This window comes from Paralichthys olivaceus, chromosome 1 (genome assembly GCF_024713975.1).
Source record: "Paralichthys olivaceus isolate ysfri-2021 chromosome 1, ASM2471397v2, whole genome shotgun sequence".
In the NCBI taxonomy this organism is placed as follows: Eukaryota; Metazoa; Chordata; class Actinopteri; order Pleuronectiformes; family Paralichthyidae; genus Paralichthys; species Paralichthys olivaceus.
The window spans coordinates 15,642,633-15,786,811 of NC_091093.1; the positions used below are offsets into that span (position 1 = coordinate 15,642,633).

At 39.5% G+C, this 144,179-nt stretch overlaps 3 protein-coding genes across 13 annotated transcripts; all 3 read left to right on the forward strand.

Moving 5' to 3' along the window:
- The first annotated feature begins 692 nt into the window (after positions 1-692).
- On the forward strand, positions 693-63,682 carry spon1a (spondin 1a). The gene is made up of 16 exons (XM_020098654.2): positions 693-1,310; positions 2,144-2,250; positions 6,584-6,717; positions 15,087-15,160; positions 15,639-15,761; positions 19,997-20,145; positions 45,697-45,761; positions 51,974-52,175; positions 55,038-55,178; positions 56,436-56,511; positions 56,748-56,930; positions 60,636-60,806; positions 60,901-61,068; positions 61,348-61,512; positions 62,401-62,667; positions 62,791-63,682. The coding sequence occupies exons 1-16, from the start codon at positions 1,079-1,081 to the stop codon at positions 62,952-62,954; spliced, it is 2,421 nt and encodes an 806-aa protein (XP_019954213.2). The 5' UTR covers positions 693-1,078; the 3' UTR covers positions 62,955-63,682.
- Positions 63,683-85,242: 21,560 nt separating this feature from the next.
- syt9a (synaptotagmin IXa) lies at positions 85,243-105,020 on the forward strand. Of its 2 annotated transcripts, none has more exons than XM_069522880.1 (7): positions 85,243-86,429; positions 93,002-93,497; positions 94,061-94,616; positions 100,538-100,658; positions 100,753-100,924; positions 101,145-101,274; positions 101,732-103,468. In XM_069522880.1, the coding sequence occupies exons 1-7, from the start codon at positions 86,282-86,284 to the stop codon at positions 101,846-101,848; spliced, it is 1,740 nt and encodes a 579-aa protein (XP_069378981.1). In that variant the 5' UTR covers positions 85,243-86,281; the 3' UTR covers positions 101,849-103,468. The 2 variants fall into 2 exon arrangements, with proteins under 2 accessions (XP_069378981.1, XP_019954266.1); XM_020098707.2 differs by lacking the exon at positions 101,732-103,468 and adding an exon at positions 103,483-105,020 and having other exon boundaries at positions 85,261-86,429.
- A 7,100-nt stretch (positions 105,021-112,120) lies between these two features.
- ppfibp2a (PPFIA binding protein 2a) lies at positions 112,121-129,794 on the forward strand. Of its 10 annotated transcripts, XM_020098659.2 has the most exons (24): positions 112,121-112,231; positions 113,236-113,483; positions 116,136-116,222; positions 117,227-117,340; positions 119,008-119,139; positions 120,882-121,178; positions 121,520-121,612; positions 122,815-122,926; positions 123,136-123,168; positions 123,734-123,795; positions 124,509-124,587; positions 124,749-124,867; positions 124,957-125,024; positions 125,108-125,168; positions 125,306-125,435; positions 126,242-126,383; positions 126,820-126,948; positions 127,222-127,372; positions 127,572-127,683; positions 127,826-127,914; positions 128,017-128,139; positions 128,472-128,597; positions 128,680-128,868; positions 128,962-129,794. In XM_020098659.2, the coding sequence occupies exons 1-24, from the start codon at positions 112,168-112,170 to the stop codon at positions 129,181-129,183; spliced, it is 2,982 nt and encodes a 993-aa protein (XP_019954218.1). In that variant the 5' UTR covers positions 112,121-112,167; the 3' UTR covers positions 129,184-129,794. The 10 variants fall into 10 exon arrangements, with proteins under 10 accessions (XP_019954218.1, XP_019954219.1, XP_069379028.1 ...); XM_020098660.2 differs by lacking the exon at positions 123,136-123,168 and having other exon boundaries at positions 112,123-112,231; XM_069522927.1 differs by lacking the exon at positions 120,882-121,178 and having other exon boundaries at positions 112,124-112,231.
- The last annotated feature ends 14,385 nt before the right edge of the window (positions 129,795-144,179 follow it).

The following is a 144,179-nucleotide window of genomic DNA, read 5'->3' on the forward strand; positions in this document are numbered from 1 at the left end:
CTAGTAGCCCTCCAGCTTCTCCATGTGCTCCTTGTACTCCTGCAGCGTCTGTTCAACTGTACTAAATGTATGAAATCTCATTGCATAGATAATGACAGTACAGCCTTTTATATTTATTTCCAACTATTATGTAAATGCAGCTATATTGCATATATCTTGTTATTTTGACAGATGCTACGTGATGTGTTAAATCACATCATGTCCCTGTGCATATGTTGACATTTCATCAGTTGACATTTGTGCACCAACATTGAGCAAAGCAGTCACCCGGCAGCAAATGGGTTCAACACTCTCATGTGACTAAGGCTTGTTTAATTAGTCACCAAGACAACCATTTAGCAAGCTGTGTGTGTGTGTGTGTGTGTGTGTGTGGGTGTGTGGGTGGGTACTTACTATATCTTTGCCATTTTGAGCATATGGACTTTAAAGAGTGAGGGCATTTTGGCAGGTCCTCACTTTTTCAAAGGGCTGTTAGTGTTATAATCAGGTTTAGGGTCAAGAAATTTGGTTGTGATAGTTAAAGTTAGGGTATGGGGCTTGGTACAAGAATGTGTGTGCGTGTGTGTTTGTCTTTCTTAGGGCACTAGAATGATGACACACACACTGATTTCAGTTCCATTATGTCACACAGGCCCCCCCCCCCCCCCCCCCCCGTCCTAGGAATGTTGGTGTGTGTGTCTGTGTGTGTTCTCAGTGTGTTGGTTCAGAGTCTCCTTCACTTTGTGGCTTTGTGAATAGCTGTGTCCCTGGAGACAGACACACACCGCTCAGTCCTCTCTGGCCATCTCCCCGGACCCCTGCTCCTCTGTTCAGTCTGACCAGCTGCGCGCACGGTGCAGTTGCCGGAGAGTGACTGCACAGCAGCACATCCCGGTCAGCCAGTCCTCTTCTTCCTCCTCTCTCTCTCTTTCATTCACACCGGGATGGATCTACCCTCATAGCACAAGTCTGCTTCAGCAGTTGGCAACTTGTTTCCTCGTTCAGGAGCAGGAGCTGAAACACGTTTCTCCTCCACCTCTGACAAGGATTTTCTTTTTTACCTCCGCGCAGCAGCCCCGGCTGTCGGAAACCTACAGCGATGACACCAACCGGGCTCCATCCACGCGTTCTGCTCCTGCTCTGCTTCGTCTCCGGCACAGGGTGCAATATGTTTGCGTTCACCGAGGAGCCATCTGACAGAGTCGGGAAGGCGGACGGCTACTGTAGTCGGATATTACGGGCTCAGGGCAATCGGAAAGAGGACAACAACGAGTTTCGCCTCCGCGTTGAAGGAGACCCCGAAAGCTATCAGCCGGGGAGCACATACGGAGGTTAGTCTGTCAGATTTACGCGCATTGCTTTGACTGGCACTCAGTGCGCATTGTCAAATAAACACTAGTCTGGAGACACCAGGCTGTGCAAACATCAAATAAGTTTCGACAGACTCTACTTTTGACCCATGCAAAATTAAACTTTAGTTGTGAGCAATTGCTTTTTAACAATTAAAAGTCAAATGTGACATTTTTTCATTTAGCTAAACCTTTATACTTGCACTTGTGCCAGTTGCTCAGTGAATGTCAAAGGCTTCTGGTTCCTACCTTGGTTTTTTCTTTCTGATTCTTTTTAATCAGATGTGCTGTATTTTATATTATCCAAATAGTACAACAGAGTTAACTCGAACTGGGGAGCAGGAAGTCGTGTCTTCCTTAATTAAAACCTACACCGGGAATTAGTTATTTTGTTAAAGTTGTATCTCAAGATGCTGAGAAGGTTGTCAAGTTCACCATATTAAATTTCCCCTAAAGTAGAATGAACTGTAATGTTGATGGTCTGCTGGATTGCAGAGTGAAAACACCACTATCTTAAGCATCTTGTAGGCAAGAAATAACTGCAAAGCTGAGAATGAGTCATTATAATTGCTGTAATCTAAGCTTCATCCTCAAGAACAGGTGAAATATTTGATGGTTAAAAAAGGGGGCTTTATCAGAACATTTTACACTTTATCCATCAGAGCTCCAAAACATGTAGAGTCATTTCTAAATGCAACACTTCTCAGGCAGGCGGGTAGGGAGGCCCATTTTTTGTCTCCTGTTTGAAATGGTAATTGCAGTTGAGGTTTTATCTGTGTTGATAGCGGCTGTCTCTTTTGTTTGCTTCCATCTAGTGACTGTGAGTGCATCCAGCCCCTCCTACTTCAGAGGGTTCATCCTTATAGCCCTGAAGGAGGGCACAGTAGGAGACAAAGACGAGGACTACGTTGGAAATTTCCAGGTGAGGCAGTGCTGAAGATATGAATACTGATAGATTCAGGAAGAAAACCCTCAATTAACACAGTTCCTGTAGATGTGAATGAATTATCTGCCCCTCATTACAGTTTGAGACACCTGTAGTTGGCCCCTTGTATTTAATGTCCACCCTTTATATTGGGCGGTATGATACATTTGAATTTATGATTTAGTACAGTTGGCTTAACTGCAATTTCAATACCATCCTTCCTCTAGGTTTCAGCATAAGCACTGTACAAGAAGAAGTGAGAGAAAACAGAAAATAGAGACAAATCTTTCAGAAGCTTGGAGGAGGGGGGTGGCCACTTTTTTTTTTTGCACAGTCTTCCTGTGTTCACATGTCAAGGTGTTACTTTTCTCACCTCACCTCCTCTAATCGACTTGATATAGCATATGAAAAGAGCATACTCTCAGCTCAGCTCCATGTAGTTGCGTGTGATCTGCCGGGCTGAGAATGTACTTGAGGTTCTCACAGGCAGACGTGCGGTTGATGGATGTAGGAAGTGTACAGTTGGTGGTAAGAGGCTAATTTGCATTGTATAGAGAGAGGTCCAACTGGAGTACTAAGGACGAGAGAGAGAGAGGGGAGCAAGGCTGAGAGTGCGAAAAAAAGAGAGAGAGAGAGAAGGCAAGGAAACTGGTGCTGTTACGCACATGTGATCACGGCCAAATATGTGAGGTCTTTTGTAATTGTAATGCAGTGTGAGGAGCTGACTGGTGGAGAGAAGGAGAAGCTTTGTCTATGTGATGTGTGTATGTGTGTGAGTGCAGAGCGAGGAGGGATAACAATCATATAAAACAAAGATAACACAATGACAGTAGAACTACAACATAATGTGAAAAAAATTCTATGAACCCTAAACTTTATTTTACATTCATAACCTTTAAATTCATTCCTCTCCACTGATTCTTGTTCTGCTCTCATGCCTTTTAGCTCACTGTGTCCTGCCAATGTTTATTCCATCCAAGTCAAAGCTGCAGTTTCCAGAAATTTATAGAGCTTACAGTGCACAAGATGACATCCTGTTTTCAAGGGATATTGAAAGAACTGAGAAACTGAGGAACATGTTTTAGCTTTGTCAAGTTCTCAAGTATTTGATATACTTGAATATAGTGAACAACAGTAAAGACAGTGTATACCCAATAGGAAAAAGAAAGGCACACATATAGGCAGCCGGTTTTAGCCCACGAGCCAAATGGCTGTACCTTCCCAGGACTTGAAATCATGTGTTTCCTAGAGTAGACCCCGGAAAGGAGCAGTTGTTAAATGGGTTAAATGTGTGTAGTTCTCTTTTTCAGAATCTTGTGGACCTGTGGGTTTCAGTTGCTTCCCACATAAACCCATTATTTTTTTACCTGTAGTGTACAGTACATGGGGAGTTTTGCCTAGCACCCCTCAGGCAACCCTGATCTCAGTTATTGCCATGCTGGCACTCTCTGTGAACCTGAGCCTTGAATATGGGAGGACATAAAAAACAGGAACACTTTATTTTGTCCTGCGTGCACCTCACATCTCATTACCCAGTGTTAGCACCGGCAAGGCTTTCTCTGTTTTATTTGTCCTTGCAATTGATTTCATGCTGTTGTTATTTAGTGCCAGCCTTGAGCGTGATCCCCAGCCATACGGCGGTTCTTGGTATGGTGTGACAGGGCGCTAAACGTCAGGAGGCGAGAGGGGAGACACTACATCATTTAGTCACGTTAAGTCACTTTGCTGCACACGTGTATGAGAAAGAGTGTGGAGTACACATAAAAAGTTGTGATGGATGGATGTGTGATCCTTTAGATTGTAGCATCATACGTAAAAAGAATGGATACAACATTACCGGGATCTGCCTCTGCCTGTCTCCTGCTTGGTTTTGAGAAGTTGAAGGTCTCTTTTGCTGCTGCAGATGGTCACCTGTCTAGTTATAAGCAGCATGTGACAGTGTAGTAAAAATAAAATGCTGTCCATGGAGATATCCCTCTATCATCACCTGTTTCATGTTTCTTTTAAGTCCAAACACACACAGACACATAGACACATCCACGCAAGCATGGGCACACACGCACGCACGCACGCACACACACACACACACACACACACCATTCCTCCATTCTGAAAGAGCCCTGGGTGGGCCGGCCTCCAGGCATTGAGAGAATAGAAAGAGAAAAGAAGCTGCAACAGAAGACGTCTGGCTTTATTTAACATACAGCTCATTTGAAATCTGCTGGTGTGCTACATCTCAGCCGTCTCAGGACAGCTCCCACTTGATGAAAAGCACTTTTATTGAGCTCTCTGGGGAGGTCAGCTGCCTCTGTGGTCGTGTGTGTGCGTTTGTTGGCAGGATTGTAAACCAGCAATGCCAATGATGTCTGATGAGACATTACCTCTCAGCAGGGACCGGCGGTGGAACCAGAAAAGGCAAATTGTTACGTGAGATGTGGGGGGGGGAATCCACTTGAGAGCAAAATACTCCATAACCGCAGACTCAGCAGACATCATGAGTATCATCCTCCCACAACGATGATCTGTACTCGGACAACAAAGAAATCTGACACAATTTATTGTCTGGTTCTCTGGTCAGAACTAGAAAAGTTATTGTTTAGTCACATTTTCTCTCTTTTTCTTACAGTTGGTCTGTCTCCTGGTAGATCAGAAAACTTAGAATTGGACACGTACTTGGGTCATTTAGAAGCAAATCGGTTGCTTCCTTTGCAGATGGACTTTAGTGCATTCCCACGAGACTTCACTGGTTTTAACATTTGTTGCAGTCCAGTCAGGCCAGGCTGTTAGAAACCATGGGAACATGGAAGAGGGGGTTGGTATAATCCGTCAAACAGAGATAGGTTAAATGCACACACACTAACACACACACACATCCGTCTTACTTTTCACTGACTAACACATGGACACACATACAGAGGCACGCACATCCACCCACAATCCACTTTCAGAAGGAACTCATTCATAACATGGCATGACAAAGGAAATTCTCTGCTGACAGCTTTATGGAGTGAGAAAGTTCCCCGTCTTTACTGTGTCACTTCCAATCAAACAGATCCTTGGTTTCTGGGCAGTGAATATTTTCTCCTTGGCAGCAACCTACTCAGCTAACTTTCTGTCCAGTTCGAATCAATGAGACGCTCAGTATCTCAGCTGTGCACCTGAGTGCCGAGGGCAGCATCTGGACGCTTCAGTTTGACCCAAAGAATCCAAAATCTTTTTGTATGTTGTTCACAGCACTAGATGTGATGTTTAAAAATGTGGGTGTTAACTTTCTTATTGATCTGAGTATTGATGATTTTATTTTTATTGAATTAATTATTTTACTGGTATTGATTTCCCCTGAGACAGGTTCATGTGACTTCCAGCTGCAGTTAGATGCCAAGTTGTGCTCACTAGGCTGACAATATGGAAAGTGGCCAAAGAGTGCCATGTGTCATCAATTCACTACACTGGGTTTATCACCTTGCTGTTTGCAGATAAATGTCTGAACCATCTTTTTTAGACTGTACTGGAAGGTCTAAAGAAGCTTGTGCCTGTGTTTCCAATACAATGACAGTAATTCACAAGGACTTTCAGCCACAACCATCCGACAACAGACTTTTTTCTATTTCTCTCACTGTGGTTCACAACCATTTCATCTCATGAACCCATTGTGACATCTTGTCAAAAGCTACATGAATCTGAGTGCTGTTCCCAGTCTACTCTATTCTGCTCCATTTGAATAAGACAAGACATTATAAAACTACAGCATTTTAATGTAATTTCATAAGAAGTCAAAAACAAAATGAGTCAATTAACTTTTATTCAGCTGAACAGTTTTTTCTTCTTTCCTATCCTGTTAATCATCTCACTACCCATCAGATTTATTTACTGACCAACTACACAGCTTCCAACACAGAGGATGGGAACTCCTACTTAAACATTCACACAAATACACTTATAATACAAAACATGTCTTGTCAAGACAATAGCTATTAGGGTTGTAACAGCGTTAAACAGATGATAGCCACACATGGTTTGAGACTATAATGTGATTTATATCTATCATAACTAATTTACAATAATTACCTCATTCTCAGCTTTTACATTTTTTTCTTTGTCCTTGATTTGTCCAGACAATGTGTAATTATTGTCAGTGTCAGCTGATTATGTTTAAAGGCACCGGAAATGATCACGTAACGAGAACAATCATTTGCAGATTTTTCAAGTGCTCTCTCTAATCTGTGTGTGTGTGTGTGTGTGTGTGTGTGTGTGTGTGTGTGTGTGTGTGTGTGTGTGTGTGTGTGTGTGTGTTCGTGTGTGTTCGTGTGTGTTCGTTCATGCTCTACAGATAATTGATGAGGAAGAAACACAATTTATGACCAACTGCCCCCCTGCAGTGACAGAGAGCACCCCTCGCAGACGCACCAGCATCCAGGTGTTTTGGACGGCTCCCTCGAGTGGCTCTGGCTGTGTCATCCTCAAGTATGTAACTGTAAACACAAATTGATTCTGAGCCTGTGCCAGCAGTGGCAATAAGATATCCTCTTGATGGAGGGTTAATTCATAAAATATAATTTTTATTTTGGATAAATGGGTCCTTGCACTTGGTGAACTGTAAGTCGTTATTTCACCTGAGGTCTGGTAATGTGTAGAGAAGGGCTGACTCTTTCTATCAAACTCTTGGATAAAATGTTTCCATCTTGCACCACTGCCTTCAGATCAATGGAGGATACAAGATACAAGCTTTATCTTAAAGTCCATTCTTACCATAAAGTGGAGCAGATTAGAGTCGTGATTGACTCCTTCCGAAGAATGAATGTACTTTTTTTTCTACCTTTCTCGTAGCCAAGAGCATGTCTTTCAGTAATTCAGTATTGCATATTCATATATTTCATAGGGGACTATTGTTTGAGTTAGGCTTTGATATAAGTTTCTTTTTCTGATGCAAATTAAAAACATTTCATTAACATAAAAATGTATAGTATTCTCCGGGAAACATCATGGCAGTTTTACAGTGTCGTGCTCCATCTGTGGTGAACTTAAGACCGACAATGAAGTTGATGTGACTTTGTTGAGCAATGAGGGGATGATTATAGTGTAATCCAAATAGAGGTAACTTGCTATACTTTTTCATGTAGTTCTTTTCAAGCAGAACAAAAATAATAGTTGCCAAGCAAATGAAGTCATAGTTGCAGTCATTTCAAGTCAAGTCTGAGAAATATCTGTAACTATGTACAGAGCAATGTACTAATATTCATTGTAGCGATGTGATAAGCTTAATAACTATGTTCTGATAATCTGTAATTTTCTGTTACAACTTGTCCTATCTAGATTTCAAGTCTTTTAGCCTCCACATAATTCAATTAACATGGAGGGAAACTCCGCCATTAGTCACTGGGTAGGAGTGTTGGTTGATGGACATTGAAAACATGGATTTTATACAATAAGTACATTTATGCTGAAGTTTTAGAACATTGTTGGCGCTATCAGTTAGTTTCAATATAAAAGGAGAGGTTGACATAATAGGATGTTTCTAAGCGTTTGGTTTTTTACTTTTTAATTAAATCTTTTTAATTAAACGTTTTCCAAGGACTCTGGCTTATCCTGAGTGTTAATCATTAAATGTATAGTGCTACATCGCTCCAGAGTTGTGAGCTATTCTACCATTATATATATCAAGTCCATGTGTCAAGAAGCTCTGTTTCATTACACCCCTTCCCTGAAGCTACGCACAGTTAAATTCAAAATGTATTATCAATTTTTCATTCCCACTTGGCTTCATAAACTATTCATTACCTTTATTAGTTATACAACTGACTGACACCAATCAATTCTTCTGGTGTGTGTCCTCTGGGCTTGCTCACATACAGAGGAGTATTCATGTTCAGTTGAACACAGATCATGGACCAAATCTGTTGATTTATCCTGCTCTGCTGGGAAATTATGAAAGTATAGCAGGTGGAGAGATACTGAGGAACTGTGACTTACAAGGCCTTCTGATCAATGCTCTATTTGACAGTTTGCATACCCAGTAGGTTTCTGTCTTGCATGGACTTCATCTCTGCAAAGAAAGGAGTAAGAAGGTTGCATTTATTTTAGAAATGCACGTTATTATGTGACTGTCTTAGAGTGATAAGTTTCCCTTTTCTAAATCCCTGCACTTTCCTTCTCCCTTGTCCTTATCTGTCTAGATCATCTTTGTGACCTGCCCTTTCAACAACCTCTGTGCTTCCATTCACTCCATCTGTCAATCTTTCTTTCTGCTTCTTCACTCTCTCCTCCCCTCTTTTTTATCCCCCTCTTTGTTTTCACTGTGGTGCTGCAGTTTTTTTCACAGCAGATCATGTCTTACTTCACATCTGCTCTCCTCCATAGAGACCAGTGGGATGGTGGCAGGATTGTATTCAGCTATAAACGCATGGATAAAGGAGAAAGTTGAAAGCACGACAGAGTGCACAGTCTAGAAAGAGATACTTGAAAGAGCAGAGATGTGGCTGTAATGCCAGCGCACAGACAATGGTGGAGGGAGAGAACAAGGAGCTTGAATTTCAAAAGCAAAACCTCTGAAAATCAGGATTACAGGCAGGGAGTGGGTACTGCTCTTCGCTGTACCTGGCAGTCATAAAGATGACAAGGTTTTTATATGCCTCAGAGCTGCGACACAACAGTTTTAATAAAGTCGTATTGATTTAAGTGGTGGAACTCTTGTAACTACTTGAAAGGTTCAGGGCTTTTTATCCCCTGGCATATAATGTGGGGATGCACTGATCAATATGTCTGTTCCTTTGTGTGTCCGTCCATCTTTAATTATTTAGTTTCCAAAGCAGAACTACTTTTTTTGTCGTTGATATTTTGGGTTTATTTTATCTTTCATTCCATGTCAAATAGTTTGACTTAGCCAAGCTGAGAAGGTTTTGTTTCTGGAGAAAAACTCAAAAACCATGTGATTTTCTTCTTTTTTTTCCCAAGAATCTTTACATTAATATTAATGATGTAGTGAAGCGCTGCCTTGATATTCACCAACAAGCAACAGAAAGATACCACACGGCTCAGTTGTGTTTACATGGATATGACGGGATTAACTTTTTATCTCTGGCACTGAATTACAGGATCAGTCAATACTTGACACCTGTGAAGTAACAATGTCAGAACTGTTGAACAGTCTGTTAAACTCTATCAACACTTCATATGCCCATGTTATATGTGATATTAACTCATAATTATCCTTAACAAGAAGAGTCCTTCATCTCTCCTGCCTGAGTACACCAGTTATAGATCATGTGTACAGCAATTTACCTCTTGACTAAATTCACTGTGGCAGCCGTGAAGTGTATTGGATTGACCATAAAATCTTGTGGGCGGCTCTCAGGTTTTTTTTTAGCCTCGTCTTCTTGTGTTTATTATTATTTTCATCTAAAATTATGTCAAAATGTTATGTGCCTTTGATGTGTACCTTTCTTGGTGTGTGGGTTTTTCTGTTCTTTATCACCAAGGGAAATATTACAACTTCAGGTAACTGCGATAGCACCGAATGATCTGCTCTTTCAAGTTTTGTTGGTGCCTTGGGGAATGTGACTCCTGTTTATATGAAAACTGTTCAGAGGCAGAAACAGACTTGTGCACTACGTCTCTGTTATCATATAGTCCATAGTGGCAGTGCACAAACAGACACACACACACCATACAGTCAAAGAATTTGCACAGAAAGAAACAGCATAAATACATAATTGCTGAAATGGTGTATTAGCAGAGAGGGAAGGTAAACGTCGTTTTTATATGATCATTTCATATTTCAAAATGGTCGACCGCTACCCTTCAGTCTGCCCCCATCTAAACAATCAAGGTAATTTTAAAAAGACACGTCATCTGTCCTTGAAATTAGACGTGTGTGTGGGACGTGTGTTCCTGTTAGAAAGTTCTTGTGACTCACATTTTGTCCCAGGAATCTTGCTTTTACCAAGTGGTTAGCTGCAGTATAATTGATGGGCAGTTGCTGTCTTTTCGATGGAAAGACTGAGCTTGGTGGTTTGGTTCCATCAAAGGTTGGTATGTGATGACAGGGTCAGGCAAGGATGCTTGTTCAAACTCCTGAACTCGGAGCACTGACTGTGAAAGTCCAATCCAGTTATTTTCAGCTTTCTCATATGCTACAATCAAATCATGCCAAGGTTTCCTCCAGCCTGTATCTCCAGCCGCTATCCCACTATTGTTCTGTGAAAATGTTTTCTATACCTTGGTGGGCGCTGTGAAACTTGCTCCAGTGCTGCCTAAATACTGACTCCATGTCAGCTGAAAATCTTGTTTTTACTGACTTTCACTGGATGAATTTCTCATGCTCCTACAGTAATGTTGGTAAAGTGGTAAGTGTATGTGTATGCTGATGTTCAGAGGTAATATCAATAGGTGATACAAATAAATGTAACCTAATGTTTAGTGAAGGTTACCTGGTTAAAGCTACCATTCTGGCTGTTCTGTCTTTTTCTCCTTCTCCCTCTCATCTTAAGACATGTGACCCAGACCACCTCTGAATGTGATGATCTGAGTGTGTTTACACCTGTACTTAGAGCCGTCCATTTCAGATTGGATCACAAAAACCATGTGTGTGTACAAGGCCTTATGTTCAGGCCAATACTTTTCTGATCAGTTTAGACACATGACATATAATACTTTGGCCTGAACTTAATTGCTCTGCAGTTTTACAATAATATGGGAACCCTGGTCAATACAGTCCCCAGTCCGCACAGAGCATGTCAAGCCTGCAATAGCCAAACTCTCCATTTGAATTGCAGTTCTGTTTTTACTTGTTACACGGCTTTTTGCTGTTATTAACTGTAGGGTTTTATTTTATTTGATTCAAAATAGTTAATTTTCTACCACGAAAAAAGTCAAAGCAGAACTTCCAAGGTTGCAGGTTTAACAGTGATGGACTTTTCTTTGATGATTTCACTGGCTTCTGTTCTAAATCAGATGTTTAGCTTTATTTGGAAATGAACTCAAATAATTGGCTTCCTTTCTGCTCACCAGGGGCCACTTAATGATAAAATCTTGCTCGATCTGCAGTTGTGCAATGACAAAAAGGGGAAAGTCAGGCGCTATTGTCACAGAATGAATCATTGTGGTCGGCCACATCCTGGTTGTTCCCCACAGAGTAAGTCATATCAGAATATAATCCATATATTGCGGTCACCATCGCTGCCTCTATCTTTTATCTTTCCATTTGTAGGTGGGAAGCAATTTATTTGTCATCTCCCCCTGGCTTGCGATATGGAGGGGTAGTGCAATATGTTTAGATTGGTCTGTCTGAGTGACACAGTGTATCAGTGATCAGATGAATGTCACAACCTCGCATTGCTATCAAAACCTGATTTTTCTGTCAGCATAATGATAGGACAGATCAAGGAGGACCTCAGGACACCATAGTCAAACCGGCCCATAGATATTAAATGTAAACACATTTGCTTTTGTGCAGGGATTTTTATGTGCTGCCTCTTTGTAAGTTCTGTCTGCAGTAGGAGCAGATGGAACAAAATGAATTAATTTAATCTCTGGTTGTCGCAGGAGCTGATAGAAGGAAATGAAAATTATTTAATCTTTGGTTGTAGTAGGAGCAGATAGAACCAAATTAGAATTAATTTTTTCATTTAACACATCTGTAACATAGCCACAGAAAGTGGCGGAGAAAATCTATCACACTCGTTTCTTTTTTCTTTTGTCTTTTTTGTATGCTTTCTCACACAGAGGTATAAATGCACACACACACACGCACACTCTCAAATCAGTGCACTCTTGGGCTGATTGGGATCGACGGTGGTGTGGATCCGGCGAAGTGAGATAGAATTTAAATTGGATGTTAAATAAGCATTACTCTACTTGATTGTCTGGCCAGCCCAGGAAAGTGGGCAAGCAGTGAGGCAGTGTGCTCCACTCTTGCAGAGAGATATGTGAAATTGGGGTGAGATTGAATTAAAGCGTGAACAATTAGAGATGTGCGGGTGGTGTCGCTTACCTTGAATTGTTTCATCCATGTTACAAGAGGCCCATTAGGACATAAATCATACTTGCTCCCACGCCACCATCATAATTTTCCATGTACAAATGTGACCCAATAGTGATATGCATGAGAAAAAGTCATTTGGGAGTGAAGTATAATGTGTTTTAGTGGAACTGAAATTATAGTGTCCAATTTAAAAAGATGATGTATGTGGGAGAGTATAGAGGCCTGTGCCATGTGTGTTTCACCGTCAGAAGGATTTTCATGTTCTGGAGAAGAGTGACGAGTGTTGAACTTTAAGTCGGAGTGTTCAACTTAAAATGAAGGCGGTTGTGGCCTCTTGAAATCAAAGCCCAGGTCTGCTCTATGGTAATGCTGATAATATGTTGAAAAGTTACATGGAGGAGCATTTATCTAAAGATGGTGCGTTGGAATTAAAATCATGTATTATTCTATAGTTTCATGTTTTCCTTCGCACATGTGGTATGTTGTATTGGGAGAATATATTTTGTGTATACTAAGTATCGTGATTTGTGTTTGGGTAGAGGGCTATGTAGAGATGTTGGTGGTGAGTATACAAGATTTCAAACAGTGAACATGATTTATGACCTAAATGGCCTCATTATTGAGAGAGACTTACCTCTGTGGACTGCTCATCATATAGGATATTACCTGCCCTGAGCAGCTCTGTGAGAAATAGAACTTTTGCAATGATGACCTCCAGTGTTTTTCTGTTTTGTAGAAGGCTGATCCGCTGATTATTTTCAGTCTGTCCATCTCTCTCACACACCTCTTTCATTTAAAGGCCAAATGAAGCTGAGAGGTACAAACAGAATGGTGTTGTGTTGTGTCATTCACTGTTACCATGGTGATTTGGACAAATACCTATAGCCAAACCAATTAATCATCATTCATAATTTGCCTTATGCGAGAACCACTCATACAAGCACATTCATTGTTTCTTTTTCTGAGTAGCCTCCGTCGTCTCACTCAGACTAGGGTCAGACTCCACAGCTGCCTGTACCGATGGACTTACTATAATGATTTTACCCCAGAGAGCAGTGTGACGGACCAAAGAAAAATGAATGCTCAACTTGAAAAATCTCTGTTGACTGCGGAGACTGGTGTTGTGAATCTTTGACTGTGGGTGGCAGAGCTCTCATGAACAGGTGGCTCTCATAGGCTGAAATGAACAGTATGACACTGAGTGAATCTGACTTGAATACTCGCCTGAGCAGCTTACAGAGAAAAAAAGTTTTACGAAAGTAAATGAAAATGTTCTTGTGTTAAAACTTGTAAATCTTTGTTATTCTCTGATACAGTTAAGATGCAGACTGTAAAGAGTTACCCCAAATAAAATAAACCATCATGTAGGTGTTCTAAAAGCAATTTAGGAGAAATCCATGGGGTCCACTGTCAAAACTGGCCTCTCTATATTTCCCAACACAATTGCAAATTGCAACGCATCTTATTTTAGTTTCATATTCCAGAATAAATGGTATCCAGATAGTACGATTGGATGGAGCCTGTTTGGATCAGACTTCCCAGCCTTCATCCAGCACCTCTTTATTGGTTTTATTCCCATGGAAACTGTCCTGCAATCATAGGTGGTGTAAAATAGCTGGTGTGTGGACTTGTTTTCTGTTGTTGTTTTCTTAGGTCTGCTGGCCTCTGAAAAGGTTTATGTGTGAATGATTTACATGTCAAAGCCCCTCTCAGGCCTGTGGTCCCACCACCATGAAGAAGGAGCCACTGTAGTTACATTCTCATCTAATGTTGTTGTGAAAGGAATTTGATTTCTGTTTACATTAACATTTCATCAGAAATAATCTCTATTCATACTATCACATCTGAAAATACACCACAACACCATTCACATACAGCGGCCGTGTGCAGAATTTAACTGCACAAGAGCTGCAAGAAGGGATAACATGGTCAGTAACACCTATAATTTGTTACATGCTTGTTGCATTCACCATTGGTAGCTGAAGAAAATGCCATTTGTTTTCTTCAGGCAATGGTTCATGTGACCAAATCAGGAACCAACGTGGGTATCTCATTTATTGTTTCCAGTAGTCTAAGCCGCTGCCTGTTCAGACTAAAAATCAACCCTGGAGGTTTCTAAAACGGAGTCAGCAGCTTCCCCAAAAGTCTCCTGTTTAGCGGCTAAAAAACTGTGGAGTAAAGTTGATGCTTGGTTAAAAAAAGTGTAAGTAAATGTGATTTGTCTTGGACAACTCAATCTAGAGAAGCATCCCCCTGCCTCACATTTTTTGGAAGGATGTCTGTTGGCCTTTGAATCAGTTGTTATCGATTCAGTACATATAACTTACTCTATGGTGTTTCTGTGCATTCCTGTGTACGCTTTCAGAGTGTTCAAGGGGATTTCTTCATGAAAATGTATCTTTTAGTTGCTCTCTTTGTTTCGTTCAGTATTCCCTCAACTTTTCAACCTCTTTAAGCATGTGTGAATCGTAATACTGATGTATACCTTTTGTGGTTTTTGTTTGAGACATTGAATGCCTCTGTCTGATTGAATGACACCCTGATTTAGCAATTTCCCTGCGGGCTCTGATACCTACTTTTAGGAGTCTTATGAGAAAAAAAGGAAGATGATTTTGAATACATCTGTACCTGTTCCATCTGCCACAAGGCTCTCCTCAGACGCCCATCAGATCTTAAAAGCAAAGATTGTCCCATTTCCTCCTGTCTGTTCTGTTGTTTTCTTTCTTTTTAAAACCAAATAGCTTCTCCAGATGCATATTTTCACGTGACATTAACTCTCACATTTTCTCCGCTATGCCTACATTAGAACCCCCACTTCTCACTGCCTCTGTCTCTTATTGTTCACTCTGTGCAGGGCCAGCATTGTGCAGAAGAGGATAATCAACTTCCAGGATGAAGGCCCACTTACCAAGCGGATGTGTGTGAAAGGTAGGTGTCCATAATTGACGTGGAATGAATAATTTACAATGAATTTCCTGATCCTTAAATCCCATTGCTGGTTCTCTTCTCCTCTCCCCACTGTCTCTTTTTGTTTGTCCACTTTTTCTCTATTTTGTCTCATTCTTGATTTTGATGCAGGGACATTCCCCTTTGCTATTTTACTCTGACATGTGAATGATTGTAAATGAGTGTGACCCCCTGGCTGTGCATGACATTGGATGCCACGCTGAGAAACAGATCAAAAGAACCGGGCTGCACATTCTCGCTTTTCCTTATGCCCTCCCTCTTTTCCTCCTTTTTGGCTCCCTACTTTCTTCAACCTCCCATCTCCTGTATAATGGGTACCACTTTCATCTTCTCCTTATACTAATGAGCAATCTCTCAAAGCCCATCTCATTGTGTTCTGTATTTCTCTCTCTGGCTTGTTATGTTTTTCACCCCTCTCCCCTCCCTCATTTGTGAACAGAATCCCTGTACGGAGATGCCACAGATAAACCTCTGCTCGACTGCTGTGCCTGTGGAACAGCAAAGTACAGAGTAACCTTCTTTGGGAACTGGTCGGAGAAGATTCATCCCAAAGACTATCCCCGTAAGCACAAACTCCTCTGCTGTCCTTCATGTAACCTTAGCTTTATCACACATTTTGGGATAAGTCTGGTAAATACTGTTTTCTTTTTTGTCATAAAATCCAATCCAAGCACCATCAGTGAATTGGTCTCACTAACAAGTCTAAGCTGTTGTAGTTAATTCCAAAAACAATCATGCCATTGTCCACCACTGTTTTCCACATACTATTAGAACACATGTGAGAATGACCTTTATACATGTTGACATTAAATGTTCATAATAATGAACATGAGCATTATTGATTTTCACTTAAATCTGCATACATGCACATTGCTGGTTTCAAAACTAACTGGCCACAACTGCAGTTGCGATTAATACTATTTTCTAGTTTGAGTAACTTTTGCTAGAAATTACAGGATCCATCGTCTTTAGAATTTACTTCTGCATTTAAGAAAATATAAAAACAAAATAAAATCAAAATCCAATAAAATCTAAAAAAAATAATTACGCTGTACTATTTAGTTGGGCCCATGTCCCAGCCACTAACAAGGCGAAGCCAGGGTTTATGATCTAAACTTCAGCCAGCTACCAGGGTGCAATTGAGATGCTTTGGCTTTATGTCATCCATCTATATATTCAGTCTATCGTTGCAAAGTGTGCAGAGATGGACTAATTAATTGTTGAGATATACACAGATCGGTGGACAGAAACCAACAGGATATTAACAGTCTTTTCCCTTAACTTTGACTGTAGCCACCAAAACCCCCTGGATATGTCCCCCACATGTGGGTGGGGTAGACCTGTTACGTGGCTCTTAGTGGTCATGTGGGTGGTGAGCTGCAGTACTACACTTGGGTGTGATGCGCATATAACCTTGAGATGCACGATCAAGATCTGAATAGACTCAAGGATTACACCAGCTCTCTTGTCTAAATCAGGCTCTCGCCGGTCAGATCAATATGCTGATTAGAGTGGAGTAAGATAAACCCTGAAATCGAACAGAGCCCTAAATTACTGTGTTATGGAGGGAGCAGTTGGTTATACACTAACACACATACACACACCTCGCAGGTGGATCAACTTAGAAGAGAACAGGGCAAGCCATGTGCTTTCTGTTTCATCTCGACTCTTAGGAGAATACAGTTGGATTTCTCCTTGCACAAAGTCATATCCTGGGTAGCTACTTATTATGACACTGCACATATTGAACTGTACAATATTATTTGTGTTCTTACCTTTGGCCTGACTTTGCTTTATTCGTTTTTAGGATTTTTAGTTCCTGATTTATGCCACTTTGTCATGTCATCTTTCTATTTTTAACATATGTCCTTCATGAGCAGGAGCCATAGACCAGTTAGGTGACACATATTCAGAGACCAAAAATTCACTGTGAAACAGGCCAACAGGAACTTTTTTTTTAAACTGCTGATATGATAACCTTGACAGTCTTTTTTCTTTCTCTCTTTTGTCCCTATTGTATGTCATGCAGTGCATGGCTATTCAACCTGAACTGCTATTTAATGAGATTAGCAAGAAAGAGAGAGAAAGACAGAGAGAGAGAGACGGAGAGAGAGAAAGAAAGAGAGACAGATCCAAATTACCACATAATTTCTAGCTAGGCACAGAAACTGTCAAGTTGTTTCCACATCAACCCTAGTTACTATAAATGCAGTTCACTATAGCACAGAATCATCATCAACCATTTACCATAGACAGCAATTAGAAAAGGTCATAGTTCATCATAAAAACACATTCAGATCAGGCCCTAAGAGACAAGTGGGGAATCCTTTTCCTTTCAAGGACAATTCCAATTTTTGTAAAATCCTCTGAGAGCCATACTATTCCACACTGTATATATATAGGATTTTTTTTAAGGTTTCAATGGTTCATCACAGAGGAATTAAGTAAATGTGCTAGCCGGAATCTGGGGTAATAACAGTCAGTGTGAATAGGTTGCAATATCCAAGAGCAAAATTGGATAATGAAAAAAGAAACATGAATGTTTTGGTTTTTTTGGGGGGGAAACAAAGGATATTCTGTGGAAACACAATACCAAACACACATCTATCCATTAAACTGGACCTTAGACTATGAAGCTTCTGTCATGGAGACAAAAAAAATAAGAATCAGAGACGACTATTAACAAAATAAGACATCCAAGAAGCAATTAAATGTGTCACAGATTATAAGAAATTCAGCGATCCTCCAGGCCGAAGATAACTGTAATGACCCAACCTGATAAAGCTGATATCTCAATAATTGATCAATTCTTGAAATCTCTGAATCTTCCCTCAGGAGTAGACCACTAGAATAGGGCTCTTACTGAAAGGGGTAACAATCAGAGAACCAGAATAACTATGCTATCTTCTGATTAAAAGCAAACAAAACACTTGGATCTGATAGTATCATCAGAGAATCACACAAAACCTTTAAGCCTGAGTTAATGCTTTAACTACACCCTGAAATGGGGACAGAAGCCTCAATCATGAAATAAAGCAGTAATATCAATGAACCCCAAAGAGGGCAAGAATAAGAGGGAAAGCCAATGTCTATTTTAAATACAAACTATCAATTATTGTTTTTCATTTTCACCAAACAATTTAACATATTGTCTCTGAATTAGTAGACACAGCACATGAAAAACAAGCACATAATAATAATAGGCAAATACTCCATGTAGTTGACTATGTGAGTGAGGAAAATACCAGTACAGTGGTGATGCATCTAGATGCAGAGAAGCCATTTGATTTAGTTGGAGTAGAGCAATTAGGTTTCAATGAGACATCAGTACAATTCATTAGATCAATATACACATCCCCCACAGCTAGAATAAGGATTAAGGGCCATCTATCCCAACCTATCAAGCTAGAGAAGGTGTTTCCAAGGGTCTCCTCTCAGCCCTGCCGTTATCACTTTCTTTAAAGATCATCTAAACATAATCTCTCAAAAAGTGAGGAAGATAATATGGTGTGGCAACAGAGTTTAGAAACCTAAACTTGGAAAAGATAACAGTGCCATGAACATGTGTTTGCATACCCGGCTACCGAATGAGCAGCAGCCTCTGTGGGGACTAGTTCAGATAATGTATGGGTTAATATGTAGCTGTTGAGCTACAGTTAGAAAAAGACTGATATTAGCTATTGAGTAGATATTAAATTTAAAACATTACTTAACCGGACATATTGGACAATATGGACAATGTGCCCAGTTAACGTATAGACATATGCACATACATCTCTTAATAAATAACAATCATCAAGTATTCAGGCAAGCAACAGTATAAATAGTATTTCATTAAATGGGCCTGATGCAGCTAATAATAAAAGGCTAATAATTATAGAATCATTATCCACAACAATCCACACTCAAGTATATACTTTAATGTTATGTCATATTTTGCCCTGTAAAGTTCTGCTTAGACAGATAGAGCAAATGATTTTAAAGGAGAGAGGACTGTAGTAGGAGCTCTGTGGTGTCAGGTAGGAGTGTGTGGCACTGGTAAATGGTTACATGGTTCGAGGGCCAGAATTCTGTCAAGGATGGCAGGACCGGCTCTGGGCATGCTGGGACGATCAAGATTTTATTAGCCCTGTATGTCTCTTTACTGGCCCTCTAATACGAGTTTACTATCAAGCCTAATGCAAAAGTAGCACACAGCAGCGAGTATAATTAATCAACCCCCACTGACCTCATCCATACCAACCCTATGGCCTATTTGATTGAGCCTCACTTTGACTAGATAGGTGGTGTAATAGTGTATAATGGAGAAGTTGTTTATGTAAAGGATTAATAATGTAGAACAACTATAATCTTTCCACTTGGTGAGTAAATTTGATGTCTTCAGAAACTATAGGCATGGTAGACTCGAAGGGCAACTATAAATGTTTTGTTGATTGTGGCTATAAAATCATCATGGTGCTTTTAAGGGGGTGAAGCTGGACGTCTTTCCAGCCCATGTACATGATAACACACTGGGCAGGGGGATAATATGAAAGTAAATCGGGGTAATAAAGGCATATGAGACTTTCACTCTCACCTGCAAACATCAACAGGGAGTCCATTAGTGCTAGATGAACAGCTGTACTCCATTATTTATTATGACTGATGGAACAGTCCACTGATATATAATCATTTCCATCTCTAGAGCTGCCAGAGGGAAACATATTTGAAAGTTGAATGATGTTAAGACCCTGTTACTTCAAGGTACAGGCTGAGAGTGTGGAAATAATTGATTGTTTTGTTGTCTGACTTCACCAGGTCGTGCCAATCACTGGTCAGCCATTATAGGCTCGTCCCACTCTAAGAACTATGTGCTTTGGGAATATGGTGGCCTTGCAAGTGATGGAGTTAAACAGGTAGCTGAGCTGGGCTCCCCCGTCAAAATGGAGGAGGAGATCAGACAGAAGGTAAGATTGTCCACCGCTGACTGACTCATGTTTTATATGAAGTTAAGTGCCACTGAGTCAGTGATGCACCTATTTTTGCATGAAATGTGGTCATGATACTTGCAAAATTCACAAATATTCCTCTTCCTTTATTGCCTTGAATAAAACTGGTAAAAAGTGGGTTGTATAACACCGCAGGGGCCTAGGAGGGTGTTCCAGGGTGTGCACACCTAAGTTCAGCAAGGGATGAATTGCTTTGACATTGTTGTCCAGCTTGATTAGTGCTTTAAAGCATCGATGCTATTCTTAGCCTTTTCTGTACTTGTGCTGTGTGCATTTCAGCAATACACAAGATCTGGGGGCACGTGCGTCTCTAGGACCTGGTTTAGATGTTAAAAGAAGTGGAAAGAAGGAGCTTTTGCTGCGCCTTGTATCACTAAAAAGCTCATCATTAAATTCTTACATATCAGTTCATCTTTGATCATCTTTGATTGTGTCTTGACATGACCCAGGGTTTTCTTCTAGATTTTTTATTTATTTTTCTAATTTTCTCATCTCTTGTTTGTGCTGTCTCTCATACGCTTCTATTCACGATTCGTTTTCTGTTACTTTGCATTATGTGGGGGAATGTCATGTTGTCATTGGTTTAGGGAGAAAGCCAAGATAATGCAGAATTATGGGACACAGTGGTTTCTTAGGGAGAAAGTAGGAGCACTGGTTTTGATACAGCTGATGTCCCTATTTAAATGCTGAAAATCATTGTCAGTTAGTCGCAGAATCATGCAGCCCTAGTTGCATACAGGAGGTAGCCATTATTTTCCTCGGTAACTTGGTTAAATTGTAATTGACGCCACCTTGGATGAGTTGTCCTACCTGTTGTGCCCTAGGGACAATTTCTGTTTCAAACTTTCTGTTACAAATTAAATTGTAATTTTTGTACAATTGTTGTACTCAATTTCTCCCTTCTATGCCTGTCTTCTCTTCATTTATTCCACTAGTAACTTGGTATATCTTTTGTCTTTGCTGTCTCTCTCAGCCTTAAAATAACCCATGCTGGCAGAGCAGATGTTCCTGCAGAGTGCTTATTGTTGGTTAATATAAGACCTGGAGTCACAGCAGATAATGAGAGCATAGCGTGAACAATGGGGTCTCTGTGTCATTGCTGCTTTCTTCACTGCTATTACAGCATACACTCTTTCTATTTCTTTTCATATATCTCTCGGCCTGTATCATTAGATGAGTTTCTATTAAGCTTTGAAGTGAGAGTGAAAGTGTAGGAGATTTGATTGACCACTGCAAAAAGTATGATGAAACACATCAATTTGCCAGTTAATGTTGTGTTTGCAGTTTGCTTGCACTAATTCCTGGAGCACATGATACAGTTACTGATCAGTGCAAGTGCCTTCCTAGAGATAGAGATAGCGGTTGAGAATTGTACATGATTATCAGGATAGAAAATAGTTGGATTGTACGATATAAGTCCTTCCTCATATCAGCAGAAACAGTGAAAACTCTGAGCAGGAATAAATGAGACATTTCCTCTGCACCCGCCACCAAGTATGGTGTGGCTCAAGCTGTGGGTGTCGAGAATAATTGCTCAATCGGGAGGTGAGATTGGCTGACTGAATAATACAGGTTGGTGATTACACAAGTGATCAATATAAACCTTGATTGGTCCGATACTGAGCTGCATGGAATTATTCACTGCCTGGAAAAAGCCAATGAATAATCAGCATTTTTCAATACTCGGTACATTGCCAAAGCAGTGCAGTTTATGTTTGTGGTAAGGCTGCTGCACATTGGAGGATTATCAGGCCAATTTTGGAACCGATTTGCCCCTTACGACAATTAAACAGGGCATTCCCGACTGGAGGTCACTCAGTGCAGATTATGTGCCCAAATAATCCTGAAGTGTGAGGGGTTTATAGAATAATCTTAATGCTTCGATTGTGTCAGAGCTGAAGAGTCACCATCCAGATGCAGAGTACTCGTATAGCTGCCACTAACAACAACAATATATCTACAACTCACCACCAGCTCGCAAAATGTGTATGTTCTCTCAGCCATGACTTTATCCATAGTTTTTTTTTTTCTCATTCGCTGCAAACAGAACACACAATGTCAGTCCTCCATGTTTGTTTTTCTTATGAAGTACATTCAATCAATTACGCGAGTGTTCCACACTCCAGTTCAGAAGGTGGCAGTAATGTACATGCAAGTTTCTGTGAGATTTCAATCCCCACTCTGACGTTCTGGGCAAATCGTCCAGTGTGAGCGTTCAGAAGATTATAAGATTAAAAATCAGTTAAATCTGTCATGTCTGTGGTCTCCCATGTTTTTAAAATCGGTCAAGAGTTGAAAATCCTCTAGTGTGCAGCAGACCTTAGTGTGTTTGTTGCTCATGTGTGTATTGGTGCTGTAAGTAGGTGATTGCACTGTGGTTTCGTAATGTTATCTCAAGACATGGGTTCTTTGTGCTTGACATTCACAGCTGCTTTGATATCTAGAAGCTAAAAATGTTTTATTGCCTCCGACAACTTTGGCACACTCTCATTGTATCCATTTTTCTACAAATGAGCAGCACCGACAGTCTGTTGGTGCCCTTGGGGTGAGGAGGCCGGGTGAAGGAGGCTCCCTCTTTTGAGCCATGCAGGGCTTCTTGGTAAATGCTGACACAAACAGAAAGCTGATTCGCTTTTATGTCAGGTGGGGCATCGGGGGGAGCAACTAGCGATGAATGCAAACATTGATATTCATAGCCAGGCTCCACTCCAGCCAAGAGGCTCGCCGATCAGAGTGTTCATACAAAGTTCAATTTGAAGAGCCAAGCAGGTATGCAGACCGCGCAGGCATGTGGGCACACACCGACACCCAGAGCCCCTCTTTATCTTGCTCATGTCAAGTCACAGTGTGATGGCTTTGTTTTATATCAGAGTTTGTCAACCTTTAAGAGTTGGGACATGGGTGTATTGTACCATTTGTCTTGCTGCTACTGCTCATCAGATGTGAAGGTTAAAAACTGCCTTTCGTCTGAGAATAAAGGCATTGTCATGAGTGAAACAGGATTTCTTCAATACTCAAAATTTAAAAAAACTCTTCAGTATGGTTTTAATTGTGTTGATAATCATGTAATGCTACTTCCGTCATGCTTTAAAATGTGTCGTTTTTTCTTCAGTTTTTTATCAGCATGTATAGTTTCAAAAGTCTCTGTGTGTTTTAGATTTTTCTCAACAATATAGATATAAGCACAGCACAAACACAGCATTTGAGGGGTACTAGGCTACTTCATCTTATCTTAATTAATGGCGAACTGTAAGTAGCCTAATTTTGGGACTGCGATATTCTTTCATAGTTGTCGTACTTGACATAGGTCTTATTTCATCATGGTCTTAAAAAATTCTTTAAAGTCTTTATCATGCAGAAACCCTGTATATGACACCGCAGAACTTAAAACAATGATAGTACTTACATATGTATGACCATGCACAAATTGCCTAATTCTATTTGCCCATCCCATGTAGGAAAGCTGCTATGCCTGCTCATGTGACGTGTAATAAAAAAATATGATTGCATGTCAGAGCCTCCTCCACAGCTTTCACCCACACAGAGTCAGGACCTCTGAACCGTACTCAAGCAATCATCACAGTGAAATGGCCTGAGTGTGACCATTACTACCCTTTTAAGAATTCATGTATGGAAATGAACAGCATAAAAATGCAATTCTCGCTCACAGGAGAGGGTGCTTTGATATGATTAATGATAGCTTGCCACCAAAGATGCAGATCAGATTTGTGTTTGTTTACCTCTTGGTTTGAAGTGTGAGTTTTAGTGCACACAGTGTGAGGAGGTAAGTGACAGAAAGTAATCAAGTAGCCTTTTTTTCTTTTTACAAATTATCATGGCAGCAAACAGATGTGCAATACTGTTTCATTTGCAGAGTACAAATGCTCTTATCAGAGGACTTGGCAGCACAGGGATACAGCCGTAGTCCGTTGTTGTCGTCCCTCTTTTCATGTCTGAGGTGATTTGTATATGCATTCAGTCATTACAGAAGCTCAGTGTGTCACTAATGAGAAGTTTAATGAGACTGTCTCTATGGACCAGCGACCGGGGCCAAGGCCTCAGACGGATTATGAAATCTCCCATTTCCTCTCGCAGCATGGGGCGTTTTTCATTATTGCACAGTACAGACGCTTACAGAGTCCTTTATTAAACTCAGCTCCGCAGCTGTGCCACTGAGCAGAGACAACGTTGCTCAGGATGGAGCCAAAGGAGACATCACAGATTAGTGACAGGAAATACAGACCTGTGTCACTTGATACAGCTGCCGTCCTTGTATCGTTTATACAAGGATACATGTGCAGGTGATACTTGGAATCTGAGTGCCTCTCGGGATGCCTCTAGATTCCTTTTTGATTGCTAGAAATCAATACAGGATATTCCTGTGCAGGAGTTATGTCACATTTTTTGAAACTGTGTGGCAGATATTTTGTCACAGTCAAACTACCAGGTTGATGTAAAGCCTTTTCTCAGCTTCAGGGCTGACTTGTACATTGAGTTTGCAAGATGAGCACAAGAACTACAGTTGTGATGGAATAAGGTTTCAGTTTGTCATTTATGTTCCTCCCGCTGCTCCTCTTTCTGTGCACTTTGCAGAAATTCAGACAGTAATTTAGTAGGTAGTTCAGTTGTCATGAGAACAGCAAAGTCTACCATCCATAAGTGGGAGGCCTGCAGTCGGGAGCATGGCTCAAGAATAATAGATATGCAGACTCTCTGAATGAGCTGGTGTGTATGTGTTTCTCTTTGAGAAAAAACTGCATATCTTCATTCACTTCACTGAAATCTGTATTATCTATTCAATTTCCTTCTGAGGCAACATTGACCTGTAAAAATCCTCACCAGAGTTTGTGGCATAAGGGACAAGAGTCTCTGTGTTGCATTGATCTAATGAGATTGAGAAGGCGGACGAGATTTCAAATAAAAGAATATTATTTAATCACACCAGTTGAGTTTTTTTGTGTTATTGCTGTCTGAGGAACACATCCTAGGGTCCTTTGCAACCATCTATTTGTCATATCTGAGTTTTAGCAAATCACAATGCCACACTTAACACAATGTCTCAGAGAGAAGTGGTTAGGTTATTTCTCAAAAGTGTGCTTGTGTGTGATACATGCACACATTTGCCTCATTTGTTCCAATCTGTGCTCAAATGAGAAAAAAAAAAGGTTATGAGCACAACTTACCTTACAAAAGCACCCTGTCTTCTGACTAAGTATTAGTTGACATTTTCATAATGAGCAAGTGTTAATTTTTTTTTCTTCCCACTGCACATGCCTCCTATCAGACCAACAGATCAGAGGACTGACCGAGGGGCTCAGTTATTTTCTTGCACCATTAAGTTTTGTAATGTCTTTTTAAGAACCCATCTTTCATCAAATAGCGAGAGATCACATTGTTCTTCACCTTGACGTCATTCACAATTGGTGCTTCAACCCCCGCATTTGATTAATTCCTTGGTCAACTAATTATCTCCAGCCTGGGTTTATATAAGAATATCAGGTGGTCTCAGCAGCGTGCAAGCATGTATGATACATCAATGAAATGAAACTCTGCTCTGTATGACGTCATTGGCATTGGGACAGAAGTGGCCTGCTGAAAGAGGGTCAAGTTGTGTTGGAGCTGGGGGGTTTGGATTCACAGTGGTTCAGGCTTTTTCTCTTGAGTGCCTCAAATCCTGTCTCAGCCATGTTCCAGTATAATGAAGAACACAGAGGAAATTCATCATGCAGTCCTGAAGGAAGCCATGTACTTAATATTTGCCAGAGGAGTGGCTTGTTTTAAATTTAATGTAGATAAAGCTATGTTAAACATGCTGAATTTGCGATGTATTACTTTTTATGCACAAAAAAAATATATGTTGATTTTTTGATTTTATTTTTGGGCATGCATATAACAGCTAGGATTGTGGAACAAATCACAACCTCGATTTTGGTGCAGGCTTTGTACTGAGATAGCTACCCTTCTTAACGGCAACATAAACATTACCACATATGCCTTGTAAACATTACATTAAAATTCTGGCAGACACATGACTCTGGCAGTATTCGAAGCTAGCCTACAGTTAGCTTGTATCTACCTCAAACTCAAGTCCATGCGACAATAAAATGCCTAAAGTTAAACGGTCGAGTTCGCTACCCGACCCCAATGCCTACGATTCGAGTTTTTTATTGTGTTTTGTGGCTTTTGTCAGCATGCAATGACAAATTCCACAAGGGAACTCTACGCAAGTTTCTACGCAACTCTTGCAGGCTACTTTAGCCCACAGGACACATCGGAGTTGGTTTCAGGAGCTGTATTGTCTTCATTCTCATTTCTCTCACACACCATTTGTCATGTTCCTTGTATTCTTTGTGTATTGTTCTGTCTGCGTGCTGGTGCATGAGTTCAGATTTGTCACAGTGGTAAAGTAATTAGCTAAAAAGAGACCTCCCAGAGGGAAGAAGTCTTGACCTATGTGTTTGCATCCAACCTTGCCAAGCCTTGGTGGACCATGCCAAACCCCAGTGGATGTAAAAGCATGCAGACATTCTCCCTGCTCGTCACCAACCCCCCATGGCCACTTCTCCCTTGTTACACCACTCTTCTGCTTTGTTTTATGTGTGTCCTCTCTGTTCCCTGTTTTAAAAAAAGCAAACACCAGTGTTTAGGAGGGAATTATTCTTTAATTCTGGCTGGCAGTCCACTCATGGCCTGTCAAGTCAGCTTTATGAGGCTATAGCAGAGATATTCCTGTTTAGGAAAACAAAGCTCTCAAAAACCTAAATGCCTGCCTTGGTTCCCAGGACTGTTATTATGTTTGCCAAAATCGAGCAGTACCGCCAGAGGCATGCACATTTTGAAATGCAGTGGGGGTTAGCCAATATGTGCTTTGTGTGTCTGTGTGTTTGTCTGAGTTTATATTTGCAAGCAGTGTGGGCATATGAGGGGGTTCTTTATTTTTTCCTCGTAATGAACAAGTCAGAGAAATGTGACTTTATCATAAAGACAGCACCAGGCAACAAATGCCTCCTATGCAGGTGTTTTCATGTAGATGGCATGTGTCTCTGGCTACTATATGATTATGTCCATCTTCATGCACATCTATTACATGTGTCTGTGTGTGTCTGTGTCTCTGTGTGTGTGCCTTAATGTTGACTCAACCAGACCTTGGTGCAGCCGACGAAGAGCTACAAACACAGTCACAGGGATAAAAGCCGGATTATTCTGGAATCTCAGACATCTTGGCCGGAGGCGACTTTGATAAAGCCATCGTAGTGTCCAGAGAGCTGACTGGAATAAGAGAGTGGTAGCATGCAAAGCAGAGGGGCACAGACACTACTGCTCCAGTCCATCCTGTTAGTGCTTCATAGCAGAGATTCAATATATCCTTTATTTGTCTTGTTTGAATATGCCAGAACTTTACTCTGAATATTTGAGTGTTCCTGTGAGTGCAAGATGACACGGTTTAGGGAAATTGATATTTTAATTTATGCTAAAGAGTCAGATGTTTGAGTGAGTGTTGTATCTGTGGTCTCTTAGGGAATCTTTTATCAGTTATAAATCAAGCCTATTAATACTTTCATGTTTCACAGTTTCATGTGTTAAGCTGCATGTGCTTTGTTTGGGAATTTAACACCAGGGTTCAAATCTATGCATCACCATCTTTTAATTTGTTTGTGTGTGTTGCTGGTTTGCAATTGTTTGTTGCCAAAATTGCTACAGCCTGAAGTAAAAAGTGAAAAACATGCAGAGAGAGATTGGTTAAAAATAATGAGAGAACCAGTCAGTGCTGAGCACATAGAGAATGGTACTCAGTAAATTGCATATCAACTAGTCCCCATATAAAACCACATTTAATTTCACTAGATCCAGATTTTTAATTTGGCCTGTACAATCAATATTAGTCCCCTAAAAATGTCACATACATTTTTTTTCATCAAAATCCATAAATTTTGTCTCTGAAGCTGCTTTCAGACATTCACTGAACTGAACACGTTAGCAGAAAGTTGGAGAATCAGATATGAGAACAAGGCAAGGGATCCCCCACTGGATGAAAAAAAGAAACAAAAAGAAAACAAATATCTTCTGGTGAGAAAGCGGTGACATACATGTAGCAAACACAGGCAAAGATGTGTCGAGAGTTTGTGGTGATAAGAGCCGACACAGGTGTCTGTGTGTTGTCAAGAAAATCACATGATCTCCACAGCGGAATGAATACATCACTTCCTGCCTCTGTCTGCACCACCTCTTGCCTGAATAATGCAGAGGATTTGTTACTGTTGTGAATGCGTCTGTGCTGATAACCTCCCACTGCATTGTGCATGTGTGAAAAGCAAAAGGTCATGTCTAAAACTTGACACATTGACAAAAATTTGAAAAGCACCCGGTCTCGCAATGTTTATAATAAAACAAAGAAAAAATCCTGAATTTGCCAACCCTTTGGCACCAGAATTTAAAGGGTTCTTTCCTGACCCATGCCACATCTTTAAACCAAGTTTCATGGTAATCCATCCTGCTGTTTTTGTTTTTTCCGTGCCCACAATCCCAAACAATGGATAGGGGTAAAAACATACCTTCCTTGGTGGATGTAATAACCGAACAGCAGAGTGGTGCAGGCATGGTTAAAGAGTCATTTGTATGAGAGCATAAATGCCTCTAAAATGCTTACTCAGCTGATAATCAGTGTTTAAGCTGAAGGAAAGTATTTATTTTCCATCTCATCCGTAAGAATCTGCAGCCAGTGTGGTTTACTGCACATTAACATGGTTAATATTTGGTGTGGTCATTGCAAATTGCATGATGATTTACTCCCCTTAATGGAACCCGCATAGGGTCGTCCAATTTTTTCTTAAGCAGATTCTACTGTATCAACTGCGGTGGTATGGAATGGAGACTTATTTTTAAAAAAAATCATCATACAACCAAGGCCAGCTACATATAATAAAGCCTCGTTATCTGTGCGATCTTTTATTCATGAGGTGGCTTTGACAAATCTGTTTTCAGCAATGGCTCTTACCTGTTGTATTGGCCTATGTTAATGAGACCATGGCTCCAAATGTCCCCCATTCACTGCAATCTCCATATCATTTTGTGGTTTGGGGACCTAATGTCCATCAGTTAACACATGACCACATAAATATTTCTGACACACAAATCTAACACAAGAGCAGCACAGCTCCATTTCTCCTGAGATTTTTTTTCCTCAATATTGTAGCCAAATGTAAGCATATTCTCACCCACATTAGGCTTGTCTATGGTAAACACTATAATAATCTGTTACCATCACTGTTATTAGTCCACAATAGCTTTTCATAAGTGTCAGAGAGACTGCAGTGATTTATTATCCAGAATCAGTTTTTCTACTGCTACAGCTTGTTCTAAGTCTTGCTAAGGTTGCTGCTTATTCCATTACTTTTAGTGGAGCATCTTTCATTTCATTAATGTTACATTATTTTTCCTCAAATGCATTAAGAATCTCATTACTTTGTTTGTGTGTGTGTGTGTTTGTGGGGGGGTTGCTGTACACAAACAGTTATCATAGATACTCTCTGGGTATGATTCCTCTCTGCCTGAAGAGAGAACTAACAAAGACTGAATATTTGTTATCAGCTTAGGCTGCCATCATATTGTTATTATATTATTATATCATATTATTTCACAGGGCAGTGAAACTGTCTGGCCCCTGTAGCAGCGTATTTAAAAGTTGGCATGTCTGCTGCAACCATGGTGTTGCATTCATAGATATGTAATCTTTCTATACACTGTACATTGTGGTGTTATTAATTAAACATTTAGGATATCTGTGGTAGCTGATCATAACATTATTAAATATGATGAATCCTTTATGTACTGTCTGTTGGGGCAACTGAACACACATTAAATATTCTGCATACAAATGTAGCTCTGACAGTTTATTTAGTCTTGCATACTGTGTATCTAAGCAAAATAATGTTTTGCCTTTAGCATGTTTTTGTGTTTTGATTCTTTTCCCCTTTGGAGGTAACACTGAGTTAATGTCTGCTGTGAGTTTTGGATTGAATTATGTATTATTGTGTCTTGCTGTGATATACAGTGCTTCAATAAGGATGCTGTTATATATATGGATTATATCTGGATTTAATTTGAAAATGCAATCTTCAACCCTGAGTCAGTAAAGTTGCGTTTTCTAAATGGTCGTGTCGGTTTCAGGATCATCACACGCTCCGCACTGCGGTACGTCTTAGCCTCATGACCACTGACCTTCTTACAGTGCAAGTATTCTGGAAGTAAGAATGCAAGTTGGTGAGGTGTAAGAAAAGCCTAGAAAAGCGACAGGCAGCCTGAACTGGGTCATCGAAAGCACTTACCTCAATTCATCGCTAATAATATCCCCTCACCCTCGCCCAGGTCTGCCGGAGTTGCCTGTATGATGATGGCTCTGGCTGCTTGATGAATGAGTGTGCCGGGCCTGCGCTATACGTAGCATAAGACTGCACTGCAAGGCTCAGAGATTGCCACAGCGGACAGCCACGGTCAGCAAATCAATTCCCAACTCTCTAGAGGATCAGTCAGTCCTTACAAACTCATCTGCCGTAAGCGCGGAAGGTTCTCTTGTCACCATGTTTCCTCTGCTCGCTGGCGAGATGTTCTCCTGTCTCGTTTCTGAGCAAGATTGGTTTGACTGGGGCAACTTCACCTATGCAGTATCTGAACTGCGGCTTATTCTGCAGGGCAGGATATGGGAATGTCAGTGGAGATTTAATTAATACCTGAAGGCTGTGTAAGCCTTTACGCTATGTGCTGATAACAGCCAGCTTGCATCCCATTGGAATTTCGTAGCAATTTTTTGTGACTATTAATAGATTGTAGTATGTGCTGGCACAGAAAGATCAGAGATTCCTGAGCGTACCTTTGATTACAACATCAGAGGAGCTCCTATCTCATCCAGGGTACAGGCTCCTTCAGACAAGCGGGGCTTTGGCTTGCAGGGTAGGAAACAGCTCTTATTTTCACATAATGCTCATGTGCTGGGGAATAGTTTGATCCTTTTGAATATACCAGCTTCATTTGGCTGAGTAGAGTCTTTCTAACACATAACTAAACACTAACGAAGTTATGCAATTATGAAATAAGCAAAGGACTATTTAGTAGTTTTAAAGTGTTCAGAGAAAGTTTTGTACAGCAGCTCACATTGTGTTTTCACAATAAATCCTGGAAAAGCTAGCAAGAGTTACATCCTGTTGCTAGTAGCCGAGTTTTTCCCTAACTTGCTCGCTAACCTCTTGCTCATCTCTGCTTCGGGGGTGTTTGCAGGCAGGTCAGTTAGTGACAGAATGGGTGCACCAGCGAATCATTTCATTCTGTGTTTTTTTTTTTCTTTTTGTTTTTTCCATAAGGCTCCATAAGATGTATTGATGGCTATCGGGATGAGGATTTCAACAAACAAGATAAAAAGTGTTTTAGAAAGAATTTATCAACCCTAATTTTAAGTAACCAGATACATAAAGCAGAATCTCCTTCTACATTTTGCATGTTTCCATGCCACAAAATTCAATGTCAGCTTGCTCTGATATATTGTGGTGGTGATAAAGCTTTTGAATGACTTATCTGCATAGTTCTGCGCTCAGTGGGAATATAGTTTCCTGATAATGTTAATGAGATGAAAACAGGTATTTGCATGGTAATTAGCTGTAATGATCTTTTTAGCATGATGATTATACAAGGATGTGCCATGGCTGATATTCCAAATGGCTGTGAAGAGGCAGAAGCTCTGGCTGTAATTGCGTCACTAGCAGGTCTTCTTGCTGTTGCAATGAGTGAGCGAGGATGTTATCTCCCTCATGTTGTTAGCATAGCCACCAGAGGCTGAAAATAGCCATTACTATAATTTTTCACCAGAAACTGTGAATGATATAGGTAGTTTCCGTAGCAGTCTCCCCTCTGGTTTTGCTTCTGTGCAAGGCTGCATCTTTCTTGGCATGAAGGATGTTAAAACTGTTTTATTTGTACTGGGAACCTGGTTTTCTGCACTACCTCGTCTGTTTTCTGGAGCAAAACATAGGGAAACATTATCATCATCACTGTTTAATGAAAGCTCAACCCCAACGAGTCTGTGTAAAATAAATATTTCATAGCTAGCAGATGCGTTCCAGGGACCTTGTTAACTCTGATCAAAATTTAAATGCACAATTTCTAAATCCCCCCTCACACACACATGAACACAGAAATTTATAGTACCTCAGTTCTTGCTTTTAGTACACTGCTGGGGGATAATTTACAAATGATGGACTGCTAGATTGTCTGTAGTTATGGCTGTTATGCGTCCTGAATTTATACAATGCTGTACACAATATATGAGTTGCATCAAACAGTAAATAATTAAAATGCAAACAAAAGACAAAGTGTGAAGCAATCAAACATCAAACATATAATCACACAACAAGCAGAACTCACACAATCACTTCCACTAGTAATTATCCCAAGTTCAGTACTTGTAAATGACAAATGATGGGACACTTCTTTCTGCTTTCATTATGGCAGTTGTTAGTGGTGGCCTGACAGTAACCTGATGCATTTAGTCTTTAAGGGCTTATGTATGGATCAGCTATGTTTTCCTCCAGTAGAGATGCACCATGATGCTCTGGAGACTGTGTGATATTGGATTTTGGAGATTTCCCTGTTTGTTGTTTATTTTGAGGTGTTCTCCAGCACGGGATTACAAGCTTCATTGTGATGTTATATCTGTTTGCATTTTGCTTTGTAATGATCAAGCACTGATAACCACGATTGTCGTCCCTGGAACAACAGAATCTGTCGTCTCAGCAAGTCCCCTTAAAATGACATACTGTATGTAAACAAGCCCTGTAGTGGCCATTGTAATCATGTGGGAGCACAGGCGCAGGTCAGATTGTTGTTATAAGGTATACAAGTGCTGAAAACCATTTTAATATAGTTTTACATCTCTATCTCATTACATCACTGTATCTCTGTGTAGCTAGATGTCTATAAGAACAGAGCCTTTTGTTGCTGTTCTGATTGGCTGACAGTTTTCTATGTGACACACTACAGGTCGTTACCTACTGTGACCTGGTAAAACTCACTGGTAAATTCAAACAGTGATGGTCAACCAGCAATGATGATGAACCAATCTGATGGTTAAACTCAGACTAAGATGCTCCAATATTTCATTATTGTTTTTTATAACTTAAGCCACTTGTCACTAAAATGACTATCCATGGGAAGACAGTACAATTGCATATTGCCTTGTCTTATAGCTTAATAGCTTAGAAAATGGTGACCTGGGTTTTGTTTTGGAAATAAATTTGGATCGAGAGTTTCAAGACTTTCATAGTATTAACAAAGCACAGAGACCTGTTTTATAAATAATCAAAAACAACATGGAAATATCTCTTCTTTCAGATGGGAGCTCTACAACGTCGCAGATATGAGTGGTTGGGGCAGGCTTTTGACAGATTCTGTTCATTCTGCAGTGAGAAAGCACACAGACATCTATATGACTGCCTCGCGACCCGTACTCATATTAACTGTCCCCAAAGTCAGTGTAGCAAGCAGACAATATTAACACTGTGACTCTTTCTCTAAGCATTGCATTTGCAATGATGCCAGTTAAATACCGTTTATTGCCTAACAGGGAATTACAAATGCTAAATCAAGCATTGCAAATGAAGGTTCAGTGCGCTTCTCAGAACTAAATGGAAATTATTCATGCAATATGAATATTTTCCCTCCAAGACAAGAGACTGTCATCTACACTGCATGATGTGTCTTTTCTAATGGATAGAAACAGTCTTCTGTTCCGGAATATTACTCCACTGAGCTTTTTATAATATGAGCGGGATCATTAGAGTAAGCACACAACTTTAAAAAGGAAGCTGGACTCCACATGAGCCATAAATAAAGATGTACATGTATTGATGCTGAGAAGCCTGAATTTGCCAGCTTCTAAGATTAACATTCGGCAAAGAAACCTATTGAATCTATAACCTTTTAGCATGTCACTCTCTACAAAGAGATTTTAGGCCTTAGTCTTAATTGAACTATAGTTTTATGTTAGCCACATGTTTCAGTTAAAAATCTGTGCAATGTTAAATAAAAAGGTGCTCCTGAAACGCTAACATATTCTGTTCCATTACAGTTTGTAATTGACTTGGCTGTTACATTCATTAACAGATTGTAAATTCATGCACGTTTGTCATCAGTGCACACCTGTGTGCTCCTTCCCCACTGGAACTGAAGGTGTTGTGATTTTAGCGTGTGTTGTATATTTGTGCAAAGTGCTGAGAGCTAACGCACAATAACAACAAGCAGCACATTTTTAAATGTTTGCAAGCCTGCAAATATGCTCAATGTCTGCCCATTGACCTTTAGAAATTGTTTCATGATTTAAAAAAGAAAGGCCCCAAAACATATGTAACATTACATATTCTGCAGTTATTACAAGTTAAATACAAAAATCTTTTGTAGACCTTAAAATCTAAATCATTACCTGTCGTAAAGGCCAACTTTGTTAGATGTGAAGCTGTATAAATTAGTGACACATGCATCAGTTTTCCCTTCAAATAGTGTATGAAGTGATTTTATAAGTAGGGGATAATTTGGTTGCACACAGACACTTTCTCTGCAGGCTCTCTTTGTAAAGCCTTAATTTTTACAGAAGTAGTCTATGCAGATGTGTTTTCCAGATACATTTCTGAACTTCATATCCCCCTCAGTATAATTTACCATAAGCTCCCTTAAGTACTGCAATCAGCAGATGTTAAGACTGATGTATGATTAGTCTTTCGCTGTGGCTGTACTTTCTTAAAAATAGCCTTAAAGAGCCTACTTTTTTATGAGATGTTCAGTGTCTGAAATGCAGAGTATTGCTCTTAAATGTAACTTTTATTGCTCAGTTTTGAACCTTACGCCTTAATTTTAGCTTTAATGTTCATGCTTCATCTCCTTCTAATGTGTGCCCATTTGTAATGCACTTAACAAGTCTTAGCCATATACAACCACGAGAAGGGCTGCTTAGGGACCAACATCTGCTATGACTGTTGACTAGTGTCCTCAGAGTGGAGTCTCTCCATTGAACTTGATAAGAAAATGTGTATTAATTTTGTGGTGCAACTTGTAACAGTAATTCATGTCAAAGACGGGTGTTTCTTAGTAAAACATAATTAACATTTATATTTTTATTTAGTATGTATGTATGACTCTTTTATACAGCACTGACATTATGACTCATTATAGATTAAATGTAGGTTCTGATAGATGTGTTTAATTTATACTAGTGTCTGTAAACATGCACACAACTGAGACCTGTCAACTGAAGCAAGGCCATCTTAAATATGCATGTACTGTAGGTGACTGTATTGTTAATTATCTCCACCCTGACTTCATTGAAGTGATTTCTGCCAACAAAAGCATGAAAGAAAACTTCTGCCTTTTGCTGCAGAGTCACTCACTTTTTTAATAGTCCATCCTTTTCCTCCGTAGTTTTTGCTTTCTTGTTTAAATCCTCAGTGCTATTCATCATCACATTAAGAGTCACTGGGAAATGTATTTGCTGAGAATTTGACTGACAGTCTGTAAGATTAGTAATTAAAGGAGAGAGGTTTTGAAGAGGGTGTTTGAAGAGTAGAAGTTTAAAATTGTGACACTATGTATAAAATGTGACATTGACTTTAGATGGGTAATGAAACTGCATTTTAATAGCACATTTATATTGCAGGTTTTTCAAAAAAGTAGTGCAGTCAATGTGAAGTCAACCTGAAGGAAGGTAGGACAAGAGAAAAATGTCAAATTCTATGTCAAGTGGCTAAGGTTTGTCTGCCATAAATATTTAGCTTTTTATTGGTCAGTCTGGTCTAAACCTCAGGAAGGTGTTGATGCTCAAGAGGAATTTGTTTCAGGAATAGTAAGCTTTGAAAAAAATGTAGTCTTCCGTATGGCTTCTCATATTCTATAGCGGACATCACAAATTGTTATTTTCTCTCATTGGCTTTTCTACAGTTGATTCACTGAGTAAAGACATTAGAAAAAGTGCATTTATAAATGTAGCCTGTAACCCTAAAAAAATATTTAATATCAAACCAAAGGCAGATAAATTAAAATAAATATGCAAACACAAACAACTTTTCTTCTTCTTCTAAAGCCAAAATGTAATTAAACACTGTGACACCCGCCTTCACCCAATGGAGGTGCATCACTTCAGAAGAAGAAGAATGATTCTTTTAACACTTATAGCTGTGATATGCTGGCAGCATGTCCTCTTTCTTTTACAGCATATCCACTCTATTTGTAGTCCCAGTACATTCACCCATAGAAAATTAATTCACAAAGGGGAAATCTCTGGCACTGTCAGTACTGATTTCCACTCATAGATCTGCTAAAGCAATTCTAAGTGTCAACAGCAAAACTGTCGAAAGCAATTTTCACTTCTGCGTGTCTAGTTTTAATGGTCGATATTTCACTATATACAATATTCTAGCAAGAACAAGTTCGCATATGATTGGCCCGCTGTTGTTTATATAAGATAGTCATCCAATGGAAAGATGCTAAACCCCAGAAAGGTCAAATTCAACCTTTACGGTAACGTCAAGCATCATGGTCACTGGAACATGACATCAATCCTGTGATCTCTTTCTCAGGAATGTGCTGAGGATGTGTGAAAAACAAGTATGCGGTATTTTTAAATCAATAAAGTTACAAAGGTTTACAGAGAAGCAGAAACACATGAACAATCAATAAATGATCTTTCTTCATGCTGATTGACAGAATGTAAAGAACAGCTTTATGTGTGTAATGAACTTTCTAGGCTTTATGAACCTTTAACTTTATAAACTTTAAAAAAAAATAAAGGTCAATCAACAACTCAGCTACATTTGAACCTTAGAAACCTCACATAGATAAGATGTAATACAGGGCTGTTGCATTGGTTCAGACAAGGCTGAACAAGTATTAGATAAACTGTAAGATTACGTAATCATTTAAAACAATTAAAATTATGTTGTGCTTGAATTTATATTATAAGCATGGAAACAAAAGCTTTATCTTTAACTCTAAAGTTAATATGAACCAATAAATGTGGTACCAGACGATGAGGTTAGGCTTGCAGCGGCTATTCTTCATCCTGAAAAGGTGGTTGAGATGAGACTTTTAGCCTGACAACAGCTGCCAGTCTTCTGTGATCCCCTACAATAACTGACACTGCACAGAGTGCCTTAGCTGTCTCCATAAGCCTCGTTCCTATAATGTTTGTAATTTAATGTTTTATTAAAATAATAAAAACTGTCTGGACATCTGCCCTTTGGGACCTTTCCATGTGTTTGCCTGCACCGGATGTTACAGAAACGGACAAGAAGTTACAGAGCTTTCTGCTCTTCCCAGAAACAATGTGTATCAGCGTCACCTGAGGACAGTATTGTAACGTTTGGGCCAAAAGAAAATGCACACTTTCAACTTTAATGACTAAAGTGAAGTACAAACAAATCTTTTTGTGTTGTTGTGTAAATTTTAAAAACGTCATTCGAAGACCAGCACTCAGAAGTAAATTAAGCAATAACACCATAGATGACCCTTACAAAAATTCTGTATTAGACCCTCCATTACCTTGTTCCACCTCATCACTGAAGCAATGAATTGCCTGAGAAGCACAAAAGTTCCCCTGTGGGCATGAAGAACAGCCAGTTATCCTGGTAATGGAAATGAAGGAAAAGAAGATCGGTTTGCAAAAATTTTTTTAATGCCAATGTGAGAACCGCTCACATTGCTCGCTTCGTATTACCTTGCTGATGCAGTATTTAAAGACTATACCCTCAGCCAGCCTTGAGCCAATTTTATGGCTGATCTCCTCTGTTTGAGGGACTCTGACAGGTCAATTCCACCGCAACACGATAGACTTGGCCTGTGAGAATCTGGGGCCTCTGACAATGATCCCACTTCCAGCACAATGTGTTGCTATTTAATGGGTCAAGAGCAAAATCAAATACAATTTAAGGAAGAAGCTATTATGCATTAATACACTGGTTACATCGATTTAAATATTCATCAGTTTCCTGGTGAGTCATCTACATAACTGAGAACCATATATTAATTCTAGAGCTACAATCTTAAAGATTCAATAAAAGGAAAACATCCTAAATATTAAGTATTATTAAAACCTTAAATATTAAACCACTTTAAGTTTAGATTAAACCATCACTTTCCAGGTTTGGAATCATAACTCACAATATTTTCATAATATCTTGTATTTCCAAGAAACTGCAAAACTACTTGATCCCAGTCAGACAGCTAAAACACACTTTGTGGTTTGATAATGATAATTCTAAACCAAATAGCAGTTGACCACAACGAGCCAACATGGTGCTGCTTCACATATTCTGCCCTCAAGCTTGTTGATCTTTGCAAGTTACTGCAATTAAGAAGGTATCAAAATTACAAAATTGTGTTTGGTGTTTACATGAAATTCATTTTATATAGCCTCTATGAAAATGACCTGCAGGGTACATTTAACTCCTTTAAGAGCATCTAAGTTTACCTCACCTGTATCTTCTTCATCTGAGGACGTCCCACTGAAGACAGTCAGTTTCTGATGACAAAGGCGAAGCTTGATCACCCGATAGTTTTTCTGTCTGAAACCAACAAGAAAAATGGTGAGTGGCAGCTCTGTGTGCATGTTAAAGTGGTCAAAGCACCTTGAGGCTAATGAGATACAACATCAGAAAACCAAATCAGGTTCGACAGCCGTCAACAGGAACCTGAGGCTGCAGTGGGCACAGGCTTACAGACACTGACAATTGAGGACTGAAGAAATGTAGCCTGGTCTGATAATTCCAAATTTCAGCGAAGACATGCAGATGGTGGTGTCAGAATTTGGCATCAACAGCATGAATCCAGAGATCCAGCCTGTCTTGTGTAAACAGTCCAGCCTGTTGCTGGTGGTGGAGTGTTTTTTGGGGGGGGATTTTTTTCTTGGTGCTTTCTGGGCCCTTAATACCAATCAATCATCATCTGAACGCCACAACCAAACAAATCAGAATTTTGATGGAGCGAGTAATCTGCAGCTTTAATGTGCAGCTGATAAATCTGCAGAAATGGTCTCATACAGTCATGTCAACATGGACCAGAACCATCTAATGGACTTCCACAAAGAAAGTAGACTGCATCGAGGGCGAAGGGAGGCCTTACCTGATATTATTATTCTGTTCCTAATAAAATGCTCAGTGAGTGTCCATCACTGTTCAGACAAACAACAACAAAAATTAAGACAAATTCAAAAGGAAACAAACAAAACGAACATGAACCCTTTGAAATGTCATTATTATTATCATAAATATTTCATATCAAAGTCTTGTTTCTTGCCATGCACCTGGAATTTCAGTCTCACTTGATGCTGAATAGAGACGACAATGAAACAATGAAAATGTGTTTGTATCCTAGAAGACAGCAGACAGGTTGGGCTTGATAAATAATGAGTTTATTCTAATTCAAAGTCAAAAACTGCTGTGACATTTACCATTTTCCAACTTTGGCTCATATATTTATAAAATGTGCTAAGAAATGATTTGTAAGAGCTTAAGACTTGTAATATGGCTGCTAAACAAGGTGTTGCATGTATAACTCATAAACTGTGATTTAGAATATAAAGTGAAGCCAAAGTTTCTTGATTTCCCCCTGGTGGCTGGCTGTAACATAAATTACAAACTAAGCATACTCCATGCTATTGGACAGTAAGTACACATGAATTAATTTCATCTCAATGATGGTGTTTGTCATATTCAGTTGTTCTTATCACACTGATCTATCCTCAAATGCCAACTTTTCCGGTACGTTTGAATTACTAATTTGATGTTATGGGTTGAAATTGAGTCACGATTGGTTGAGCATGTGTATTACTACCTGGATAATGCAGGTCCACCCCTAACTCTAGCTCCGAATATTCATTTCCAGGATATTTTGGCTTAATTTCTGGACATCGGGAGGAAGTGGTGACACCTCGTCCATATTTATATACAATGTAACTAGGCAGCATTCTCCATTAACATTTGGATTAAAACCATCTTGCATTACGATTGGATGATGATTAATGTGGCCTCGTTCACTGGACTATGGTGAGATAATTGTCTTGAAACATGTTTTATTATTGTAAATATTTTAATCAGATCATTTTTTCAACAAGCCACACTTTGATGTATGCCACAGTGTTTGTCCAGTTGGGCAGATGTGCCTGGCTGCTGTGGTCTGACAGTGATCGATGACAGGATTGTGATGCACAACATGATAATCCAACAGAATATGATTGATAAGAAAAAAAGATTCGCATTTGGATACGCTCAGGGAAACTGTAAGAGCAATGGGGATTCTAAGTGAAATGACAAGAGAGTCAAAAACCTTGATGATAAAATGAGCAAAACCCTTTTTGGTATGATCTTTTCAAAGTCGCTGTGGAAATGCTATGCTAATGATCTTTTGTCAAGAGTAACTTTAAAGTGCACTGAGAAAAACAACAAAACACAACATTAAATGTAAAGCACCAGTTTTCGTGTATTCAGTCATAATGGTGCTGCACAAGTGAAAGATAAAAACACTTCCTAATGCATCTATTCATCACTGCAATAAATCAGCATTATTCTTTGACTGATTGCAATATTATTTTGAAGCTGCAGGGGTTTTGATGGAGCTTGATGGGTATTGAAACTTGGAAACAATGATATGAATGGATAATTCAATTTAAACAAGAAAACAATGAAACTGGAAATGTACAAACAGTGAGAGGCTGTATTGTGTGTGGGTTTATGAGTAACTAATGCCTTTCTTTACTAAAGTGTATAAATTGGAAAGACACTTCTTGAGCCCTTTCTAATGAGTTCCTGCGAGGCTGTCCCTGAGCTGCCATCATACAGGATACAACCGAATCATAGATTTGCTTCCCCTCAATATTAAATTAGCAGAGGGGAATGACAGGCTCTCTGAGAAGCTAACGGCTGCATGTGTTCGGTGGATAAACAAGGGACATGTTACATCGCTAATAGGGTTCGGCTTTAGACATCCTTGTCACCGGTGGAAATGCAATGTGTTTGAGCAGCAGAAGTTTTGCTCAGACATCATCTTTGAAATATTGTCCCTCTCTGCCTGCCTTTGACATTCACATGAAGAGAAGTAGGAAGTGCATTCTGCCACTGGAATAGTTGGTATATCCTTCAGTTGCTGTTAAGAAAACAGAAAGATACTGGCCCTCATCTGCTGCTAGGGAACATGAGACCCTTGAGCATTTCTCTTAAATGTCCGAATGTCGTTTAGAAAACCCTAAACAGATAGCAATAAAGTTTCAGTTAACATTAATTTGACATTTCAGGTCAACATACTAACAGTGTGTAGTTAATGAATGGATGCAGACACTTATTTGTTAATTGAGAAATGGAAGAGTTTTGGGATTCTGTGCCATGGTAATGATGTGTTACACATTTTGTCATTAAGCCAATAAATCTTGTGCTATACGTCATTAAACCTGAGGGAAAAGTTGTACAATGCAATAAAAGTGAGTTAATTTTGGCTACACACACATAAAAATGGTCTCTAATGGATAGACAAAACCAAAGTTGGCTGCTTTCTCTCGATTATGAAAGAGAATACTTATGTCAAACACTGAGGAGAAGAAATCAGAAATTTAAATGTTTACTATTGAGATTACAAATTTTCTTACCTGGAAAAAAAGGGGCCAAATGTAGCTGAATAGTGTAAAGTATAGTTTTTAGCTTTTGCTGCTCTATATATGATGATATATATATTTATGTTTTTTATTTTTATTTTTTACTATATACCTGAGTTCCATATTTAAGAATGGTGGATCATTGTACACAGCATCTTTCTCTTTATCACACTGTTGCTGTCAGGAGCCTTTTAGACTGTAACTCTCTCACACTTGGACGTTACTACTCTCATGTTTACCTGACTAATGTTGATAGTTACACCTTTCGTTGGTTATTATTTCCACAAATACAGAAAACTACATTACATACACAATATCAACAATATTTGAATGCTAGTGTGACATGACGGGCATAGTGCATCACCTCTCCCCATCTCTGTTATTTGCTACTTGTGTTGTTATTAATAATGTAATTTTAGCTCAGCTTTAGCCTGGCTTTGTGCACCTCTTCAGGCCTACAAGGAGGGCAGGAGGAATAGAAGTGTGAACATGGGAAATTCAATATATATATATATATATATATATATATATATATATACATCAGGAATGCTAAATTCATCCCAGGAAATTGTTTCCATTTTTTTTTTTTTTATCTTGGGTGATTATGTGTATGATATATTTATTTAAATGGAGGCAATATGTAAGTAAACATCATAAATGTTTTCTATAAGGACAGTGCAATGAAAGCTGCATGGGGGAATGTTGGGTGATTTGTATGACACACAAAGCAATTCATATCTGTGTCAGAGGGAGTCCATTAGGGTGTGAGGGTCCCTCACTCGGCAGATGAATATTGCAGCTGAAGCTTGCAAGTTGTGCTTTTGGTGATGAAGGAGGCTATTTGCTTGTGTAATGCTCTCGATTTGCATGAATTTGCAGTGACTAAGATGAAAACTCAGAGTGCTCACCTCACGCAAGAGAGGTACAAAACATTTGAAGTAAATAAATGCAAATTGCCCTTGCAACATAAACGTAAATCTGAACGTCATGTATCAGAAGTTATCTTGTGTCTGTGTGTAAAACTAAGCAACTGTACATGAACTTTTACAGCATTCAATTCATCTTCGGCAGAGTATGAAGTCATAGATTATGTCTATTATAAGGAAATAAAAAATGAATAGTATTCTACCCAGGGGCAGATGTGCCTCTGGCTACTGCATAGATTGCGGACACAATTTTGACAAGTTTGCATTTAATTATGAAACCTATTCACTTTTATCAAAAATGTCTTGGGAGTTACTAAGTGTTGAGTTTGTGGTAATTAGCATGTGATAATGAGAACTATTCCTGCAGAGACTTTCTGAAGACTCAGTTAAGGTTGAAGGCGATGAGATTCCACTCTACACCCTATTATTTTACTGATATGCATGTTTTATTAAATATCATTGTATTTGTTTGTGTGGGAGGTTGGCTGATTGAAAGACTGAGTAGCAAATGATGGACATGATAGTCTGAGACGTTTGTGTTATTTAAGGTAATATGTTTCATTTTAGATAACAGAGTGTATATAAAGACGGAAGACATGACAGTAAGGCCAAACCGTGTAATTGCCACCTGCTGGCTGGCTGCAGTATAGGCCATAAATCCTACCTCCCTAATGTTAGCATATGGGACATCGACCAAACCGAAAAGCATACCTCAATAAAGTTGTTTCAGAGTTTCTGTCACTTTGGCTAATTCTTTTCATATTAATGTAAGTTCAAGTGTTAATTTTTCAGTAAATTTGGTTTTGATGAATTATTGGATGCTGTCAAAACGGGTGAAACATTAATATTGACAGCTGAGACTTACTCCCGATTAGTCGTGCATGTACAGTATATCTTCTGGACTAAAATACTGTGGCTTCATCCCTGCCTCGCTACAGCACCAACTCTGGCTCTAAATGCACAAAATGGCAGTGTACATAATAATTTGGCTGCATTTCTGGATAGTGAGGGAAGTGAAAACGTTTTGTAGATTTTGTATCTATCTTTACAAAATAACGTGTCAACATTTCCTAGTGATTTAAAAAATGTACTTTAATATCTGTTGGAATATAGTTATGGGCTGTATCTTGCAGGGTTCTTGTGATATTTTCATGAGCAGATGCATACAGTGTGCGCACTGATAGCTTATGAATGGTTAAAAACTGGCATCAATTACATTCAATCATATCAGCTCCTCTGATCCTGTTAAAAGCAATGCCCTCAGCGTTATGACTTACTGACACTGGGAAATGGAGTGCAGAGTCCAGACCTGAGAAGAAGCATACATTCTTATCAGAGAGGGACGGAATTGCACCACTTTGACATCCACATACAGCTCTCTACTTTGATATGTTATAATCAGGTTATGGTGGAGTAACACATTTTCCTCACCTTCAAAGCAGAATCATACTACTTTTACAAAGATTCAGTAGGCTAGGTTGATTTCTAGGAGGCCTTTTCCCAGGAAATGTCCATTGTATGCATGGCCATTCAGATATATTTTCTTTTAGATGTGAAAGGAAAGGGAGAGTCTGAGAAGACAGTTATTTTCTGGGTTTGCAGGTGTAGAACATAAAATGTGCCCTTTTCACTAGTTATGAGTCACATTTTTGACAGTTCAATTTGTTCTGCAAAAGGCTGCCAAAAGACTAAATTGTGGGCAATGGTCTTTTTTTGGCTCTATAGCTATCCTTGTCTCTGTCTTGGACACTGCTGGTTGTTATATATCTGTTTTTAAAGGTCTTGCAGTAATATTTGCTGGCTCTATTCCTCATCAGACCTGTACATCCAAGCTCCTCTCTCCTCACCTGCTGTCGGGAAGCTCGGATGGTTCAAACCTCTGGAACATTCATCACATTTAAGAGAAATTTAACACAAAACCAGCAAACATAAATATGTATTTACCTGCAGTAATTTGGCAAGCTTTTAAAAGTACAAAGAATATAAGAACAAACACATTATTTATTATTATTATTATATTATTATTATTATTATTATTATTATTATATATACCTTTCTTTTTAAGTTTGCAAAAGTCTCCCTACATATGCTTTAAGACTTGACCAAAGTCTTCCTGTGAAAGTGTAAAGCTTTCTGATACATTCAATTCTGTGTCAGGTTGTGAAAACACCCACAAAGCACATAAGTATATAATATTTTAATTCATGCACTGCTGGCGCAGGCATAGCCTATCAGTAACATCCTTGAAATAGAAATTGGATTAGTCTGCCATGCCCATTATCAGCCTCTCAGATTAGCTAAATTCAATAACATAGCAAGAGATCAGGAAGCTGAGGGCAGCTGTGGCTCAGGAGTTTTGAGCGGGTCGTCCACTAATTGGAAGGTTGGTGGTTCAACCCCAGACTCCACCGAATGTATCCTTGGGCAAGACACTGACCTCAGTCAGTTTTTTGTAACTGAGGCTATTTCTCCATGTCCCTCCGGAAAATATTTGTATTCTACATTTATTTCGATTTTTAATCTTGAGTTTTGTAGCAGAAACCAAATGCCTTTCTTTAGTTCCAAGCTGTTTGCATCATTTTTGACATAACTCTGACATTTCTGTGAGGATTTTATCTTCACTTATCTTCTGTTGAGAACATTTACTTTTAGGTTCTCTGTAATCCTCTCAGCCATATTTCAATTTATATGCTCATTTTCCTCCAGCTCCAGTATGAGGTGTATTTTCTCCATTGACCACACACAGCTTCTTCACTACTGACCATGTTAATGCATCAAAAATGTGTAGAAATCGAAGAAAAACTATTTGGTATTTTTGTAATCATTGACCTGTGATGCATGATGGTTCAAGTGTTGATTATTATGTGGGACTGAGATTGAGTTTTTGTCTTTTTGTCACTCTCTGTCCTGTAGGGTGATGACGTCCTGACAGTCATTAAAATGAAAGCACAGTGGCCGGCCTGGCAACCACTAAATATGTAAGTAATATACTGTATCTTAATTATGAAACAGAAAACTAAATAAATGCTTCAGAAATAGTTCATCTCACCATCTCGTCAAGGATTTTGAGACAAAGTGAAAAAAAATGAACAAAGTTCTAGCTTTGTAAAGTGTGGAGACCACTGTAAGGACTGTAAAGAGGGACGACATGTCAGCTCCCCCAAAAGTTAGGCCAAATCATATTGAATGCCCCCTCGATGGCCGACTGCAGTGAAGTTTTAAATAAAGATTGTTTTTGTCATTTGTCTTTTCACTAGTTATATGATGCTAAAAAAATGTGTTGAAATGTCAGTACTGACAGCAGAGACCGACTCTCGATTGGTTGGTTATTTGTTTATGAATTTAACATGTGTTTCTTTGTCAAAATAAAGATAAGAAACTTAAAAAAGGGCCATAGGCAGAAAACCATTTTAATTCATTTAATTAATTAGTTCGACCAAGAAGTCACAAAGTCACAAATCAGTATTTGTTTTTTGGTTTCAGATTAACAAATAAACAAATATTTTTTTAATTTTCTGATATTGGATCTCAATTGGATATGGACAGAACAAATGATTCACGGATTTGCATGTATCAGTGGGCCTTTGATACTGTGACTTCATCTCATCAATACTGTGCAGACTCTATAGCTCCAAATGCATCACAACTTTTAGGTAAAACACTCTATTTGTAGAAGCATAATGTAAATAAGAACAGTAAAAAGTATATGAGTAGATATTGGGATTACAGCATATTCTCCTATCAGATGGCTGTACCAGAAAGTGTACATGTTGTTCTTGTCTAACTCCAGAAGCAGATTTTGTATGAGGCTAAACTTTGATAATTCTTACGCATCTCTGTAGGGTCTGTAATGGATCACTGGTATATACATGTCTCCACCGCCACTTATCATTAAGATGATGTGCTCTTCTAATTGCAACACACTATACTACACGTCTACTTTGATGGATTACCTCTTTCAAGAAATTTTCTCTGCAAGCTGATTTTTGTAACGTATTAAAATAATGATTAAGGAACCTTTCCCTGCAAGGCAGGAAATCAATATTATGGCCTTTAAAAGTTGTCCATGTAAAGCATCCCCAAATTGTAGAGAAGGAGCTGAAACACTTTCAGCCACCAGTAGGTCCACTTAAAAGGAATTAACTCACATATATATGATACCACAGGCTCTAAAGCTTTAAGGCTTACAATGACAGAACATGCAGCAGGATGCTAATATCCAAAGTTGGTTTCAGAGCTTGCTGATCAGTAAAAACTCAGCTCAAAGGTGCCCTGAAACTGCCAGCTACACCATACTTACAGTGTGAATGCTCATTTACCACTAAATTCACAGGGGCCATCTCATCTCTTATTCATGAGAACAACAAGGCGCTTGTTGGCTCACTTTGTACAGAAGAAATTTGGTCGTTAAGGCCTGCTCTGTGGTGTTTTCTCAACCACAGGCCTCGATCGAGGGCTGTGTTCTCTCCCTTTGGAGATTGAAGGAATAGAAGTTGTGATGTTCACCAGGGCCAATTAGCTTATTCTGTTCTATACATCCAGCAATTAATTGTTTCACATGCCGATTGTGTACAGCACATGCAGGGGTGTGTCACAGCTCAAGTCAACACTGATTTGCAGCAGGAAAAGAAGAGGATGTTTTGTGTTTATTAGCAAGATAGAGGTGTCCTCACATTAGAAGTTTAGAATTAAGTAGGTTTTACTCAACCAAATGAAAGATGCACCTTGTTAAGCTTTAAGACTCTTCAGAGCGTTCATTAGCTTTACATATGAGCAGCCGCTAGATGTGTGTTTGTTTGTCGTAGTTGCAGTAATGCACTGTAAATACAGTATGTATGTTTGTGTGTTTCCATGCTCCTCACTTTTAATAGTCTAATGAATGGGGTGCAATCACATCCGTGAAGCCTATTTTTAGGTCAACTATAGAGTTTTGAACAGGTGTATGTACTGCAGCTTTATTCTGGAAGATGAAGTTACCTCTCTTAAAACAGACCATAAAGATTTCTAGAACAAATAGAAAAGCAGGAGAGATGAAGACTGAAACTAGAGCAGGGAGATTGAAAGAAGAATGAAGCTGTAGGGCTGATATGATAATCTTTATCATATATCATACATACTGTAATAGGATAAAGGAAAGGGGAAGAATGTATTTTCTAGAAAAGAAAAGTTGTACTTGGGCGCCTGCTTGCTCACCTTGTAGCATGGTGGTGCCCCACATACCAAGTCTTGAGTCCTCAAGTTCCGGTCTAACCTTTCCTTTTAATGTGAGTCTTCCTCCATTGTCTTTTCCTATTTCATGCTTGCACTGCCTTCTCAAGAAAGATAACAAGAATATCTTAAAAGAAGAAAATCTAGACTAAAAATAGACCAATTTTCAGTTTAATCCTATACATATAATGCCCATTGGGAATTTTGCAAGTAAATGTATAAATAAATTAAAAAAACATTCTGTAATCAATCAAATTATAAAAGCAAGAGATTTTTTTTATCCTGTTCCACAGTGTATAGTTGTACCAGACCAGTTGTTGACAAACCTAAATAACATTCAGTATCATGTTCGACTTAATAGACCTCTCACTATCTTTTGCCTTTTTTTTTACTACATTTGGCAGCACAGATGCACATAATTTAGAAACCGATGCCATACTCCTGTATTTTGTAAACTCTATTTTCTGTGTGATATCACTCCCACACAAATAGCTCAACCTTTGGTCTTATACAAGCCAGTGATACTTAAATATTAAAGGTGAGGCAACCAGTAAATGTCATGATCTGTCACAGCTTCCTAAACACGTGTCTGTGCCAATCATTGTTCCCATCCATCTACTCATGGACTGAACATAATGCTTTTGGCTACATGTGGGATTAAGTCAGACTCAGGACTGGCAGTTTAACTAAAGTAGCAAACAAATTAAAGTTCTTTCTCCTGAAATCATAGACTGTTATAAAGATGGACGACATGACAGCTCCCCAAAAGTAAAGCCAAAGTGTCTTGATCGCCACCTCGTGACCGGCTACGTTAAATGTTGTACAGCCTCCTCCATGTTAGGGGATGGGGTATGCCTCAAACTAAAAGGTGAAAGTGCATGTCAAGTTATTTTTTTCTCAAAGAGGGTTTCTGTCATTTTAGGGAGGCTAGTTATTATCACACTGATGTTTGTTCAGATGTTATGTTAATTATTCCAGCAAGTTTGGTTTTCATTAGTTATTTGCTGCTATAAAAGTGTGGGTGAAATGTCGTGATTGACAGCTGAGACGGACTCCAACTGCTTGAGATGCCAGCGTTAGTATCTAAGATATTTTGGCTTCAATTCTGAAGAGAGGGAGGAAGTGGAGGCGTGTCGTCCATCTTTTCATAAAATCTATCACTAAAAGTAACAGAAAATGTTCCCAGGGCAATTCAGACTTTAAGGAACAAGGACTGACTTATCATGCAACAGACAAGTGTCTGAAAACAAATCTTGGCAAAACTTTGAAAGATACCAAAGATAGATTACATTATACATCCTTTTTTTGACCAGACCCAGTTGGAGCCTCATTGAAAGTCAGGGCAGTGCAGTTACTCGGCTTCAGCTCACCACAACCTGCACTTAATTGGACACAACACATGGTGTGTTAAGAAGTCCGTCTAAATTAGAATCTGTGGAGATGAAGCACAGGCTAGCGTGGATTCATTTCTTCATCCTCTGAACACAGAGGACGTGGACGTGCAGCTTTAGGTGTAACATGACTTGCATTCGCTGAAAAACAGGACAGAATTTTTTATTCAGAACTTGACATTTGAATTTACGTTATGAATGAATGAGAGTATCAGCAGGAAGGCACTGAGGCAGCAGGTATAGAACGATAATAGCTTTGGTGTGAAAAATGGATACTGCAACTAAAACAGACCAATACTTTACTTTACTTCTGTTTTCAACATTGTCTCGAATCGGGTGACTCTACTCTGCTCATTCTTTTAACTCACAAATAACATCCTCTCTCCATCAAACAACAGTGCAACAAAACACAAAAACTCACTCCACTAACTCAATCTATTTTATACATTAGCATTCACACAGATTCTACCCCTGACTCATTTTCTCACTCAACCAAATCACTGTACACACACCACACTGCTGTATCTTCCTCGTTTAGTTCTCTCAATAAACGTCTCTTCATTAGTTCCCCCCATCTGCATCCCAGTTTACACCAGATTAAAATGGTTGCTTCCACAACGCTCAGCTCACTCCTTGTTGTCTTCCTATTTCTGATTTCTCTTGTCAGGTGTCTTCCTAATAACCAGAGGATTATATTGGTGGTCTGTGGGTTAGGTTTGATTAACAACAAAGAGAAATATGATGAAATAAAATAAAACAAGCTGGTTGGCAGTGGTGTGAAGAAGGGAGTTTGTGAAGACAAGAATACTGTTGTTAATAAGCTGCCTTCTTTATTTTTGTCATCCCAACGGATAGTTTTGAGGTCGATAGCAGTGGTTTACATTAGTAAAAAAATTTTGAGGCAGGAGTTATTAATTCAATATATGAAGATGATCTTTTATAATCACGCACTGTCGTTTTGTTACCCACATAAATTATTTTTGGAACAGTCAAATGTAATGAAGGAATGATTAATGCCAAATATCCTCATATCAACACCTGACACCTGCTGACATTCATTTCATCGCCTCTTTAAAATAAAGACCTGCACACATTTTTAATTCAGAGCCATTTTTGAATAACAAACATATTCACTGGGGTTCATGTATTAAGGGCTTTTAATATATTTCTCTCTTTTTTTTTACCAGTCTAGCTTGTGTCTCCTTTTCTGTCAGTTATGCTTTACTTATGTGTAGTGCCCAGGTGGCTGTGTGAGATAAACCCCAGACCTGCAGAGGCCCAGGAGAGTTGTGTGTGAGAGACAAGTTATGTGTTCCCAGTGGATAAGTGCCATTCTGACATCCTCAGAGTCCATCATTAGTGGAGGGACCAAGTTGGCTGAAGTCAAATGGATTCATACGGGCATGATGACAGCTGAAAAGGAATCACTGGCTAATTGTCAGCGCGTCGACAAGAATCTTTTCAATCCCAATTAATCTTTCATTGGCTGGGAAAATTCTTGTAATTGGTTAAGCTGTCAGTCACCGGTCGAGACAGATGGTGGTCAGAGGTGTGTTTGTCTCATGTGCTGGAACTGAGCATGTGTGATGTGGTCTTCAATACTGTACGTCAACTAAACAACTACAGGTCCCTTGAGTCAGGGACACAGGTGCTCTGTCTAAGCCTATAACGTTGATGCTGGACATTAACATGAGTACCACTAATATCTTTGTTAAAAACAACAAGGATCGATACCTGGGCTGGACTGTGTCCATTTTAATGAATGAAATTGGCTACAATAAACCTATTTAAATGTGGATTCTTTTTTTACTGTATGTTTTACAGTACATATACAGTAATTACTGGACTGGCCTTCCATTCATTTTCTATACTACCTAACAATCACAGGGGAAGCGGGAGCCAATCCAAGCAGACACTGGGCGTGATGCAGGGTACACTGTGGACAGGTCACCAGGGCATCATACTGACACTTAATCAATTTAAAGTCTCCAATTAACCTAAGCCCAGTCTCCAAGTGTTTGCACTGTGGGAGGAAGCCAGAGTACTCAGTAAAAACACAGGGAGAACATTTTTACACAAAAAGACCCCAGCCAAACTGGGATTCAAACCAGGAACCTGAGGGGACAGTACTTTGGTGTTGGCATTCACTCATTCACAAGGGATCTATTGGCATAAATTTAATGTAGAGTAATCCTTAGGATTTTTTCCCTAGTTTGTTTCATCTAATTCGCATGAATTGTAGTTTTCCTTACCCCAGAATAGTCCCGTTATATTTAAAAACTTTATATTTACATCGAGGGGACCCTCTGTACTGAGGCTGCCATGTTTTTTACATTAGTCCATACTGGACAAACTAAACACCTTTTAAGTTTTCATGACAACTGAAGCTACCACAGGTTCTTTTTCATGTTTGGAAAGGGAGGGTGAGGTGAGGGGTGTTCAGCTGCAACATGCAACTTCACCACTTGATATCACAAAATTCTACACACTGTACCTTTAAGGAAGAGCAGGTGCTGCGTTGCATTTTATGGATCATTTATCACCATTTTTCATCTTCACTCACACCTATGAACCTCTTGCTCTCTCCTCAGACGGGCCGCTCCTTCAGCTGAATTCTCAGTGGACCGGATCCGTCACCTCATGTCCTTCCTGACCATGCTGGGGCCCAGTCCAGACTGGAATGTGGGTCTGTCTGCAGAGGACTTGTGCACCAAGGAGTGTGGTTGGTCCCAGAAGGTGGTCCAGGACCTGATACCCTGGGATGCAGGCACTGACAGTGGGGTGACATATGAGGTCAGTATAAGAACATTTTAACGTTATTACTAAATTAAAGCGTCACCTCTGTAATTAGCTCCTCAACATGCAAACTGAATAAAAATGTACATTGTATTGTTGTGATGTTATGTTGTGGGTTTCACTGGGGCAGATCCAGGGGGTGCGGCCAGGGGGCAACCTGATTGGCCCCTGTCCTGTCACTTACTAACAATACAAGCAATACACATTACAATTTGTTAAGGATTTCTATTTTATAATCTTTTTTGAAGAACACAATGTGCTTGAACAAGACACAATGTTTTACAAACATATTAAATGATTTGTGGCTTTGGTCAAAGCTATAGCGCTAACAGTAAACAAGGAATGACTTAAATGTGCACCTTACTGAACAACGTATAGAACATTAATGTTGGATATATGTAATCGGCCCATTTGTGTAAATCGTGGCCCCTTTATGGGCCAATTTAGAAAAATCCTAGATCCACCTCTGGGGATTCATTGAGTGTAATGTGTATTATCTGAGTGTTTGTGATGAAGGCAACAAACACTGAAATATCTATTTACCATACGTTCATTGAAAACTGTAAACTGTCTTTAATTACTGAAATTGAAATGTTACACATTACTTGACACCCATCAACTGTTTCCAAATGTATTAAGTCAACAATTTTCAGATTATCATTATTTTAGTGGGAAAAAGGAACTCATTCTTATGATCCTGCAGAAACAACGTCTTTGTCCCTCATGTTATAAACATGAAACATAACTCAGGCCACAACCCCACAGTCCCGTAGCAATCACAGACTTGCAAATTGTTATTCTCTCCACCTTCTTACCCCCTAGAGAACCTTTCTCTTCACTCCCATCTTCAGCTGAGTGTACTCTTCACGCTCACATTTTCATCTTGTCATTTTACCGACCTCTACCTCTTCATCTGCCTGCCTGCTTACATTCAGTATTGCTCCCTGTCTCACCTCTTCGCGCACTGCCAGTCTGCAACAATTTAAGTGTCATCACCCATCCAATTCTCCCTTAAAGGCCTCGAACTTCGTCCTCTCCCATCTCACCCTGAGGTGGCGTCTGCTGCGTGCTAAGAGCCTCTAGTCGCCTTTAGATTAGGGTGCGTGCGTGCGTGCGTGTGTGGGAGCATTTGACCAAACTCTGATGACCTCATGTAAGGAAACTCTTGCTGATCCCTCAGAGCATACAGATGAACCCAATGAACTGCGCTCCCTTGCTTGGTTTGGCTGGCTCCATGAATAATTTCACTTTTCTTCTCCTTCCTCTCTCTCTTTTTTTTTTTTATCCCCCCACTACACTCCTTTCTATAGCACACCTGTCTTTGCTTACAGACACTTTGAGGCCTACATGTATTAAGTCAAGCTATGCTGTAAGGGCAGCAGGGATATTTAAAACTCTCAGTTTTGGTTCTGAATTGAATCTGAATGAACTCTGAATATTATGAATTGACTGACTTTGTCATCTGATAGAAGCCTGAATGAAACAGTTAAAAACTACTATTGTCTGTTCTTAGTTCTGCCGGCCAAATCAAATTCAAATTTGTATTATTATTCTAAACCCATCTACTGTGTAGTCTGATGCATTTACTTTTGGATAACTCCATAATCCTTAACAACAGAAAAAACCTTTCACAGGTATTCTTAGTTTGGTATGCAGCTGGTGTTTTTACTGAGGCAAGTCGCTAGAAGACACGTAAAGCGAAGACACTGCGTGAGGTGAAAGTGATCCACGGGAAGTTAATTATTGTACTTTGACATATTAATTTGGCTCATTCATCAACACAGTGAGCAGTTGGAGCAGTCGCCATGACGCAGTTAACAATTGAAGCACTTTGAAATGCACAATCAAAATCTTATATAATCTGATTCAAGAAATAGTCAAATCAAAACACACTTATAAACTTATAACTGTCTTCCAATGATCACTTTCCCTGCAAGTATTCTTCAGCAGTTCTATTGCTTAGTTTTCCCAAATGCACGATTTTCAATAAAAAGAGGTTAAATAAATAGACAGCTACAGCTACAGCATTTGTAGTCTGATGCATTCATTAACTCCATAATCCTTAACAACAGTGATGAGTGAAGGTAAATTCAAGGTTAGCACAGTTGCTGTTGCGTTTGCATGGAGTCCAGGGTGCACCCCAATTCTTGCCCAATGTCAACTGGGATTGGCTCCAACTCCCCCCATTACCCTCAAATGATAAGCGGTATAGATGATGGATGGACTTGCTCAAATGACACAAACCATCTGAGAATGAGGACAAAAAGCATGTTAAAGCTTTGGAGAAAGATCAGTGAAAGAAAAAATCCATGGTGCAGCAGAGGAAAGTGAAACTATGGCTATTCTGGTGGTGGAGTGGGACTTTGGCTCCCTGTTACAAAGTTGTTAAAGGCACAAGCCTGTGACAGAGTAATGAGATCCATCCTTTGTATCATTACTTTTACTGTATCTTTTAATTAGTGGCCACTCATTACTCCTCTCCCTATTTCCCTCTGGCTCTCACAAACACAAAGAACAGCACTGCTCTATCTGTGTTTTCTGGGTGGCCGCAGTGGGGGGGTGAAGGATGATCTGGTCTTCTGCCTCCAGACAGCCTCTGGCGGTGGTGCCTTTATCAACCACATGCTGGCAGACCTTTACTGTTGACTAATAAGAGCGTCTCCCATATAAACCATAGCTTTCCTCCACAGCTGCTCCTCTGACTTTGAGTGTTGTCCTCTGTGTGACTTGTGTAACTTTGAGCGACTCTGCGCTCTTTGTACTTTTTCAAATAAATCCTGATCCCAAAGATCTGTCGCTTTGTGGCCACATGCTTTCATCTCATGTTTGTTGTTTTGTGTTTTTGTGTTCTTCTTTTAGTCTCCCAACAAGGCCACTGTGCCTCAGAACAAGATCCGTCCCCTGACCAGTCTGGATCATCCACAGAGCCCGTTTTATGATCCTGAGGGGGGCGCTATCACTCCTGTGGCCAGGGTGGTGGTAGAACGCATTGCAAGAAAGGTCAGTCTGTTTTCATCTTTCAGCTCTCTGCGAAAATAATATAGATATGGTAAATATTCAGACTGTACAGTATTTACAACTTATAACCCTTGTATATTACTTTGCATGTATTGTGCACATTACAGCACAGAGCAGTACCTCTTCCTTTAGAGGCCCTGAGTTAGGATTTTCTGTTTTATTTACTTTTATTCTGTCTCGTGTCAGTCACAGATTCCTTTCTTTATTTGTATTTTGAAATGATCTTTCTCTACTTTCATCTCAGCTCTGAGCCTCCTGTTTATGCATTCACTCTCAGTCTTTATTGATTCTCTGCTTCACTGATGAACAAGCTGAGTTTGACTGACGTAAAATCAGAATACATATAAAGATACTAGATCTTTTAGTATGTCACACAAATGTTTGCAGAAGTAGAAACAGAGGGAGTGAGACCTTCTTTATATCTTTAACACTTTGTCACAGTTCAGCAGATACGACTATGAGTTCAATCCTGTCCATCAACAGAGAAACTGCTGATCTCACCCTTTGGGACTCTTAACAATTATGCTGATTTTCTGAACTGAACAAAATAAAAATGTATCTATATTATTAAATGTAATTTGTCATATTTTAAAAATATCAAACAAGTGGGTATGTTCTTTAAAATAAATATACTTATATACGTATATGTATATGTATTTGTAACATAAAATATAAGTAAATTGAAAATATTTACAGTATTTGCAGAGAGTATCATGTTTATAACTTCGTACATCTTATAGCACTATTTAAAAGCAATATTTTGATAAAATGTAGTTACATATCCAGAACATTGTATTTGATAATACCTCAAAAGTCATGGGATGTAACTCTGAGAAAGAATAAAAATAAAGCCATTGGGAAAAGTAAGTAAGTTAAAACAATAATCTCGGGTGACAGAATTTGTTCTCTCTGAAATAATAATTTTTCTCGAAATCTAGTTTGATGGGAAGTGAAACATGTTGTCTTTAGAATCTGGCTGTGAACCATAGAAGGATAAAAGGTCAGCAGTACTTCAGTGACATCTAGAGGCAGATGTGGGGGCTTGGTGCTTTCTTTTTTCTTTTTTATAAAATACAATATATATCTAGTTTTTCTATTTCCAGGACTTCCTCCTTTTTACCTGCAGGTTGCATCTGTTTTCAGTCACAGCAGAGAGAAGAAGGACTCAGACAGAGCAAACTGAAAAAACTGCAGAGTTTTGCAGCAATATCACTGTCTGTATGTGTATGTGTGTCACAGGGTGAACAGTGCAACATTGTGCCGGACAATGTGGACGACATTGTAGCAGATATTGCCCAGGAGGAGAAAGAGGAAGGTCTGGATTCCTTTTCTCTCTCTCTCAGCATTTAACATTTAAACATAATTAACAGAGACAGATTGTTATCTTATCTTTAATCATTCCAACACTTTATTTTCTTGTTTTTCTTGTCTTAAGTTATATTTTGATGTCCCCTTGAGCTTGATTGTTTATGTATTTCCATACTTACAGTGGAATCACCTTGTGTTTGAGTATAAATAACCTTGCTTTTTACTCCCTTTACTATCGTGCAGATGATACCCCTGAGACGTGCATCTACTCCAACTGGTCTCCATGGTCTGCCTGCAGCTCTGCTACCTGTGAAAAGGGCAAGCGGATGAGGCAGCGGATGCTGAAGGCCCAGTTGGACCTCAGTGTGTCCTGCCCACACACTCAGGATTTTGAGCCTTGCATGGGTCCTGGATGTAGTGATGAGGGTGAGTATCTCTCCAAAGACTGAAGGTCGCTGGGTTTGCCATGAAAACAATAAACTTCTATAAAAACAATCAGAATAATTCAAGTTTCCTAAAGACTCAGCATCCACTGAAGGCCCTGTATCAAATAGTTTAATTTCTTTGGTATTTTCATTGAAGTTTTAGGATAATTGTCTCCAGAATATATCAACCCTAAAAAATGAGGGAATGTTTTAAAACCAGCCTTTTTCGTATCGATAATGTTCAATGTGCCGTTCACCTTTAAGAATCTAACTGCACAATAGAGGTGAAGAAGACACTCCTATATGGCAGCAATTTGAATTTTACAGCAGTTCAAGTTTAATTACATATGGCTGTTAATTATATTTTTGGAAATGCTGAGTGACTCACTCAGGAAATGTCTGCTACGTGTTCAAGGTTTAATTTCTTGGACTTTTTATTTCCTCTATGTTTTGCACGTACATATTTGCCAAAGGCAGCATGTTGGGAGTCCATGTGGGTCAGTCAGTCTGTGACTCAAATATAAATGTTTTATGAGAATCATTTAAAATAGATGATTAAATTAAATGATCCTGTCAGTGAAAGAATCCTTTTATCGCCTGTTTAATGGCTCACAGATTGTTTTTCCTGGAGGTTAATTATTTGTGTCATGTTTATACTTTGAATGCTGATCATGCGGGAATATTAATACAATCATAAAAAACTTTATATAGTTATATGCTAACTTTTTAGTCTATACAGCATCTTTTAGATCTAAGTGCTTTACAGGGGAAAACGATGAAAAGTTTTCATCTCTAGAGTAGAATAAAATCAGACATATAAATGTACAGAAAATGAATTAGAATAAACAACCACAATAAAATTAGATTAAAGAAAGAGTCAGATAAACACGGTGTTGGAATGAGCCAAAAATACAGTGGCCATAGATTCAGCCCATTGATCAATGTATTCGTCCCTTTGCCAAAGCCTAATGCTCATTGATTCCAATTACATTTGCTGAAAAAGTAACTGAGCAGAGCACATGCATACTGCAGTCTTTCCTCAGTGTAGTTTGGCAGACTGCCCTCACATATCAACAGCACTAAAAGCACATCTTGGCATAACTATGGATATCTGTGTCTAAAATGTGTTGTAGTTACTACATGGTTCATTTTATCTGATCTCTAAATCTCCTCTAATTAAAGAGGATAATCAGAGGCTTGAGTCTTCCCTCAGTGACCAGGGGTTCGGTTCTCACCCGGCTCTTTGCTGCACGTCTTCCTCCAGTGTCTTTTCCCATTTTATGCTTGAACTGCCCTGTCAATAAAGTCAAAAATGCTTCAGTTACAAGTTCAGTGAGCTGGAGTGAAGAGCCAACAAAACAAATAATGCCTCTGTCTTCATATTTATTATCTACATCTTTTTCTGCATACTCAAGCTCAAATCTTACCAGACCATGAATAACATTCTCAAAAACATTGCTTATTGGTCTTACCCTAACCCTAACCTTTATTAATCAATAACCAGTGTGCACATTCTGTGGATTAAGAACATCATTTGGGCTCACTGATGTTTTCATACTCGCATTCTCACAATTTGTTTTTATGGTTTTGATGGTTACAACAATTATTTGACAGTTGAATCTGATTTGTTTGATTGCTGTCTGCAGGATGTTATAAAACAGATTTAATGATGGTAAAATCATGACTGAATAGTTTGAATGACACAGTTTGTCTCAAAATGATAAATGGACTGCAGTTATACAGCTCTTCAATCTAATTGACCTATCAAAGGGCTTTGTGCTCAAATTCAAACTCACTCAGTGATTGTCAAACCATCAAAGGCACTTCAAGGTACAACTTTACAATTAGTTGAGGAACCACTTTAGCTCCTGAACCACAGCCACAACACAATGATGACATTAGTGCCTGACTGATCCAGTAGATCAGTTGGCTGATAAAAAGAGTCAATTTGAGCCTTTTAGAGTCATATTGATTTCCCTATTTACGTTCATGATATATACGCTAATATTATACATTTTTTGTATTAGAATGAAGAATGCAAAGATGTGCATGTATGTTTAACATAAACAATATATTTATTTGTTTAATTCACTTTCTATATATTTATGTTTTTTGTAATTATTTATGATTAAGTTCATGGTTAAACTGTAAATGTTGAGCCTGAAACAACTACTGATTATGCTTAGTTAAAGCTGCAGCAACTTATTGCATTACTAGTTAAATTAACTTTTCATTAGTGGGTATGTCAACTCAACACTATCATCATTCTTGCAGGTGCAGCTAGAGAGGAATGTGGAGAAGAGCTGGCAGTGATTCATCGGTTGCATGTGTTGTCTAATCTAAGATAACAGGCGTAAATGAAATCAGATAATCCCCCAACATCTAAGACTTTTCCTTTTTTTTTTTCCTCCCCGTCTGTTCCCTACATTTATGCTGACAAGAAAGAAAATCAGTTTGTTTTTATGCTGCGGAACCTGGGCATTTTTAATGAGCCTACATTAACTGCATTCCTGCCTTCTTTTAGCTGTGAGAGTTGTTTTGATCAACATCAAACATATGAACAGTGTAAAAAGTAAGAAATAAAGATAAGGACAGAATAAGTCCATAGTGTATACACACACACACACACACACACACACATATATATATATACTGTATATATATATATATTTATGTTTGTATGCTCATATCAGCGTAAAGGAAGTGCTTGTTAACTTGGAATGTAGCGGAATAATTAAGGCAGTGGATTGGAATAACTGTGTTGTTTACTATACTGATCTGTAGAGTTCACACCCTCACCTGTACCATGAACACGTGCACAACGACATGTCCATTGTATGTTTAAAATGTACATGCCTAATGCCCGACTAGAAAGGTTCCCTCAGAATCAAAGGCATCACAGAACCCAGATTTCTTTCCTGAACATTTTTAAATTAACTAAGAAAATAACGTTTTGTTCCTTGTGCTCTTAGATCAGACACTACAGCCACTGTCTTCAGTTTAGTTACCACTGCTTTATTGAGCAGAACCTGTATCCCTACTTGACCTTTTGCTCCTGTGCAAATGAGCCTCTACATTTTATTGCATAGTAAAATAAAATGCAGAGGCTCATATAATGACACAAGAAACCTTAGTCAATGGGGTGTGTCTTTGGTGTAAATGGTTTAAACACAAGGTAATTCATTCTCGTATGGATCTTTAATCTAAAAGTTAATTATTGTGGTGTACTGTGGAAAGCATATCACATTTAAGAAAACCATTAAATAACAAATAATAATAAGCAACATTTCATTTTTGGTAAAACACAACATGGGCACATACTATAAAGGTAAAAGACAAGTCTCATAAGCACTGACTGTATATTACACTGGTTAGTTCTGAACAAACTGAACTGAAATCAGTCCAGTGCAGCTTGATTGTGTTCAGCCTAATAAGCAACCAAATGCAATTTTTTTTATTTGGATCTCCACTAAATTGCACACACTCATAAATATCAGTCCACTTTCACATACCTGATTTCTTTCATCAAGATTCATAAGTTATTCTCTGAGAAATCGTTAAAAAAATGCCCCATCTCACATAGTTAAGAAAGTGAAAAAAGGAGGTAATTAACACAAGTTCAAATCAAGTATGAGTTTCCTGTGCCTTTAAATCACTTTGTCATTCACCAAAATGTTTGCCGACATCAATCTCTTTGACTCTTTAGATTCTTCCACCTGTATGATGTCAGAGTGGCTCACCTGGTCTCCGTGCAGCTTATCCTGTGGAATGGGCACACGTTCCAGGGAGCGTTACGTCAAACAGTTTCCTGATGATGGCTCGGTCTGCACCCTGCCCACAGAGGAGACTGAAAACTGTGTGGTCAATGAGGAATGCTGTAGGTTTTTTCTTCTCCATGGACACAGTTTAATACTATAGTCCTAATGTAGATGGCACTGAGGCTTTACCCTGCCTCTCTCTTTTGGCCTTAGCTCCCAGCAGTTGCCTGGTTACAGAGTGGGGTGAGTGGGACGTCTGCAGTGCCACTTGTGGTCTTGGCAAGAAGAGGAGAGAGCGCAGGGTGAAGATGCCTCCTCAAGATGGTTCCATTTGCGGGGCAGAGGTTCTAGAAGTGGAGAACTGCATGATGCCAGAATGTCGTGAGTAGGAGCAATTTTCGAGGAGCACAAACTCCTGACACAACCGACAAAGGTCCTGTTAAGCAAGGTGGTAAAGTTTAAGCAAAGTTGTGGTAATGTAAACTCTCCAAAGTCATGGAGGACATTTTTTTTTCTTCTCTCTGACAGTATATTTAAGCACAAACTTGACCTGATCCACTCCCTTTTAATCTAGATGTGTTGCGATATGACCACATTAAACCATCATGTTATCTGTAATTGGCTGTATGTGTGTGTCACTGAGCGACTCCTGCTCTACAGACACAATCCCCTGCATGCTGACTCCGTGGTCTGACTGGAGCGACTGCAGTGTGACGTGCGGCAAGGGGCTGAGGACGAGACAGCGCATGCTCAAGTCCCCTGTGGAACTGGGAGAGTGCACAGAAGAGTTAGAACAGGTGGAGAAGTGCATGCTGCCAGAGTGTCGTAAGTAATAAACGTCCCAATCAACACAACCTCATACTGTTTGTATGTAAATTCATGTAAATTAATGGTAATTTAAGCTTTATTATACAAGGTAGTGTCTTTATGCGCACAAACATACAGGACAGGGAAAGGAAGAAACCGCCACGGTTCTGTGTATCTAAATCGGCAGTGATGCAGAGATGGCTGGTGAAGATGACCAGTGAGTCCATGTGCAGAATTTAGGTCTTAAGATCAAATTAAAACTCCTGTTGCATTCAGCAAACAACTCAAGAGATCTGAGTCATTTTAAGTGAGATTCCTGATGCATAAAATATCAAAATAATCAAAAAACTGAAAAATGACCCACCCACTTTTTTTACATCACATTTAATTAAAAAAAACTCATTTGTGGCATCTGTATGCTTTTGTTGAAATAAATATATAAAAAGTATTGTATTGATCTATTTTTATTAGATTTTTAAACTGCATCTCAAATTCAGTCCAGTTTTGGTTGGGATATACTTTTTATTTATCATCTCTATATACAGTATATATATATATATGCATATGGATGCACATAAATTAGTCTTGAAAGTGAAACCAGAAGTATTCTGGCCCCAAAGTCCCTCTTCATGTGAGTATGCAGAATCTGTTGAATCTGTATCTGTTTTCTTCTTCATGTCAGCATTTTCTCTGTTGTGCTACTATATAATTCAAAATAAAACACAGTATAATCCCATGGATTCATATATAATATTATATAATATAATATATCATAATATATATAATTTTATACACATGACTGTCTTCACTTTGTCTCCTCCTAGCTCATCAATTACAGCCATTATGTCAGTTTTCTACTCTGCCACAATGGCCTCTGTCTCTTTCTGTCCATTTGTGCCTCCTCAGCCACAGACTGCGTCATGTCAGAGTGGACCGAGTGGTCTGAGTGCAACAAGTCTTGTGGGAAGGGTCATACCATTCGCACACGCATGGTAAATCTGGAGCCACAGTTTGGAGGAAACCCCTGTCAGGAAACTATCCAGAGGAAGAAGTGTAAGATCAGGAAGTGCAACCGAGGACAAGCAAACAGCGACGAGAAGAAACGACGCAAGGAACAGCGTGAGAAGAGGAGGAGCAAACAGGGCAGAGTTGAGGTCACCTCTGATCATCCAGGTCGGTATCCACTCTCATTTCAGTCAGATCTTAAAACCACGGAAATAAATGTTTAAAAATCAAAGAGAAGGACACATTAATCTGACCTTCTCTTCTTTCCTGTTTCCTGATATTCACCTGTAGGTTGTAAAATGCGGCCGTGGTCGAGTTGGACAGAATGCACCAAACTTTGCGGTGGCGGTATTCAAGAGCGGCTCATGACAGTGAAGCAGAGGTTTAAGACGGCCCAGCTGTCCAGCTGCAAGGACAGGAAGGAGATCAGGGCTTGTAATGTGCACCCCTGCTAGGAAGGTGTAGAGGATCTGGGTTGATGTGGACGCTGGCCGGGATAGGGGGGCTGGCAACAGGGCGGGGCATGGCACGACGTTATACAATGATCTAATGCAATCTGTTTAGGGCTGAAACAGCACATACTCCAATTTGTATTGGTTAAATCCTGGGCTCAGATTAGTCATCGTCATCTGGATTTACACTACGCTGATTCTTCTGTGCTTTCAAAGGAGCTCTGATACACATACAACTCTTTTGATTAGAAGAAGATTACTGTAAACTTGTTGTGGTAAAATGATATATCCTGAACATTATTATTATGAACTATAAATTGATTTAATGATAAGATAAAGAACTGCTATATCTCGTGGTATCCCTCAGTAGTACAGTATATTCCAGACTTTAAAGCACAGGTGCCCAACCATTCCAGTGTTTTCTATGCCTTCAATTGTTCAGTTGTTTCTAGGACACAAAACGCCCAGTTGACTTTCTACCCAGCTATATTGTTGTACAAGTAGATTCACCATGATCAAATTGTATGATATATGATTTAAAGCATTATTAGAGTTTGTTATTTTTTTTGCTGTGGAATTTTTTGATAAGAATGTGCCCCAAGATTCTTACCAAAGTCTCGTGTAGATGTTTTCTAGATGTCTTCCCTTCCCTTTCTTTATCTCTGTTCCTCTAACATATTAATATTTTGGAATAATATCACCTTTACAATAAAAGTAAACGTGACATCTTGTCACTGGGATCTGTCATTTGTGTTCCAGGGGGGATAACAATGATAATGAAATAATGACATATTTATTTAGCACCAGTTATAAGGTGCTTGCTATAAGTTAATAATGAAAAGTTGACAAATTAGGAAACATTTGTAAAGATCTAACAGCTATAGCGATATAGAAATAAAAAATGTTAAAGATGAAAAAAGAGCAAAAGAAGATAGCACAAAAATTTTATAAATAAAATTAGGTTTTCACTCTCACTGCCACTAGATGGCAGTAACGACCTTCAAACCCTTGCTTGTTCCATTTGCTCCTGTATCCCTCCATTGATACACAATAGCCACAAGGGGGCAGTGTGACGAATCGAGGATACATTCAGAAACAAGAGATTGATTTGTGGTGATGTAGGATGTTAATGATACTTGAAAACTGTCTGAGCTGATTAACACACTTCTCATTCACACACCCTACAGATCATTGAGGCTTTTTTTCTGCGCTGACTGAAAGCATGAAGGAATCTGACTCTGACCCCACCCCCACCACCACCACCACCACCACCACCACTCCTCTCTGGTGTAAAACATGGGGGAGGGGTCATATTCAGGCTCTCCCCACTGTGGAGCTCAGGGTACAAGGGTTCAAAAATTAAATACACTTCACAATGCCATTTCTGTTTCCATGCCAACACAACTACACATGGGGGAAGCTGACAACACACTTACAGGCGATAGAAACGTGGAGGGAGGGTGGTTATTACAGGCTCGACTGGGCAGATAAAAACTGAAAATACCTGTGGAGACTGCGACGAGAGCTGCATGGGTTTAAAAAAGAAATGGATGAAGGTCGTGTGTTTGTTTATCTTCTGGTGTAATCTGACTGGAAACCCCTCTGGACCTCATCCAGTCGAGTGCGGTGCAGTTGTGTAGACTGGCTGCAGCTCTAAAGATCAGACTGGAAAAACATCTCAGGGATGCAGTTATGCAAGTAGACCGTCCATGTCTCTGTGATATTATAATGAGCTTCCTCTGTCTGTGGACAAGTTGATGAATATTTATATTCGAGGGGGGTTCTGATTCTCGCCCAGGTTTCGGTTACTGGGAGGAATAAAAACAGATCAAGTCTGTGATAAGGGGACAAAGTGACTAAAGCATCTGTGATACAACAGAGGCAGGATCTTTTAGTGTTACTCAGCTGATCCATCAACTTTTAATAGACTGGTTTTATTTTTGTACCTCAGAATAAGTTTCATGTGCTGTAGGTTACTGCTACACAAAACCTCTGGCACAACACGGTACAGTGGAAGAAGTGTACGGTGTGTTTATGTATGAAATCTTTTTCAGTAAACTAATCAAACACTGATCATCCGTCTGTAATATATTATGCATAACTACAGATTTTGCATCTTGCCTTCAAGTCACAAATACTGATCAGACTGCTGATGATCACACATGAAACCTAATCTGTAACAGAGAGGCGTTTTCTTTAGTTAAAGCTTTTCAACTATGAATGTCTATGTGCAGATGTAACGACGGATAGAAGCTGGGTACAAGAAACAGTTGTGAACCTGTTGGAGACTCAGAATCTAAGGGCACACTGGTCAGTTTAGTGGATACACCTGCAAATGAATACAGGCTATTAGGCAACTACAACCCTCAAATAATATATAAACTACATAAATGATAAGCACACCTTAAATGTTTTTAGCCTAAATTTCCACGTGGTTCCAGAGGAGGATAACAGAGGTAATTTAGACTACAAACATGGTATACATGACGCTGTTTCAGGTCGAATTTGAACGTTGGGGCTAACAGACTCTTAGATGACACCACCAGAGCAGTATGGAGGCATTTTCATTTATTTATTTATTTATTTTCACTTTTGGTTGCCATTTCCGTCCACATTTACTTCAATTTTATTGGATTTGGCTGCAACGCTGCCTCTAGACACGATATTTCAGGAACACGCTAAATTAATTTCTTCACATTTTTTTTTACAATTTCCTCAGACCACTTACACAGACCCCCTTGGTGGCTGGCTGTAGCATAGGTTATAATCCTTGCCCTCTCCATGTTAGGGGATGGGACAATGGCCAACCTAAAAAAGTCAAAGTACATGTCAAACAAGTTTTCCATAAACATGGTGTATCTGGCTCTAATCACATTGATATACTTTCAATATGCCTTCATTTTTGTAAAGTGAGAGTAAGTGGTAATCTTATAGTTATATGAGGGAAATTCATTGGTCAGATGTTGAAGTAGTATTTAACAGCTATTACTTATATAGACTTAGACTGCTGTAGGGCTTTCAATTCATGTGACAACATGGAGTGAGAAGGAACTCTGTGGTTGTCTTCTAAATGTAAAAAATCAAAGTGAAAACGTTTAAACAAAGTGTTTATATCCCAAATAGGAATATTTGTGTGCTGTTTTAATTGTTTGAAGAGATAATATTATGTTATATTTTACATTTTCTTTTTCGATAATCTTCTGCAAATCTATTTCAGTGAATTAACCTGTCCACTATACCTGAATCTGATGAAACTAACTTAGTTTGGTTAATGGGAGCAATGTGACTTACATGATGTCCACCAATCAGCATGATTATACAGGTATTACCTAATATCATCATGAAGTAATTAGGAATTTAGGCTTAGCATAATTGCCCCTTTCCCGCTTTGGTAATCTACATGATAATATACATGTTAATGACGCTCAATATATCTATTAATGACAACTTTTCTACTGAATCCTTGTCTATATAAACAAAGTCTCTATATTGTTGATGACAGGCCCCACACTGGTTTGACATCTGTCTCATGATGTGTCGAGCTGAAATTTGTGGTTTAAACAATCATCTGTCACATTTGATGATTGTGGATAACAGCGTGGGGGTTTGGTTATGTAAAGTGGACTATTGTTGCTACCTGTTATTTTGACAGCTGACTTTTTGTTTAGCTTTGTAAAGGCGGTGAGGCGTGGGAGGGAAATGCAGAGTAAAAGTAGGATGGTGGGTAATTGAGTTGGCAAATCCTTCTTGCTCTGGTTTGATTTTCCTCTGAGGGCTCTTTGAATGGGAGAGGGTCAGTCTATATAATTGACCAAATGTACAAAACGAACGGGGAAATAAAAACAATTTGAGCAGCCATCCAGGTTGTTTTTTTTTAACAAGGAAGAAAATTCATGTACAGAATAGTTTCCTCTTTTATTGGCCTCACAGCTCTGCAGCCTGGACAGAGACATAGAGGAAATATAGGATTTCATAAACTAATAAACCTCAGAGGGGAAATCAATATGGTGGCCAGACCAGCAAAGGCTCTTTTCCACATATGAATTCACCACTGCAACAATCAATGTCCTCGCTTTTTAACCAATTCTGACTTGGAACAGAAGGAATTTGTGAAAAATCAGTGAGCATTTTCAGAATATTACACTGAATAAACAATTGTAGTGTGTCTGGCAGACCCTGTGTTAGTTCTGTGTGAATTGTGGAGACAGCCTCCCCGAGGATGGCTCATTATCTGTATGTTTAATTTTAAAACTAAAATGACAATTCTCCATTGTCCTGCTCATATTTCTCTCTCTTTCTCTCATTTTACTCTTTCTGTCAAGTGACGGCAAAAGAGTGGTAAAAGCTCTTTATAGTGATGGCACAAGATGATTTTCCTGTCATGTTATCTTGCCGTTGCTGGGGAAACACATTTTGCAGGGATTTGCTGAGCAGTAATCTGAAATTGCGTAGTATTCCGCGGTAAGGCTATAATGTCACACTATGTGGCTTCTGCAGAACCTAATTATCATTGTGAATTAAAGCTGCAGCTGCTGACAAAACAAATGACTAAACAGAACATTCAGTTATGTAAAATTGTTGTCATATATGCTTTATAGCTGAGGCATTTTAATCCCAAATTACTTATCCCTGCAGTTTACCTGAATTTACTCTAATACCTGTTTCACTTTGTCTTTGTAAGCTAATTTCTTCGAGGTTAAAGATGGGTCATGTAGAAAACACATGTATATTTTTCCCACTTTGATGCTACAATCTTTATTAGCTTGCAGATTCAGTGTGGTGGATTTTGAGATTTCTTCTGTACTGATGGGAATCTCATACTTGCACTGACCATTATAGCTGACCAATGCACACATACATGGCCTGTGTATAAACAATACACTTTGTGGTGGTGGAACGTTTCTGACCATGTCATTTGACAGTGACACAGAAACATATGTAAAACATTACATTTTTTGTTCTAGTTAACTATTAGATTAAATTCAAATCAGCATTTGCCCACTCATTCAATTCCTTCTATTTCTGTTTAAAACACATCAATCGATGTATCGAATATTCATAACATTTTTGTACTCTTGTGCCACACTAAATATCAACTGTGAGTGCTTTGCAGTGTTAATATCCTGCTTTAGGATCTCACTGTTACCATGACAACACAGCCATCCCAATAGTTTGATTTCGTTGTAAATTACCATATGATTTTTAAAGGAATGGCTCACACATTTCTCAATGACTCCTCTGCCGTCCAGACCTCCTCTCATCTACAGAGCCACAGATGACCTCGAGCCAAACGTTGGATTTTCTCTGCTGCCTGTCAATAATCATCCTCAAAATAAGATCAGTGTTCTCTGCGGGGTCTAGTTGGGTTTAGTGTTGCAGTCCATAATCCGTAATGCTTAAACAACTGTTAGATGATGTAGAGGCTTTGACAAAAAAACGTGTAGTTTCAACTCCGTATTCAAATTGAGCTCCCAAGCATTTGGACCCGTAGCCTCAAACCACATTAAGAATGTAGAAAGTCTTGGATGTATTAAATCTAAAAGATACCAGGATTTCTATAATGGTAATTAAAAAATGCAATATCAGCACTGAATATATTGAGCAGCAGATCATGGTGCAGTATAATGTTCATTAGAATATACTGCTGGTGTGTGTTACATTACAGTAATTAAAGCTCTGCTGGTTTCTTTAGAGAGGACTCAATGATCCACTGTGGGGTCTAATTAAACAGACCTTTTTGTTTTGACTTTATCCTCATAGCAGCTTCCACATACAGACTACACTGTTGTTGGTGTGTCCTTATGTGTGTGTGTACACAGTAATTTTTATGGCTACACTAAGAGAGAGTGGGAACCCTCCCCTCTCACAGGATATTTTGATTCCTTCAATCCCTCCATCAAGATTGCTCTGGGAGTGAATCACAGAAAAATGTTGATAATGAGGGAATTTGGATTTTTTGGTGAACTATCTCTTTAAGACTGCACCAATAGAGACCAATCCTATTTTTAAATACCTGGACACATGCCCCCAGGATTTGGATTAATGTCTCTATATCTCTTGGTTTGGTGGCTGAAAACAACAGTTTTGATAGTCATGGCTAAATAGGGTAATTGTCTTGGGACAGAAATCCCAGATCCAGATCGACACCAAAATGGAATCAATTATTATTTTGCCCGAGGACTCTCTGTCTACTGAATTTCATGGAAGTCTAAGCACAACGTTTGAGATACTCGGACTATCAGACACAAAGCATGACCTCCTTGGCAGAGTTAATTATTTTTGTGGGTGCTTGCGATACAAAAGGATTTGTGAAGTTATAAGGTTGATTGTAAGCTAATTTATTCTGCCCGTAATCCTCTGGACCTCAATTCAGTATTGCCAAGTGCTAAGACCTGAAGGTTGTGTCAGAGCTGCTCTGCTTTTCTCCCCTAAAGATGTTGGCACATGCCAGACCGACATGCTCCAAAAATCCAGTTCACACTCCCTGTGTGTACCACTTCAGGATGTATCACTCTGGCATGTCTGTGAGGCTGCTGTCACATCTGTATTTCCAAACCTCTAAAAACAGAAATACACAGAATTGCATCACATTTCAGTCAAAATGATGTGGACATGCACACATATAACAATAATGTAGAAACACCTAGTCTCTAATACAGCAACATCTAGCCACATCCAAATATTACATTACATTAAATTTCACTTAGCTGACGCCTTTATCCAAAGCGACTTACAATAAGTGTCTCAACCATGAGCGATCAAACCCAGAACAACAAGAATCAAGTAAGTACAATTTGCTTCAAAAACTACAAAGTGCTACATGTAAGTGTCATATAAATGCTTTTTTAAATTTATTCCAAGGTGTAGTCGGAAAAGGTGTAATGTCAATGCTACTATAATTTTATAGTTTTTAGTTTGAACAGTGTATGTGGACAATAAGTATCCAGTCAAAATGGTGTTCATGCAGGCTTTTTTTACACTTCTGAAAATACGGTTGTAAAGCACAAAGTAAAGACTGACTTAGACCAAATTGTTTTATTCCATGTTGTTTGTTTGAAGGTTGTTAGTGTTCACATGAGTTTTCTATTTATTTACACAGATGGTTCAACTTTGATTTAAGCAAAATTGTCAGAATGTACATTTGGGACTATGCTGGTAAACCCCTGCTTTTCCCCTTGGACAATCAATAGGCCACTTAATGTATTTTCTGTCATTTAAATAATGGTGAAATTACCTTGAATTTCTCATTCAAACCTCATAACACAGCCAATATGAAAGTTAAATAACTTCCTCAACGCTTTGAGAGACAATATGGTCTTGAACGTGTCCTCTAAAAGCCTTCATGTGACTATAGCTGTGTCCCAATTCAGGGGTCACCTACTTCAGAGTATGCATGGAATGCGTAGACTGTGAAGTCCGAAATTGAAATAAGACGGTCAGGTCTATGGAGAATTTTAGTGATTGGCGTCACTAGCTTGTCCCGCCCTTACCACTGTTGCCCAGCAACAGGGCTGCCATTGGACATGATGAGTACATTTTGTACATCAACAGTTAACTGTTTGATTGAGTTGAAGCCTGATACATTTTGAAATGTAAAGCATTGGAAGGTTTTGGTCTTGTCGCTTGGCTTTTATCTCTTTGAAAATCCATTCCTCAACTGAAGTGCAATGAATGCTGGGATAGGAACGGCCTGAGAATGATCCACCTGTTGGAGCCTTTGTTGTTCAAACATAAAAGGATGCGTTTGTCAGACACATTTGAAGGTGCTCTGAAATGAGACAGCCTAATTGTGCTGCTGTGATTCAATCAGTCTTCAAATGCAGCCTCTCAAGGTAGTGGCCTCTGAATTAGGACACAGCTACAGTTTCTAATTGCTCATTAGAATCCAGTTCAAAGTCATTGTGTTTACCCATAGAGCCCTATATGGTCAGGGTCCTTCCCACATTACAGCTCTAACCCAGACCCACTTACCTTCAGGTCTCTAGAGGGTTCTTGGTTGTTCTGTGACTGAGATTTAAAACTAAACGAGACAGCTTTTGAGATGAAAAGCATCTTAAGACCTGCTTATTTAGGCTCGTCTTTGTATATTTCTTTTAAATTCTTTGTATTTCTCTAATTTTTTTATACTTCTTTGTGACATCATTGTTTTGGAAAGGTGCAATAAACATAAAGTACTTACTTACACAAGTGGCCTCAGATATAGTAGTGTGTTCTGATGGTTGCAGATCTTTACAGCTTACATCATCCTCACCAGGGGATACTTATTTTCCAACTGATCTTCTTCATTAGCTATAACATGTGCTAATAAAAAACACACTTAGTGCTGGAGCACTAAGAATTCAGTGCAAAGCATGAAATCATACGACAGAGGGTCAGCCCCAATATTTTTGGCAGTGCCGATGTGCACTATAAAGCCGGCAGGACTGTGTGCTCAGTTAGTGTGAACAGTGGGAGCAGAGACAGAATATCTGTGAATCAATGAGCAAAGCTCAGTGGAGGAATGACCTGTTTATACAAGCTAACAGCTCCCTGTGCAACGGCAGAGCGTGTAATGGTTCCTACTAATGTTTTATCACATCGTTCAATCTCTCTCTCTCTCTCTCTCTCTCTCCAGTAGAACTCTCTCTTCTTCGAATCCTGTTTATTCCTCCTGAATTGTCTCTAGTGTTATTCCTTTTAACCAAATAGATCCAGGCTATTTTTATTTCTGACTTGGTCATCACTTAATATTGTGGACATGCATAAGAAATGCATGTTTATACAGCAAGTGTTTGTTTTGTTTGTCATATTCAGAATAAGCATATTCAAAGATACAGCAACTGGGTGATGAATGTTTTGATGATGCTGTGGCCAAACACCAAAAGGACACAAGTTAAATTTATATTAAATATCACACACAGGGTAGCATTGAATCTTCTGTCTCCAGGAAGTTTTTTGTAATGCTGATTAGACTTTGCAAATGTAAATGAGGCATGAGGAGAACTTAATGTAGTCACAGACCATGCTGTTGGATCCAGAGGTTTCCATAGAATTGATTGAATGAATTATTCAGACACGTAGCATCTTCTGAGCACGCTGGAAACCGAGCTTCAACTCCAACAGATCGTTCTGTCTTTATGAGAAATAGTGTTGCTGTTGAAAAGATGCATTTTCAAGTGTAATCAACAGAAGCAGCGAGTGGTCTCTGAATATCATCACCACCACAGTGAGGCTTCCATGGTGATGCATGTATAACACCTCCTTGCTGGTGTGCAGTCATCAAAGCTGGACGATTGAGTGAAATAAAAGTGTACAGCCTGGCATACACTGTGCAATTTGAGACAGACTTTGTGAAATGCGTGAAATGGCAAAACACAATGTTAGTAAATGTAGCTTATGGCTGGAAGCAATTGAAGTGCTAGAAAGAAGAGTGAGAGAAGGGGGTTCTAACAGGAATGTCCACCTCTTCCAAACCATCTGTGTGTCCATATGCCAAAGCCTTTTGGGGGTTTTGACACAGAATGACACCTATGATCAAGGCAGCATGTTTCTCTCTCGTTAGCAAACAAACAATAACTTCTTCTTAGACAAGAACACTGGTCCGGAGCTTGTCTCCGATTTACTCAAACAGTGTGAGTATATGCCTTAAAGGGTTAGTTAACAGAAAAATGAAAATTCACCCATTATGCTGGAGGAGGGTCTGGGTGAAGAGTCCACAGAACACAAGTTTTTTAGCCTAAATGTCTGCTGTGATCCACATGTGTCTCCTAGGAGGGTCACAGCAGACATTTAGGAAAAAAACATGGTGTAATTGACAACGTTTTGAGTTTAATTTGAATGTCGAGGCTTACGGACACTTGGATGACACCACAGGAGCAGTATGGAGGCATTTTATGTTAACTCCAAAAGTGTTTTGTGGACTCTTCACCCACTCAGCATAGTGGTGAGTATATAATGAGTGAATTTCATTTTAGGGTGAACTATCCCTTTAACGAACAGAGAAACCATGATGCAGATACATAATATTATTCATGTAGCACAGAGATGCAATGCTTTATTGTGGCAGCTTTTCTTTTCCTGTTGGTAAACATAGTTGTGCTGTTTGTCATGGATATTTGCATCTTTAAGCTTCTGTTAGCACTGTTATCATATGATAACATTGTGCTTCATAGACATATCCCAAACACAGCATTTTTTAATTAGCTTACCTCTTTGTTGCTAAGCAATTCAGCAGTAACAGGAGCCAGAAAATAATCACTGTTAATCAGTAGATCCTCAGTCATGCACAGTTTTTTGGCGACAGAAGATCAACTCACTGGAGCATGCTCATTTGAGATGCTGTTTTTCTCTGTCTGGAAAATTAATATCTAAATATTCAGAAAATTCAGAAAATGAATGAATGAATTTCTAAATTTACAGTAAAAGAGACCAGTTAGCTGTATCCCTCCTGTCCACTCGGCCCATTTCCTTGTGGATGGAACACATTTTCCGCCCTGTGAGAATCAGTCGATTCATCAGTCTTTGCCTCACATGTGGTTGTGTCGAGAGCAGAAACAGGTAGTCGCTCTCAGTTCAGGCCATCGTCGGCTGTTCTGCACCACTGCCACTCTGATTCGACACTTGGTGAGCAGAATAGTGATCAATCCCTCAACCCAAGAATGGAAGCCGACAGCCATAACGGGAGACACAAGAGCTGTGGAGGTACTTGCACTGTTACCATGGCAACAAACCATCTTATGGGGGTGGGGGAAGGGGATGGGGCGAAGGGGAGGCAGGGAGTTGGGGGTGGGGGCATCATCACTGACTCCCTGAGATTGGTTGTTGGTGGTTTGGTGCAGTTCAGCCCTACCTTGATCTGATAGAAGCCGCAGCAGATTCATGGTAGGATAATGGAAAAGCACATAGATCTGACAACTGGAAGAGCCGGGATAATCACACTGAGCCTGAAAAGAAAAAAATATTCTATAACAGCTATGACAGACATTACCATTAAACAAGCATCTTGTTAATTTTGTCCATCATAAAACTTTCTGATTTCTCCACATTCTGGCATAAAGTTCCCATGAAAAGCTGATTGAGTTGATCTGTTTTTAAGATGTACACATCAAATATTTATAACTATTATAAATTCCAGAAAAATTGTGTGTCCCTTATTTGCACCAGTGTCGTGTCTGGAGGATTCAGTCAGTACAGCTTGTCTTGTATCCCTCATCACACTGGATCCTGGGGATACATGTGCAATATATTTATCCTGCCTCACGGATTCCATCTGATAAATTATTACTGACACGGTAACACAGTCAAAAAATGAGATGTCTTAATGTCTCCAAGGTGAGTACTGTATGTTCTTTATAATTTGATTTCAGAAAAAAAACATGCATTATACAGTACACGTTAGGACTCACATTACCACAAACAACACACGCACACACAGGACTGTGGACCTTAGCTGTGCTCTGCTCCCCTGAGTCTACTTGTGGAACTGTCTCACAGAGATGTATTGAACCTGCTGACACATGGGAACGTGTCAGACTAACAGAGACGATTGTTGTTACATCGTTCATACCAATAACTGCCCTCAGGATAATCACTCAGAGACAGTCAGTGGAAGGCTGCTACAAACACAACATTTCAACATTATTAACAAGTGTCCATAATCACTAATGAGATGTGCAGTCATCCTCCTACAGAGTGTTACACCTTCATTGCATTTTGCAGCATTTTAGAATATCTTGTATATGATTATCGTGTGTTTTATAAGGTATTAATGAGAGAAAATGACAGCTGTCATCCTCTTCTTTCAAATATTGATGAAGAAGCTTTTAATCATCCCAGATTGTGTCATCAAACTGTGACCATGACAGCTTCATTGTGTCTCTGTTTGGGAAAATAATTTTCTGTCTAATTGCTATAATGTGCCATGACCAAATAATGGACATTGGGGAGTGTTCCACAGACTGTTGTGACTAGTTTTTTTCAAGTGATTCAAATTGCAATAATTATTAGCAGAGCACTGACATTTCCCAGCGCCTGGTAGCTGAATGAAACACTGAGCAGCTGAGCTTCGCAAAACGGTCCCTTTCAAATGTAAATTCAAATGATTGTCTACAAGTCATTTCACTGCGCAGCTGTGGAAGCATCAGCAATACAAACAGTTTGCCAAAGTGTGTATCAAATACTGTGGTGATGAAAGAGCAAAGATATTTTTCTGTTAATAATCAACAGCTGTCATATTGAAAAACAAGGTGCAGACTTTTATACTGTGTATAAACTGGTGATAGACTGTATATGAATGACGCTGCTCCACTTCTTCTCACTATCCAGAAATGAAACCAAAACATTCATGACACCAACGCCACCATTTTCTGCATTTGGAGCAAGAGTCTATGCAGTGGTGATCCGGGGCTCTAACCTCAGAAATGCAGTTCCACTGAAAGATGTGCTCGACCAATAGTAACTCATTGTGAGCTGTCAATCATGATGTTTCCCTCCTGTCAGTGTATTAACAACTATGTAAAATATAAGAATCTATCTTATAAACTGCAGCCAGCCACCAGGTGGTGAACAGGATACTTTAGCTTCACTTTAGTGGAGCCATCATGTCGTCCATCTTTATATACAGTCTATGATACAGAGACATGTTGTAGACTTAGGCCAAGAGATCCACTAAAAAACATGTTTTCTGTTTTCCAGACTTATTACAGAAGTAAACTTTGTTGCAGCCAAATCCAATACAATTGAAGTAACTGGTGACCAAGACGTCATAGAGAAACAACAGAAAAAAACATAACATGCCTCCATACTGCTTGTGTGGTGCCATCCAAGTGTCGCAAGCCTCGACATATATATTTGACTGAAAACAAGGTCATTTACATCGTGTTTCAAGGTAGTAACTCAAATACCCTCAATAATAAAGAGACCTTATGGAACAAAACTTAATTGTTAAAACTATGTCAGGATTTTCATTCCCAAAATGGACAACGCGTCGACTGGAGCTGAGTGTGCGTGTTTATAAGAGTGTTCTTGTGTTGATCTTTCTCTCTGCCAACAGGATCCTTTTTATAGGAGCATCTTCCCACGAGCCACAGCGGGTTTACAGGTGTCAAGCCCTCTCTGGGAGGCTCCCCCCTGAGGCAACACTCAGTCTAGCGGTGCAGCAGTTTGCAGTCTGCCAATCACACAAATAGAGATGATGGACAGGCAGATGAGTCTCCCTCAGTCCCTAAGTAATATTACTTTCTGCTCCCAATAAGGAAACAAAAGCACATTAACTTTACATGACAGCTTGACTTATTCAGAAGATAATTCACACATGCACATGTGGTTTAGATTTTTTTCTCTTCTCTCACATGTTGAGAACCTGAAAAGCTTGATTAACATAAAAAACGGTACTCATGTACTCATTGTTAAGTTTTGCTGTTAATTGCCAATTAAATTTTGTACTAAATTCTGACCCATGCAGATTGTTTAATAAACAGTGCGTGCATATTTCTGCAGTGGTAATAGGAACATTTTAATTAAAATGCCTTTTAATCAAACAAGCTGTAACTTCTCGGCCAAATATTTACAACACGAGATTCATATTTGAAGCCTTAATTCACTGTGTTGTTGGAATGATTATTTGTTTGTCTCTTAGGGTTTGATGAGTTTACTAAAGGAATATTGTGCTATTTTGTGTTATATCTTGAAGCATTGCTGGAGAGCAAAAAAACAATTTTTTCTCACTGTTTATGAGCTGATCTCATTTCATCATACACAGAAAAATATGTTTGCAATGGCACAATATTTGCTTTGGGAGCTGGAGAGCAGAACATGGAGCCTCAAAGCATGTCTCATTCCACATACTATACATGCTGCTGTGATACCTTAGTGTAATAAAGAAAGAATCAAAATGGCTGCAGTAGATGGGCACTAGAGGAAAGAGTTCTGATTATAGAACTCATACAGTCCCTGAGGTACAATTCATCTTTTGCTTGTCTTTCTGAATGTCTTCTGTCCCGATACATGGAGACATTTCAAGTGGTTGATGTTGATAGCATGAGCCATATAAATGTGTTCATATGTACTATATTGTTAAAGTGAATGTCATAAACCACGGGCCAACATATTGCTCAACTATCAAAGCTTAGTGAATATTACATTATTAACCTACTCAACAAAAAACAAATCTAAGAGTACATCGATAGTATGGATTAACATTATACAACTATTATACCTTCAAGTTACAGCTTCAACATCATTTTCATGTCACACTGACTTGTATTAGTGAGAGAGGTGTGTTTAAATCCTCATCTGTGCCCTAAATGTTAAGTTTAAAAGCCAAATGTGTTTAAAAGGAGATCTTTCATGTATCTATCCATACCACTTTATCCTTTTCAGGGTCCCAGGGCGAGGTGGAGCCAATCGCAGCTGACATTAGGGGAGAGGCTGGGTGCACCCTGAGCAGGTCGCCAGTCCATCACAGGGCCGACATACAGAGACACACAACTATTTACATCTACAGACAATTCAAAGTCTCTGATTAACCTAAGCCCCATCTGCATTTCTTTGGACTCCAATTCCAATCATAAAGAACCCGACCAAACAGGGAATTGAACCCACACACTGTGAGCAACACTGTATTTGTCTTTAATATATCAAGAATACCAAACAGAATTTTGCAAAAGCTCTTCAGGTTTGAAAAGCTGGGGGTTATGAGGAATAAACAGTTGGACTGTGTTTCAGTGGGTGGGACTATGCATTTTAAGCAACTGATAAGCTTTGTTTACTGTTCATTAAAACAGCTTCGCCTCTTGGATGTTGCACCCAACAGAATAAATGACTACTTGTAGCTGCAGAGGCTGTGGTTGTTCAGCGGAAGAAGAAGAATAGATACATATAGAGTAAGAATAATATGGATTTGTGTTGAATCCAGTGCAGTTACAGAGTCTAACATGTTTCTATTTTCAGTAACACATTATTTTATATTCATTCACCGCAGAGAAGTTTCATGACATTTAATGTTTCAAATTCAATGCTTTAATAGCCGATATTAATTGCCTATATTTTTAATTAGCATTTTTTTGTACATCCTTTCACCCACGACCCCACTTATCTTCAGATCAGATGAGTAGATTTTTCTTTATGAATTTTTAATTGGCAATTTGCTGCACCCTTGGGAATACACAGGTCTGATACTTGTTCACATAATGGCTCAGAGCTGTGGAAATGGAGGGAAGTGAATCAATGGTGTGGTAGGTGCTGCTTTGACAACCCTGCATTTTCCATTTACCATTAGTGAACCATCAGCTGTACTGCTGTTATAACAGCAGGGGACACAGTGTACTCAAATTCTTAGAAGGATTGCTTCTTTTCCCTCCCTATTTTTTCCATTTATATTTTATCCTTTTCAGAAATGATACTCAAATCACTAAAATAAATCTACCAGGCTCATGACAGTAAATAGTAGAACACACAGCAGAAAATTGTATTTATTGCTCATAATAATAGAAATTTAAATTAATTTTGAGAGTAGGCCTTCTTAACTTCGTGAAGAGCTTAGTGTGTCATGATCCTGCAGGGAGCTGTGTGCTCAGTAGGGTCTCCCAAGGCAAATTGGTTCACATACAACCTTGACAAATTAAACTTTTTAAGGGGCCAAAACCAAAACCAGCAACGAATTTGGGATGTGAGTGATGCTAGGCGGGCAGCAGACAAGGAGAGGGACCTGTGTCGGCCATTCCCTGGTATTGTACACAAATCTTCAGAGACCTTTGTGGGAAAGGGAGCTGTAGTTGGTGCAGGAGGTGGAGCAGCACATGTCGGACTCAACTTTTCTCACAGCGCTCGCTCTGGAACCAAACTCCTGAAGACGAGCTGGACTCTACTTTTTCTACAGATGTCAATTGCACGATGTGCCGGGTGGGTGTATTATCAGACCTGTGGATGTATGCCCTAAGGAAAAAGAGGAGCAGGCTCTGTTGGTGGGGGGGGCAAACCAACTCCAGTGAGGGTGGGGACACCTGTAAGCTGAGGCCCATGTCCATGCCCAGTCTTTAACTCACACCTCCAGAGGATCTTCTCATGGAGGACATGGATTCCAGGTGGGCTATGTTTAAGATTTGCCCTGAGATGCTGAAGGCTCAGGATATCTCTCTCTCTTTGCTGACATGCCTCTTCAGTACCTCGTGTGGGTAGGGATCAGTGCTTGTGGAGTGGCAGAACAGGGTTGTGGTTCCCATATTACAAAAAGGGGAAGTGGAGGGTGTGTCTGTTGCTGTAGAGAGAAGACATCTGGACCAAACTGCTTAACTTGCTGCCACCACGACCTGACTCTAAATAAGTGATAGAAAATGGATTGAAATTCATTTCATTTTACTTGGCAAACACTGCAGCATAATGAGCTCATGTCTGACAGGAGTCACTTTAATGTGGCACAGCACAGTGTGCTCTGCTCCAACACTTAATCCTCAAAGAGAAATGTATGGCTTTGGATTTTGACCTTTACAAGTAAGCTGCATAATTACCAACTAACAGTGGGTTAGTATCTGGAAGAAGCTGAGCTCAGCATTATATTCCTTTCTTTCTCTCTGCAGGCAGAGAGAGGCACTAAACCTGAGGAGAGAAACACAGACTTTTTGTCTTAGCTCAGCAACAAAGCCACGGGATAGTAAGTTGATGCCCAGGGGCTGAGTGCAGGGGTGATCATATCATTTAACAGCAGATGACGGAGGGTTTGTTAAGAATACAATTTAAGTGGGGTCATGCTGTTCTTTGCAAAGCAACAAGCAATACAGCCACGATCTCAAAGATTATCATACCACTGAGAGATATCACAAAATCTTGGTCAGTTTCAAAGAAGATAATCAGGGCGAACAACTTTAATTCTTGCTTTCAATTTTTAACATGTTGCCATTTACCTCTTCAAAATGGATCCGTGTCTGGTGTATTTTACACAGGGTCAAAAGCGATGCAATTTGTGCATGTCACATGCTAAACACAGAATTTAAAGTTAAATAAAACCAGTTAATAGTCAATACTGAATACTGCCCACTTTCATAATGGCCAGAAGTTTCATTTCTCCATAGACGTTGCAGAAAATTAAAAAAATTTAAACCAACCAGACTAAATGGCAACGAAATCAATGAAGACATTTGATCTAGAGTAAAAGTCTTGGAAAAAAGATGAAAGTGTGTACTTCTCCTTTACATTGCAAATAAAACATGATGACATACAGACAAGGGACCTCAACAGTAGCGTATTACACTGTTTCTTAATCTCATAGTTTACTCTAAATCTACCTAAATCTACATTGGATGGTTAAAATATCATAGTAGATTATCAACATCTCTATTCAGAATGGGATTTGGGATTTTTACTTCTGGTTGAACTCTATAAGAATAAAGGGTTAAGTTGGGGAAATTTAAATTTACTGTACGTTGACAAAACTCCTCGTGTTACATAGGAGAAATGACACTTGCCATTTAGCTGAGGTTCAAAATATCAAGCTGTCTGACAACACCTGCGCACACACTTGCTTTGTTGAGGTCTGTGATGTGTATTATTTCGTGTTATTGTGGTTACATCTCATCTGCCTACTAGGTCCCTCTGGAAAGTTTTTCCGCCCCCTGCCCACTTGCTTTCCATTCACTAATTCCCCATGTGACCCGCTCCCTTCCTGCTCAGCTGTCTCTCACCTGCTCATTATGTCGCCTGTAACCATATACAGGCGTCACTGTCCACAGGGAGGTGTCACATCATCTAAGAAGTGACTGAGCCATGGTTATTACCTAATATCTAATCACCGAATGTGATTGCATCTTGTCCATGTCCAGCTTTCATGAGCTATGTTTGTCTGACGCTGCCCACCCATCGATTGAAAACCTGCCAACTACGAGCCTGACTAACAGTTGAGTAAAGTGCTCTGTATCTGTCGTGTCTCGTAAATCTGCTTTTGGATGCAAGTGCTTCCTTCCTGTGTTGATAGACATGCATGTGTCCTGACCTTTTAGCACTTTAGCAGCTCTAACATAAGTTGTATATATGAGAAAATGTACTATGACTCTGGTGTATTTGGTCTGCCAATATGATCTAAGTTTTTTGTGAAGGTATGGTGTAATAAGGTGATAAAACAGACGGACTGAAGACGGCTTAGTGTAATCACAGCTGTGAATTTGTGTTGCTCTGTAAGGTGAACAAACCTCCTCTGTCAGACTGCATTAGATATAAATGCAAATATATAAACATCTATGAAGCTGTGCAAGAGAAGGCCTCTGATCTGACTGAACCATTGAGAGAAGGGAGCATGTATAATTGTTACTATACAGCCCTATGGTTTTTAAAAGGACACAGTGGTAGTCTTCCTTCCCTTTAGTGATGGTCTTCCTTCATTACATTTGGTCTTTTAAATCAGATTTCATCATATAAAGTGACTGTGCTGAGCTATCAATCACATTGGGTCCAACCACCCAGCAACCAAGCTATTCCTCCAATCCTGATAATACAACACTGTGCAGACTTGCATGCAACTTTCTGCATATGGTGGAATTCACTATTTAATATAGGCCTGAAACCCTCTCAAAGAAACATGCTAAAGTCCGTCTTTAACAGCTAAAAGTCATTTAAATGTTAAAATTCTCAAATAATCAGATAACTTAAAGATACATCCCTTCAATTAAAATAGATTAACATTATAATCTATCGTATGATATATGAGACAAAAGAATAATATCAGCAACATTTAAAATATAAGCAGCTGTAAAAATGGAAAATGGAAATAAAACATCCTGATGGTGGCGCTAGACGTTAACGATCAAGTGGCCTCAAATCCAAATACAGACTATGTTAATAAAGTGAGCAATATGTTGAAAATAATGACTGAATTCTTATCACCGTGCATCAATTGATATCATTTCATGTTTTCATAATAAAATAAAAAAATTATATTCATTGAGCCCATGAGATTATGCTGCTGGTTCATCTGGCAGATGTATGGAGTGAGATCAGGGGACAAGCCTGCTGTGCCTACTCAGACTCTCTGGGTGTTTAACCTTTTCCCAAAAACAAGTGAAAATCTATTAGTCTTATTAGCACATTGTAAATGAAAGATTCTATTAATGATTATAGAGTAGAGTTAATAAATGATCAGTCAACTGGTGCCTGCTCCAGATCCTTAGAAACCTCACATATCCCATTCAGTACAGCCTATAAAAATTATTATTATCAGTTGTTGCACATGCAATAGAGTTTGTGTTGTACCCAGAAATAAATTCTTTCAGTCTTTGAGGTTAAGGGCTGAATTCATTAAGGAAACTCTGCCACTAAACTCCATGTTGTCAATGGATGATAAATGTATGGCACACAAATCCCAGCCTGAAAAACCTCTAGTGGTCTCATGGTGAAGACGTCTCTGTTGCCTCTGTTTTTTCCTCTTACAGTTTTTCCTTCTTTTCCCTTCCCCCCACACACTAACACCCTACATTATTCTGTTCTTCATATACACAGCATGATCTTCCTCAGTCTAGCTCTCTCTCTCACACATACACACACACACACACCAAAATATCTTGAATTGGCTTTGCTTTGTGCCTTTGTTTTTTGAGACCCATTCCTCAAACCCTCAAGGCCTCTCTTTTAGCCATCGAGAGAAAAGTAGAGACAGAGAAAGAGCAATTGAGATGAGAGAGAATTCCATCCTGTCTTCCTTTGTGTACAGCTTCTCTACGAACCCCACTTTGTTTGACTCAAAGAATGCTGAGAGGCTTAGGCAGCAGATGTGAAATTTCACGGAAAACAACTAGTACTGATTCTCCTTGGGACTCATCTAGTCATATGCTTCTCTCCTGTGGCTGATAGGTCTGCTTGTCAAAGCAGAGCTTCCTGTTCTCGCTCTTTTTATCTGTGCTTATAAAGAACTTTCAGAAAACTCTGTGTTCCTCACAAACTATTGACTTTGTCTTCTAAAATGATTGTCACACATTCGCTAATAAGCATGTTATTACAATGGTGCAGGGAGAGTTTTTTGTTCTTTGTTTGGTGATGATCCTCTGTTGAACTTATTTGAACCAGACAAAGCATTTTTGAGATCTTCATCTCAGTGTGAAACACATGTTCAAAGGATCATCAGGACTAAGGCATTAAGACCTGGAAATAAATGAATTGAACTCTGCAGTGATAGAGGAAGTCATAGTTTTATTGAGATAATCTGCCCAGAAATGCAAAGTAATCTCTTACCACCTCTGTGGCCACAGGAAACACAGGATGAGAGACTGATCCATAAAACAATAAATAGCTCTCATTACAGAAGCTCCTGACCCACTAAAAAATCAATTGGATTTTATAGGGAGAAACCAAGGAACTGGACCATTAGCATTTTAACAAACACTAATGTAAAGTGGAGGAGAAGTCACTGAATCTCTATTTAATCAAAGAGTTGTGTTTAGTTGAATCCAATCGGCTTCGCACACACACTATCTTACATACACGGTAGTCTCAGAGAGGCTTCCTTCTGTTAATTTGCGTTTTGTATATTGAGTCCCTAGTTTCAGGGGTCCAAACCAATCCCAGTTCAAAACAACAAATTCACAGAAGCAACCAGTCACTGCGATACTTCACCCTCCTGGAACAGCTAGGTTTGTTCTCAGCCCTTGAACCGATCTCACTGCAGCCTTTGGCACAGTTTTACTGTCTGTACTGACAGAAATGGACAAAGACCCTCCATCATTTGTTGCTTATAACAAGTGAAGTGGAAAGAAAGTCCCAGTGCAACCTCACTGCTGGTGTCAGGGCTCAGTGCTTAGATCTCTAGGTGATGTAATCCTGTCACATGTTTTTCCATGTGACCACTGATAACATTCAAACAGTTTCTTCTGAAACTCAAGAGGAATCGCGAATACCTGTGGTGCTAACAGGTTGATTGATTACTGGATGATGGCTCTGCATTTATTTCCTATCCCTAGAAAGGGCTGCTCTTTCAATAAACTCTCCATCTCAGTGCAGGAAATCACAGCCTTGTTCTCAAAAGCAGATGAGATGTATTGATATAATAACTGCGACTGATTGATTGACTGGCTTGTTGATGTAGTAAGAATGAACTCTTTCAATCCTGTGCACACCAGGAATTGGTGATTTAGTGTTGGAGGAAAATCATCTCATCTCAATAGCCTATATTGTAGCAGTTCAGAGTTATGAGTGTCTGCAGGTACTCTGCATCAACCCTTTATCACTCTGAAGCTTCAAAGCACAACAGGAGACAACAAGACAACGACGAGAGAAGAAAAACATATTAAAAAAGAGAAGAGGGAAGTAATGCTAAAGAGTTGATAGTGGAGGAGAGAGGCTGAAAGAATGAGTTAAAGAGAAGATATAGGTGAAGTGTGCTTTCTGTCTTTTGTAGTTGCCATGGACACCAAGAAAGCTGACTTACTGCTGTGTGAACAATTTTTGAATGGAAAACACACACACTCATGTACACACACACGCACACGCACACACATTCACACACACACACACACACACACACGCACGCACGCACGCATGCACGCACGCACACACACACACACACGCGCACACACACACACACACACACACACACACACAGCTACCATTATAGTTACCATTATCTAATCTCTAGGCTCACAAACTCCACCTCTATAACTGCTGAAATGAATCACATGCTAACCACAATCACATGTTCTTCCTGTGTGGAGAGTCGTTCAGGTAACTGATAGGTTCTTATTATCACATAGCAGGAGAGTAGCTTCAACACACCATTTGTAAGACAGAGGAGCAGATAAAAGCACACAGGCCACAGCTCATTAGAAGTTGTGTTTATCTCTGATGGGAGATGAATGCTGGGCTCTTTGTTCTTGGTGGAATAAGCATGAAACTCACCCAGAACACAGCAAGCTCATTTATCTGTCACTTTTTTCATCTCCCTAATCTCTTTCTTTTAGAACCCATGGTCTGTTTGTCCCTTTAGAAATTGCCAATAAATGTGAAGCTCTATCCTTGTTATAATGATAAGAAGGGGGATTTTTGATACTCTGTCTCTTTTAGCTTCTTCTTTGAACTGATATTTCCCCAGTAACCTCATTAATGTGTTCTATACATCCCCCATTACATCACAGATTATTTCTCAGTTACATAGTTAAGCCTACAGCAGGTGTCTTTGCATGATGCATGTCACAGAGAGCATGGTTTCACTTGTGGCGTGAAACACACACTCAGGCTATTACTTTTTCCACTCAAGAGCAATAGTATGCATCACCGAAGAGAATCTTTTCCATAATTACTGGCTGTGTCAATCACTGAAATGAACTCAGTGAAGGTGAATTTGACTGTGGTACACTCAACAAGGCACACTAAATTATTGAAATTGATTGTCCCATGAGAAATTTATGGAGGTGTTGTTGATTATAATTATGCCCTGAGCACTCCAGAAATTATTATGAACAATAAAAAAATAAAGACAGGAAGACAAATAAACGCCCTCTCTGTATGTGCCTGCACATGTTTCTAATTTCTAACTGAGAATGGCAAGACAAACCATGGGTGTCATTGCAGATGAGTCCATAGCTGTGGCTGTCTAGGAAGGACCAGAAGAGCTTACTGACGAAAAGATCACTCATCTGGAGGGTGACACTGGTTTTACTGGCTGTGCTCCTTGAAGTTCATTTATACAAGACTTACATTATGCAAGATAAGCATACAGGAGGGGCTTTTGTGATATATGCCTTGTTGTGTTTTAAAAAGAAAGAAAATAGCTTGATTCACACAACGGGGAGAAAACCATGCCATCCTCTGATTGGCCGCGTGCAGACACGTAGAACCATACCACATTCGTCTTGGCAGAGGAGTGATCGCCTGCTACAGGTAGTGCTGCTATCAGATGCAGTTCCTTCTTCATTTATCAGAAAATGATGCCAAACTTTTTCAGAGCTTGTTGCCGCTTGAAGGCGTGAAGACACCAGACGACAGCAGCAGCAGCAGCCTCGTGTCTCTGAGGCGCACACACATTTCAGCACCTCGGACAGCGCTTGGCGCCGCAGTGGCGGAGCGTGGATTCAACCGGTGGCTTTGATCCGGAGCAGCAGCGCGAGCGGACCGTCCACTGAACGATGCGTAAAACTCCTCTGTGTCCACATGCGAAGAGGAGCACCAGCTCTCTGGATAACTTGGACTAGTGGGTTATTTTCCGCTCCTTGTAACACACGACGGTTCCATCGTGAGAGTAGGCGTGCCCCTCTGGATGACTCTAAAAAAAACCTTGCTAAGCAGCGTGGAGTGTAGGTGACTGTCAAGCGGGCAGAGTGGAGTGGAGTGGTGTGGTGGTGCCTAAAGAGACCCTCCATTTATAAGGATGCTGGTGGGAAATGCCTGGAGACAGAGATGACGAGATTTGTCAAAAGGCGCTTGAACTCCTGTCAGATCTTTGTTCGAAGGGGGAAGTGCAGAATGAGAACTGCCTGAATTTTATCTACTATTTCCGAGACCTCGCCAGGCCACGCTACACGGATTCAGGTGAGGGGCATGATCATGAACGCGTGATTCTGGCAGAGGGTCGTGTGGGACTGAATTAAGTGGACGCGCATGTGACTTTTTTCATTGAACATTCTGCGTCAAAAAATGTGGAGAGGAGGTGTTGATTTGAGCGCTTTTACACTCACACACTCATTTATATTTTACATTTGATTAGCTCACTCAATCATCAAATTCAAGTATATCAGTTCACCTAACAACAGTCTTTTTACAGAGTGTCGAACGTTTTAAATCTAATAGCCAATAATATTGAATCCATTACCTGCATGGGTCTTAATATGTGGTATGATTCAATTCATCAACATATACAGGCAATGGTATCATGTAGTCACATAATGATACATCATATGAAATTATTATTTTATAATTCTTTCTTGCATGAGTTCAGCTAGAGCCGGCATTACTATGGTGGCACACTTACTGTATCCTACTGCCTTTGAAGTTTAGCCTAGATTTAATTCTTCATCTCACTATACACATGCTGCTGCTCCAAACATTTGCTATATGCGTAAAGAAGACCTTTACACATTCAGTCTGATGAAGAAATGTGACCACTGCTCAAAAACATCATCTTTATCTGAATGTCATGTGTAGATGTGTGTGTGTGTGTGTGTGTGTGTGTGTGTATGATCATCTGAGAAAGCACAGTAACTGCACTCCTCCGCATTCCTGCTAGATTCACTCTGCTCCCATTAGTTTGCATTACTGCTAATAATCAGTATTCACCACATGAAAGCCCTTTTTTTTTAATTCCCACTCCTTTCCCATCCATCCTTCTCCCTCCCTCTGTTGCCTAATCTCACAGCTCTCTCCTTGCCTCCCTCATTCATCACACAGGCCGATCCTGTCTTGTTATTTCCATTGCACTCTATCAGTTTCAAAAGTGGGATTGTTACAGCACTGTAGTGAGGTTATAGCTGCTGAGATAGCTCGCCCATAAGGTTTTATTTCTAGCTGGTGTTCACCCGGCATGATGGCTACACCCGTGACAGAATAACAGGAAGAAGATAAAAGTGAGAGCATGTCCAACACTATGGGACATAGAGTTCAGGGTGGGATTCAGTGTCTTTTTTGCTTATAAACATTTAAGTGTTTCTTACAGACATGCTGGGCATAAATCATAAAGTTATAAATGTATGTTTATATATATATATTAATTGACCAATTATTTGCTGGATTATGTCTTGGCCTGACTTTCTAACATCTTGAAACTTGAAATCTCAAACAGTTTCCTATTGTTTCCAGCCTTAGATAGCTGGCTAACTGGGTGCTGGATGCTTTCTCTATCATAAATCAATCATATACTGCAGGCTCAGCTGTCAGGGGCAGTTTGGGGTTCAGTATCTTGTCTAACTTTAGAATGGGGAGACAGCAATTAAACCACCGACTCTCTGGGTAGTGGACAACCCACTCTACCTCCTGAGTCACAGCTCCCCTCTTGTGTAATTTGTATTGATAGTAATTGTACTCACAGTTTACATTAGTTATATTCAAGATGAATAACAAGCTCTCAGTACATAGGTAGATCCATATTTAGCTTTTTCAGCACTATACTTGCCTCCTACACTACAGCACCTTTGAAGGTCCTTTACTCTATAAATGTGGTCCAGCCTCTTTGTAGTAATGCAGTTTCTGGATCCTTCCAGATGTCTGTCCTCTCCACCAGGCAGCGCTCAGGCCTCCTACCAAGTTGACTGTGGGCTCAGTGTCCTCAGATGGCGAGTGCCTCAGTTTCTCCAGATTTATTCTCCCAAATCACACTTACTCTGGTTATCACAGAATCTCAGAGCACAGAAAGGACAGTTTGTCTGAGTTGCTGTGCACACTCTCTTGACAGCACCCACACACACACACACACCCACACACACACCCACACACACACACACACACACACACACACACACACACACACACACAGTCTGTCCATTATCAACCAATAATGCAGAAATTGGATGGGTTACCTGGTGTTAAATCATCTTTCAGATTTGTTGTGTATGAATCTTTAAATGTGGTGTGATATACTGTATTGTCTCATTAACCTTAAACTAAAATGCACATTTACATTTAAGCCGAATCATTAAGTTTTACAGCATTACTTAGTAAATATTTTTACATTTTTAACGTTTAGGCTTGAAATCTGATCATGCTTGATGTGATTCAGTTCTAAATGATTCCTGGTAGCTTGAGAAGTTCTGAGATGTTTTAGTTTCTTAGTTTTTAAACCATTTTTCTCTTTCAAGACTTCTTCCTTCATGAGAAATCCTGAGTCTGTCATATAATTTAAATGAGGCACCACCAAAGACAGAAAACAGAAATACCACTTATATCACAAACAGCTTTGGAATGTTGTTAAAAATGTGTAAATACTAAATAACATTATTTAAAATAACTCTTTATATGGCATATCTCAATATCCAGGATTTTCTATTGATGTATGCAATGAAACAAAGATGGAAGGATTTAACATGATTATTTAACATGCAAGCATAGATACAGCTCCACAGCACATGATGATAATATTGTCTTTATGTAACAAACTACAGTATATACTTCTATTCTGTCACCTGTTACTCAGGAAGGAAGTATAGTTTTATAGTCTAAATAAAAACAATCCTGTCCATCATGCAAAATTAAGACTATGGCATCAAACTTTTTTCACATAGCTGTTACTATGTATGTCATATTTACAAATTTTACACATACAGTATCTGTTACTGCTGCAGTAATAAACACATAAATACATAAATCAAAATACATAAAATCTTCTACTGCAGCTGCTTCTCGAGTCACCGATTGTTTCACGTAATTGTTAAAGCTCTTCATAAAGTCAACCAGTCAAAATAAAGATACACAAGCTTAATAGCTCATACAAAAAGAAAGAAGTCCATCAGAAATTGTGTATTTTAGGATTAAGATAATAATGCTCATTATGAGAAATTATTCTTTGAACCATATCAACATTCTTTTCTTTTCTAATCAAAGCGTTTTGGCTCATAGAGCAGCAATGTGCTAAACAATGATAGGTTAGTCAAGAGCAATTATTACCGTCTCAAAAACCAAAATGGCATAAATTTACCCATTACGATTATTAAGTAATTGCACTCATTATACACTAATTACTTTTCTTTGGATTTATTTTAATCCTTTAGGCACCCAATAGCCTGTTGCACATAAACTGGATACATCGGCAACACTTTCCTTGCAGAGGATGAGGCACAGCCACAAAATGCCATGGTCAGGAGGATAAAGCTGATGCTATTAAAACAACACTGTGCAGGAGCCTGGACTTGTTTTACTTCAGAAGATATTTCAAAACAACAAATGAAAGTAAACAGTGCAGCAGCTGGATGGAAGTTTATCAGCACAGCATTAGACACATAATGGTAAACAGAGGCTTGTAGATGAAAATATACTGAATCAACAACTAATGTATGAAATAATTAAAGAGGTGGTTCATGAGATGAACATGTATAAACCATCAGTGGACATGGTTTTCTACAAATAAAACAGGATAATCTTCACCTACAATGTCTGTCCTCCCACCTTTAAACCAGCTTCTCCTACAACAGTTGTTGCTGGGCAACAGTTCACTCCGGCACATGCAGATGAACATTATAGTAAAACCATATTCAGCTGCCTCAAAATACACACGTTTATTTGGCCTCATAAAAAAGTCAATATACAAGACAAGTAGCAACATTTTTTTATGAAAGGTCAATATTGCGATTACACTTTAAAAAATCTCATCTAAACTGAATTAACTCCAACACATCGTTCATAAGTAAACTAATGTGATGTTTTAAGGATCTGAGCTTGCCAAAACAAGTGGCTGCTTTCCAAATTTATTTGTACAACAACATTAGGTTCTGAAAAATTTTACACTAAAACACTGTTTAATACTAATTTGATTTTACTGATGTAAATTACATTTTTGAATGCACAGAATGAGGACTGTTTCTCCCTCATCATTTCCAATAATTCAAGAGAAGGGAGCCAGTTCAGAAGGAGCCAGTGATGCTGTCAATGTAAAGGCATCTGATTATTATTACTATAATTATCATTATTGAGATCGACTTGAAAACAGCTGGATTCATGCTAGATGCAGGTTATGACTCTCATAAAACATCAGCTGCTCTAATAACATGTCATTCACTGAATTAGTGACGGATGTTAATCCCTGTACCCTTTGCTCCTGATGGCTACTACATGGGCTGCTAGTTATTTTTCTACCTCATTATTATTATCTGCTAATAGCAAAGCAACTGTTTCTCTATCCAGTATGTGAAGGTACAGCTTAGTGGTAATTTCATAATTACACCAAGATATTCCTAAAAACTCATCAAACGTTCTCAATTCTTGACGATGTGACTTGTAGCTACACAACCAAATCTTTACTGATACAGTTTATGTTGTTTGATGTGAAAAGGGTTCAGAACATATACAAATATATATAACATATAACAAATATAAAATATACGGCACATTAAATCATCAGTCATTTACATCCTTATGCTATTTGACCTGGTTTTACTGCACTAATAAGAAATCTATTTATTTGAATTCACATCATAAATCCTATTCAGACTTTCAAAGGTGTAAATCATGATTGTTTCATAGACAAACAATTACACTAATCCTCATCTTAAATGTACAAAACATACTTGAAATTATTTCATCAGCTTGATTTGACAATTGCTCAAAACTTCTTGTTCGGGGGTCTCAGGGACCCCAGCTGTAAAAATATTAATATGTTTTTTATATGATTCTTCATGTGTTTGTTATTGCCTTTAAACTAGTGGTCTGTTTAATGGATTTTAACATCAGTGTATTCACAGGATGTACGAGAGGAGTTGCACCTCAAGCTGACCTCAAACACACGTAACATCACAACGTTAAATGTGTGAAATTGTGGACAAAGAAGCAGGTTTTATCTTCAATACTTTCTTATGAACAGTTCTGGTTTGTTGACAATGACAACAGTGCAAAGGCAGGAGAACAAAAACAAAAGAATTATTTTTTTTTACAAAACTCCTGTTTTTATTGCATGGAGTCACAGTTTGTACCTCAGTGCTGCCATGTTGCAGCAGTTTCTCTGATTTATCCTTCAGAAACAGCCACCCAGTTCTGAAGAGCAGAGATGATTCAGACAGCCTTTGGTGACTCTGTTGCACCACACCTCTCCTGCCTCTCCACAGCGCACACCCTGCGCTGGCGTAAACAAAGCACCGCAGGAGTATTCAGTGTCATGTTTTCAAACCATAAACTCTTTCTTGACAGTCTCAGGCCAGCGGTGTGATACTCCTGTAAACTTGTATACTCCCACTGAAGACACTGCTGCTGCTCTTGCCCACAAGTGTCTTGACTTAAATTTATGCTATGCATTAAAGTTAGCTATAGAGAGTTTGAGCTTAGGTTTCATGACATGGTGAATTTATGTCAACCTTCATTTTACTCAACCGTGATTTGCTACTTTTGGTTCGCTGGTGTTTGACTTGTGTAACAACTTCTTTAGCAGAAGAGAAAGAGCAAAGCTGTAAAACTCAAGTCAACTCTTAACAGTTTGGAGAGCAGGACGGCTATTTAGCTTTGCTTCTATTTAAATAAAGTAACCTGCTTTGTAACATTCAGTGCTGATGCTGATTAGTTTACAAGTTTACTTTCCCTATAAGGTTATGTTTGATTGCCGTATTTCTTCAACATTGCATGATGGGGTGTTTTTTATTTTTTCAGATTTCCCTGAATAATTAATAGATCTGAGGGGAAAAAACAACATGTTGAGGGGACTGATTTCTATTAATGTGTACAATTTGTGCAGCTTGATTGAATGTAAATGGAGCCATTGGGCAGAGGTGTGTGCTACTGAAAGCAAGTCCAGTTCACTGTGTTTATTCATTTACAAAATAATATTGTTGCAACCATAGACCTACACAATATATTGTAACCTTGTTTTACTCTAATGAGATGTCCTCTCTCCAAAACTATTCTAAACATTTTCAATTGTAATGAATAAAACAGCTCAGCAGCTTTTACAGTATTACATCGTGTGTGTATGAACATGAATTGAATGCTGCTTTTCTTTTAACAAACTATTACGCTGCTCTTATCTGCAAAGGACTGGAAATACAGCGTGGGGCACACTCCACTTGGGGGACAGATATAAGGCTGCACAGTATAATTAAATAATGTAGTTAATCCTAATTAATCTTCTGAGGGATTCTTTGTAACAATAGAAGAGAAAAGGAGAAAAGAGGAAGAAAGCTAACGTCCCAGTTGTAATAAATCAAGTTTTTTGTTAGTTAGTCCAAAGGAGTGATTTGTTCAAACACATTCTTCTATTGTGACACCACAGCTGAAGAAAAAAACACATCACATGCCCCTGAGTGTTACTGTAACAACACTGTGATTCAATATTTTTAAAGAGTTTTCAAACTTGCTAAAATAAAAAATGGCTAAAGATGGTCAATGGGTTCAAATCTTGGCTTTGCAACAAAGCAGGAATCAAACTGAATCTACTGTCAGATCCTTATTTCCTGTGTCTCTTGTCACCTTCTCAGATATATCAGTGAGTCTGCTGTCACTGGTGGTGACTGCCTGTGGCTTAGCCCTGTTTGGAGTCTCTCTCTTCGTCTCCTGGAAGCTCTGCTGGATACCATGGAGAGAGCGTGGGCTCTCACCCACCACCAAGGAGCCCCATGGGCACCTAAACCCAACCATGAGCCTTCTGCCCTCACAGCACGCAACCAGACAGCCAGTTTACACAGCTGTGGATCCACCGACGCACAACCGCCGTGAATCCTTACATTGCTCCATCGCCAGAGAGCCTACTCCTGTGGCATCTGTTGTATCAGTGGAGGCTCCAGTGACTCCGGTGTCACCACCACCCGTGGTCCTGGCCACACCTGAGGCAGCTATGAAGATCAGTCACACATCTCCAGACATCCCACTGGACGCCCAGAGTAAAAGTCGGGAAAATGGGGTCCACACTAACCCTCGTATGCAGAGACAGACCACTGAACCCCCACCATCTGGTCGCTCAATGGCTGAAATTGGGTCAGTTGAAGATTTCTGATTTCTTTGGCTAAGGCACAATTACTGCAAAGCTTGTAATAGTTTTTACTTAATACTTCCTTCTTTCAAGTCGAATATTAATTTGTGTTTGAGCTGATCGGTACTCAAATTATTGCCAGACTAAAACATCAATATCAGATGATTCTGCAAAACCTTGTTTAACTGTATCCCAGTATGTCAACTACAGCAAGTTTACTTATAGGGAAATGTTGTGGTTGTGGATTAAATTTTGGTACGTTAAAAGTGAAGCCATGTAAACAGACAGTTTAGGTTCGTTTGCAGAACGGATCAGTGACAGATTATAAATTAAGTCTCTTGCACGATTGCGAGTGACAGAACCAATTCATCATCCAACCTCCACAATCTTTAACCCTCTGCCTGGCTACATACATGTGTTGGGGACAGTAGCTCCTGCTTTGATACACAGTATTGGTGTTAACTGTAAAGGTGCAGATATTGTCCAATCTGGACATGGATGTCTTATGTTCTTTCTGATGATACCTTGCTGTATAATGACCTGTATTGTTGATTACCTCTGCCCACAGACAAGGGTCCATTCGAAGACATATGAACCTGTCTAACCCGGACTTCAATGTCGCCCAGTTCCAAAGGCAGGACTCCCTCACTGGAATGGGACTGGGCCTCGGCCGTCTCAAACCCGAGCTCTACAAACAGCGCTCCCTTGAGGGAGATGAAGTAAATCGCAGAGGAGGAGGCTGTGGGTGCCTCAGCTTCATCCTCAAATTTGACTGTGACCTGGAGCAGCTAATAGTTAAGATCCACAAAGCAGAGGACCTGCCAGCCAAGGACTTCTCTGGTACCTCTGATCCTTACGTTAAGATCTATCTGCTGCCTGATCGTATGACCAAACACCAGACCAAGGTGCACCGCAAGACGCTGAACCCTGTGTTTGACGAGGTCTTTCTGTTTCCCGTGGCGTACTCTGAGCTTCCCACACGCAAGCTGCACTTCAGTGTCTATGACTTTGACCGCTTTTCTCGCCATGACATTATTGGCCAAGTGGTTGTGGATAACTTCCTGGATCTGGCAGATTTCCCACGGGAGACAAAGCTCTGCCGGGAAATCCAGTATGTCTCCTCGGTAAGTCAGCACTTCTGTTCATAAAGATAAGTTTTCTATGTTATATTTAGGGAAATATTCAAATATTATCACAAATGGTAAGAAATGTTTTATCACAGCTGACAGATTTGCTGCGACTATGCTGAGAGCCCCATGTCTGGTCCACATTTGAGTCTCACATTGAAAGTATGAAGTATAAGATAAAAATGTCTGCTTTTTAAATACTCTGCGCTGTCGGCTCTGAACAAACAAGAGGAAGATGAGTTGGTAGGTAAGGTGAATAGGTCTCGCTTTCATAAAGAGGATTTCTCTTGATGACTGTGCTCTGTCTCTCTCCATTGTGAGATAGAGAGTCTAGTAGCGGCGAGGGAAGTGTCTGCTCAATACAAGACCAACCACTGCAGACAATACTTCTCACACATCTGTACAATTATATAATATTTTGAATCATTTGCTTTATTGCCTTTTCAGAGCAAGTAATTGAATAAAATTATTTATCTGGAGCCAAGAAACACTGTAGAATTAGTCCTTCCTTTTGCGTCTTCCTTTTGCGTCTTCCTTTTGCGTCTTCCTTTTGCGTCTTCCTTTTGCGACAAACATTGTGACGATAAGTGATAGAGACTCGGGGGCAGGACAGTGAGATGTTTTCATTTCACATTTACTGCATCTGTCACAACCTCTCTTTTTCAAACATCTGTTAATGAAGTCCAGAGTGAGACTTACTAGGGTCAACAGGATTTAAAGCACAGAGTCTGACCGAACCTGACTTTTTTTTCAAAATAATATATCCACAATTCCAGACATATGATGTCATGATTGCTACCATATGGTTAACCAGCTCTGTCATTTTCTTTCATTGTCCAAACAGGTTAGACTACTCAGGTTGTCTTTTTGGCTGTTCCTGTTTACATAACACATCTGAAAGACATGTGACAAATCTATTGTGTCATGGACAATGTACGTATATATTTATGAGTGCATGCTTCCAGTGATTGCTCTGATTGATAGGCATCTGGGGGAGAGACACCAGAGCTTAACCAGTAGTAATGTGTAATGGATCCTGTTGATCCTGTAAATATTTGCATTGCATGCTTGAGTAGCATTAATAAGATGTTATTGATTTCTGCCGACAATTTATTTCATCCCAGGAAGGTCAGTGAGGCAAGATCAATGAAGCAGAGCTGTTAAAAGGAAAACATGTTTTTTTTTTACAACATGGTTTAAGTTTCATATGAGTAAATGGGTAAAATTTTCATATAAGTAAATGGACCAAGTGTTCATAGCTGTGGTAGCATTTTACTCATAAAAGTTATTGCTTGGATCTTGGTGGAAACATGGCAACTAAAACCTTCCCAACAGCTACGGTCATATGGTCTGTAAACTGTGACAAATGTTCTCAATGGTCAGCTTGAATCATAACCTCTGTTCCCAATACCTTTGACTAGCATGTGGGATAAGTGTGTCACTGCCCAAGGTTTTTTTGCACTGCTGCAGACTGCAGCCTACAGAAATCTCAGCAACACATTTTTTTACAATGTTGCATGTGCAGCGTATGTAAATGACTTACACAGCAGCCATTCAAATTTAATGAGCTTTGTACCTTACTAACCTGATTGTATGTGCCCCACTGATCCACCTGTCCATCCAGGCTAAATAGAACCACTATAGTAATTTCATGAATGTAATTTAGCTGAGAAATGAAAATACAACCTTGAAAACATCTGCATCACTTATTCATTTTCATGGTCATTCATGCTTTCATTATGAATAACTGCTCTGTTGTATATCACCTTTGTGTATGAATGTTGTTATAACAGCCAGATGGTGCTCCTGTTTTTTAAAAGCAGAAAAACATGTGAAAGGGGTCCGACATATTCATCACCCGTACATAAAATTAAATCAACAACACGCTCAGTTTTCCTCCTGAAAATTAAAGGTTGCATGTTGAAAAACATCAGCCTGAATCAGACTGTGAATATGGTAATCAGTCACTTTCTGATTATACGTCTGGAGGTTTTTGTTCATGGGCGGGGTTGAATTCTGCACAACCTGAGACTTTAAATTGTGCGTTTGTATTGAATATAGTTAAAATTGAAATTAAAGTTGGTTTCATGATCATATGCATTAGGTCAGCTTAACTGTTATGTATCATGAATTTGATTACTGATAAATTTATCGGGAATGACATTTGCCAGTGTTGGTATCTTGCTTTTGAGGATCGTATAAACAGTTTGTGAATTCTACATTCGACAATTTCCATAATCACACACATGTATTGACAATATTAGGGCTTCCTCTAAGAATCAGGGAGGAAGGTTGTTGTAGAAGTCGGCCATACCTCTCTTATGGTGTAAAAGCTGAGGTGTGGTGAGATACACTGGTTGAATTTATGTCAATTTTGTCATATCCATCACTGATATTGAATAATGTTGAAGTAAGTACTTAAAAGCTTGCATGTAAATGTCCATCCTTCCATCCAACCATAAGCTAGGTTGCTTGTCTTTTGAGGGTTGTGGGGGCTTGACATTGGGTGAGAGGCCTCTACACATTAAACAGGTCACCAGCCTCTAACATTCGACACAAAGAGAAAAAACATTCACACTCACATTCACACCTATTGGCAATTTACCATTTAACCTGAGCTGAGCCACCTTCAGACTGTGGGAGGAAACCCCTGCACGCACGAGGTGAACATCCAAACCCCACACAGAAATGGCCTAGATCCATAGAGTGGACAGGTTTGAACCTTTTTGCTGTGAGGCAACAGATATGGCCACTGCCACAACTGTGCATGCTGTTGTGTATTTATTTGATTGAGTTTCATGTATCCATCCATACACTCATAAAATCATTTTTTCTCTCTTAGTGATATTGACCTCTTTTCATTGGAATGTAGACCCCCCCCATTATGTTTTTATGTTTCTGCCCCTGTCTGTGGGTTGCTGGCCTGAATCTGGACCTTTTCACTTTCTTTAACATTGCAAGATATGTTCTTCAATAAATCAAGGAAGTATATAAAAAGCATTAGGCATATTTAGGGTCTTGGCAAGGTAGGGGCTTACTGAGTACTATTTGAGTTCTATTTTTTTTTCAGATGTGTATAACTTTAATGTAGAAAATGGTGCAAATCGGTACTGATTGCAGCAGGTATCAACTTGTCAGCCATTGCATGGTTTAAAGCACAAGGCCACACATACAGTAGCTGGAGAACATAAGAAATCTTCCTACTCATGGCCTCTAAAAATACTGGCAGCCAGAACCCTTCTGCTCTCTGTCTCTCTCTGTGAGTCTGTCTCGGTCTTTCTCTCTATGTGTGCCTGCTTTTTGTAACCTGTAAATGGTGAAAGCGAGAGTTAGATCCCTCAAGCAGTCTTTATAAAGTCGACCAGACTTACATGTAGGTTCTCGGGCCAATCAGGTCAAGCTCATCCCTTTACAAGTCATATTTATATTTATATTTATCACAACCCTACTTGGCATCAACAAAGTCAACAGCTGTGTCCCACATACACATTCTAATTGGGTTTTGAGAACATAAAAGAACAAGGAACTGAGTAGATTATTCAAAGATGATTATGTGTCAAGTATATAGGAGCATCAGAGTTCTCCCTGTCCGTGTAGATCTAGAGTCTCACTCTGTAAGCATTTCAAATTTTGAGTGAGAGCTCAGAAGCAAAGTTAACACCATCTTAACACATTCATAGACACATGGATCAGTGCTTGATCCAGTCAGTGTGCATGACTGTCTGCAGTCAGTGCCATGGGCAGCAGATTGGTTGAACAAGTTCATGCATATTTTATGCATAGTTTGTTAGAGGGAGAAGCCTGTGCAAACCACAAGAATGTATGAGGCTTGTACTTTACAGTATAAACATTTAACGAAACCAACATTGTTTAATGAGGACATTGGCAAAGATTTAAACCTAAAGACGAACAATTAAAAATGTGTCATAAACATCATGTTATTACTGTAATTTACAGGAACAGTGCATGACAGGAACTGAATGTTCCAGCTACCAGTTGGTTGGTTTGTACGTTTGTTTGTAAGCAAGATTAACTACAAGATGGATTTCAATAAATCTTTGTGGAAAGATGAAGAAATATTTATTTATATTTATATTTATACTCTTTAACATCAAGTGTTTTTCATTAATTCTGAGGAAATCATTCATGGATCTTGATGAAAACAATCAGGCATATTTAGTGGACAGATATCTGTGAGTGTGTCCAATTTTGGTACAGCTTGATTGAATTTAAGGGGACTGTTGGAGGTATGAGCTCTACCAAGTACCATTCCGGTGAATAGGTTTTTGTGTATTTGCCGTGATGAGAGGATCATAAATTGACAGTTAGATAGTTGTTCTATCAGTTTTCCAAAAAAGAGAGCTGAGGGAATTATTAATATTGACAAAAGTGTTGATATTTTTGTGTAAACTCTCAACTTCTGGTTGGTTTGTGAAGTAGAGGCTGACCCTTCTTTCATGAATCATTGATTGTTAATCAATGTTACTCTGTTAGAGTAGAAAAGTATGTGACAGGTGATGATTAGGATCAGGGATTTACAGGATCTAGAGTGAGCTCAATTCTCACACTTTCAGACTGAGTCGTCTAAAAGTGTGAGAATTGAGCTCACTCATGCACACACACACATGCACGCACGCACGGACACACAAAAACCTGCTCTTCACCGATACACAGTCCCTCATAGGTTGTTACCATTACAGCAGAGACCATTTGTCACGTTCACTGTACAGACTCATTCACCTAATGGTTAGAAATGCCAGACGATTGCTGGAGGGACTGACAGAGTGGACTGTTTCATTGCCAGATTTGGCTTGTTTTTATCTACCGTAGACGCAGATTGTTAAGTGGTTTTTTTATGATTTTGAAGCAATGGAAATGGAGACAAAAGAAATATAATTTATTACTATTACATGTGGCTTGCTGTTGTTTTGTTTTTTGTTATTTTTGATTAATAGTGTTGCATTTTAACATGCTTGAACACACGTGAATACATTCTGTGTCACTTGTGAAATATGGGATTCAGCTGATTATATAGTAGAGTGCAGTGTAACTTTCGACCAGCAGGTAATAAAAGATATTTCTTGTCTGGGAGTGATTCCAGAGCACATGAACCATGGCACTTATCTCTCTCTATCCACCTGTATCTCCTGTGGGCACAAAGACCAAGGACAATGCAGCATGATAAGCCTGTGGGTTCCTTCCGTTAAATGCATTCTCTCAAAGGTTGTTGGTTAATCTATCATGCAAACTCAAACACCATAGCCAATACTTGACTCTAATTGTAACTCAAAAGCCATGTCACGATACAACTCTTTTTCTGCCCTCTCAATATCTCCCAATGTCTCCCTCCTTTGCTTTCTCCCACACTCACACTGGCCCATTCACAGATAGAGATCACAGTTAAAAGTGTCTTATCACAGAGGACGACATTCATGCTGAGCAATCAAGACAAATAGTGAAAGAGATAAAGAAGTCTGTAAATGAGGGAAGGACAGTGGATGGAACCTGATTCAAAATTTTAACACGTACCAGTAGATCAGAGATTCTACTGTAGGAGTTATTCACCAGACACAATTGTGTGTTTTCCTGGTTCTCACTTCTTTAGTGAAGCTATTTTAAGAGCAAGTGACAAGTTAGCTCCTGGCTTTCCTGTAGATGAACAGAAGTCTCCCTGTTGGGTGAACGGTGGGAGGCTTTTATTAGAGCCATGTGACAGAGGAGACTATTCCTTAACTGAAACACATTTCAACTCTGTAAGCAAGTGTCAAAGGGCCAAGCCATTATTCTTTACCTTCGGCTAGAAATAAAGGCTCCGCTGCCTATCAAGTTGTTTTTATCCATGTAAATGCGATAGGAATGTAATACATCATGAACATAAAGCTTACGGTAGAGGTAATGTGTTTTGTGTTGTCTTTCAGGATAACGTGGACCTCGGGGATCTGATGTTTTCACTCTGTTACCTGCCAACTGCAGGCAGATTGACTATTACCATGATAAAGGCTCGAAATCTCAAGGCCATGGATATCACTGGTGCATCTGGTAATTAAAATCTTACTGTCTACAACAACAGGGTCTCACTGGAATCCTGAATAGAAATTAATGTCTTCCTGTTCTGTTTCTCTCACTTTCATAGACCCGTACGTGAAGGTTTCTTTAATGTGTGATGGTCGCCGACTGAAGAAGAGGAAGACGTCGACGAAGAGGAACACTCTGAATCCAGTGTACAATGAGGCTATTGTCTTTGATGTTCCTCCAGAGAACATAGAGCAGATCAGCCTTCTGATTGCAGTCATGGATTATGACCGGTTAGGAACCTTTACATGTTCATTCAGATCAGTTTTGCATGATAAAAAAAGATAAAATACTTTCAAAGCACAAGGAATTGATTTGAATGAAATTCCTATCGCACAAATTGTTTGACAGCTTCAAGTTTTTCTTCACAAAGGATGTAATGCGGCATTATTTCTGGAATGCAGGTTGGTCGTGATCACATCTCTTCCCCCTCTCTCTCTCCTGCTCCCACAGCGTAGGCCATAATGAGGTGATTGGAGTGTGTCGAGTTGGTAACGATGCAGACAGCCTTGGTCGAGACCACTGGGGTGAAATGCTCACATATCCACGGAAACCTGTCGCCCACTGGCATCCACTTGTCGAGGTGAGGTGGCGTTACTGTGATGGGGTGACATACACTGATTTGCTACGATATTAAAACCACCAGCCATAATATTGGTCAGGTCACATACAGTGTATGTGTCTGCAACACAACCTCAACTCAGAAAGACATGGACTCCAGAAGGCCTATGAAAGGTGAGCTGTGGTCGTTAGCATCAGATCCTGTAAATTGTGAGGTGGAGCCTTCATCCCTCCAGATGCTGGATCTGATTGAGATCTGGAAAATTTGGAGGCCTAGACCTGACCTTTAACATATTCATTAAACCATTCCTGAGCAATGTTTGCAGCATGGCAGGGTGCACTATCCTGAAAGGGTCCACTAGGGAATAACGGGATGGGGGTACAGGTTAAGCATTCATATTTATGTAATATAGATAGCATGTGTAACATCTGCATGAATGTGAAGACCCAAACGTTTCCCAACATTACATTGCCCCCAGCTTCGCAGCATCTCCACCAGCTTGCCTCCTTCCTGTAGTGCATCTTGCAGCCATCTCTTCCTCAGGGTGAATAACTCACACAGAGCTGGCCATCTGCACGACTTAAAGAAATCATGATTCATCAGACCAGCCTGCCTTCTTCCATCTCTCCATGGTCCAGTTCTGACACCCATGAGCACGCCGTGGGCGCTTTCATCCCTGGACAGAGGTCATCATAGACACTCAGAGTCCACACAACAAGCTGTGACGCAGATTTGAAAGCCTTCTATCAAACCTAGCAAATTACAGAGATCTGAAGATATAAAGATTGGAACACATGGGTTCAGCCCTTATTCCCTACATTCATCCATAAGTGTTGGGCATAAAAACAACATGGTTATAGGTGCTGGGAAACTCTGTGGTTTAGGATATAATAATATAATATTCTTTAGGTTTGAGGATGTTGTCATCATGGTTAAACACAGTTAAAATTGTGAAATAGGCATTGATGACACAAGAGAATGTTGATTATTGGTTTTAAAGAGGAAACAAACAAGTTGAATGCTGTTTATTGTAGGTTAACCCTAACCCTAACACTGACTTTGTCACTCTACGCAATACATAGGAATTACTATGGCTGCTTGAGGTCTGCATTCCATAAAAATTAGATGGTTGCACAGATGACCTATGAGCCTGTTATCACAGGACAGTCTAGATGTGCAGCACCTTGTGTAAACACATTTTTTTAGTCTAAAAATGTTTTCAATCGTAGTTTTCTTGGTTATTATGACAGATCCCTATACAAGGCAGTCCCCTTATTTGCTCATTTATATCTATTATTATCTCCATACTTTTCAGATGGAGAGTGGGAAACCAGTAAGGGAGACAAAGCAGACAATGCTCTGATGTGATTCAGCCCCAGGCATGTTAAGCTACACGTGGGTCCAGATTTTAAACCACTTCCCATTTTTAATGTGGCAAATAAAATAAACACAATAAATCAAATATCTACCCCTTGGAGAGACTTAAGATTTTTTGTGATTTGCAACGAAGAGAGAGTGGATTAGGGACAGAGCTACACAAACTATAGACAAGATATGACAGCAGAGAGGATGCAGTCTGCAGAAGAGTTGAAGGATGGTGTCTCAGACCTGTGCACTCAGACTGAAAAAGTTCTTTATTGCTTGAGTTTGTGTGCACACCAAAAAAATATACTTAGACACATTGATGGATGTAAAAACTTGAAATTGAGCCTGTTATGTTTCTTTGGGGTTATTTGGGTGAGTAGTACTTTGAAATCTTCATTGGTGCCTCAAGAAATCACATCTATTATTTACCTCCTCCCAAGTAATTTCAGTCAGAGTTGTTCTTTCTTGATCCTGACACCACTTCCCAAACTGCAGAGAGCTGTAGTTTGAAAGTTTTTGAAATGCAGATCTTTCACGTTTGTTTGCCAGGTAAGCCACTTTGTCTGGAAAAAAAAAGCTTTCATCCCTTTGTTTGGAGTCGGCAAACAAAACAGTCACAGTGGCGCAGTCTATTCCAATAAAACTGAGAGAATACACTTCAGAAAAATCTGAAATGAATTGGGAAGCATTCACTGTTTCTTTTACTTTCCACCTCACTTTTTGGATGAGATGTTATGACATGGAAAAAAAGACTCAGGCTTCATTAAATAGGACTGCACATCTCTTAATATAACTGTGTGATATATGTACGCTATATTTCCATGCATGGTAAAGGTCTTGCTGTTTTGTTTGGTGCTTTCACAGTACCAGGGGACCACAGGAAGTAGCCAGGGAGGATCCTGTAACTCTCTGAGGACGCCTCCCTCTCCATAGCCTTGAATAACAATTCACCTGAGAGCACGAATCAACCCGGAGCCTCGGCTGTACCTTCGGACGGTGGTGCTGCTGCGCGCTGCATACACACGCTCCTAAAAGAAGAACTGAGACATCCACAAACTTCAATGGAAACGAGAGACAAACTGTCTCGAGCTCTGTTCAGTCGGATCAGTTTTGCATGTTGAATGAACGCAAAGATGGATGTTTTCTTTTCTATGATGTTCAATAACATAAACAAGAGACACATGCAGACATTTTAAGTCTGTGCTATTCCTGGGTTTATACAGTAGTGACTGTCCTTTTTTTTAAACATAGTCTTGTTACTTGTTACCTGTTTCAATGAGATGAGTCCGTATTTTGCACATTGTACTTACAACCAGTTGAACTGCCATACTGATTTTTTATTTTATTCTGGTGGTGAATTGGTGCATGAGGTCTTGGTTTGATGGGATATTTCCTCCTCAGTTGTTTGTTTCTGTTTTATATTTTGGGAATACAGCGTGTTGTTCTGTCAGTTGATGTGCAGTGACGTCAATTTCTAGACAAAGTATCTGTAAGTAAAATATGTTAAATGTTATCAATAAATATTATTCCATTAAAAAACGGTTGATCATTGCCGGTTCCTTTTATGCGTGTGATACAATTTAACTGCACTATGATGTTTCTACTCATTTTTGGTTTACAGTCTATGGGTCAACACAGGCAACAACTACAAAATCTATGAAACAATAAAATATGGACATTTAAATGGAAAAGGTAGAACACGTTCAAATTTTAAAGAAAGTTGTAATTTATTTTGTAACATTCCAATTCTATTAATGTAGTGTATCAGAGGTTTCAGACGAAATGCTTAATTGGACTGTTTGTGTAAGCAGATTATGAATACCTGTAGGCACCTGACCGTGACCTTAGCCAAATTACAAACTACTATAAAGTATTTTTTGAAGCAGTTAAAAAACTAAACTAAATTAAACTAAACTTGAAAATACTTTATAACTGGACACATTTACCGTGGTTCCCCTTGAGGTGAGCAATCCATTTATTTTCAAGTGTGCACAGGATTGGAAGCAGTCAAATGTGTTGCTCATAATTTGCTAGTTGTTTTTGTTGAGCGGTAAACTGTGGGACTGAGAATGACCCTTCAGAAAGCCCTGGTTGAGTGCACAGTGTGAGCTAAAGCTGTTTTTTTTAAATAATCCTTTTTGCATCCAGGAGTTTGTCTGACTTATTGGATGAGTGGGAACCTCCTCACCTGGAACTTCATTATAATTTTTTTATATTCCCCCTCTTTTTTTCTTCCATATGGAACATTTCAGTTCCCATCATGCTCCTTTCTCATTCAATTTCCTTCAATGGCTTACAGCCAGCGTTTGTCAACACATTAAGGCTTCTGGCTGATGTTTCTTTTGCCTCACGTGTTGGTTAGAGGTTAGCACTGGTAGAGAGTGGAAGTTGAAATAAAAATGTTCAAGCTACAGCTAAATTGTCTCTCATTTATTATTATAGACACACCTATAGTCCTCCAGGCTACCTATGGTATAGTGTATGCAGTTCTAATGGGGGAATTCAAAGGCTGCAGTAAGCATAATCCTCAAAGAAATTGCATTGTCAAAACAGCCAGTAGGAAAAAAACATTAATATACAGTTAGCTATTTGCCATTTTCATTATCCCCTTTCATCAAAACATTAAAGCCATATAAACAGATATGTTGTGCTTCCATATACAATTATTGTTCCATAATATGGTATAACTTGTGAACATCAGAACACGATTTTCTCTTTTATTATCACATTTGTACAAACAAACAACATAGTATGAGAAGATTCAAATAATAAAAGAGGAGGGTTAATAAATTCAAAGGTTTACATGCAGAAAGTGATAATGGTTATTGAAAGACTTTGTTTTTCCAAAGTTTGGAGACCTTCAAATGAAGAGTTTAAACACTGTGAAACACATGTAAGAAAAGTCTGACTAAATCAAAGCTTTAATTTATGCATGTGTCTGTAAGATGTTATAAAAACATAACAGAGGCAGATCATTGATTTGTATATGAAGAGTGAAGCCTGACAGAAAACCTCTATTCACACTTGTCAAAGACTGATTATGGGCCAATTTCATCACAGGCTTAATCCTTTTTGATATACTCTATCTCTGCATTAGCATCCATTCTATACTGCTCATCCTTTGAGGGGTGGGTCGGAGCTGGAGCCAATCCAAGCTTGCACAGGGCGAGAGCTGGGATACAACCTGGACAGGTCAAAGGTCTGACATACAGAGACATTTACACTTCTGGACAATTTAAAATCTCAAATTAACCTGACCCCAATCTGGATGTCCTTGGCCTGCGGGAGGACGTTGGAGTACCCACAGAAAATTCACTGAACATGCAAGAAATGCTAAATACCAGCCACTGTTTGAACCAAAAACCCTCTTGGTGTAAGGCAACATTGATAACAACTGTAGCACATGCATGAACATAATATCCCCTGCATGTGTCAAAAAGAGCCCAATGTCAGCTGGGATTGGCTCCACCTACCTCCGCAACCCTCAACGGATGAGTGGTATAAATAATGGATACAAGTTTCAAGTAGCTGCTCCTTTCCTAAGTCTGTTTCCAGCTGTTTGACAAACGGTTTAAGACATAATACATTATAAGACCAACAAAATGTCTTGCGTCTGTCTGACCTCTGACTCTTCTATCTATCACTCTGGGTTATCGAACTTGGCTCTCAAAGAGGGTCGCTCTTTATGGATGGTTTGATGTGATGGGGGGTAGTGATGAATAATGCAGGCCTCCTTAGTGCCAGTGTCAAGGGTGTCCGAGTGCCTTCAACAGATAGCCCTCATTTGCTGCGATCTGGTTAATATCCGTGACCTTGTCCACTTACTCTGCCCCTGATTATAACCCACCCTGTGTGTTTATCATGATGAAGATCATCTAAAAGAGAGAAAAAGAGAGGCTGGGTGTGGGCTGTCAGAGACAGAGGAGTGTGAGGCGTGTGGGTAGCTTGTTAAAGTCTTGTTAGTGGGCACCGCACAACACATTTCTGGGAGGCTGTATGAGTGTGATTCAGCCAGATCGGTCGTAACAAGGAAGAGGAGAGCACACTTTTCACAAATCCTCTTACGTGGTGACATAATTATCTGTCAGGCATTTGCTTTTAGGCAAAAAGTGTGATTATTGAATATTCAGTGCAACATCTTTGTGTCCATTCTGAATTAAATTTGTACGGTTACTCGGATTCTCAGTTTTAAAAACCAACTCTTCAGGAGCCCCTCACGCTGCACTGATCATACTGACACATGACTGTAGTTCTGTGAAGCCTTAGGGCTTAACAGGCTTAGACACTAATCTATGCATGTTTGTGCAATAAATGTTCACAAGCATGTGATCAGCAAATTGGGATAAGCATAATTAACCCGATAGGAGGCCACAATGTCAAATCTGATCAAGGGGCACCGGAAGAGGACCTTATTTCTTTACCACATACGGTCTGTGTCTATTGTATAGGTTGATAGAGCAAAGCCTGGTTACCTTAAACATTCAAATCTGTTTTTGGAGTATTTTATAATAATATGTATCGTAGACAGAAGACAAACAAATGACAGGGATAACGGTAGCGAGACACAGCAAAGGTGCCGGGCATGACTCAAACTGGGTATATTGCAGTTCATGGTTGGTTTTTGATCCTGTAGATCAGCATCAACAAGAATAGAATATAATGAGTAATAACATTGGGACTATAAAACTAAAGTAAAAAACAGTGTAGACCTGGAGATGTTATAAATACATTTTGTGAATGTTCTGGGTTCAGGATCCTGAGCAGATGATCTAGCAGACTACTACGTCTGCAGATGCCCCAGGTGGTTTGTTTTATATTCCTCTTTTACCCTTTACTGCCGTTTAGAGCAAATTATTCACTAATAAATTCAAAACCCTAGCCAGAATTTACAAAGCTGCGTTTCTTTAGGAGAAAACAATGGTCTAAGAAGTTGATGTTCATGACCATAAGACTCCATGTCATAGTCCTCTGCAAAGGCTCTTAGTTAGCGTACAAAATTAATATTTCAGAGCTGCAGCTGTCCTGTGCCATTGTGTCCTCTGTTACTTACTGCTAATGAGGAGATTTAGCCCAGACTGTTAATCCTGTGTACTCTTTGGTGTACTGTAGATTAGACAAAATACATAAAATTGCCTCCTTCATTGAAATGTGCAGGATTCCCAGCCGGAACATGGTAGTAGTTGCGTTTGAACTACCAGCATTTTTCTTACATCTGTAATAGCATTGACAGTATATTCCAATTAGAGCTACATGGTAGGATTGTCTCTTGAGGGTCAGTCTCCTGTTATCCACACACGGTTTAGTGTTTCATTTCTATTATGTAATGCTTGTCTAATTATGGCAGTGTCCAATTACTTTTGTGAAATGGAGACTGTGAATAAATCCTATCTAAAGTAGCCTACATCAGAACAACACTGTAAAAACCATATATCATTGGTAACAGTCTGTCTATGTGCAGCTGGCTACTCATTCACCAGGCGCTTTGATCCAAAGTGACTTACAACTGAGGGTCAACACTAAAGCTTCAGTGCAGAAGGAGACCTTTAAGTTAATCACAATTTCACAGTAATAGGGTCCAGACAAGTATCCAAGTAACAGTTAGGTTTCCACATTTAGCAATTTGTTTGCCTCTGTTAAACCTGAAGATTTATTCACTGTGACAGTGATAAGCCGCACAAACAAATTTACTGATGCTAACAGGTTAACTGGCTACCTAAGTGTAAACAATAACTGAAATAATTACTCTGAAATCATGGTCATGGTCTAAAATTGTAAAAAAAATTATAAAAGAAATGCTTTACTGTGAATCGATTTATTTGTCTCACCCCTAGAGGAGTTAGGAGAGGAGGTGTTCTCAGAGAAGATGAGTCTTGATAGATAGGGATGATCCTGCCCTGAAAGCATCTAGCAACTCATTCCATCATCTGAGAACAAAACAAAAGAACAGTATGTGCTGCTTTGTGTGCAGGGATGACAATGCCACAACCAGGAGACTGAAGCAACATGATCAGAGAAGGCTGCATCAAAGGGAGTTCAGTCTCAGAGAGGTTTACTTGATGGTGGCATTTCCTCATCAACATCAATATGTCTGATTTGAGTGTGGAGTCATCTGATGGTAATGACAGGTATAGTTGGGTGTTGTCTACATAACAGTAATATGAGAAGTCATGCCAGTAGATAAAAAGACCCAAAGAGTTAGTTTATATAGCAAATAGGATGATCCCCAGTTTCAAACCTTGGGGCACCCCGGTGAGGGTATGGCATGAGGATGTTTATCTACGCCATTACACACTGATAGGTGAGATAGAATTCAAACCGAGAAACTCTTTTCCCAAGATGCTTATATTGGAGAGAACAGATGCCGGTGATGGTTCAAAGGCTGTGGATGGATCCATGATAAGAACCAAAGTGGTCGCTCCTTAAGCTCGACTGACTTGGATCAAGTAGGAGGATCTGTGAGAAAAATTCTGAAATCTGTTTGAAAACCACAACACTAGTAGAAAGATTTTAACTTGAGCTGGTTGCAGTGAAGGATTTTCGAAAAGCAGTGCTACCTGAGCCTTTTGGGAAGCAGTTGGAAATGTTCCTGAAGCCAGTGAAGCGCACATGTTTAATTATGAGCTTGATTGAGTGAAATATGATTCCAGTGTTCCTGTAGCAGGATGACAGTCAGTAGTTCTGATATCTCATTCTCAGTGAGGGCTGAACTGTTGAGGCATTGTGGTCAGATTATCAACTTTCTGAATACGTTGAGAGAAGGTCTATGTCAAAAAAAAGGTTAATTTGTAAAGATGGCTAAGTAGCAAGTGAGCACCTTGAATATTATTTGGCTCATTAATCTTTGCGGGTAATCTTTATGGGTCTTTCATTTTCGTTTGTTATTTAGATATAAACACATTCACACACATATATAGACATATATACAGTGGCCTGAACCTCCATTTTAATTAAGAAACACCACTGTTTTATGAGTTTCTGACTCTGGTCACAACTTTATGTACTTAAGTAATTCACTAAGAGGGACATAGGCTAAATGGGGGGTCATAAAGGACAGAGAGCAATAAGATAGAAAAGGGAGATTGGGGTGACTAACAGAGTATAACTAACATATGAGCCTTTGCTGTTGCAGCCACATAGACTGTGGAACGAGACCCCTCTTTCTAACAGATTTAACCCATCCACTGATTCATCCAGGTCCAGGCTGAAAATGCACTTTCATTCTTCAGTCTTTGGATCACTTGATGTTTGTTTATTCAGTCTTTCTTTACAGTTTGGTAAATTGTCCTTGAAGGGGGTGATGAAATAAGTTATTCAAGTGTAGAGCCTGAAATACATCAAAGTTCTGTTGACAACTAAGACAAATATTAACCACTCGTTCTTATTTCCAAAACTAATAAGCACACCTGACTGCTCTGCCTCGGGTATCTATCTTTCTTTCTGGCATTCAACGACACACTGGCACAAAACTGTCGATAAGTCATTTGTTTTGCTTTATTGGCAGGACATTAATATATTTGAGTTCCCAAAGCACAAAGGGAAACAAATAGATTAAGGAAAAAAAAGAACAAAGAAACACTAAATGCTCAAATACTGTATGTGTTTATCTGCTGTGTCATCAGGGTGGTGGTATAAGCACATGGTAATTCCTTACTTTCTAAATATCTTTACATCCTATATGCATGCTGTAGGCATAGATGAAACAATACGAAACAAGACTAAAGAAATGAAAGACGATTACATAAAGAGAGGAAAAAGCAACAAAAAAACATAAGGCTCTCTCTTTTGTTTTGCAGGATCAGACTCATTTCAAAGCTTTCCAAGTCATACTTTTATCCACCATCAATAGAAAACAAAGCTTTTCCAGTATTTGGCAAGACCATACATTTTTAAAACTTTGAAACTATTTATTTTTTACTTTCTATATTTAAAACAGGCTAATGAAGAACATCTGTCTCATAATCCTGATGGCAGGGAACTAATTTATTTCCTTTGGGATTGTATTGTCTCTTTATCAGTGTCCTCTTGTCAGATTTGGAACAGTGTACTTGTTTTGATCTGGAATGTGACTGTTTGAAAAAGCACAACACAGGGCTCTGACCTCCTCAAGTCAAACATCTGTGGCTCTTTGAATGTGAAGACTGAGCAGCACCATAGTGAACAAAAATAGAGCAGCAGTTTGTGTAGTGAAAACATGGCTGGACAGATTCACATTGGAGGCAGGGACATAAATAAAAATAATCATATTGTAAACATTAGTAAGTGCTTCATGTCCATAACATGTGTGAAAATTATATAAATATAAAATGGTATCAACACATCTCACCCCTAATAAAGATGTTATACTAAAATAAAACTTACTATAAAAATCTTGTAATTTTCCCAATTTGAATAATGTACCCTTCTAGCAACAGATGTTAAAACTAACATATTACACTCAAATTGCCCAAAACCATATTTTATATAGTATTAGTAACACAGGCATGTTTAATTTTTCTTGGTTGTTAACTCACTGAATAACAGAGAATTCTGTATGAAGATGCTTTATTTTATTCTTGACTATTAACGCACCCTGTTGGTCATATTGTGTATAACAGTTTGCACAGTTTGTGAACAAAATAAGAAAAGCAAGGTAATAAATCAGAGAAAACCAGGTGCTGACTCAGTTAAACCACAGTCCAATGAATTTCTTAAATTAAATAAGAAACTACAGCAGATTTCATATGCTCTTAGTGATAAATGTGGAGGAGTTAACAGATGCAAGAAGTAAAATAAGATTGATTAAACAAAAACACTAAATGATCGCCCTCATCTCTGTTACTCTGAGTGTATCGATGCAAACTAAATCTCTGTATTTTATTTTGCATGGACAAATCATGCATTAGGGCTATTAATTGATTTATAGATGGTAGTAAGGTATTACAAAGAAAGAGCTTTGGATCTAAATGTAGCATCATGGCATTTATTGTTAAAATAAAAGCATACATTCATTTTTAGTTTGCTGAAATAATTTTGGGATTGGAATATAGCCTCAGTTACTGCTTACTGTGTTGGAATTGTTTTTTGTTATTTAAGATTCTAAAGTCAAACTGTCATTATCAGTCATACCTGCTTGTTATGGCCCAATGTGCTGATGTGACCTCTGTGGCTACAACAAAATGTTGTTTTTTACACCTGCCAATCAAAAATGAATTCTCAAATGTAGCAGGGAAGATATATCAGTGTAAATTTAAAAACAAAGAAACATACTGTTCTAAATCTGAGTCTGGACTTCATGAGATCAGCACAGACAATGGCTGAGGCTTCGGCCACAAAATGAGAGGAGAGTTTAAACCCAAAAGCCACATTCAGGAGGTTATTTACTTGGAAGTCACTCAGATGTGAGGACAACTGTTGCAGCTTTGCTGTAGAAGTGTGACAAGGAAGGGGAGTATTCTGTGACACTGTCTTTCTACTGGACATCTCTCCGGCTCATTCCACCAGCTCGCACTCTGTCTTCTTCATATCAGCAGACGAGGACATACTTGCACTGCTTTACAAGCGTTTGCTGCCATGGCGTCAAATGCCAGCCACATGTTGGAGGCTGCCTTGGAGCAAATGGACGACATTATTGCTGGTAAGAGTTTCTGTTTCATTATGGGAACTTCAATAGCCTGCCCTGTTTGTAATTGCAGGACCCCATAAAACCAGCACAGCCCACATGCATTCACTGTGGGATACTGACACACATGCACACACTCACACACACACACACACATATACATGGGTATATACGTGTCTTTACTAGTTGTTCATGTTCATAAGTTGATAATGCATGTATAAATGTCTATATATAGTATTTCCATGCCTGCATTATTGCATTCTGAACAACAGCTAGAAAGGAAACGGTTTTACAAGGAGCACTTGGGGCATAGTTGGAAGTTTTACTGAAATAGAGGTGAGCAGGTTTTTGATCCGATGAGTATTTTAAACTCACAGTGACTCAACTGTGCATTTTTGTACTTTTATTGCTTCTTTTTAAGCTGACATCTCCCACAGCACAGTAACTGCCCAACTTCTAAGTTACTTTCCAGTGTCGTCCCTCCTGCATTTTGTAGAGAAGGTGACACATTTTAGTCACTGATGTCACGACCACAGCAGTGTTTTTCACAGGGTCAGAAGAGGTCAGAGAGGTGTTAAAAATAGATGTGCAACCATTAGAATACTTCCCTTAGAATCTAAACTACACACAACAACATTACTGAAAAAACTCAGACAATTGTATAACAAAATGCATTTTGTCCATTTGTCAACATTGTGTCCGGACTGCAATACAATACTTTTTATTCAACTTCAGATTGCACATATAAAAAGTACTTTCTGTAACTTGACATAGTGATTACACTAACCTACAAGCTGAGCCTCTAATTTGTGGAGGCCATTTGATGCTATTTCCAGCCGGTAAACCACACTTGAGTACAATAGTGCCCTCAAGAGGTCACTTCAGGAACTACTCCCATAATTAGCTGTATTCTGATTACTGATGCCTAAATCAAGATGCTGAATAATCCATTCATCTGAGTTACGTTTCTGTGTGTGTTGTGCAGTACTTCTAATTTCCTGTTGTTCTTTCCTCTACAGGCAAAATTGGTGAGGAGCTGTTCGGTGCTCTTATGCACTTAGGGGGCCAGGATCACCCGTCCATAGAGTGTACCCAGCAGAAAACCCTTCCCCCACCCGTGGACCCCGCCCTCAAGACCCTTCAGCTGACTGAGGCCCTCAGGGCCGAGCTGGAGGGCAAGTGGAGTGAGGAAGAACAGGTCTCTCTCAGGAAACAAGTCTCCACTGATACAGCAAATGTTATACTCAAGTGGCTGGAGAGAGACCAGGTGAGCACTTCACTCTCATCAGATGACCTTCAGCATTCAGACAGGGAAAGACCACAGACAATAACAGTTTTATATAATACTGGAAATACTCATATATATAAGAAATGGCTCAGTTGGTTTGCTCCTACAGAGTTCATGGGTTTTATAAGTTGCACAATATAGTTGTGTTTGATCCTAGTCATCAACATCTGGATGGCCTTTTCCTGTCTGCAAGAAGTTAAGAGCTGGAGGCTGGATCCTCTGCAAACTGCACCGGTAATGAGATCCAGAGCTTCTGTTTAAAGAACAAGCAGTCACACCCCCTTTTTTTACTGCCCTGCTCTATGATTTACTTCATTCTTATACCTCTGCATTCCTCCTGTGCTGCAACAGTTCCCTTCTTCAGGTTACCCACCAACAGTGTTTATCCTCTTCTACTCTACCTCTACTCAAATTATATATTATGAGCTTAACACCGCCCCCCCCCCATCCCCTCCATGGCCTCCTCCTCCCATTTGGCATCGTCTTCACTGACTTATTACTCCTCGCCACATCTGACAAGCATGTGCTGCAGAAAGTTTCCTCTCCCCTGTGCCCCTTTAGGAAGCCCCACAAAATCAGCTTGACTGAGAGGTACTTCAGACGGAGCGAGAGAACGGGCGAGAGACATTCACAGACTAAGGTGCAGGGGAAAGAAAGGGAGGGCAGATGAACGAACATGAGGTGCAGTAGTAATATGCAGAGATGTGGTAAAGACTGAAGCAGTTAGAGTGTGCTTGAGAGGGAAAGCAGGAGAAAGAAAAAGGGGGAGGCAGGAAGAGGTAGAAAAAAGTGAAGAGAAGAAAGAAAGAGAGTACAGCCAACTGGCAGATTTTGAGTTATTCGGCTCAGCTCTAAAAAGTTTCAGACGGCCCAGACTCCAAACCACACGGACCGAGGTCCTCTCTGCACACTCTCCACTGCAATATGATGGGTCTGTAAAAGCAGCAGAGTTGGAGTCAGGAAGATAAAGAGTGCGACACCGTTATGAGACATTATTTTGTTTCTTGTTTTGGATCTGGTCTCTGTTCATCCATCCTTGCAGCTGCAGACTGCATTGTCTGTATTTAACATTAGGCGTCAGACCTACAGTACGATGGGCCTGCACAATGGAGTATGATATTGATTTTTACAAACATTTTGCCTGGCTCAGAAAGGTAAGACACTCTGCACATGCATGCACACTCTTCATACCCTCACACTGCATCCCTGACTGCACAAAATATCTTGTGTGTTTGTTTTGCTCCCGGAGCGTTGCTGCCTTTACAATATAATTACAGTTGCCATGGTAACTAATTTGGGAGGAAGACGTGTTGTTTTGAAGAAGTTCGCTGCAGAATATGAAACACATACACAAGCCAATGTGGACTGAAATGTTTTAGTAATTGTTTCACTTATTGTTTTAGAAATTTAAAGATTTAAGGGAACGTTTTCCTGTTTGACTGAAGAGAGCAACAAGTTAGAAAAATATTTGGACGTATTAACAAAAACTATCCCCAGACTGAATGATTAGTCTGAGCAGTGCACTAGGTTAACAGGTCACTGCTGCTGACACGTGGGTGAATTGTTGAACCCACAACAAGTCTACCAAGCTCGTCGTGAGGTTACAGTGTTTGAGGCGGATGATAAATGGATGCACATGTCAGCTGAGATCATTTCCTGCCACTTGAACCTATAGGGAGTCTTTGGACAGCACGTAGCATCTTGCTGCCATTAAGAATTCATTAGGCCTGACTATCTCCATTAGTTTTGATTTTTACAGCCTCTAATCCACAGAGGAAGCCTCATGCACATGCCTTTCAATCATTGTTGAAACAATGATTTAAATTTAAGATGACAACATGTCAGAGAGTAGAAGAAGGGGGGTAATGGATGATTTCAAGATTTTCAGATATGTGACAATTTTTCATGATATTGTTTAATAATAAACAGTAGCTTTGTTTAACTGTCAAGAAAATACAGTATTGCAAGTATTTATGAAAACTATTTTAAATACAAATACAGTGTTGTAAATTACACTACATCTTACAATTACGTAGCAGCAAAAGCTAAGGTAACGCTTGACCTGAGCCAATTAGTGAACTAAGGAAATTATTAGAGGAGGGACATGTATAGGACACAAATCCTATTGATAACTAAAAAGTCAAAAAGCATATCTGTAATAATCCTTATATTTACCAGTGACTATAATATTAAAACACATGGCCTGTCACAACGAGTCTATTAAAGGCTTACTGGTATTTTGAAATTATTGCAAACCACTTGAGCTGGCTGGCTCAGGATGATGGACGCTGGGCTACATTATGTTTCCATGATTGTGGTTGAAAGCCTGGATTTCTGAGAAATCTGAGCTCACTTGGTTGCACTTTGCCTTCCCCTGCACACGGATGGCTCTGAATGATCTCTGACTGCACAGGCAGCTCGGAGCTCAGACGAGCTCAGGACATTTTTATTTCCACTAATCAGTGGGTATAAAATGCTGTTTACAACTTTTAATGCTGGATTAAGACCTTTAAACTTCTTACAGACTGACACACAAGGAAGTTTGAGACCAAGAGACACAATTTGACCCACTGGGAAATTCTGTATTAATGGTTTACTTACTGAACTTAATAGCTGACCTTTATTCTGAAGGTAAACCTTCATTCAAACAGCAGCAGTGAGTCCTACCAGGAACGCTTATCACGTCTGGAGGGAGACAAAGAGTCACTTATTCTGCAGGTAAGAAAAGTCACTCCTCTGCTTGCTTCTGTTGGGGTGCATCTTTTTAAATACAAAACATTATGATCTCTGTCTGTCTCCGTTTGTTAGATTGTTGTGACCTTTAAAAAAGGTTGTTGCAGCCCAAAGCCTGAACATCCATTTATAAACGTGAATCAATTCCATTGGATATGAGTAAAATAAAAGAGGACATATAACACCGTGCTGCTTGTGGGAAATGATTGTAAACACTTTCTATATCATGTTTCAGTAAAAAGAAAGAGATGAGGAGAGGAAGGTGAAAGGGCAAAGGTAGATCGGAGTGTTGTGTTGTAAATGTTGTGCAATTGCTTGCTTTTTTCCCACCGCATGGGTGAAGCAACAGTTATAAACTGGGCTTGGTGCAGTTTCGACACTAGAATGTCTTGTTTTGTTTGAAGCGTTTGTCTGCGTATGAACGTGTGTAGGTGTGCGTAGCCCTCAGGACTGCTGAACAAGTGCTTATCTCAGACAGGTTGAGGCTAGCACCACCATTCGATGCAGCGTGTAGGTGTGGGTGAGAGCAGGTGCCCTGTTTGTTTCTTCAGGCTTCAGATGAAACATTCCTTTGGAAAAATCCGCTGCAGTTGGCCGGTCAGACCTGCCATTTAGCATGTGATTAGTTCTTCTGTGACCTTAATAGTTTCTGTGCGGATTTACATTCATCATGCATTCTGCTGATGCTGCTGGAGCTGGTGAAGTGTTACAAGCACTAAACGAGGCACAAAGGGTCATTCATTGCTTCTCAAAGGAATTGTTGCAGTGTTTGATCTGGCACAGATGTGGACATTTCAAGCAAAAAAACAGCAGAGATTAAATGAAAAAAGCTGATATTAATAATGAATCTCTGTGACAAACTGTGGAAATAGAGACATCTTGCAATTATGAGAAAGAATGTGATGATTAAACAGTTTTATTGCCCAGTTTAATGTAGAAAAACGATTCTCATCTCTGCTATCACTCTGTCCCCACACACATTCACACAGGTGAGTGTGCTGACAGACCAGGTGGAAGCTCAGGGGTCCAAGATCAGCGATCTAGAGAGTTCTCTGGTGGAGCATCAGCAGAAACTCAACTCCACAGAAGAAATGCTACAGCAGGTACACACTTTTACTGACATTTTCTATTCGAGTCTTGGATTTTCACAGAAATAAATGCGTGATATTTTACTGGACCTAACTCAGGAAACTCTGACTTTTGACCACAAGACATGCAGGGCTGTTATATCAATATTGTTCCTCCAGTTCATGAGATGTGACGGGCCATTTATCTTTTTAAATGTGACCATTCTGCAGATCCACTCTTTTCCTCATAAGCTGTAACTTGAGGATGATTTTTGCTTCCTGTGTAGAGGAAATTCCTCACTGAGATTCCAGTGTACTTGGCTGCACATAACCTTGACAACCAAAATATTTAAAATGCTCAGACGTATCCTAGTGCAGAGTCTCAGAGTGTATGCCTGGTTTATGCAGGGCCAGACTAGTCTGTCTGGGCAGGTGATTACAGCAACTTTACCCACACACACCCCAACCTGTAACCACCAGGACAGAGGTTGTGCATGCTCTCTTACACACACACACAAACACACACACACAGGGATAGAGAGAGAAAGGGGAGACAACAGAGGGAAGGAGGAACAACTGAAAAAGGTGGAGAGATGGGAGGGAGAAAGAATAGGGGTGGTGCTCCTTTTTTACACCTTAGAAGTGTATGTCTGCAATATTCAGTTGTTTGCTTTTGACTCCACAACGGAGACTTTGCTGAGCAGTTTGAAGGACTCTGAATGGAATGGATGAATGAAACTTTCATCTCCTGAAACTTCAAGACACTAAAACCAGTGTTTCAATGAGGGACATACACTTCCCTTTACTTCAGAGAGAGACTGGGCTAAGATGAACCAGGTATTACATATATTCATTCTTATAATGCTGGAATTTCCATTGACAGTAGAGTGTTTGAGTCATTTCCAAAAATGCCAGGAATATATCTATTAGCGATCCGATGAGATGTGAAGCTCATGCTCAGCGTCTCCTTCTACGTGCTTTATGTGTACAGGGTATCAAAGGGCAGGCGAGGCTGGTTTCTTGGAGACATGGTCATTATGAGGCTTTGGACCTGAGCCGTAAATCTCTTCCTGGTGACAAAGCTCTTATATTTTCCATGTGCACACTAGGAAAGAGCCCAGATATTTTCCGAGTTTTAAATGGATGTATCCATATGTACTGTTTGCCTTCCTGCGATGCTCATTTCTGGACTTTAAGTGATTTAGCACCTGCTGGACATCAACCAAATTAGTAACACATCTGCCTGCGTAGCGGGGATTATAACTCTCGAGGCTGGCGGCCACTGAAAGGCGACAGTTTCAGAACTGTAGTTCAGACCCAGCGTCTCCTTCAGCACCGGGTTCCATTGGCCAAAGGTTTGCTCCCTGACAGGAAAATGCACCTGTCAGAGTTATTCTAATGCTCTTTCTATGAATGTTTCGCATGCTTTTGGCACCTCTCTCACTCCCCCACCCCCCCTCTGCAGTGTACTTTGAGTGAGCTGTGAAATAGGCATTATAAATAGTGGTCATGGGTTGTATATATTTAGCCACTCAAACAGCGTCTGAAACCAGTGGGTTTGTCTGAGGGGACTGTCATTACAGGACTCGCTGTGCCTCATACTTAATGTTGCCTTTGTTCAGTAAGTACTGAGCGCTGAAGGGATATTGTGTCTATGTTTGTTTGTGTTGCTTCATGCTCTCGCTGCATGTTGTCGATGACAGGAGCTCCTGCATAGGACGTCACTGGAGAACCAGAAGCTGAGTCTTATGGGGGAGGTGTCCTACCTGAAACTAAAGCTGGCAGACATGGAGGGAAAACAGAGCCACGGGGCTGAACGACAGCACAAAGCAGAGGTAGGACTGTCAGAAAGTTTGTATTGACACATTGTGGATATGGTTATTTTGTTAGTCAAGAACTTATTAAACAAGGTTGCCTTTTTTAAGTTCAAGTTGCATGGATTTACTTGCGCAGTCATTTCTCTCTCAGTATAATTTTGTAATCAAACTGCATATTATCATTCAGCAGTTTTATTCATGTGAATGTGAAGGCTCATGGTCAAATGACCTTATGGTCTGCTTTTAATGAAAGTGAGTTTAGCTAAAAGCATCAGGAACACTTCTGTTATGCTCCAGTCCTTGGAAATTTTAACCTAACTCTGCAGGAATGACGAGGGTAAACACAAAAATCTTGCCCTGTGTTCTGATGGATCTATCCTTGAAGTCAGCTGCTGATTTTATGGAAGACCATAAACACTTTCTGGATGGATGTAGGGGAATATTCACCAGAAATCCTGGCTCTGTTGTTCCTGGGCAAAGACTACAGGAAAAAAAAGTCTCTGAGGGGTTTAATTTTTTTTTTTTTGTCAGTTTAAACTGAATCATGTATTTGCTTAAGACCGATGTGTTGGGTTACCAGCGGACTTCCTGGGCTTTTAGTGACCATATGAGTTGGAGAAAAAGGGAAAGCAGGGAAAGCTGAACTATTACTAGACAGGATACTGTAATGTATGTAGTTACCGTCAAAACACTGCAGGTAAAAGAGCCTTTGTGTTGTCAGGTTAAGAGGGTTCAGGCTCAGTGGAGCTGGCATGATGGATGGTGGGCCAAATATGAGCGTGTGTAGGCTTTAGCCCAGAGAATTTTGTTGTTGGTGGCGGTTAAAGGGCCATTCGGAAAAAAGCCCCCTTCCTAACTGAGCATATTTTGATTAAGTTTATTAGTTCATCAAGTATTTTATTAGGATTTAATTTGTATTTCTAAGCAGAAAGAAATCACATACGTGTGTTCAGTAGATGTTTAATCAATGCTTCATTCTTTTTTTATTTCTGCTTTAACTTTGTGCACAAAAGCAGCTTTCTTTAACAGCTGCTTGGACTTAAGGAGAATAGCAAAAATTTGCTTTCAACACTACCTCCACGTGCTACCTCCACTACACAAACATGTCCACACGTATGCACTCGCTTGCGCACACACACACACACACACACACAAACATGTGCAAGCTTCCTTGCTGTGGAGCCAGTAAGCTCATAGTTAAATTTAGCCATGGGGGCTCTTCATATCGTCTGTCATATCCGCTGTGCCAGACCCCAAGTGAGACTTCCTCTGTCCACAGTCCGAGCATAACTTGGCTGGTGTTTACTCTTTTTCTGGAGGAACATGCGGGCACAGATCACCTCTAAAAGACGGCAAACTAAATTCACCCCTTCATCAGTTTACCAGCGCAAACGACACATGTGATGTGTGCACGTTATGGTCAAGGCAAAAGAATAGCTGTGGCCCGTGTACAAAAATAAAACAGTGTTTCCAGATGAGAGTAACTGCTGTAGGGTGTCTGTACATGGGAGCGGCCAAGTATCTGTGATTCTAATACAGGTTCACTATTGATACATTCCAACTTGGGACAAAATCTATTCTTTCTCACAATGTGAAATGTCAGATTGTCAGGACATGAAGAGAAGAAAACCCGTCCTTAAAGGTCATTTCTGCAATGATGCACAAACACACAAAAACACCGACATATAAACCTACTTCCAAACATTTCTCTTTCTAAACATCTCTCTCAATGATTCCCCCCCCCCCACTGCATCCATCAGACTGTAGTTAATTTCATTAGCGAGCTGCAGGAGCAGATGTGTAGGTTTCAGAAGGAGATCAATAGCAAGATCCAGGAGAAAAAGGCCTTGGAGATCCCGGCCGACAGCAGCGCTGCTGTGGCCTGCTGCACCGAGTCCAATGAGGGTGGGGGCTCCAACCCTGGGCCCTCCTGTGACAGAACCTCAGGGGAGAAGCAGGAACTGGACGAGGATCCAGATGGGGCTGATGGGAGCACACACAGCCTGAAAGAGGGTAGTTCAGATGCAGAGGAACAGTACCACTATGGAGAAGAAAGTGTAGGCACAGCCCGACAGCATGTTGTGTGGAGCATGGGTTGTCTCACTGTAGTGTGTGTGATTCTTTGGTTTGCAATTGAAAGTTGGATTTGCCACGTGTCCTCAGTGCACCAGTCACCGTGGTGACAATCTGTTTGGTAAACCAGCAAAGTCATATTAATCTGTTATGCATCAGCGTGTGACTTAACTAATACCAGTAGGTTCCTTTCCTGTCATGTGGTTTTAGTGCAACATGCAGACTGACTAATATCACATGATAATTGAATCCTGCTTATGGAGTGACACTGTTCTTCAAAAGTCTTGGAGCTGAATTAACATTTTTTTCCCATGTGGTGTTTTAGGGTTTAATGAAGGAGCTCCGTATTCTCAAGGACAAAGTGGAGCACCTGGAGGATCAGAAAATACAATATGAGAAGAAACTCAAAGCAACAAAGGTAAAAGAAAGTTCTGACTTTCATGGTGTCTAGACTTTGAAACACACACCAGAGCCCAAATTCCACTGCTAACTGTCCACTCAACTTTCCTTAATGCTGTCGAGTCTGATGTTCCAGCCAGTTAAGTGAGTCATTTTCTTTCACACACTCTCATTCACAGACACCTTCTGTATGTTTTCTTAAGGCGTCTGTGAGCTATTTTAGATCTATTTTAAAAGACGATAGAAATAAAGTTAATAATGGCTCAGTTGTTTTTTTAACATTCCACTTGTATACTCTGGTATGATCTCACTGACTTCTTAGACTTCTTTTAGTTGATTCTCCTCTTTTAGGATAAAATCATACCAATATTTTGTCATTTCTCTCTCTCAGTCCATATTGCTCTTTACATTTTTGTACAATTCCAGTCTGTGTCCGTGTATTTGATTACATTAGATATACATTCATTGTGTTGTTATTCTTCTACCGTTAAAAAAAACATTTGCTGATTCATTTTTAGAAAACTATCTCCAAGGCGTTGCCTGAATTGGCTTGAGGGAGGAATGGGAAGAATCTTTTTGGTTTTTTTAAATGATGCCATCCACACACTTTTATTATTTTGGTGGCTTTCCAACGAGATCCACCTGGTAGTTGTACAGTGTAAGTTAGTTCTGCATATATCAAAGTCAAACTACTACTTGTTTTCCGGTAGCAGACAGTTAGACAAATTCTGTTTGAATTAATCTAAGGCAATCTTAATGCTAACTTGACTAATTGGTTACAAATGTTGTTATGGCAGAAACTGAGTGAGCTATAAAATATTTTATATGTGAGTTTAATTTATTTTTACAGTTTTTTAATGTCATTCTTCCTTTTTAACAGTTTAATGTATTGAAAAATCAAAGTTTCTATGCGGTGACTAAGGCAGAAAGTGTTATTGCCATTATTCCACTTCCAATTTTTTCCTCCTAAAACAAACAAAATTCTGCAAAGTGGCCTTATATTTTTGGTTTTCTCAAAGTCAGAGAGATATGTGTGTATTTTGTTGTGGGTGTTTTGTATATGATGGATCTCACATCTGTCAGCACTTTAAATTCAGGTGCATGTCTTGTTTTTGGTGAATGTGAAAAGTGCTTTTAGCTGTGCGTGTTTAAACAGACGTGTGCTGGCACAAGTATACAGAACTCTCTGCAATAAGATTCCTCGTTGTGTGGCACCTACAGGCGGAGATCAGCAGCCTGCAGCAGCTTCTGCTCAGTAAGAACGCTGAGATCGAGAGTTTGCACACCCAGCTGCTGGCCAGACCCTCTCTCACCACCGAGAGCTCAGAGAGAGGTGAGCAAAGCACTCACAGCTTCAAGCCTCACACCAACCTGCCAACAACAGCCTCTCACTGTGGGAGTTACCTGCCTGGATAGATGACACAGATAATGACTTTAATTCATTAACTTGTAATAACAGCTGAGGGGAAAACTGTGTCCTGGCCCTTGATAAACTGTCTCATCATGCGTCTCTGTCTCTCTCTCTCTCTCGCTCTCTCTCAGAGGAGATTTACAGGAAGCGGCTTAACGCCAAATGTAAGCCTGGACAGTATTTAATTCAAATAATTTCAAACCCATGGGCCAATTTGAAACTACTTTTTGATTTTATATTTATTTCTATTCCCCGGACATTTCCCTTTATTCTGTTATCTTCCTTCTGCTCTTTGGGGTTGATTTGACAATCACCACCTGGTTTCCAAAATTACCTAATGTTCCATCTCTCCTCCCTCTGGCTTCTTCGGTGTCTTCATGGATTCCCAAAATCATAATCTCCTTTTTGTTCCTAATTTTGTCTGTCAAGAATAAAATCTCCTCTGGGGAACTTGCTTTGTATAATCACTGTCACCAGCGATGCTGCCTGTGTGACTTTCTTTGTTATAGAGGAAGTGGCTTTATATGCTGACATGAAGATTGGTGGTTAAGGTTTCGGTGAATCTAAAAATACATGGTTTAGATGGCACTCTAGTGACAGATAACACTCAAATAGATGTTTTGCCTTTCCCTCTTTTCTAAATAACCAAATACAGTTAAAAGTGATACCAAATTATATTTGACAGGAGGAGCTGCCTATAAATAATCAGTGTGGTGTTTCTCTTTACAGACCAGGAACTGCAGAAGCTAAAGATTGGAATGAAATCACTGGTCGCTGCAAACGATGAAAAGGTAACTTACCAGGACTCTGGAAAAGTATCCTTTCACTTTCTCCTCAGAACATCTGTGTGTGATTTAGCAGCATAGAGCAGCATGTGTCTACGACAATGTAAATGTCTTACTGGTGTGTATATAGCAGCGCTATCATCACTGCTGCTTGGAAGGTTAGAAGGTAACTGTTTTTAGATGTTGTCGTTTCTTTGAGGCACCACCCTGCTTCATTTTTAGTACAGAGGGGCTTTTGTATTCTCCCTCCCAGAGAAGCATGGACTTTAAAGACTTACAGACATGGCCCTACATGTGGCTCACTAGTGAAGACACACACGGACACACACACACCCCAAGGCGAGCCATTTCAGGCAAAGCCACACTGAAGTAGGCCACGATCTGCCAAGCCTAATTTTGGACTGAGCAGCGTTGAGAGAACCATGGCGAAACCAGGCACGGGGCCACTTCAAAAAAAACACATACACACACACACACACACATACACTCATGCACTCCATGCAGCTGGTTACCACAACTGAGATTTCCAGCCAGGCCTGTGTCAGTCCCCTCCCTACCCACTACTTTGATGTAAAGGCCATATGGTGGAGGAAGGGTTTTTGTGGAGCGTATCAGTCGGCAACAGAACGAGGCAGATAGTCCACATGTGCTTTCTAACCTTAGATAAACATCTTAATTAGGTTCTGTTGACCTCGAACCTTCTGCTCTGATTTCGGTAGGACCGGCGCATTGAGGAGCTCACTCTGCTCCTGAACCAGTGCAGACAATTCAGAGAGGTCACTCACGTCACAAGGCAAGGTAATCAGCTCATTCACTCCTTTATCCTCCCCTTGAAATATTTCTATTATCTCAGCAGCAACATTTCAGCTTAATGAAAGCCACTGCACTTTTAACAGAAACGTGCCCCACTGCTTGAATGGAGGAAAATAAAAACACATTTGTTATCTTTGTTACTGTAGCTCCACCTGCTGTTCGTTTATTACCCAACGGGAGGACTCCCTCAAGCAGCAGCGAGGAAGAGGAGCAGCAGAAGAATACAGACTCTGCCAGTGCAAAATCAGAAGATGTGAAGTCTGAGGTGAGTAGACTAAAGTCTAAATTTGAACTCGGCTGTTTGCATGAAAGCTTTTTGATAATCATCTTACTTTTTTTTTTTTTACCCCTCAGGTTTCCACAAACAGCTCTTCCTCCCATCACACGTCACTGTTGTCAGATCAGAAGGACAGTGACTACAGGTAGTGGAGCAGCTTTTCATCAGTGTTTGAGTTCAGTGTCTATGTTTTATTTTACTGAGATATTTGTGCTTTTATTTTCTCAGAACAGAACCACAGGCTCTCTCAAGTAGTTTGAATGACCTGACAAATGGACCTTCACAAGGGGTAAGTTTTAATTATCATGCAAATATAATATGCAAGCTATTAATTTGTACAACCTGTTTTGTACATTTAATTACAGTTCCTTTGTTAATCCTGCTAATAACTTGTATTTACTACTTATATGTGTGTGGCTTGTCCAGAGTGGCACCAGAAATCAGACGATGCCTGCAAATTCCTCCCTGTCAGAGCAAAACGGGACCGGAGGCAGCAGCAGTGAAACCCAGAGCCAAAGGTCTCCGGATGGGAGCGAAGATGGAGACTCCAGCCAAAGTACAGTAAATGCAGACATATTAACTCAGATGATTAATAGTGCGCAGTAATAATCCCAGATATAGGATTAGACTTGCTTTTTCTCTGTAATAGTCGTGAGGGCAGCATTTCCCATGAGCGGGGGCAGTATTCATATTTGAAGTAAACCACTCAACTGTGATCAGACGACCGTTACACCTTTGATCACAGTTAATTGTAGAGTGTCCTGACAGAGCAGAAGGATGATGGGATATTCTCTCTCCCCGAAACACACCCTCTCTCGCTGTGATTGACCACATCCATCCCAGCTCCACCCTGTCCCAGCTTCACTGGCCGGCCACAGCTGGAGCCCCACCCGGATTTTTCTGCCAAATTCTGAGTACACACCAGAGCTCATATCATAATGATCACACCTTGTGCATTTTAGCGTAATCCCCTTCTTTGTCATGGGACATTAACCAATGTATTATTTGCTGAACTCAATGGTCTGGAACCTGTGCTCCCTCTCCCGCACCAGACCACCACACGCACCACTTAGCTCTTAATGTGCTGTTTAGCTTTTTGGCAGTTTTTTATTCAGATTGTGTCTCCAACTGTTTAAAATTACACAAAAGTACAAACTTAGACAGATCAAATCTTTTCAAATATGTCTTATGCTAAAGTGCTTATTTGGCAAGATTACAATGAGCCTCTGTCTGCTCAAATTATTATGATTTAACTATTCAGATGCATCTATAATCTTTTGTAAAATCTCAGCAGCCCTGTGCTACACATTTAATCAAACGTGTGCTCAGTAGTAAGAAGACTGTATTTGTAACCTCTCACAGGAAAGCTGGAGAGAGCTGATGACAGCACTTCAAGCAATAGTTCCCCCGTTCATTCTGGGACCAACTCGCAGCCTGGCCAACGAGCTGTGGGCTCACCAGAATACATGAAGAATAACAGGAGCTTCAAGAGACTCTGGGGAAAGTGAGTGTGGTGAAACGCATGAATACAGCAACATAATGTTCTTAGACAAGAAGAGTATGATAACCAATAGACTGTACTTTGACTGGCAGATAATAATATTAGGTTGATATCCTTTATACAGTCTACCATTTATTGAATTGTATACAATATTTATTGTAGGTTATCATATACCACTGTAAACTACTCACCTGTTAATACATTTAGACTACTACTACATTTCCAAATTATTGTAATAAATTATTAACTTTCTATTTGGATCTCAGTAATAAAAGTCAAAAGCTTTTTTCTTTAAAATCTTTATTTTCAATTTATTATTTATTCATATCTAAATAGATAGTAAGACGTGTGTTTACTGAATTTATCAGACCTGTCTTTTTTTGTTCATTGCACTCTGAGAGAGAACTTAGTGCCAGAGAGTTTATTTGTGTCCATACAGACTTCGAAGAACTCAGTCTGGAGGGCTGCAGGCAGCAGATCCAGATGCTGGTCAGTTTAGAAGAGGGGGTCTTCGTGCTACAGCTGGACCCAGGCTCACCAGGACGCCTGAGTCTTATGACTCTACACGGTAAAACTCTGAGTGCCTCTACCTCACCTTGTACTAAACTACTCTTTATCATTTATTTTGAGGATTTTGTAGTCACCCTTGTAATTTACTGATTTAAAAGAATCTTGGTTTGCTCTCACCTCATCCCAATTTCCAATGAGAAGAGGTTACAGGGTTTCTGTTAGCAAAACAAACTGTGTGTTAAATGCATGCTGTTAGTGGCTATTCTAAAATATCATATTAAATCAATTAACCAGTTCAGCATCTAATTTGTTATTTTGCTTTCCCTGGCAGTGATATGAATATTCCATTCAGCCAGTGGACCAAGGAGCAGGTGTGTGGCTGGCTGGAGGACTATGGACTGGGCCAGTACGTCAGTCTCTCCAGACAGTGGGTAGAAAATGGACAGACGCTGCTGTCTGCTACACCTCAGGACTTTGAGAAGGTCAGAGAATAAACCAGAACAGTAAATATCACTTTAATCCAATCACTACTAATATATCTTAAATGTATAAATCCGTACTAAGATGTTCATATAAATCTAAATTATTGATACATTTAAATCTGTCACTGTTTATCAGGATAGAGTAGATTGCATGGTGTGTGGGTATAAATCACAGAGTCATAGTCCTTTCTGTCCTCAGGAGATGGGTATGAAGAATCCTCTGCACAGGAAGAAGCTGCAGCTCGCTCTGAGGGCGTTCACCACCAAAGTTATAGAGAAGTCGTCAGAGCTGGACTACATCTGGGTCACACGTGAGACATATTTTTACCACTAAAAAATGAAGCGGGATTGTATTTCAACACAGCAGTTAGAGGGAATGTGCAGCTGATGATGCTTTTATCAGCATTAAAATGTCCAAGTGAATTAATGTCTGATTTTATTTTACCCTTTCAGGCTGGTTGGATGATATTGGTTTGCCTCAGTACAAAGACCAGTTCCATGAGGCCCGAGTAGATGGTCGAATGATACAATACCTCACGGTGGTAAGACTCTGAAAATACATTCCATTAAATTTAAAACATCATTTTTTTTAAATAAGACAACGTATTTGTAAGTTCACTGATTTTCTGTTATTATTCACCCAGAACGACCTCCTGACTCTAAAGGTCACCAGCCAGCTTCATCATCTCAGTATCAAGTGTGCCATTCATGTCCTTCATGTCAACAAGTTCAACCCCCACTGTCTGAGACGCAGGCCAGGAGAGGAGGTAAGCCCAGATAGAAAGGAGCAGGTGGAAGCTGATGCTGTGTATTGTTGTGCTACATTTTGTGCATAAAATGGTGAAACTCCATGTGGAGAGAATGTTGGAGTTAAATTCATTCTGAAAAAAGGACACTTTTAACTGAGACACTGTTCATACATGGTGAACAGATGTAATCACATCAGTCGCCCACAAGATGGTGACAGAGCATTTTTCCTCTCATACATCATATCCAGAGTCCTAGTGCTGATTAAACTTCAATCGGTCTACCTGCATTTAAAAGAAGGGTTATGAATTAGGAGATTTCAAATAATAATTGTATTTTTTACTTTCTGCAGAAACAGCCCAGTCCCTCAGAGGTGGTGCAGTGGTCGAACCATCGTGTGATGGAGTGGCTAAGAGCAGTGGATCTGGCTGAGTATGCTCCCAATCTACGGGGCAGTGGCGTTCACGGAGGTCTGATTGTAAGTGCTGTTAACTTCTGTGCAAGTTTTCTCTGGGGATACTGAGACCTAACTTTGTTGCTCTCAAAATACTCTTCCATAGATACTGGAGCCGCGCTTCAGCTCTGAAACATTGGCCCTGCTGTTAAATATTCCACCTCAGAAGACGTTGCTCCGGCGCCATCTTGCCACTGCCTTCTCCACCCTGGTTGGGCTTCAGGCCACACAGGAGAAGCGAGAGTACGGCAATGCCACAGGCCATGTTCCCCTCACTACCACAGCTAAAGTGAAGGTATATGAATACATCGACGAGTCAAAATGTCCTGTGGTTGTTACAGCACAAAATTAAAATGAATTATTAATGGGATGAACTTTGTGTTTTCAGCCAAGAAAGTTGGGCTTCACCCAATTCAGTCACCTGAGAAAGAGAAAACCTGATGACTCTGCGGATTACATCTGTCCAATAGACAGCGGAGCGCTGACAGTGAATGGGGTTTCCCGACTGCCCTCTGCAGCACTCAGGGGCCTCAGCCCCAGCTTGGAAAGACAGGCTGAGAGGCGGGAGCAGATTGGGATAAAGGTTGAGGCTAATGGCCCCAAACAATGATTTAAAAGTATCCATGGACTCACTGCTCTCTCACTAAGTGACTTTTGTGAATCAGTGGAGATTCTAATGCAGGAACTTGATAACTGAGATGCATCGATGTGATGATTTGCTGAATGGGCTGCAAAGATGCTGTGTTTAGCAGTTGATTTTACCATTGTTTGTGTATTTCTAACCTGATGTCGCTTGCACAATGTTCACCTACATTTATGATTAATGACATTGTGTGAAATGTTTTAATGAAAGCTGCTCTCTGCATTCCTTATACAGTCGGATTCCAAAGCTTTTACTCTTGCTTTCAAACAATGCATTTTACCGACCATTTTGTATCTACACTTGTTTAAAAGTTATTGGAATCAATGACCTTTTTTTGTTAAATATCTGGATTTACTCTACAGTATATTATCAGTTAAAGTATTGCTGTTTCTTGTGTCTTCATGAGGGACAAAACATTTGAAAGTGTAATGCTTTTGATGGTACATCAACAGTACTGTTCTGCACCTTCAAATGAGGCTTGTTGATATACGATCGGATTCTCCTCCACTAAAGTTGACTTGTTTCATAAGATCATTGTGAATATGTAGAAATATAATAAACATCGGGTCAACAGTTAACCTTGTTGGATCTCTTGAATTATATTACAGCACACTACCCTTGAATAAAAGTGTATGAGAGTTTCCATATTTATTGTCATAATTCAAATTTAGCAATAGTGTTGTATATCTTGTTATAGCAAAAGCAGGGAACAACTGTGTGCAGTGTAAGGTCTTCTGACATCACTTCCTGAAGATGGATCTTAGGGTTTGAATAGATAGTTGATCCAAGACTGCCCACTACTGGTGAAATATATAAAAATGTTACGCTTCCACTCAAGTTCTTTTAAGAAGAGCCTGAAACGCAGCTTTAATTTTTATGACATGACTTTCACTAATTATTTAATTTAATTCAATGATCAAAGTTAATGCATCGCTTAATCAATGATCCTTTGGTTGGTAAATAGCCCGTCTACAGCTTTGATTTAACTTTGGCTTGTTTAAACAGTTTGTGTATATTAAAAAAAAATTGATTCACTACCAACTAGTTTGTGTTTAGTAGCTTTGTCTCCTTACACAGAGTCAGTCAGTTATAGAAGTCATTGTCCAGTGAGTGTTGCTGACTCCAGACAAATGTTCCGCGATTTGACTGTGCTGCATAATCGTAAGGATGCAATAGCTTCAAATTTACAATATTTTCATTCTTCAAAGACCAAATCATAAAATAAATACGGTGTTCTGTATAGTGATATTAAATAAATGACAGACATAGTTTCAGGGAAACATTTTTGTCTTATTAACCATTTCACAGTGCTTTAGAGTTCAAGTCACATCCACCCATTTCCACAGACATTTATACAACAACATACCCTGAGCTTTGACTCTTAAGAATGCAGACTCGAGGAACTGGGAGTCATACCAAGGACCTTCTGGCTTGTGGACGACTCACTCTATCTCCTAAGCCACAGCCGCCCCTGTATTTCCTTCTTGGTCTTCATAATAAATAATTTTCTTCATGAGTAGGTCAAACTAAGTAAAGAATCTCTGGACTGCATTATATCGGGTTTATCCGTAGTGAAGGCTAATTGAACTGTAGCAATGCCTTTATTAGGGTTTGTTTTGCTTGCTCTTTGCACGCATTTAAACAATGTCCACTTCATTTATTACCAGTGTGGTGTAATTGTTATGATACTGTATTTCCTAAATAAGGATTGGCAACAGTAGGAATATTCATATTTCATATTTAACTCACAAAGTGAGAGCTGTAATGTAACAAGGCCTCAGTAAATGGCAGCGCGTTGGGGTGTTTTTCATCAGTTGCAGTCCTAATGAATCTGCTCAGATTCTGCAGGCGTGTGTGGTGGTGTGGCAGATAGGGCAGCAGTCAGCTCCCCTCTGAACCCTCCTGCAGAAGCACACAGCCTCAATTATACTAAACACAATAATTAGGGAATCTTTTACCTCCGCTTATCATTAGATCCCCAATGGAGAACATCCTGATCAATGATTACAAATGACAGGTTCATAAATAAATTAGTCCAGCTGATAAGTGTGTAACACGACTCAATTGATCATTGTTAAATGGAAATTAGAGGAACGCAGGGGAGAGGATTGGGTTTGTATATGTCCTGAATACAAAGAGGGGGATTTTTACTACAAATGTTAGTGTTTTATCCATGACTGGGATATATCTGATACACACGATAACAGGCAGATTTAAGAAACATGAAACAAAGCAAACTTTTGTAGAACACGAGGCCTCATAAAACCAGCAGATGTCAGTGTTGCCTTTGGATGTGTCCTGTGCCATAAAGACTGCCAGCGCTGAACCTTCACAGTTGATTCGGTGAGGTTAACAACTTCATGTTTAAATATGGAAAAAAAGGCTTATCTGTCTTCATACTATTCAATTTTCTTTTATTGTGCTTTCTGTGTTTGTCACTCAGGGTAAGTTTACTTCATGGTGACACTGTCTTAGCCTTTAGTTTGCTGTAAAGGAGTGAGGCCTGTCGGACTTCACTGCAACATTTTTAATTACACTTTCAACTGCAAAGATTGTAACGTGTATTTGTAAGAGCTCAGTCTGATGTAGTTTTAAATAAGAGTTTTGGAGTTTTGTGCATTGGCCATCTGAGTGACAGACAGTTCAGAATTACAAATTAAATCAAATTGTATCATATTTTATCTCATAATCATAGACAGACACACTTTAAAACATTGTGAAAAGTAAAAACAGCTTTATAATTTATACATAATACAAATCTATGCAATATTCTTTCTATTTTATTCTATGTCTCTGCTAAGTGTGTGTGTGTGTGTTTATTGTTGTGAATGCAAGCGTGTGTTAAGGGGGGATGGAAGTGTTTATAATAGTGCATCTTAGCTAATTTCAGTAATGTGATCCAGCCTCCACTAGCTGACAGTTTAATAGCTATTATTTGTGTCACACGCTCTCATAACACTCATGCAGTAAATTGCTATATGTGCAGGAGTCTGTGCTATGACTGACATCTTATCTTTCCATATGATATCTATTGTTTTAATTAAGTGAAAGCAATGGTGACATTTATTGGTTTTAAAGTTACTTGTTAATGGCAGTATACGCAAAAATCATGGAAGTAAATTATCAGGGTTTATGTTATGTAAATAATTTTTCAACCCTTTGCTAATGATTACACATGATGTTCCACTGTAACTGTCAATTCATTTGACTACATCAAAACATAAAAAACATTACGTCACCCTTCTCTTGACGAATGCCTTCCCTCTTTTCTCTCTAGATGTCATGTTCATCTTTTTTGTGAGTTTTTGTGTGTGTGTGTGTTTGTAGTGAGATTTACTATGCTCCTGTTTAAAGTAATGCCAGTAGCCAGTGTGTCAGAGCTGAAAGTCCTCACCCTGTCCGTTTGAACTAAGGACCCAGTCCGACATCTTTAGTGGAGCGTAATCATGTTTTTATATGATGTCACAGGTCGTTCCTGTCATTAGCTTGCCACCAGCTTGCCAGTTTGGGGAACATATTCAGTGTTAGGGCGGTGCATGTGTTGCATACTCCCCATCCAGTCACTAAAAGTGTATCTGTCTCCGGCACACCAGTTTGTTCTGACAGGCCTGCCACAATGATGACTGCATCAACCAGATGCGGCAGAGCAGCTTGCAAGCCAACCCTGACACGCCGTCAAAAGGAGCAGCCAGCCGTCTTCATGAGCCTTCTTCTGCCCCATCAAACCTCAGAGCCCATCTCATCCTGTACACACTGCCACCATCCAACAGGCTGCTTCTCTCAGCAGCCCACGTAACAGCTTGATTTAGCATAAATGTTGTTTTTATTCCCAAATTCAGTGGCTATAAATGTCCTCTAATCATATGCAGATGATCTGATCTCAACACAAAGACACTGTGATTGTCCTAAATGAGCGTGATGGAATGTGACTTGGGGAACTGAAGAAGAGGAGTTTGGTTATGAACAACACTCTTGGCACCGGGGGACCTTTTTTTTTCAGCCAATGCAGCCAAACCACACCTACCGCCCACTAGATATATGTCTTCTTGACAATAGAACATTTGCATTTACAATTTAAATACATAATTTACTCACATTTAGATTGAGATCTTATTTGCAGGTGAGGCCAGCATACAGAAGAATATGAAATAATAATAACAGAGGTTTATACAACAAGATGAGATGAGCTTTATTTAAAGGTTGGGTTGGGTTTTGTTTCTAATTATTTCATTCAGAATCTGAAATAATTTTGACCTGCCTGCCTTGGTTTCACTTTTTCAAAGTGAAGACCCTTTTTCTCTGTCCCAACTGGTCCATTAATAGGGTTCAGATGAGTTCAGGCAAGGAGACCTTTGTGGACATTTGACATCAAGAAACATGCAGCTAAGATTCTGAAACAATTGTGATCATGCTTTTAAAAATTAACTTGACAGTTGGTTGAAAATGTGAAACAAAGTGCAGCCTTATAAAATTCCCATTTGTAACTGTTTACTACACAATTACTATGGCCACTAGGGCTTTGCTGTTTGAACCCAAGCATGTCATTTTGAAAAATTTGCTGAACCAATATAGTACAGTAGTTTGGCTGCTTTCATTAAGCTCCAGAACCTGAAAACACTGCTGAGATATGATGCAAGAGGAACATAAACAGGGAGAGATGGACAGAGAGAGCAAAATGACAAATTCCAACAAAGCCAGGAAAAAACGTTGTGGAAAACAGATATGTAATAGAGTGATTAAACGCAAGTTACAACTGTCCACCGTAATATCTGTTGTTCTGGCTGCCAAAACTATCATTAAAGTGCTGAAACTCAAAAGAGTTCCCAGGTCAGAGGAGTGAAGCAGTTTCCTCACCTCAGGCCATCATCACGGGTGATAAAGACTGACATGCATCACCACAGGCTTTCGTGTCCAATAACAACACCTGTCTGACTCTCTGGGTGAAACTGGACAGAGGAATGCCGCTGCAGATAACATTTCATATGTGCCACATTGCCTCAGAAGACATTGTGGCTTCATGCACCACAGAGGAGCAGAGATACAGAGTTTTTGGTTGAGTGTGATAACAAAATTCATCTGGGAATGACTCGATATGTTGATTAATAAAATCTAGTGGCATAATGTATGCATATATTCATCCATACAATACTGTATATCCGTACTACATGTCCTGCATTTTCAACCTTCAGTTATAATACTGTTCCACTGCAGGTTTTACACACTTACCAGAGGTAATTGGCTCCTATTGTTTTCAAAAATCAATAAAAAGCAGCTTGCAGAAGAGATTCTTTGTTCTGGTTGTTCCAAAGAAATATTTGTAGGCCACATAACATTATAATACTAATTAAAATAGCATCATAAAGAGTGTTCAGTTTGAAGACATGATTGCATGAATCCAAAGCTGGCTGTAGGCACAATCTGAGAGGCAGAACTACTTGAAAGCAAATAATTCTGTGTCTTAAAAAAGGTGAAAAGTTTTACTGTGAAAAATAAATGCAAATATATTTAGTTTTTTCAAAGACACTGACAAGAAACCACAAGACCAAGCTTCTAGAATCATGGCAGCAGCTCTGCGAGGCCGCACTTACTGTTGGCAACCGGTTGCTCTGACTTTTACGGTCACATCACGCAAGTGTTTTGATCGCCATCTGGTGGCTGGCTGCAGTATAGGTTATAAATCCTGTCTGCTGAGACGAACAGGCTCACTGTGACAGCAATGAAGTATAATGTTAACCACAGTCACCATCTTAGTTTAGTGTATTTGTATGCAAGAAAAGAAATTTAAAAAACAGTAGAGGTTAATGATAATATAATTTGTTTTGAACCAAATTACTGGACAAACTGAATTTTTAACCTCAAGAGCAACTTAGCATTTGACTTTTGAAGGGGACAGGGTAATGAATCTATGAATGGTTCGCTAACGCATCCTGTTTACAAACTTCCCAAACATACAGCAAAGAGGCTGAAATGAGAGCACCTCATTTCAGCAATATTGTATCAAGAAATATGCATGAAAAAACAAACCACAACAGCCATGCTTGATGAAATTACAGACAAAAAATGGTCTCTGATGAATTGGCACTTAATTACTGCTTGATTAGCATAATTATGCATGTTAATAGCATCTCAAATGAATTGCAGTTGTCAGGGGGGAGGAAGCATCTGTAGTGGCGGCAGCCTGATACATATTTTCTCCTATCCAACAGCGTTGTCTAACTCTTCCCCTTAAGTGTTCACCATTAATCACTACACACTCCTTTTCCTTTGGAGTGAAATTTGGCATTTTGGGATAATTGGGCTATTATGGTGTGCTTGTCACATCTGTAATAGCAGGCTAACGAGCCCCCTCGTGTGCTAGTATTCAGAGATGATAGCAGAGCGTCGGCACTGAGTGGCATGGCAGGTAAAGATACGGCTCAGTCATACTGACACATATGATCCCATTATTTTAGCTATTACTGTATATCATCATACTAAAATCCCAAATATAGGCTAGATTTACACTGCCAGCCTGACGTGGACTGATACAGACTGATGTCTGGTTGTATATGACATGTCAGATTTTATTGTCCACAGAATAAAAACACAGGTTAAACATTTTTCCAACAGCATATACAAGAGTCTATAGGATAAAGATTTAGATTCTTTCTCTTTTGTACAGAAAACAAAGCCTATCCATCTCTTGAGCACTGACTGTGTAATGTGGGAATATTACCCATGACCCCTAGCTTCCTGAACCAGAACAGATGCTGCTGTAACAAAATGCACCAAACTGTTTAGAATTCTCGATATTTCAAAAGTTTGGCACTGAATATTGAAAGTAACACTGGTTTTGAATGATCTCTAAGTCTTTTTAACTGATCTAGAGTTCGACATTACTCTCGAACTTTCTGGGCCTGATTCTGGCAATTTGAAATACGACTATCAGTCAGTTCCCACTCATTAAAGTTATGTAATGAAAGAATGGGCTTTTGAGTTGAGGTGTGGGAATGAAAGCAGCACCATTCTCCCTATTCAGTGAACCATCAAACTAATTTTGAAACTGCTATTTTAAGGTAAAAAGTTGAATAGAATTGCTTTAAAAATATGCAGAGAGAGAGAGAGAGGTAAGACACAGCAATCTATGCAATGAAATCCTATGAACACATCTGAAATCAGTTTGTGTTGTGACACCTTTTCAAAGTTTGAAGGAAAGTATGTTTTGGGTTGGAGTTACTGTCTCATACTATAGCTAGTCACATTTTACTGTACTATTCCCTGAAAACAGCAACATGCTGCAGAATGACAGACTTTTCTTGTCTCAATAACCTTTATGCTGTGAATGTGTGAATCCTTTATCCTGCGAGAATCAATTGTGTGATGGATTGCATTGATATCCCTCTCTCTGGCTTGCATCACAGATTCCAGAGATGACACAACTAATTTAATGGTGAACATTTCCTCCCACTGCCACTTCATCTGGCTCCTTATTATTGGCAGACATGGAGAAGAGTGGCGGGAGACAGGGGGGAAAAGAGGTAGTCTCAAGGTTGCAGGTGGCAGCCAGGAACACTTATGGATTGAGGCAAAGGGCACAGTCTGAGATGAGCTTTGACTGCCTCATTAGGGATTCTCCTCAGGAGTATATCACATTTGTAATCATCTCTAATCGCTTTTTGTTTGAAACTGTATCACAAGTAACAGTCTCCTGTAAGTGAACTCCAAGAAACATTGAAAATTGGTGAATTGAAAGCAAATAGCTACAGAGCTTATACTAATCAATGTCAAAACTTATATTAGATATATGTTGTTACATCAATATAACTATACAAAAACATACTTCAACTTCAAATGTTAAAACTGCGAGCTTTTAAGTAGGTGTAATTCTGGTGAATAATTGGCATGGCCATTGGCCTGTGTGGCAGGGAGCACCGTGTTGGATATTAACTCACTGACGTCTGGTGGTCTGTCATGACCACAGACAGCCTCTTAATGCCCTAATGGCTCATTTACATTATTGATGAGGCAACCCTGTGTCACCATAGACACAGACTATTTAAAGGAAATAATTTTATGCAAACTACATATTGATGCACCAATGATCAATTGGCCCTTGTTTTGTGTGTTAATAATATGCAACTGTTGCAGGGTGAAGTACATCCTCAATTAGAGAGTTACTCTGAGAGCTGGCTGCTTCCAACAAGAAGTGTGACTGCATCATTTGTTCTGCTGACGACAGGCAGAACCAAAGTGTCTTGAATGAGTGTAATGTCTTTAATTCAACTTCAGTCCAGTGGACGATTCATTCTGACTTGTGAATGAATGTGATGTAAATACCTCCCCTTTCTTCCTCTTATCAAAGAAACACTGGAAGATGCACCCAGAATCTAAAGCCCATCTATCTATCCATCAGGGTTCAATCCACAGATCTCTCCATCCACCCTTATATGGTTAAACAGGTTAAACCCATCCATTAATCCAGATTTAATCCATCCTTCTATCCATCCATCCTGATTCAATATATCCACAAAAGTTTTTTTGCATTTTTTCCCCCACATCCTCCACAGATTCTTGAATCAATGATTCCACTCATCGTCAGATAAGCAGTGGTCATTAAGTAGTTAAGAATGGGCTCATAGCACAATCCACCAGCTGTCAAATTTGCTGGTACCCGGAGGAAGATTGGAGTCTCGATTTTGATCATAACATCACATGGAAGTTGTAGAAGTTTATTATATTACATAATGTTATTTACTGGTAGCTAATTTCCTTGTTGTTTTAGGACTTGTACGATAAGATCAAAGATACAACACCTATGACAACAAGAGGTGTAGCAGTTATTGCCCCCTCCTCCTGAACAGAATCTCCATTTTATATTTTTATTTCCTCTGTATATGTATATTTGCTGAGGAGTCAGAGCCAGGTGACATTTCATTAAGCTTATTCATTCTTACCGAAAGAAATTGTAGATATCCTCAAAAAGGTCAAAGAAGAGAAATTTAAGGATCTGATTGTTTAACTGCTCTTTAGGGATATCTCTTTTTTTCCGAAATACAATAATCAATATTGTGATCAATTACAATTTGTTGTTCACACAGTGAATCAAATGGGGTCTGCCAGGGCTGTGATTGTGTCCCTGACAAATTGGGGACATTGTTTGCATGCAGGGAGAGTGCCTGTCTGCCATAGAATAGCACACAGCACACAGAGTGACACTGGGGATTTGTCTTTCTGATTGATTGGCGTCATGCTTAAATGCTCATCAATCTCTTGATTTCTAAGAACCATTTGTGGAAGAATCAACCCAGCGTAGACCCACTGTTTGGTGCAACAAGCTAGCGCTGGTAACTTCAACACTAGCTACTTTTCCAGAGGGCCTGTGGCAGAATATCGTCATATTGACTGTGAGCAGACGCTGGGGACATGCTTGTCTGTGTATCATCATTTATATCTATGACCTACGAGGTACATGGAAGTCACCACTTCCTATTCAATCAAAGATAGATGACCAATATAGATCATTTAAGTCTCTGAATACACCTACACAGCTCACAGTACCTCAGCCCAATGGATTATTCCCTTTTGTCTGGAAAGGTCCTATGGTATATATGGAATCCTTGTTTCACTGCTTATTTTCCTGAACACATGCACAGAGCGCCAAAAATGTTGTGGTAAATTAATGTCTGTCTTATAGAGGTCAGCCACAAAAGCCCCTTTGCCCCTTTCCCTTCACTGACAAGGTATCTATGGCAGTGCCTGCCTCTCTAAATTAAGAAGCCCATAAAACAGCTCCACTTTCAGGATCTCAATCATAGGGTGAGGACCCATCCCCACCCCTTAGGCCCCCCTAGTAGCCTGCTGAGCCTCTTTTGAAATGAATTACCACTGTCTTCACTAGTGACCACGGATCTTGGTCAGATTGATTGCAAAGTATAAAATGTCCCTCTTCACTTTTGGCCCTTACATATATATCAGCCAGGAGGCCCATCGTTTATCAGGCCCAGTGCTAGTATTAAGTATGCTGACTGCTACCATTAGGATAACATATACTAATGTAAAAGGCTTTGAGGAAGGGCTCTCTGGGTCTCAGAAGCAGTTGTCATGGCCACAGATTTAGACCAAACTGAGAAAATGTATAGGGACACATTCAGAATTTCCCTGAAGTGCTACCTTGTACTTTTATAATAACTGTAGTTGTGGAAAATATGCAAAATACAAGGCAGCACACAATTTAATTTATTTACAGGTATTAATGTTTAAACTGCATATACATGCTTGTAGCAAAAAGCTGTATATGTGCCATTGACCCCGTTCCACTTTCATATTTCGTAAGTGATGATGCCAGAGCTATAGTAACTGGGAAAGTAAGGGGCTGGAGTAACAAAGAGTTGTGGATTACATGAAACTGAAGCCAGTGACATGGGTCTTTCATGATGTGACATCATGTGAGTCCAGTTGAAGCAAAGTAAAGTGACAGAGATTGTGAGTACATGACAAAGTGTCAATCACACACAGTGAAAGAAAACCCTCCTCTCTTTAGAGAAGCAACTTCTCTGGTGCGTCTCTGCCAGAGCTTTTCTTAGGTGTCAGACAGCTGGTGTCACAACTAGATCACTGTAATACCGCTGGTCCCCCTTGGAAGAAATCCATTGCCGAAAATACTGTTCAACTACAAACTGCTTTTTGGAGCATTGCTTTAAACATTTTAACCCTATGTGTTTCTTAGTGTTGTGTGTGTGCGATAAGGAACATGGCAATACAGACAATTCTTCATTACAACATCACAACATGATTAGACCTATGTTATATTTTGTGTTAATTTGTGTACTTATATCATCCAATTATACATTTTCCAACAATGTTAAAACCCAGAGAAATCCAGAACTTTACATGAGGGATCAGGACACTTTATTGAAGTCGTCTATGATTTACCTGTAGATCTGCTCATCTACGCTATAACTTCTGGGCAACTGTTTGTATGACAAAAGAGAAACACACAGCTAGCCAGTTAGCTAGTTGGCTTTTTTCCCCTTTCAACTGTTTGTATTGGTCACTTGTTATGGATCACCATTATTTGTTGCCATTTTTTAACATGTGTAAAATGAATAGATCTTACAAACATACATGATCAGCCTATTTGCGCCTGAGTCGAGTCAGGTGGTTTTTCATCAGCAATGTTGGTAAAGACAACAATTCCCATGATCCCACATTGCTTCATGGCCTCTTCAAACTAGGTCTTTTGTAATTGTTAATGAACTTTTTGTCTTACAGCTAAGATGAAATGAGCAGTCAAAGTTTAGATGGTGTGGTCATAGTTTTGATATTAATGATTAATGCTAACCAAAATTACCATGTCCATATATTTTAAATTTGATTGTTGTGTCCTTTTTATACCCTGTTGGCTCTTGTTTTTGAGGGTGGACTATGGGCAACTGGGCCACAAACAAATCTAATGAATAAATAACTAACATACAAGTTCAGCTTGGTTAAATCCTTCAGCATAACAGAATCAGCAGCTATTGCTGAAACAAAGGACCAAGACATGTGAAAGGAAATTTTCATCATGTTTGCAAATGTAAATAGGTGTTTGTGAAGTGGTTCTATTTTTCCACTGCCTCCTTTACCTCACTTTGAACACTTTGAAATAAAAATTAGGAGACAATAGTGACCCTAATGTTTTGATATGCACAGAGATCGGGTGGACATTACTGCGGTCCTGATGCAAACAGCAGCCAAGCGGTTTGTCTGTCTAGCTGATGGCAGAGGAGAAAAGGGCTCCATATAAATGGGAAATTAGCAGGGAACGTCGTCAAAAGTAATTAACTCCCCTCAGCACCACTGTCCATTAGCCCTGACATGATGACACGGGGGGGGGGAACATCCATGTCAACTCTGGCAGCCGCCTGCGCAGATCAGATAAACATTTTTTTGTTGTGTTTTGACGCCTGATTACAAAATGATTAGCCAGCGTGGCTGTCTCCTCCTTACCCTTCACCTCCCCTGTGGCTTGATTGACAGACGAGGTGATATGCTGTTGGGTCTGTGCAAGCTGTCCACCACCCTTAGTGACACTGACACACACACACACACACACACACACACACACCACTTGACATGACTTTGGAGCTCTTGCAGTTATGTCTGCGCTAACACGGATATGTACTGACTCAAGTACAGTGTACATTTTACCATTCTCTCTCTTATTTTAAGAAAATCGATAAAAATCTATATTGATAAAAATGTGTTACATATTGTTGTATATTTTTATTATTATTAATACACACATGCTGTCACAACTACAGCAATTTGCTTCCAACAAAGGTCTCTAACTGTATGGGCTGTAATTGTATGACTTTAAAAAGTGCCCTCACAAGGTTACTGTGTATTGTGTTTGTCACATAATTGTTTGCTGCAAATTTCAATTCAAACGCTATTTTGAATGTGAAATAGCAACTTAAGTTAAGTACCCCTTTTTCCTTGGGTGTTTACCAGGTTTACCATACTGTCATATCCCTGTGGTCAATCATTAACCAGCAACTCATGTTTGACACTGGCTTTATACAGCTTCAGATAAGGCACTGATAGCCTCTCCGCAGAACAGTGTCATAGAGTGCACTCCTGCATACACTCCTGCATACACTCCTGCATAAACTCGTGCATACACTCGTGCATGCTCTTCTGACATTCTACACATTTCTCCAGCGCATAAGAGTTGTGTTTGGTCACATGGTTCATTGCTTCAATGAGATATTTATTATGAGATTATTGTTGTAATTATTTTGGAAACAATTTCCTCCAGTGGTTGAGGTGAAGCTAAAGAAAGTATTTGATTTGATCAGTGATGGAATAATGGATGACGGCCATGTGATTACTTAGATAAGAATGGATAGAGCACAGATAGATGCCCTTGTGTTTGTTTCAGTAGCAGTAGGAATGTTCATTGATCACCGTTGAGGCCGGGGGAGCTCATATTTTGATAAGGATGTGATCAAAGCATGATAAGGACAATATCTAAAATCTTTGGCTGTATTGATTTACTGCTAGTGTGTGTACAAATGACATTCCACCACCTCCTTCCCTCTGAAACCATTTCTTGGATTGAGTCAAACAAGATTCAGTCTCATTATACATATAAAACTATGATTTCTTCTCTCTAGACTTTAAATATGTTTACAATATGTTAATTATCTGTTTATACTGTCGAAGAAGACTCAATGTAGAATATCTATGTTTGCTAATAGCAATTTTGAAACACATTCTGCTGCACATGTAGCTGCTAAATTCACTAATTCACATTTTAAAAATCAGATATTAGACGAAGGTTATACTTTTACATTTGGTGTCAACAGCTTGATATATTTTCAATGTATTTTCAAACAATGTTTGCATGTATTTACTTATAGTTTTCTGCATTTTTTGAATCCACAGAGTGATCTATCCAAGTATCGAATGTTCCTCAAAGTTTAAAACCAGTTATAGTGAAGTATTAAGTGTCTTTCAACATAAAAAAATATCTTGTATGTTGCAGTTAATATTGCCAGGTTCAACAATGATACGTTGATCTTAATTTTACCCCAATTAGAGTAATAAAAGCCAATGTTTCAACTTTGGACCTAATTCTCTGTAACTGTAGCCTCTTGGAGTACAGCCAACATTACTGATGGGATTGTATTATGGTTCCATAATAGTAACACAGTGCTGTAAAGTCATTATATTCATAAATTGAATGGGCACTTTAAACTGGTCCATATGAAGATTGCTGTAGCTTCAATGAATACTGTACACACTGTTTTTCTAATCTAAAATAGAAGAGATATTTGAAAATTAAAATCAATTAAAAGTCAAAATGTTTACCAGACACTGTGAGTGTAAAATTTAAGGACAAGTATCATATGTTTCACAGCTAAATAAAACATGATTTGAAATGTTTTCATCTTTCAGGTACTGTTGTGCAATCAGACAGGTGTTTATGCTCGATACGCCCTAACCTGCGACAGAATCATGTGCTATCGCACATGATTCTGTGCCTTGACCTTTGGTCTCAGAGTGGTTTCGGAACAGCAGTCACATTTTAAAGCATGCTCCTATAAAAAGTAATTTAGTTTATTATGAATAAACTGAGACCATGTGCATGGATAATCAGATGGTTCATGTTATTTGCTCAGGTAACATGTAGGATATCATGAATTTCTTAGTTCTGACTTTTTAAATTCCCTTGTATTTTAAACATTAATATTTAAATTATTATTAATAGTTAAACATTATTTGATTGTGTATGAATTCCTGAACTCATCTCATTCTGTACCAACAAGAAGAGAAACTTGATAACATTTGTGAATGCATGTTTCACTATCCATCTGCTTTAAGTGTTAACAATGTGCAGAACACAACTTGTTTGTGATACATGAAGATAAAAAAGCTGTATAAATATTCTTAGACAGAATTTATGAGGGTTCTCCTTCAGAGACGTGGTGAATCCTTCAATATTCATGTGGAGATGTGATGAAGTCATAGCTCGGTTCGGGACTGGTTCTTCCATTATTTTACAACAGACACTGGGTGCTCGGCTGATTATAAATCACCTTGGAAACACATGGTGATGCAAAATCCATAATGTGAACATCATGCTTAGAACCATATTTAAGCATTCAGGAGCACTGCTACAATTGCCTGTTAGCATGTATTTTGCATTTATTTACCAATTAAAAATGCATTTGGTATGGATTTGAAAGTACTATGCAAAGCTGCATTGCTCCTGTAAACAGATTATGGTCCTAAGGGACAGTGTGGTATTGAATGAATAAATAGGCCTACTATGATTTATGATAATGCATAAGAGAACCAGGGCTCCTACCCTCAGTCCCTTAACTCCAAGTGGGGACAGGCATGTTAGCATATTGCTACAGTACCAATATATTTCTTCAGTCCAGAGGACTTTATTATCTCGTTCAAACTAATTTTAATTTGATGTTATTTGAATCATT

What these genes read in the sequence shown, in the direction of transcription:
- ppfibp2a (XM_020098659.2), top strand. Translation starts at nt 112,168, where the DNA reads ATGGCGTCAAATGCCAGCCACATGTTGGAGGCTGCCTTGGAGCAAATG. An exon ending in AATGGACGACATTATTGCTG is followed by an intron (nt 112,232 to 113,235) that starts GTAAGAGTTTCT and finishes TTTCCTCTACAG; the next exon opens with GCAAAATTGGTGAGGAGCTG. An exon ending in ACCACTATGGAGAAGAAAGT is followed by an intron (nt 121,179 to 121,519) that starts GTAGGCACAGCC and finishes GTGGTGTTTTAG; the next exon opens with GGTTTAATGAAGGAGCTCCG.
- spon1a (XM_020098654.2), top strand. Translation starts at nt 1,079, where the DNA reads ATGACACCAACCGGGCTCCATCCACGCGTTCTGCTCCTGCTCTGCTTC. An exon ending in GCCGGGGAGCACATACGGAG is followed by an intron (nt 1,311 to 2,143) that starts GTTAGTCTGTCA and finishes GCTTCCATCTAG; the next exon opens with TGACTGTGAGTGCATCCAGC. An exon ending in GTGCATGCTGCCAGAGTGTC is followed by an intron (nt 61,513 to 62,400) that starts GTAAGTAATAAA and finishes GTGCCTCCTCAG; the next exon opens with CCACAGACTGCGTCATGTCA.
- syt9a (XM_069522880.1), top strand. Translation starts at nt 86,282, where the DNA reads ATGCCTGGAGACAGAGATGACGAGATTTGTCAAAAGGCGCTTGAACTC. An exon ending in GCCACGCTACACGGATTCAG is followed by an intron (nt 86,430 to 93,001) that starts GTGAGGGGCATG and finishes TCACCTTCTCAG; the next exon opens with ATATATCAGTGAGTCTGCTG. An exon ending in GGATATCACTGGTGCATCTG is followed by an intron (nt 100,659 to 100,752) that starts GTAATTAAAATC and finishes TCACTTTCATAG; the next exon opens with ACCCGTACGTGAAGGTTTCT.